Source organism: Pleurodeles waltl, chromosome 5 (genome assembly GCF_031143425.1).
Source record: "Pleurodeles waltl isolate 20211129_DDA chromosome 5, aPleWal1.hap1.20221129, whole genome shotgun sequence".
NCBI classification, from domain to species: Eukaryota; Metazoa; Chordata; class Amphibia; order Caudata; family Salamandridae; genus Pleurodeles; species Pleurodeles waltl.
In genome coordinates this window covers 718,853,776-718,960,576 of record NC_090444.1, presented here as the reverse complement: position 1 = coordinate 718,960,576, position 106,801 = coordinate 718,853,776, and the positions used below count along the sequence as shown (strand labels likewise).

At 45.7% G+C, this 106,801-nt stretch overlaps 1 protein-coding gene across 2 annotated transcripts; it reads left to right on the top strand.

The window, feature by feature from the left end:
- Positions 1–24,928: 24,928 nt before the first annotated feature.
- Positions 24,929–106,412, top strand: LOC138295982 (multiple coagulation factor deficiency protein 2 homolog). Of its 2 annotated transcripts, XM_069234672.1 has the most exons (4): positions 24,929–25,096; positions 31,701–31,787; positions 81,467–81,591; positions 103,059–106,412. In XM_069234672.1, exons 1-4 carry the CDS (start codon positions 24,930–24,932, stop codon positions 103,205–103,207), a joined length of 528 nt encoding a protein of 175 aa, XP_069090773.1. In that variant the 5' UTR covers position 24,929; the 3' UTR covers positions 103,208–106,412. The 2 variants fall into 2 exon arrangements, with proteins under 2 accessions (XP_069090773.1, XP_069090774.1); XM_069234673.1 differs by lacking the exon at positions 31,701–31,787.
- Positions 106,413–106,801: the final 389 nt, after the last annotated feature.

The following is a 106,801-nucleotide window of genomic DNA, read 5'->3' as shown; positions in this document are numbered from 1 at the left end:
AGAGGTCACCAATCGTGAAGTACGCCACAACAAACTGTTGATGCTTTTTGATCTCTCAATACAAATTGCTGCATTGGCATTACCTACATGGTGAACCACCCTTTGCACCAATGGGCGCAACTACCCAATGTCAATATTTGCCTTTCTTAAATATGCATCCTGAAGCATATCCAAAATCTTTCTGAATGGGCCCAACACATCACATAGCGTATCTTAACAATTATTTAATCCTTTGTCAAAGCCTTTCCTTTGATTTTGGACAAGAAAACCAAAACTTTTTGGATCCGATCTCAGGGTTGCCGCTACCTTAATAGTCAAAGTCGGTCTAAGGTGCTCTGATCTCAGGCATGTTCTGATTTCCTTTGGCATTTCTTTCCTTTTCTGTCCTCAGTATACTGAGGCACATGTAAAACAAGTGACTCATGTTACAAAAGAGGATGTCACATAAAAACGGATAGAAAGTATAATCCCCATGTGAAGCCAAAAGACCCTTCTCGTCCTCATCCTTTGTTCCTGACTATGATCTGCACCTCTTGGCTTTCCTGTCATCTTTCTTTGAATCTGAACCTGAGAAGCAGCTAACTTCCACATCCACACTGCCCGAGGGTTCATCCCAGGCTACAGCTGTGTGACCCTGTTTATTAATCTATCTGACAATTGCAACTGCCTCTCTCTGGGCACCTTTCCCGCTCTCAGACTTCAGACCGCCATGCCCTTTCATCTTTTTCAGTTAAATTTGACCTCTCATCCAAATGTTTTCTTGAGTTTGACCTTCTTTTCCAAAGTGTCCACATTTCTTATCTTATCCTAAGAACTGGTTGCTGACCAACATGTTTTCCTCATCAGAAGTTCTCTTCTGTCACTTTCTTTCTGAACATACTACTGGCATCAGTTTACCCACACAATTATCAATACGCTTACTTAGATGCTCAGCTAACAAATGCATTTTCCACAATCCCTTGAATCATTTGTTCACCTTTGGTGACTTCAAATTGAAGAGTATTAGTGGCTAGTACAAAGCATGTTGTTTTTATTTATTTTGTTGTAGGTTTTTCTAAACCTGGTAAATTGCACCAAATTACTGGGAGCGATCGTCATTTAACCCCCAGGGTGTCTGGGGTGAGCTGGTCTCGTCCAGGCATACAGTTCTCTTGTGCCTCGGACGAGACCAGCTCGTCCTGCACCCGGCCCACGGGGGAAGCGCTAGTGCTCCACCCGTGGGCCTCCCTCCCACATCCCCCAGTCAGGGATGGAAAGGGAATCGCTTCCCCCCCTCGGCAATCTGATGACATCAGCGCACTCACAGTGCCATTTGCTTCCAGCGTGTCGAGAGAAAGGACCCTTTAGAGGTGAGTCCTCCTCTTTTTGGGGGTTCTGGGGGCGAAAACAGACACAGGGGGAAAGGAAAGGGTGTTTCCTTTCCCCCTGTGCCTGTTTTCAATGGATTCCTGCTCCATGATCGCGGATGGGGCCCGCGATCGTGGAGCAGGAATCCCCACTAGGCACCAGGAATTTCCTTTCAATTTAGGGGAGTGACCCCTTGGGCAAGGGTCGCTCCCCTGGGGGCAATCATAAATCCTGTTTTGGCCCCCCCGGGGGCAGATCGGCTGTTTTTTTCATCCGATCTGCCCCCAGGGGGGTCGAAACCCACTAGACTACCAGGGATTTTTATTATTGAAGTATTTGGGCAGCACCGCCTTAGGCAAGGGTCGCTGCCCCGGGGGCAATAATGTTTTATATGTTTTGCCCGCCCCGGGGCTAGATCGGCCATGTTTTTGGCCGATCTCACCCCCAGGGTGGTCGAAACCCACTAGGCCCCAGAGATTGTGTGGTATGTGTGTGAGTTTTGTGTGTTTGGGGGCACCCCTTGGGCAAGGGTCGCCCCCCCAAAGGGGGAAAATTAGTATTGGCCATTTCTGCCCCCCTTGGGGGCAGATCCTTGGGGGCAGATGGGCCTATTTCTTTTAGGCCCATCTGCCCCCAAGGGGGCCAGAAACCACCAATACGCCAGGGATTTTTTCTATTTTGTTCCCCTATTTTTGTTTTGTGCTGGGGTTGCCCCCTTTGGCAAGGGTCACCCCCTAAACGGTGCACAGAGCTGTTGGCCATTTCTGCCCCCCCTTGGGGGCAGATCGGCCTATTTTTTTTAGGCTCATCCGCCCCCAAGGGTGGGAGAAACCACCAATACGCCAGGGATTTGTTTTTGTTCCCCTTTTTTTGTTATGTGCTGGGGATGCCCCCTTTGGCAAGGGTCGCCCGCTAAAGGGGGCACAGAGCTGTTGGCCATTTATGCCCCCCTTGGGGGCAGATCGGCCTATTTTGTTTAGGCCCATCTGCCCCCAAGGGGGGCAAAATCCACTCAGGCACCAGGGATCTTGTGTGTGTTTGGTGGTGGGGGGCCTTTGGCAAGGGTCACCCCCCCCAAAGGGGTGCACGTTACTGATGGCCATTTCTGCTCCCGTTGGGGGCAGATCTGCCTATTGTTTTTAGGCCCATCTGCCCCAAGGGGGGCAGAAGCCACTTAGGCACCAGGGACAATTTCTAAGTTCTTGGTGGCGGGGTGTTTGTCAACTGGCGAAGTATTTGTATTTGTGATTATAAAAGTTTATCTCTTCTTTTTGTTCTAGTTCAAAGCTTTTGCTTCCTTTGCTGTGGATCCTTGCGGTTTTGGCAGTAGTTGTCCTGCAGTTTGCATAGTTGCATGTTTTAGGTAGGTAAAAGCAATTTACTCCAAAGGAGTATTGTTGAAATGCATGAATGACATGTTTGTAGGTGGTGTACTAAATGCAGGATTGTGTGTGAAATTGTCCTTAGATTTGAGCACAATGATATTTGTGTTGTCATATGTCTAATTTTCTTTTTAGTGGGATATCATTGGTGATTGCTGTGTCTGTGCAGAGTAGTTGCTGGTGAGTAGCTTTTTCAGGCAAGTGAGTGGTATAGTTTTTTAGTACATAACTCTTTGTGATAAAGCTACACTTTGTTTATTACTTATTTAAGTGCTGGTTGTTGTTGGCAATCCATTTGTTGTTAGAAAGGATTATGGCTAGCCACAGCGTGACCGCTCAGCAGGTTGTTGGCATGCTTTTTGAGTCGTCTTCTGACCATGATTACGAGACTGACTGTGCATCTGAGGCAGAGAAGGAAGTAATAGATTCGGCAGTGAGTTTTCTGTCCGAGAGGAGTCTTCTGATGAGGAAGCCACTCTCAGTGCAGATGAAGGGCCTGTTTTAGAGGAGGACATTGATGTGCCGAGAGTGCAGCAGCCTGGGGCTGAAGGGTTTCCCATTAGAAGACCTGACACCTAGATTGCCCCAAACATGGAGCAGCCACAGTTACCTGCATTTACTGGTCTCCCAGGGTGTAGAGTCAATACAGAAAACTTTTTGCCTGTCAATTTCTTTCACTTGTTTATGGACAATTTATTTTTTGAAGCGATTGTGGAGCAGACTAATTTGTATGCGGAGCAATATTTGAGGGACAACGCTGCCAGACTTAGGCCTGAGTCTAGAGCTACTCAGTGGGTTCCCACATATCTGGAAGAGATGAAAAAGTTTTTAGGTTTGACTTTTTTGATGGGGTTTATAAGGAAGCCGTCACTGGCTTCTTATTGTTCTACTAGTCCCTTGATGGCAACGGCTATATTTCCTGCAACTATGACTCATAATCGCTATTTGCTTCTTCTTTGTTTGCTGCATTTTGTAGACAATGCTTTAGCCTTGCCACAAGATCACCCTGATTGTGACCGTCTTTTTAAGATTAGGCCTGTCATTTTGTAGATCGGTTTCAGAGGTCTATGTTCCAGGCAAAGAGATAAGTGTGGACGAGTCTTTGGTCCTTTTCAAGGGGTGTTTAGTTTTTAAGCAGTACATTCCAAGTAAGAGGGCACGGTATGGAACTAAATTGTATATGCTGTCAGAAAGTAGTACAGAATACGTGTATTATTTCTGGGTCTACACTGGTATCGATTCCAGTATTGACCCTCCTGGTTGTCCGCCCACTTTTGGAGTTAGCGAGAACATTGTGTGGGAACTTGGCAGACGGCTGTTTAACAAATGTTACGATTTGTACGAAGATAATTTCTATACTGGAGTGCAGTTGTTCAAGGAATTGTTTAGAGTGGACACTGTTGCTTGTGGCACAATCCGTTCTAATCGGAAAGGCTATCCATGGGAGCTTGTCTGTAAAAACTTGAGGGGACAGTGCAGTGCCTTGCGGAATAATTAGCTGCTAGCTCTGAAATTTTCAGACAAGAGGGATGTGTACATGCTATCTACCATCCATGATGAGAGTACTTCCCCTGTGACTGTTTGGTGTGCGGTTTCCGAAGTGCGCAAACCTGCATGCATTTTGGACTACAATAGACACATGGGTGGTGTTGATAGAGTAGATCAGAGGTTAAAACCTTACACTGTTCTTCGTAAGTCTTACGTGTGGGATAAAAAGTTGGCCCTACATTTATTTAATTTGGCAACTTGTAATGCTTTTATTGTGTTCAAGGATTGTTCACCTGAGTCAAGGATGAAATTTGTTAAATTTCAGGAGTCAGTGATAGAGAGCCTTATTGTTGTGGAACAGGCAAGAGTTCCTAGAGTAGCAGTGGTGGAGGATGTGGCTAGGTTGAAAGATCGCCTCTTTCCAGATCACATTCCTCCCACTCCCAAAAAAGACTTGCCCACTAAGAAATGTAGAGTATGTGCCCGAAGAGGTATCCGGAGGGAGAGCCGGATGTACTGCCCTGATTGCCCTTCAAAGCCTGGGCTGTGTGTGGCCAGCTGTTTCAGTAGTTACCACACCAAGAAGGATTTTTGGGAAATACCGTGAGCGTAAACTGCCTATTTTATATTGTCATATGTTCAGTTTCACAGTTGGCGTTACTGTCATGTATTTAGTTAGAGCTTTTGTGTTTGTAGTTTTGTACTTATTTTATAATTAGTGGTTTCTTTGTTGGTTATAAACAAAAAAAAGTGATGGCAGTGTGCGTGGGGTGGTGCTTGGCTGGCGGTGTGCGTGGCGCTTGGCTGGCGGTGTGTGTGGGGTGGCGCTTGGCTGGCGGTGTGAGTCGGGTGGCCCTTGGCTGGCAGTGTGCATGGGGTGGAGCTTGGCTGGCGGTGTGCTTGGGGTGGCGCTTGGCTGGCGCTGTGCAGTGGCACTTGGCTGGCGGTGTGCGTGGAGTGGCGCTTTGCTGGTGGTGTGTGTGGAGTGGTGCTTGGCTGGTGGTGCCAGTTAAACGTCACTCCACATACTCCCATCAGCGAGTGTGATTGCTGAATCAGGCATGTGGACATATGTAAGTGATGGGCCCTTGAGTGGTGCGCTGTCTGTCAATGCGAGTGTTGTAATGTGCAGGGCCCGTGGCTGGTGGCGTGAATGGTCTTGTGCACGTCATGTATGAAAGGTGTGTGAATGGACTGTAAAACGGTTGGTGCCTTGACCCGGCTTTACAGCTCACGAACTGTGAGTCATTGGTTCAGTTTTTGGGCCTTTCAGTTATTAACAGTGCATTTCACTTTTGTGAAATCTCTTGTTAATACAATTTTATCTACTGAACCATCACTCACCCTCGTGCCAAATCCAACCAGTACGTGTGGTAAAAATGACAAAACCTGCTCCGCTGTAATCAGGCGTCGCAGCACACTTGTGACACGTTAGGTGTCTCAGGTGAGACCCGGATGATGAAGCATGCCACCAACTTGGTTGGTGTGTGAGGGGTCTTTTTCAAATAACCTAAGTGCGTTTCTTTTCACAATTTTAGTGTTTGGCACATCACAGACGTACATGGATACATCAAAATGATATATTACAAAATTACCTATGTTTGGGGGGGAGGGGCCACCTATATTTTTGGTCCTGGGTGCGGCCTTCATCTACGGAAACCTACCAAACCCAGACATTTTTTAAAACTAGACACCCCAAGGAGTAGACGGAGGTGTTGCTTGCGTGGATCCCCCAACATTTCCTTACTCAGACTACTCTGCAAACCTCACAATTTGCTTAAAAAAGCATATTTTCCTGACTTTTCTTTGTAGGATCACCTCTCCGGCACAAAATTCCTACTCCCAGCATTCCCCTCAGACTCCCAAGTAAAATGACACCTCACTTGTGCGGGTCCCCAAAGCAGAGACAGCCTAAAGATGTATAAAAGACAAATATGTGCTTGTCAACTCGCTGTGCTATCCCCTCAATCTCTATAGGTTTTTGACCTTTTTCTGTTTCAGGCACCTGGCCCACCCATACAAGTGAGGTATCATTTTTATTGGGAGACTTGGGGGAATGCTGGGTTGAAGAAAATTCGTGGCTCCTCTCAGATTCCAGAACTTTCTGTCACCGAAAAAGTGTAAAAAGTGATTTTTTAGCCAAATTTTAAGGTTTGACTAGGATTCTGGGTAACAGAACCTGGTGAGAGCCCCACAAGTCACCCCATCTTGGATTCCCCTAGGTCTCTAGTTTAAAAAAATGCACAGGTTTGGTAGGTTTCCCTAGGTGCCAGCTGAGCTAGAGCCCAAAATCCACAGGTAGGCACTTTGCAAAAAACACCTCTGTTTTCTTTGGAAAAATGTGATGTGTCCACGTTGTGTTTTGGGGCATTTCCTGTCGCGGGTACTAGGCCTACCCACACAAGTGAGGTATCATTTTTATCAGGAGACTTGGGGGAATGCTGGGTGGAAGGACATTTGTGGCTCCTCTCAGATTCCAGAACTTTCTGTCACCGAAATGTGAGGAAAAAGTGTTTTTGTAGCCAAATTTTGAGGTTTGCAAAGGATTCTGGGTAACAGAACCTGATGAAAGCCCCACAAGTCACCCCATCTTGGATTCCCCTACGTCTCTAGTTTTCAAAATGCACAGGTATGGTAGGTTTTCCTAAGTGCCGGCTGAGCTAGATGACAAAATCCACAGATAGGCCCTTTGCAAAAACCACCTCTGTTTTCTTTGGGAAAATGTGATGTGTCCACGTTGTGTTTTGGGGCATTTCCTGTTGCAGGCGCTAGGCCTACCCACACAAGTGAGGTACCAGTGTTATTGCCCCTTGTCTTTCTCTACATTTTTTTCCTTCCAAATATAAGACAGTGTGTAAAAAAGACATCTATATGAGAAATGCCCTGTAATTCACATACTGGAATGGGCACCCCGGAATTCAGAGATGTGCCAATAACCACTGCGCCTCACACCTTATCTTGTGCCCATTTTGGAAATACAAAGGTTTTCTTGATACCTATTTTTCACTCTTTATATTTCAGCAAATGAATTGCTCTATACCAGGTACAGAATGAAAACCCACTGCAAGGTGCAGCTCATTTATTGGCTCTGGGTACCTAGAGTTCTTGATGAACCTACAAGCCCTATATATCCCTACAACCAGAAGAGTCCAGCAGACGTAACGGTTTATTGCTTTAAAAAATCTGACATCGCAGGAAAAAGTTACAGAGTAAAACGTAGAGAAAAATTGCTGTTTTTTTACCTCAATTTCAATATTTTTTTATTTCAGTTGTTATTTTCTGTAGGAAACACTTGTAGGATCTACACAAATTACCCATTACTGAATTGGTTTCACACCCATTTCTGTCACTGACTGGAAGGAGGCTGAAAGCACAAAATATCGTAAAAATTGGGTATGTCCCAGTAAAATGCCAAAATTCTGTCGAAAAATTGTTTTTTCTGATTCAAGTCTGCCTGTTCCTGAAAACTCTGGGTACCTCTAGAATGCCTAGGATGTTGGAAAAAAAGGACACAAATTTGGTGTGAATAACTTATGTGGGCAAAAAGTTATGAGGGTCTAAGTGCGGAATGCCCCCAAATAGCCAAAAAAAGGCCAGGCACAAGAGGGGGAAAGGGCCTGGCAGCGAAGTGGTTAATATGTTCTATGGTCCCTTAGATTAGTACAAAGGAGTAAGTGGTGTGCTATGCAAATCGACACAAAGATAAACAATATCGCTCATTCTTCGGTTTTTCTGACTATTGTTCATTGAGAATGGTCTTGCCTTGGGATTCAAAGCTGAGGTGCTTGTATGTGCTATATTTAAGGTTTTAGCCACATCTTTGTTGGATATATGTTGTAAAATACCTGTTATTTCTTTAGAAAACATTTCAGTGACAACACACCTTTCGCCAGTATTTCATTTTAGAGGTGTCAAGGCATTGGATAGTTGAACTTTCCTCTCGGAGTCTACGTTACATGTGGACTCTAACTGTCCAGCGTTTGATGCTTGCATAGCTGCCGAGTTTCAGGTTGCTTATGTGTGACATTGCATGGTTTAAGTGCGTTTATGTGTGAAATTCCTTGCTTTACATGTGACACTGTTTGAAACCTAATTGTATTAAAACCATGCAAAAGATCCCTGTAAAAACATAGCTGCCAATGTTTCAGATTTCCATGTATGACATTTTCATAATTTCAGTGTAATTATGAGTGGCATTTCAATAACTATGAGTGCCACATTCTCGAGCAAAAGCAAGCAATGAAGACAAGGGAAACATATAAACATTAGAATTACACCAAATTCAGCAACGAGAAACTCAGAAGTGCCAAAGCGTCATTTTGAAATGATTGTTTATGTGCAGGAAGAAACACCTTTCCACACATAAACAATCATATCTAGCATTTTGCTCTTTCTATGCGTGCTGCAGAATACAGCACACATAGAAAAAGCAAAAAAACGAGAAGGAATAAAACTATTTCTCCTCGTTGCGCCTTGCTAAGGCCATCCCTTGGGTGGGGTTAGATTTTGGCACTGCCTCGGGTTACAAAAACTCGTAAATCTGAGGCAGCGTCAAAAATGAAATTGGTGTTGCTGTGGCACGCCCGTAGCAACACCAATTGCATGCCCATTCCACACAAAGGGGTGCCTGTGAAAGGGTCATATTTACAAGGTGGCATTAAGCCACAAAAAGTGGCTTAACGCCACCTTGTAAGCAGGGTGCAAGGCATAGTAGCACTGGAGCGTCACAAAAAGTGACACTCCGGTGGCGCTAGGGGCTCATAAATATGCTCCAAAGTTTTTCTCATCCCAAGTTGGACCAAGCCACCGCTCAGCAGTCTGATTGCCTGAGCACATAAACAATTACTAATGGCAATTTGGCACTGTGCAGCACACAGAGAAGTGCCAAAGCGTCATTTTGAAATTATTTTTTATGTGCAGGAAGGGACACCTTACCGCACATAAACAATAATGTCTGGCATTTTGCTCTTTCCCTGAGTGCTGCACAATCCAGCACATATAGAAAAAGCAGAAAACTAGGAGGAATAAAAGTATTCCTCCTTGTTGCGACTTGCTAGCACAACCCCTCGGTGGCGTTAGATTTTGGCGCTGCCTCAGGTTTACGAAAACTCATAAATCTGAGGCACCGTCAAAATGCAATGGTTGTTGCTGTGGCCTATAGCAACGCCCATTGCATGCCCCGTCCACGCAAAGGGCTCCGTGTGAAGGGGCCATATTTACTAGGTGGCGTTAAGCCACAAAAAGTGCCTTAACGGCTCCTTGTGATTACCGCGCATGGCATTGTGCCACCGGAGCACCACGAAAAGTGACACTCTGGTAGCGCTAGGGGCTCTTAAGTATGCCCCAAAGAGTCTTCCCTCCGGGGAGGCAGAAGCTGGGCGGCAGCTGGTGCTATCTGATCAGCTGGAAGTTATTAGAGACTACTGACCATAGACCAGTGTGCTCAGTGCCATTGACTGCTATTCTCCTCCATGGAGCGTTGTCACAGTGGGGCAGATGCTTTGCCAGGTTTGGGAGAATTACAACAGGCAAGGCGCCGGATCCAGGTGATGGACCAAAGCACTGTTTCTGCCGGCAGTCTGGATTGTTTGCAAGAATAGCTGAGAAACTAAATGGTACTCTCACTAACCAGGCGGGGCGCTTTGCTTCATTAAACTTCCCCTGTATGCAGGTGATATCCCAGGCCCAAGGCTTGGTGAATTATATGTTTTTTTCTTTTAAATTAAAGATGGATGCAGTCACTATTGTGAGGACACAGAGCATGAAACTGGGCAGCACAGCATGCTCGCTGCATAAATGCATTGCGGCCTCTCATTCCTGCATGGCTCGAGGTGGTCCCTGGGATGCTATATTTGCGTGACTAATGAGTTTTATTGCGGTGATGCTGACACACTAAAATGCGTTAGTCTAACTCCTGATGCGTGATACTTGACAGGGCTGTGCTTGTTTAATATATGTCTTATCTAACAATATGCGGTCTTTAAAGCAAACATTCAAGATAGCTAAGCTAGCTACTTGATAACCAACCAATATTACATCATTTTGATAAATTAGAACATCGACCCAATAAGAACAAGATGTTATTGCTATCAAATTATCATCATTTTGCTGGACATTTACCTTATCTCTACGACATTAATGAAGTGGTTTTACTTCACTTTCCTGGTTTATTATTTCCCCCCATACCTTCTGGAGGTGCAGTTTGATAGATGGAATGCCTAATAATGACTGGTTTATTGATGGCCTGCCGAGTTATTAGACTCTTTTTTTTGCTCATTTTTTTGTGTGTTTTGTTCTGTTAAGCAGCATTTTTTTCTTTATTTTTTTGGTTATTAACACGCTGGCCATTTATACGTCTTAATTTCCTAACAGTTGCTGCCATGTGTAACTTATTTACTTATTCCTTCTTGTTAAATATTTCTCTATATTTGTTTTTCTCCCATATGTAAGATGTTATTTGTTTTATTAAGCTTCACTCCATTTTGGTTTGTCAGCAAAATGTCTGCTTGTGCTAGTCCATTATATAATTTAGAACAAGCCACCTAATGTGCCTGTGAATATGGTGCCTGTTTCAGCTTTTAGTCTCTAAAAAGGAGATCGCATGACATTGATCTAAATTTGTTCCCAAAACTTACACACACTTGATCAAATTGATTTATGTAAACCCCTAACTGATTTGCAATGTGTAATAAATTACACGTTTGGAAATAGATTTTGGAATTTCCTCCAGGCACCGTATTATCAGTGCGGGCCAGTTTCCCTGTTAGTGCCATGGCGCATCTTTCAAAAGGTAAGCCGAGTGCCAACAGGGACAGTGCACCTTATTAGAAACAACGCACTGCCCCCAGGGCAGCCGTGCACTCACGCAGCCCTTAGGGCAGTGCATTCAAGTGATATGGCGCAGACGCAAACTGCTTGCCTCATGTGCACAGAGCCATGCCCCCATGCAAATTAGGGAACGTCCTCTTATGATTGCGCTTGGGCAACATGTGCAGCACTATCTGTATTGCAGAAGGGGACATACAAGCGTCTGCGGTCTCTCCGTAATTCCATTGTGACCCAGGTCTGCCAAAGCAGACCCACACTCGCTGCACCCCGGGCACAATGTACAATATGGCCCCAGGACTGAAACTTGCATATGAATTTTGGCTGACTGCCACCCAAATGCTGTCCCTCTGGATGCTAAAGTTCCTGTGGTAGGGCAAATTACTGGAAGTATTGAATCTGGGTCATTTTCTAAGGGACATTCATTGGGTGCATGTTTTAAAATCACTAATGGTTTGATTATGAGCAGTATGTCCATTTGAAGAGGGATATTCTTATCACTCATAGGCAATATATACACTATGGATATAACGTGCTTGGCATGATTGCTAGTATTAGATTAGTTAGGAAGTCTGAAATCTGCTTCACATCAAAATGGAAGCATACCTTTGGGCATAGAAACTCTTTTCTCTTCAGTCATCTCCAGCGGTGTTTATAGATTATCAGTTTCAGTAGATTATTATTTGGTAAGTGACCAACGTATTTAGGAATTAATTGCAGGGTACTGTTTGGACAAGCAACAATCCCTTGTTAACCATAAGACATTAACTATAGCGCATCTCAAAAGATGAGCCTAAGGATGACGCTCTGCTATTATAGACGTTTGCACGCTGCCCAGTCAACTGTGTTAGTTAAACAAGAGATCCTTTTTGTTTCTTGTTTATACCGCTAACTTTAGGAAATGGGCCCTCTTGCTGAATTTTCTAGTTTCCTGACCTGGTCTCTTACAGGGAGTTTATTGCTCCTGTTCCTGGACTCCTCTCCTTCTGATATAACTAGCTGCTTCATTAAACCCCATTTGCTCCTATAATCCCTGGCTGGCCTCCAACAGTTGGCATTATACAATGCATTTGTAATGCTAAGGGTGGAATCACTTCTAGACGTGTACAGTCGTCTAACTGCCTGGGTTAACTGATAGGCCTTCTTCCTTGGCTGGGGCTATGTGAGTTAGCTAATCTAGCATCATTTTCAAAAGCCCTACTTACTGTATGTAGCATTATTACTACATCTAGATTTTCTTTAACCTGTTCATGTACTACAAAAAAATGGCAATAAAATGTTTTTAAATTTGAAAAATGAGAGCGATAGCTTCTATGAGGTGTTGTTGCAAGCGGGATAATTCTCAACTCTATAACCATAACTATTTCCAAATCAACTGCTATGAAAGTAATACCTTTCTTATGCACAAAACTAGTATAAAGCATGCTACTTTGACTCAGCTCTGTGGAACTGATATGTAGTTCGCCTAGGGCTATGACAGTGGTTGTAGTCTTGTCTGTAGCACCAACGTAATTTAACTCATAAACATTACAGGGATAGTACAAAGGTAAGTACACTTTTAAAAGCCATAACAGGCCATGCTCCTTCAGCTCACCGTTTTTAAAACAGGTGGTGACTTGTGGAGGGGCATGGCTAGTGCTCAAAGAAGATGGCTGCTTAGCTACAGAGCTCTGATGTGAGGCTAGTATGTACCAGCCCTGGCCCGTCCCTTAGGGTGGAGGGGGCCACCCCCCCCCCCCCACCTTTTGCCCCTCATGAAGAGTGGCTGTCAGGCTGAGCAAAGGTCTGCCTGACACTCTTCATGTTCAGCTCAGGCAGCCAGGAGCTAGACAAATGCACGATTTGGGAAGACTCCTGGCTGCATGAGCTGAACTTTGCTGGGCTGAAGAGGTCACAGCTCCTATGGGTGTGGCCTCCTTGGCTCAGCACAGGTGCCTCGGTGACGAGGAGAAGCGTCACCCATTGACTCCAACCTGGGTGCTTCAGGTTTAAGCCCTGAAGCCCCCAGGGCGAGTGTAGGAAGTTGGCTCTGTATGCACTATTTCAAAGTAAGGAATAGTATGCACAGAGTCCAAGGGTTCCCCTTAGAGGTAAGATAGTGGCAAAAAGAGATAATAGTAATGCTCTATTTTGTGGTAGTGTGGTCGAGCAGTAGGCTTATCAAAGGAGTAGTGTTAAGCATTTGTTGTACATACACACAGGCAATAAATGAGGAACACACACTCAGAGACAATTCCAACCAATAGGTTTTTGTATAAAAAAATATATTTTCTTAGTTTATTTTAAGAACCACAGGTTCAAATTCTACATGTAATATCTCATTTGAAAGGTATTGCAGGTAAGTACTTTAGGAACTTTGAATAATTACAGTAGCATATATACTTTATACATAAAACACATTTAGCTGTTTTAAAAGTGGACACAGTGCAATTTTCACAGTTCCTGGGGGAGGTAAAGTAATGTTAGTTTTTGCAGGTAAGTAAACCACCTACGGGGTTCAGATTGGGGTCCAAGGTAGCCCACCGTTGGGGGTTCAGAGCAACCCCAAAGTCACCACACCAGCAGCTCAGGGCCGGTCAGGTGCAGAGTTCAAAGTGGTGCCCAAAACGCATAGGCTTCAATGGAGAGAAGGGGGTGCCCCGGTTCCGGTCTGCCAGCAGGTAAGTACCCGCGTCTTCGGAGGGCAGACCAGGGGGGTTTTGTAGGGCACCAGGGGGGACACAAGTCCACACAAAAAGTACACCCTCAGCAGCGCGGGGGCGGCCGGGTGCAGTGTGCAAACTAGCGTCGGGTTTCCAATGGGAGTCAATGGGAGACCAAGGGGTCTCTTCAGCGGTGCAGGCAGGCAAGGGGGGGGCTCCTCGGGGTAGCCACCACCTGGGCAAGGGAGAGTGCCTCCTGGGGGTCACTCCTGCACTGGAGTTCCGATCTTTCAGGTCCTGGGGGCTGCGGGTGCAGTGTCTTTACCAGGCGTCAGGATCTGGGAGTCGGGCAGTCGCAGTCAGGGGGAGCCTCGGGATTCCCTCTGCAGGCGTCGCTGTGGGGGCCCAGGGGGGGGGCAACTCTGGCTACTCACGGTCTCGCAGTCGCCGGGGAGTCCTCCCTGAAGTGTTGGTTCTCCACCAGTCGAGTCGGGGTCGCCGGGTGCAGTGTTGCAAGTCTCACGCTTCTTGCGGGGATTGCAGGGGTCTTTAAATCTGCTCCTCTGAAACAAAGTTGCAGTCTTTTTGGAACAGGTCCGCTGTCCTCGGGAGTTTCTTGTTCCTCTTGAAGCAGGGCAGTCCTCTGAGGATTAAGAGGTCGCTGGTCCTGGGGAATGCGTCGCTGGAGCAGGTTTCTTTAGAAGGCAGGAGACAGGCCGTAGGACTGGGGCCAAAGCAGTTGGTGTCTTCTTTTCTTCTTCTGCAGGGGTCTTTCAGCTCAGCAGTCCTCTTCTTCTTGTAGTTGCAGGAATCTAAATTCTTAGGTTCAGGGAAGCCCTTAAATACTAAATTTGAGGGCGTGTTTAGGTCTGGGGGGTTAGTAGCCAATGGCTACTAGCCCTGAGGGTGGGTACACCCTCTTTGTGCCTCCTCCCAAGGGGGTCACAATCCTATCCCTATTGGGGGAATCCTCCATCTGCAAGATGGAGGATTTCTAAAAGTTAGAGTCACTTCAGCTCAGGACACCTTAGGGGCTGTCCTGACTGGCCAGTGACTCCTCCTTGTTATTCTCATTATTTCCTCTGGCCTTGCCGCCAAAAGTGGGGCCGTGACCAGATGGGGGCGGGCAACTCCACTAGCTGGAGTGCCCTGCGGTGCTGGAACAAAGGGGGTGAGCCTTTGAGGCTCACCGCCAGGTGTTACAGCTCCTGCCTGGGGGAGGTGTTAGCATCTCCACCCAGTGCAGGCTTTGTTACTGGCCTCAGAGTGACAAAGGCACTCTCCCCATGGGGCCAGCAACATGTCTTGAGTGTGGCAGGCTGCTAGAACCAGTCAGCCTACACAGGTAGTTGGTTAAGGTTTCAGGGGGCACCTCTAAGGTGCCCTCTGGGGTGTATTTTACAATAAAATGTACACTGGCATCAGTGTGTATTTATTGTGCTGAGAAGTTTGATACCAAACTTCCCAGTTTTCAGTGTAGCCATTATGGTGCTGTGGAGTTCGTTTTTGACAGACTCCCAGACCATATACTCTTATGGCTACCCTGCACTTACAATGTCTAAGGTTTTGCTTAGACACTGTAGGGGCACAGTGCTCATGCACTGGTGCCCTCACCTATGGTATAGTGCACCCTGCCTTAGGGCTGTAAGGCCTGCTAGAGGGGTGACTTATCTATACTGCATAGGCAGTGTGAGGTTGGCATGGCACCCTGAGGGGCGTGCCATGTCGACTTACTCGTTTTGTTCTCACCAGCACACACAAGCTGGCAAGCAGTGTGTCTGTGTTGAGTGAGGGGTCCCCAGGGTGGCATAAGCTATGCTGCAGCCCTTAGAGACCTTCCCTGGCATCAGGGCCCTTGGTACCAGGGGTACCAGTTACAAGGGACTTACCTGGATGCCAGGGTGTGCCAATTGTGTAAAACAAAAGTACAGGTTAGGGAAAGAACACTGGTGCTGGGGCCTGGTTAGCAGGCCTCAGCACACTTTCAAATCAAAACATAGCATCAGCAAAGGCAAAAAGTCAGGGGGTAACCAGGCCAAGGAGGCATTTCCTTACAGCGAGTGTCAATCAGTCACACCTTGTCACAGAGTCTCACTGACCCCCATCCCACTCTGTGACGAAGTTGGGACTGATGCCTTCCCTCATTGGCTGACCTATGGTCAGCCAATGAGGGAAGGCAACAGTCACAACACTCCTGAGACCTCTGAGCTGAAGATAAGTGTGTGTGTGTGTGTTTTAAATGAATGTTTGGTGCATGTGTGTATGTTTGAATGTTGATGAGTGTTGTGAATGGATGTGAGTGCACGTGTGGATGAATGAGTGTGAGTATGCTTCCCGCCTGCCCCCCTCCCTCTGAAAATTACTGGTAAGCACCGGAAAATGACACCTTCATATCCAATCAAGCCCTTCCTCTCAAGAGTACAAAGTGAGGAAAACTGAAAGAAGTTCATGACTGAAAGCTCGCTTTCCAGCCAAAACCTGCACTGAAGTATTTGCACTATGGTTCAGAAAATGGTTTCAGGAAAAGCAAGTCTATAGAACATCAAACAACTTATAAAATGGACCTGAACTTGGTCCCAGGGTCTCCCAAATGACATATGACTATCCCTGACAGTACTTGATTCCCAACTTTGATTGATCCCCGAGGTACTACCAAGACACAAGTTGTACTTCATGCACCATGGGCTGACCCTAACACACATGATCGGCCCCATGTGTGCTCACAACAAATGTGAGGCAACTGCTGCAAATATCTTGCGCTCTGCATGCAATAATTTCTTTCACACAACCAATATATATTTGTATGTTGCATGAGCAGGGACATGATTGAAAAGTAGAGCCACTCCATATGCACTGCTCTTTGAAGCTGCAGAACAGCAAAACGCAGAGAAAATCAACTCTCATGCAATGTAACTGTAAGGTCCTGCATTGTCATCGAAGATCCAATAGATGAGGGCTTGTGATGAAGTCCAGCATTGAGGATGGGTTGCGAGGTCGAGGATGCTGTCGAAGAGAGATTTGCAATGCGAGGGCATGCACCGGGGAAGCTTCACACAGCGGTGGTTCTGATGCATGCTGCAAGGTCAATGCAGAGTCCCTGCACTTGGAGAATCCTCACAGAAGAGATGTGTTGGTTCTGTTCAGGGTTGCACAGTGCAGCAGAGGAGATGCATTGGCTCTGGTGAATCCACAGTTGGCCTGGCAGAGCAACTTCATGGCCCACTACCAAAAGTCCTGGATTGAGGTGGCACCATTCGGCAGGGTAGGACTCATACATGACCAGGTGCTGGGTTCAAAGTTGTTGGAGCCTTTTGTCCCTGAGGCTCTAGTCAGGGGGCCAGCCAACTAACCATTGGAGTCACTCTGGGGTCCTAGGTTGGGTTCACCAGATGCAAGTCCAGTCCTTCTTACCCAGGCAAGAGGGCAGCAGGTCAGCACAGCAGGGTAGCAGTCTTTCAGAGCCGCAGTCCAGCAGGGTGGCAGTCCTTTCAGCAGTACAGCAATCCTTCTTCCTGGTAGAGTATTCACAGGTCTGGACGTATACTGACATGTTGGTGTAAGAGGTCCAATACATATACCTGGAAAAGCTTCTAGAGGCTTCCCTGGCCTGGCTCCAGACTAACTACAGCGAGTATGCAATCCTTTGTACGAAGGCAGCACACAGCCTATTCAAGTGTAAGTAGAGCTGTGTCCAGCTTTACACTTCCATCCTGCTAGTGATGCTCCAACAGGATTGTGTGCGGCCATGTAGAAGAAATACACAAAGTCCAACTGTCAACTACACCCGGTCATGTAACCCAATGACAAGTTGCAGGCACTAAATGGCTAATAGATGAAAATGCCAACTTGTAAATGTAATTTAAAATCCAACTTCACTACTTATTAAAAATATTAAGGTAACTCTAATTTTATCCCATGGGAGAGATGTGCCTTGCATTAGTGAAAAACGAATTTAAGAGTTTTTCACTATCAGGACATGTAGAACTTAAAAGTAGATGTACTTCTTTTTAAATACACTGCACTCTTCCAGTTTATTTTGCCAGGACAACATGGTAGTTTGAACTGCACACACGCAGGCTGCACTGGCAGGCCTGAGACATGTTTAAATAAGCACTGGAGGCACACCAGTAGCATTTAATTTACAGGCCCTGGTACATGTAGTACCCAGGCGCAGCTCCTCCGCTAGGGTGGAGGAGCGTTGCACCCCTCCTGCCAGCAGCAGCAGCTGCAAACCTTTTACTACAAAACGATAATAAACTATGTTTATTATCGTTTTGTATTAAAAGGGGCGGGCCATGGACTGTGATGATCACTGAGGGGGAGTGCAAAGCACTCCTCATTTCGCATGTATGTTTGGCCAGCTGGCTGTCTCAGCCTGGCCAAACACACATGCACAGGTGGCTCTCTCCAGCCCGGCACTGTGTTGATAGGCTGGAGAGCAGGCACAGGCTCCAGTCTGCCTGGGAGCGCCCTTGCTGGGCACGCCCAGACAAACCTAAAGCTGCTCTGAGCAGCTTCAGGATTGGCAGCAGGGCAGGCTGGGAGCCTGTTCCTGCAGTCGAGGATTGAGGAGCGGAGCAGTGCGGTGTGGAATTCGAGATAGTTTAAAAAATAAATATTTTATTTTATTTCTCCTCTCACACTACACACCGCACTGCCACGCCCCTTTTCCCTCCCACAAGCAGCCACTGGTGGTACCACTTCACTAGGGACTTAAAGGTAAATTGAACAGAGCCTTCAGCTTTTAGCGATTTAGCGTACAATATTTTCCCGTTTAATGATTTATGGAGCACGATGCCGTGATTTTTATCATGTTGGCCATCAAAAAGGAAGCTTCTGAATAGCTTTTTAACCTTGGTTTATCACATCTTAAGGTGCCGGACATGTCTTTGTGGAGCAGGCCAAACAGTACTGCAGGGGTGCTCCTCCATTAGGGCAGAGGAGCGTAACCCCCCCCCCCCCCCGCCAGCAGTGGCAGTTGCAAAACCTTTAAAAGAAAACGATAATAAACTTTGTTTATTATCGTTTTCTTTTAAAGCGGCGGGCCTCAGAGCGCATGTGTGTTTGGCCGGCCGTCTCAGGCTGGCCAAACACACATGCACAGCAGGCTCTCTCCAGCCCAGCAACACATTTGCCGGGCAGGAGAGAGCCTCCACAGACACCCAGTCTGCCTGGGAGCACCCTAGCTGAGTGCTTCCAGCCAATCCTGACACTGCTCCGAGCAGCATCAGGATTGGCCGCAGGGCAAGCTGGGAGCCTGTGCCTGCCTGCAGCAGAGGAGCGGCGCAGCAGCAGAGAAGGTAACTGTTTTTTTTTTATTTAATAAATGTAATGTTTATTTCTCCCCACCCCCAACCTGCGCACCGCCATGACCCTTCCCTCTCTTGGAGTACTGTAGTTTTAGCTCCTTGCTGGAGCAGGATTTCACAAGCGATGTCTAGGCTTCGGCTTTGTAGTATGGCTCGGTTCTTCCTGCAGGAATGTTTGCAAGCCTGGCAGTGAGACTTGAGCTCCCTTCCTCCTCCTCCTCCTCACTGCTAAATTTTGTCAGGAGGGCTTGGGTCATTTATTGTTATCTGTGCAGCATATCTTGATGTATCACTGGGATATGCAATACAGATAAAATAAATAGTCTATTTTTAATAACAAACAGAGAGGGGTCATTGAGCTACAAAACACAATATATTTTTTGGCCTTTCACATGCAACTAACTCAATATTATATTGCATACATATTGAATTACAAGTTACATTTTTCTGTGGTGAATTAATTCTTTTTTCTGCTGGGAAAGCTCAGATGGTGAATGCAATCATGATAGACTTCTGTGTGTATTCCAAGAGGATCAGTCTTTTGAACTGCACTTAGAAACAGTGATGACTATAATGAGCATCAAGTGCTGTCGGTATGTAGTCATGCATTTAAACAGTGTACTACACTTCATGTAAGATACGCTGTCATTGATGTATGCCTTTACCACGCAGATACATTTGGCACTCATGGCTTATGTTTCAAATAACATCTATCTATCTATTTGTATATAATATTTAATGAAAAACAAAGGTTAAAGCTTAGTTATAGTTAGAAAAACATATTTTCCCTTTACAAAGCAAGTTTAAACTACAAAAACTGATATTATTTGTTACAACACAGTGCATGGTTGAGTGGAAATTATAATTAGTGCTGTCTGGTTAGCAAGCTGAAAAGAGTGAGTACGAGGTCCACTACTTAAAATAATCAGAAGGTGGTGGATACATTGTAAATGAAAGTTCTGACTATAACTTTAGAATTTTTAAAGTATGCTTTGTATAAGGAAATGGGGTTTCCTATCTATAACCAAGCTTTAATCTTTGTTTTTTTTTCATTGAATTTCAGTGTTTTCTCAGTGTTTTTTATTTTTTTTAATTAAAAGTGAGTTTCAAATCATAGCGTCTAGTGTCGCAAGTGAAGATTTGTTCTGTGGAATGAAGTACGGTACACTGAAAGAGAGTTTTGTAAAGTATATTGTCATAGACTGCAGTATTGTAGATTGGAATTGAGTAGAGTCTAGTGGTAGAGTGTTGTAGAGTATCACACAGTGTAGGAAAGTGTTACTTAATGTAGTGGCATGGTCTCTCATATAGTGGAGTCAAGTATCCGAGATGGAGAAGCAGGTTGTACAGTGGAAAGGCCCTACAGTAGAGTAAGGTGTTTTAGACCATCATAGAGTAGAGGGACTTACATTTGAGTAGGGTGAAGTAGAGTGTCATGGGTGGAGTATCACCAAGTAGCGTGTCATAGAGTACAATGAAGGATAGCGGAGTGGTGTATCATAGAGAGAAGCTGGGTGTCATGTTGTTGAGTGTCACACATGGTAAAACAGTGGCATAGAGTGGAGTAGAGTGTTACAGAGTGGCATAGAGTGGAGTACAGTGTTGTAGAGTGAGGTTGCATACAGTGGAGTGGCATAGAGTGGAGTATAGTACAGTGGCATAGAGTGGGATAAAGTGTAGTAGAGTGGAGTAGAGTGGAGTCAGGGACACTGGACTGGAGTAGTGTAGAGTGGAGTAAAGTGTCATAGAGTGAAGTGGCATGTTGTAGACTATAGAGACATGGAGTAGCATACAGTCGAGTAAAGTGTCATAAATTGGAGTACTGTGTTGTATAGTAGAGTGTAGTGGGGTGTCATACATTATTGAAAAGTGATGTAGACTACAGTAAAGTAGAGTAGCATACACTCTAGTTGATTTTTGTAGAGTAGAGGGATCTATAGTACAGTGTAATAGTGTGTTACAGTGGATTGTTATACAGTATTATTTAGTACAATAGCACTGAGTGATGTGGAGTGGTGTACAGTGGAGTAAAGTTGAGTTCTGTGTTAGAGTAGAGTGGAGTGAAGAGCAGTGGAGTGACATACAATATAGTGTAGTGTTGTACAGTGGAGTGAAGGATATAGACAGGAGTAAAGTGTCAGAATGGCATACAGTGTAGCTGAGTGTTGTAGAGTGGAGCTTCATAGAGTGCAGTAATGTGTGGAACAGTGGAGCTGCATAGAGTAGATTGTTGTATAGTGGCGTAGTGTGGGGGTAAAGTCTTGTACAGTGGAGTGGAGTAGTGTAACATAGTGTGAAGTAAAGTACAATAGAATTCATTGGTGTGTTGTAGAGTGAAGTGGCATGGAGTGGAGTATACTGGTGTGGCGTAGGTTATTAACTGTTATAACTTTGGAGTGGTGTCTCATACAACATAGTGGAGAGCTGTGTCATATAGGAACGTTTTACAAAGTGGAATAGCGTGTTGTACATTGGAATGTTCAGGCATAGAGTAGAGTATAGGGTTGGACATCAGAGTGTACAGGGATAGAGTGAAGCAAAATGTCGTAGAGTGCCTTGAAGTGTGGTAAACTTTTATAGAGTGGAGTTATACAGAATGGAGGAGAGTGTAATACAATGAAGCAGAGTAGAGTGGAGTGGATCATCATAAAGTGGAGTAGCATACAGTGGATGTTAGAAATGGGGTTTCTGATTGGCTAGGGTATGCACCTAAGCCAGGCAGAACCCACCTACTCTAGTCAGGGCGAGGAAGTTGCACACCCAAGATAACCCCTGCTCACCCCCATGGTAGCTTAGCACTTGTAGTCAGGCTTATCCCAGAGGCAATGAGTAAAGGGACTGCACAACACCCACCACACACATGATGCAATAAATACACCACAAAGGCAACACAACACCAAGTTATATAAAAATAAACTGTATTGCATGTCACATCATTAGACCAAACACAACATGTTAGTAATACCCTGCTACACAAGCAGTTGTCAGAACATCACACCGTTACTAGTACTCTGTGAAAGTTAAGCAGCAGTCAGGAAAACATAAGGTTACTGGTTATTCTGGAACACAAGCACTAGTCAGGTCATCATTGTTACCAAAAACGCACATGTCAAAGTAAACACCTGTTATAAAAAATGCACGTCATAGTAACAACATCATCTTAACTGCCAAAACATTATCATGATTGCACATAAGATGAAACATTACCAAAAATGCTCACTGCAGAGTAATCGCAGTAGCATGGAGGCCACAACCTCATCATGAAACCCATTCCCAAAATTATATATGTCATAAACAGGGAAAATGCACATAGCCATGAAACACTGCATAGGTCACAAGGTTACCAATAATGCACCTATCTTGAGAACATTTCCTTAGGGCACATGTCACAAAAGAGAATATTACCCTCCCTCTGTGTGTACTGCCCACCCTAAATACAGGTGTGTTATCTTAGCAAAGAAAAAACATGTCCCATCATGACATAGCAAATATTACCGGGGCACACAGATAATAATGCAGAACTGAGGCAGTGACTACCACCTACTCCCCTGTGCCAGGGTGAGGAGCTCTGGCGCTCCTACTATTACAAAGGCTGCACTGCCCTTTAAAGCGATAGCGGAGAAATAAGCAAACATTTGAAACACCAAAAAGGATCTAACTTCTTTAGCTTACAGTTTTTAAAACTGGTAGCTACTAACCACGCTATAGTAACTATGCTTTGGGGACGCCTCTGCAATATCATGACCGGCGTGCGCAGAGGAACATACTAGGGGCCAGATGTAAGGGAAAGTGGCGCAGCGCGGCACTGCATCACTTTAGAAATGCAGGGATGCGCTGTATTTAAGTGAATACGGCGCACCCCTGTGTTTCCCCCTGCGCTGGCACTAAATTGAGCTGCCAGCGCCAATGCAGGCATCCTTGCACCATCATGCAAGGATGTCTGCATTGAGGGTGTGATTGTTTATGTGCGGGGAGGGGCCCCTTCCTGCACATAAACAATCATTAATGGCGCTTTGGCACTTCTGTGTGTGCTGCACAATGCAGCACACACAGAAGTGCCAAAGCGTCATTTTTAAATGATTGTTTATGTGTAGGAAGGGACACCTTCTTGCACATAAACAATCATTTCTGGCATTTTGCTCTGTCTATGCGTGCTGCAGAATGCATCACGTATAGAAAAAGCAAAAAACGAGGAGGAATACAAGTATTCCTCCTCGTTGCGCCCTGCTAACGCCACCCCTGGGGGTGGAGTTAGATTTTGGCGCTGCCTCAAGTTTACACAATTTCATAAATCTGAGGCAGCGTCAAAATGCAATGGGTGTTGCTGTGGCGCGCGCACAGCAACACCCATTGCACGCCCCTTCCACGCACAGTGCTGCGTGGGAAGATGCCGTATTTACAAGGTGGCATTAAGCCACAAAAAGTGGCTTGATGCCACCTTGTAGATACGGAGCAGTGCTTAGCGCCAAAGGAGCATCAAAAAAAGTGACGCTCCAGTGGCGCTAGGGGCCTATTAATAAGGCCCCAGGTTGCCGGTAGCGTGGTACCCTTGACGAATGTTTAACTAAAGGACTACGCCAGCCTTTGAAACAGATGGAGAACCCAATAATAGGGTGCTCCAGAAACTGAATTCAGCCAGAAGGATCAGGTGAGAGGAATAAGCCTAATGGGTGTGCACGACACTGGGGATATTAAGCAGGGAAAGGTAATAATTGCCCTGACAAAGGCCCCAAGACACGGCGGGGCTCTTTGAGACGGTCCAAACATGTTGTCGAGAGGATAGGGTTTCCTGGGTACATAGTAGACCCTAAGGAGATTAGAAACATTGTTTTTACTCATACCTTTGCACCCCACAATAAAAAGAGAAATTCCTGGGGCATTACAAGAGGTATTTTTAGTATTATTTGATCTGGATCCCTGCTATTATCCAACTAATTGTAATTCTGAACTCCCAAAAACTCTTGGTTGAGTCCACCAAGGTAGTATCATCTTACCAGGGTGTGAATAGACAGCCGATGATGAAGCATGTCACTATTAAGTGGGTGAGGTATCTATTCCAAATCTTGGAATGATCCCATTAGCTGGAAGGTACAGGAGGTTAGTTCTGATTGTTTCTTTCATAAATTCCTTTCTGGAGAAAAGGATCTTGATATTGAGGTATCACCAAAGCCTAGTTACTATAGTGTGGTTAGTGATTGAATTGTGAAAATATGACTAGGTTTTTTTTCTCTCACTCTCAAAGTGTGGCATATGGTTTCAAACTGGTAGTGTCTTTAGTTGGCAGCAACCTAATAAGCAGAAAAAGCATCGTCCGGAAGGGGAATGTTGACACAAATGTATATATACTTGATCAAACTGTTCTGCTGTAGTCTCCTGGAGCCAGTGGTGTAGAAAGGATGCCATGGGCACTAGTGCAAGCTAAGAAAATGCCTCCTTTGACTGTTATTGGTATAGTAAAATACAGCATTTATCACGGTTCAGTGGGCCCCTCATTGCTCTCTGCCCGGTGCATTGCACCTGCTGCACCAATACTAGCTATGTCCCTGCATGATGCAGTCAAACCTATGTGATGGTGCATATAGTTCATCACAAATTTCCTTTGTTTTTTGCCAATGCTGTTCAACATCAGCAATAGTCATTCTTTTCTCTTCCTGTTGTGCAGTAGAGCATCAGGGAAAACGCACTGATAAAGGGTATTGTTCTGCACTGGCGAGGCCTGAAGGTGAGATCTATTGGCTTTGCCAATGCTTGTTTTTTCCTGCAGTTCTCTGATCGCAGTAGCCCCAGGTGTGAGCCCAGAAGTCAGGGTAAACACAGTTATCTGCTAGAGCAAATCCTATTCCAAGGTGAAAGAAAGAAAAGCCTGAGAAACAGAACATGTGTCGAAAGGGGGAGAGCTGGTGCAGTGGTGAGTCCAGTCACTTCACACCGACAACATGGAGGACGCACGGAGGCTCAACCTGCTTCAGCTCTGGTGCCTGCTGGGTCTAGTCTGTCAGTTTGTGCCACAGTCCTCTTCAGATAACAACAAGGTGGATGGTGGATCTCCACACGCCATGCCTGGCGACGCCTTCCACAACAAATCTATCATCACCGATCACCAGTAGGTAAACATTTTAATGGCTTAGGCGGAAAAATGACTTAAAAGTGACTGCATAATGACCACCTTGCTAGGCTGTATTTCGTAATTTGAGGTGGTTTTTGCTTTCAAGGCAAAAGAGGGAAATACATGAACTGATTGTTTAATAGGGCTTGTTTGTGAACTAGTTTATCTATATGTGAAACTGTTAAAGTGATTTTACCGAACCTGGTAAGTTTATAACGTTTTATGATTATTGTAAAATGTGTGTATGTTTAATGGGGTTGTGTTGTATTATATTTTTACCGTAACACTAAGGCTATTATAAATAGTTGGTTCTGTCATCCAAGTGAAATCTTATAGTATTATTTCTGACAATGGTAAATGCAGTGCTTAATTTGTAAATTAATAAATACATCCTTAAATAAGTGTAGGGGTGCACAGTTTTTCTTAAAACGCCCACTTTTGGTGCTACTAAATGCCAGACATGCTGAATAGCAAGGCAGCGTAGCTTTGATTCCAATTCCTTTCTTCCACCACCCCACACAGCCTGTCACTTTATCTCACTCTTGCAGGTTCTTCTGCATCCAAGCAGTCTCCCTTTGTCACTATTTTCCCTAGTTTCTCTTCCTCCCTCTTTTTGCTTTTTTTTACTTTTTCTCTCTATAATCTGGTTCAAGGTCTCATGCTATCGAATAAGCCTCGGTCCTCAAACTGTAGTGCCTGTGCCCACCACTTACAACCACCAGCACAAGTTAAACACCGGGGCTGTGTTACACAAAGTGCCCTGGGGTACAACGGGCATTTGCACCAGTTTTGTGTGCCCTGTAGCACTTTGGTATTACAGAAGGGGCTGCAGACGCTTGTGCGGCCCCTTCTGTAATACAGATAGCGCACATATAGTGCCAGCGCTATCATCAGAAGGCGTTCTTTCATTTGCAAGGGGGCGTGGTCCCATGAAAATGAGGGAATTTATTTTCCTCTGCGTCTGTACCGTATTATAGATGCGGGCGCAAAGAAGCCATCAGCCCCCTGATGGCAGCCCTCTTCAGGGGATGATGGAAGTCCTGCGGGCACCCCAGACATCCCACTGAAACACGGAGCGGCTGTTTCAAAGCGGTTCCGTATTTCACTTGAATTCGATGCCCCTAGGGTAGCACAAGTTTGCGGCGGCCCTAGGGACAGGGCATTTAGGCCCGTATTTATACTTTTTGACGCTAAACTGCGCTAACGCAGTTTAGCGTCAAAAAATTTAGCGCCGTCTAACGCCATTCTGAAGCGCCATGCGGGCGCCGTATTTATGGAATGGCGTTAGCCGGCACAAGCAGACCGGCGCTGCCTGGTGTGCGTGGAAAAAAACCACGTAGACCAGGCAGCGCCGGCGTTGGGAAAAAATGACGTTAGGGCGTCTTAAAATGGGGCAAGTCATGTTGAGGCAAAAAAATCGCCTCAACCCGATTTGCGCCATTTTTTTACGACGCCCAGACGCCATTTCATGACTCCTGTCTTAGTAAAGACAGGAGTCATGCCCCCTTGCCCAATGGCCATGCCCAGGGGACTTGTGTCCCCTGGGCATAGTCATTGGGCATAGTGGCATGTAGGGGGGCACAAATAAGGCCCCCCTATGCCACCCAAAAAAAATTAAAAAATATAAAAAATTATACTTACCTGAACTTACCTGAATGTCCCTGGGGTGGGTCCCTCCATCCTTGGGTGTCCTCCTGGGGTGGGCAGGGGTGGCAGGGGGGGTCCCTGGGGGCAGGGGAGGGCACCTGTGGGCTCATTTTGAGCCCACAGGCCCCTTAACGCCTACCCTGACCCAGGCGTTAAATAGTGGCGCAAATGCGGGGTTTTTTGACCCGCCACCTCCCGGGCGTGATTTTTGCCCGGGAGTATAAATACGACGCATTTGCGTCGCCGTCATTTTTTTAGACGGGAACGCCTTCCTTGCATCTCATTAACGCAAGGAAGGCGTTCACGCAAAAAAATTACGCTATTTGCCCATACTTTGGCGCTAGACGCGTCTAACGCCAAAGTATAAATATGGCGTTAGTTTTGCGCCGAATTTGCGTCGAAAAAAACGACGCTAATTCGGCGCAAATGGAGTATAAATACGGGCCTTAATTTAATACGACACACTCTCCTTGTTTGCGCAAGGCGCACCTTTTGAAAAATGTGCCTGGAGAAAACAAGGAAAATGCACCGCTTTGTGTAATACAGTCCCAGGTAGATTTTAGGCACTTATGGGAAGACATGTATAGCGCAGTAATGGGTGCACTGTTTGAAGAGTACTGGAGCAGAGGTACTTTTGAATTCTTATGATGTGCTCTTAGTTTTAATGTTTGGCTTGAAATTGACAGAAAATATTGGTTTCAATCTTTTTTTGATTCGGCTGGAGGGCAGCTTGGTGTCTGGTTCCAAGTCACTGACAGCAATAGTTGAAATTGGTTCTGCTACACCGTCCCATCTAGGAGATTCCTCAAAAGTCAATGCTCACTCTTCTGCTGAGCATTTATATTTCTCTTTGTCATTCCAGGCAAGTCTGGGTGATTTTCTTTTTTTTCTACGAAACTGAACAAATATGATAAGCATTCTTTTCTTTGAAATGTCATGAATTTTCGTTTCGCATTGGTTCCCGTGTGTGAGGAGATGGTTGAAAGCCTCCAAAATTCAACAAAAACACAGAATTCTACGAAATTCTACCCCAACGCCCCATGAAGTGAAATAGATTTTTTTTTTAAAGTGGCAAATTCGTTTCTTGAACGTATTTCATCTGTTACACATTATGCTGGAATGTTTTGCACACAAAATACCCTCTACCGTTAATATGTATTGGTAAACTGTATTGCTATTGCTCTGTGCATTTGTGAAATGCAGAGTGAAATGGCATGCAATGTTCTTTTTACAATTATTGTCAATTGAGCCCCAATAAAATTCTTAGCTTTTTGTTTGATTGCCACTGGCAACATTTGATAGAGACATAACAATATAACATGGCTTGCAGATACGGTAAACTCGACAAGGGCTTGTTTTCGGCTTGATTAAAAAATATAACACTTGATGAAAAAGATAACGTGTAGTCTAAACTTATTCACTGGATATAACTTTTTCGAAAGTTTATGGTATGGTGTTCAGAATACAGTCCAAACAGCCAAAAGTGAAGTGGGCAGAAAATCTTGATTTGTAACTGAAGAAGTTTTGAATTTTTATTACAGAACTCAAAATGCATGGTCTAATTAAGTTGACAAACTGGTTTAGTTTCCATAATGCATCTGATACAAGTTTCCAGAAACATATCTGTTGTGACTGGTGATGCCTTAAGTCCATCGAAGATAGCTTTATTAAGGTGCAACTCCAAGTAGCTATAAGCGCACCAGATTGCAAGAAAAGGCTTAAAAAATTACATTATTGCTATGAGAAAGGGAGCATCTAAACAGTAAAATATAAATTTGCCTTAGACTCCAAACGTTTTTGACTTGTGGCCTATGGCCAGAGCTGCTGGCCTTAGCAGTCCAGGAATAAAGGCCCATATTTATACTTTTTGACGCTAAACTGCGCTAACGCAGTTTAGCGTCAAAAAATTTAGCGCCGTCTAACGCCATTCTGAAGCGCCATGCGGGCGCTGTATTTATGGAATGGCGTTAGCCGGCGCAAGCAGACCGGCGCTGCCTGGTGTGCGTGGAAAAAAACCACGTAGACCAGGCAGCGCCGGCGTTGGGAAAAAATGACGTTAGGGCGTCTTAAAATGGGGGCAAGTCAGGTTGAGGCAAAAAAATCGCCTCAACCCGATTTGCGCCATTTTTTTACGACGCCCAGACGCCATTTCATGACTCCTGTCTTAGTAAAGACAGGAGTCATGCCCCCTTGCCCAATGGCCATGCCCAGGGGACTTGTGTCCCCTGGGCATGGTCATTGGGCATAGTGGCATGTAGGGGGGCACAAATAAGGCCCCCCTATGCCACCCAAAAAAAATTAAAAAATATAAAAAATGATACTTACCTGAACTTACCTGAATGTCCCTGGGGTGGGTCCCTCCATCCTTGGGTGTCCTCCTGGGGTGGGCAGGGGGGGTCCCTGGGGGCAGGGGAGGGCACCTGTGGGCTCATTTTGAGCCCACAGGCCCCTTAACGCCTACCCTGACCCAGGCGTTAAATAGTGGCAAAAATGCGGGGTTTTTTGACCCGCCAACTCCCGGGCGTGATTTTTGCCCGGGAGTATAAATACGACGCATTTGCGTCGCCGTCATTTTTTTAGACGGGAACGCCTTCCTTGCATCTCATTAACGCAAGGAAGGCGTTCACGCAAAAAAATGACGCTATTTGCCAATACTTTGGCGCTAGACGCGTCTAACGCCAAAGTATAAATATGGCGTTAGTTTTGCGCCGAATTTGCGTCGAAAAAAACGACGCTAATTCGGCGCAAACGGAGTATAAATACGGGCCAAAGTTTAAGTCATGGGCTTGGCTCAACATCCTGTGACTGTGGGCAAATCATTTACCCCCCCCCATGCCAACAAAGAAAACAAGTATTTGCAATACAATGGGTCTCGCATTTGCTTGATTTAGAGCTATTAGCGTTGTAAATTCCTAACCAGACTTTTCTTGCCACATAAACTGAAAATGAAAAGTACAACAGTTTCACATAACGAGCTGGCGGCCACCATGTGAGCGAAGGAGACAGAAAAGGAAACAGAAGTTTGCTCACAGTCAGACATATCTGCAAAAGTGCACTTATCCATGTATACCAGCAAATGTGCAATTATTCATGTAACACCGTTGATGTCATGCAAAGCGCTCGACTACTGCTCAGCGAGATTGCACTGCATAGAAAATAAAAATAAAAAGTAGTCCAGAAGCCATTTGGAAAACACGGAGCCTCGTATGTTTTAAGTAGTTTACCGGTGCTCTCAAGGAGGGCTAAACACCGGAAAAGGCATGACGTATGCATGCCGTTCACTAATGAAATCAAGCTAATTTTAAAAGGAAAGCCCACGAACCAACCAAACTGATGGGCGTGACATGGACGTGGTTAAAAGCCCACAGAGAGATTACAATAGGGGCCAGAGGGTAATTTAATCTGCTGCTTATACAAAGTGTTCTAGTGTCTTTTCATCATGTTTGTGTTATATAAAACTTATAAAACATCTGTGCACCAAGAAAACACTATGAGCACTTGTAGACTTTTGCGTAGTAATTCAAAATCTACTTGTCTTATTTTTATATAGAGACTAATACTGAGTGTTTACCTTTCATTAAGCACTCGCTATTGTTCCAAATAAAGTAAAGGATTTACTCAAAATGTCACAATTTTGTTTATCTGGGATTACAACCCTTCTCGTTCCAATGCCAAATACGTATATTTCCGTATATCTCTGTACAAGAAGATAAAGGGGCATATTTATACTCCGTTTGCGCCGAATTAGCGTCGTTTTTTTCGATGCAAATTCGGCGCAAAACTAACGCCATATTTATACTTTGGCGTTAGACGCGTCTAGCGCCAAAGTATGAGGAATGAGCGTCATTTTTTTGCGTGAACGCCTTCCTTGCGTTAATGAGATGCAAGGTAGGCGTTCCCGTCTAAAAAAATGACGGCAACGCAAATGCGTCGTATTTATACTCCCGGGCAAAAATCACGCCCGGGAGTGGGCGGGGCAAAAAACCCCGCATTTGCGCCTCTTTTTAACGCCTGGGTCAGGGCAGGCGTTAAGGGACCTGTGGGCTCAAAATGAGCCCACAGATGCCCTCCCATGCCCCCAGGGACCCCCCCTGCCACCCTTGCCCACCCCAGGAGGACACCCAAGGATGGAGGGACCCATCCCAGGGACATTCAGGTAAGTTCAGGTAAGTATAATTTTTTTTTTTAAAATATTTCTTTTGGGCATAGGGGGGCCTGATTTGTGCCCCCCTACATGCCACAATGCCCAATGACCATGCCCAGGGGACATAAGTCCCCTGGGCATGGCCATTGGGCAAGGGGGCATGACTCCTGTCTTTACTAAGACAGGAGTCATGTAAATGGCGTCTGGGCGTCGTTAAATATGGCGCAAATCGGGTGGAGGCGATTTTTTTTGCCTCAACCTGACTTGCCCCATTTTAAGACGCCCTAACGCCATTTTTCCCAACGCCGGCGCTGCCTGGTGTACGTGGTTTTTTTCCACGCACACCAGGCAGCGCCGGTCTGCTAGCGCCGGCTAACGCCATTCAATAAATACGGCGCCCACATGGCGCTTCAGAATGGCGTTAGCCGGCGCTAAACTTTTTGACGCTAAACTGCGTTAGCGCAGTTTAGCGTCAAAAAGTATAAATACGGGCCAAAGTTCATGAGAAAATAAATTCCTAGCACCATGTGTAGTTCAGTATTGCTGTAAACAGTAAACTGATTAGAACTTCAATGCCGAATTTAAACTTCCCTATACTCGGGTTTATGGAACGTTATTGCCCCCAGTGGTCATTCCTCCATGAAGTGGGCTTAAATCCTAAGTAAAGTTTGTAAGATACCCTCTCTCTATACCTCCCCGTATGCCGCTCTAATGATATAGGGCGGGTGATGACCAGGCAATTATGTTTTTGTAAGTCAAATATACCCCAGAATTGATAATAATACTGATTGGTACTTGTCTTTCCTCTAGCCATCTAGAAGAAGATCTGAAGCATCAAATTGGCGAAATTGACCTAGAAAAATTATCGGAAGAAGAACTTGAATTTTACTACTTCACGTAAATATGCTTTCACAATGTTATCAAACACGTTTCACATACCATCTCTATCCGGCACAGAGGGCACGCTCATTGTCACAACTATTACTATACATTGCATTTTTCTTCATCATTACATCTCTTACGTTGAGCAGTTGGAAAGGGAAAGAAGTGCAGCAAAGAAGTTCAGTGCCTTTATTACAGCATATAATGTGTATTATTCTTTTGTGAATGGCCGTGGAGTAGGCACACTTACACTGATATGTTTTCAATTCTAATTTCTCAGACATATTTTGGAAATATATTTCAGGGAGACATTAAAGACTATACTTATAAATACAAATCAGCAACACTGAAAACTAATATTGCATAAAAGTATCAGTCAGTGGATCTAAAATTGGGAAACTGACAAAGGCCATAATAATTTACCACTGTGATTCAGACTGAACACTAACCAGAGCGACTGTAGTAGCAAAGGAAGCAAACAATCAATATGGCTGCATGGTTTACTAGGTAATCAACTTAACTTCAATTGTGTCCAATACATAGAGATCAGTATGAGGCTTGGTTCAGCAAGACGGGCAGATGTGGCTCACCAGGCGGCAAACTGGCCCAACAGCACATTGAATAATGGTTGAAATTGTCCATGTATGTAACACTTACTGTACAGGTGTAAATTGATGATCGAGCTGTTTCGAAAAAGCTCATCAAACAACCTCTTACATGGCCATACGTTTATTCATCGATCCATGGTCCTTTTGTATGTAATCTATGCTTTGAATTGCTTTCCGCAGATGTTAAAACATATCTAAAATAGTGTTACTGTGATTGCCTTAAAAGCAAATCAAATCCATGTGAATGGAATCGTAGTGTCCACACATGTCTTCTAGTTCATGCTTTTAGTTAATTCTTTTGAACTTCCTCTCCCAACAAAAATTAATATTTATTACCCAAGCGGCTAATAAAAACGCTTTGCTTTTTTAGTAGCACGTTCCTTTGTAATCAGTAAACCCCTCTTTATATTTTGAGAGTTATTACACATCCTTCTACCTGTTTATGTTCTGTATTTGTTTTAATCTAGCTCTTTTCACCGGGTGCATTATGATCAGGCTTCTCTGTGTTTTGTGTTTGTTCCCCATGTCTCCACACTAGCTCCTTTTTTTTTTTTTTTACAAATTTTCATCAAGCCTCTCTGTAGTTGTTTAACATATCCTGATTGATGAACCTTAATTGAGACTCACTGACTAGAACCACAAATACTCATATTAAAAGGGATTTTGTCATTCCATGAACATGCTACTTCATGTACATGGCAAATTTGGCATCACATCCTGAGCCACTGAATAATGAATCCATTACTTACCGGTAAACTTCATTACACCAATTTAGGTCCTCCTCATCCCAGTTATTACAGAATGAGAAAGTCCTGCCTCCAGGCAGACCTTTCTACATGCTATGCTTTCTTCTATTTTTACGAAAACAATAAAGACACTCCCTTCCATCCTCCATGCCTGCTAGTAACAAGACTAGACCAGAATACAAATCAGAAGGGGGAGGGCCCATGACTGGGATGAGGAGGGCTTTAATCGTGGTAATAAAGTTTACTAGTAAGTAATGGATTCATTACTTCCTCATAGGACCTCCTTGTTCCAGTCATCACAGAAGGACGATTTCACAAGCAACAAAGAGCTCACTTGACTCTATAGTCTGCAAATAAATTAAGTTTATTACGCCATACTTATTTTATTGCTACTTTCACAACACCAACATCAAAATTATCCGAAGAAGAATGCAACATATCAAGACAAGAGTGTTTAACAAAGGTGTGATGAGACTGCCATGTGGTCGCCCTGCTAACCTCTTAAATTGACACTCTGCTACCTCAGCCGAGGAGGCACAAAACTGATCAAATGAAGTATCCCTGGACCTGTACTTGGAGGAAGTACACAAGGTGTTTCAACGGTTGAAGAACTCATCTGCTGATGGTGGAGGTGGCCACTTTTCTACCCCTATTGACACTACCAAAGGAAATGAACAGGTAATTGACAAGGTGAAAGTCCTTCTTATGTTGCAGATAGATTGTCAGAGCCCTCTTATCATCCAGAGAGGAAGGCAAGTGAAGATCGCCTTCATCCTGAAAGACTGGAGGAATCACTTTTTGATGCAAATGGAATCTAGAAGACACCTTAGGAACAAAGGCTGGATCCAACCGCAAGATCACCCTGTCAAAATGGATCTGCAAATAGGGGTATGACATCATCAAAGCACCCAATTCACTGAATCATCGGCCAGAAATAATGTCTAACAAAAAAGCAGTTTTAGCAAACACCCACATCATGTTTGCCTCATGAAGAGATTTAAAAGGGAACATTTGCAATCCCTGAAGAAATGTAGGTAAATCTGAGGATGGAACTGGTCTTTGTACCAGAAAACTCTTAAGTAAGCATTCAACCAGAGGAGCATCATACTGAATTCCCCCTTGGGACCATGACAAGCCGTAACTGCTGCCCATTGGGTGGCCAAAGTAGCTAGAGTAAGAGTCTTCAGAAACCCATCTCTAAGAAATTCAAGAATCTGAAAGGGATCCCCCACCTGGATCTATAGGTTTAACCTCACACCATTTAAAAAAAGAGAACCAGTTCTTTTTATAGGAGGAAAGAGGCAACTGTTTACGAGATAGCTGTATCTCAACTGCTATATGGCTAGAACCACCCATTTTCTCCAGCTAAGTGTTCAAGAGCCAAGCCATCAACTTCAGCTGTTGAAGCTGCCCCAATGGTAACACTGAAAACAGGATGGGGACGGAATTATGGCAACCTGACAAACCTCCCCCAGACTACTGGAGAAACAGTGGTAACCAAAGGCAAGGAGGCCAAAATGGACCTATCATGATCACTGATACCTTCTCTACCCGAATATCGTGCAGTGCCCTGGGAAAAAGCAGAGTAGGAGGTAATGGATACAGAAGACCCAGATGCCAGGGGACTAAAAGAACATTTACTGCCCGTGTTTGATGTCAAAACTATTTCTAAACAACATATTGGAAGAAGGGCATTATGGGGAGAGGCAAAAAGGTCCATCCATAGTTCTCCGAAGAGATGGCCTTGTGAAAGAAAGAATACGAAAGATGGTAGAGAGCTGAGGAGGGCAGATTGCAACTCAAGCTTTCGGCATGAAAATTGAACTGTCCCTGAATGTAAACTGCCCTCATGGCAATTGGTCTCTACCCAAGAGCAACTCAGGTTGGCCAGGTGTTTGAGAAAAGGACTTTGTGTTCCCCATTGGCAATTCAGGTAACACCGTGCAACCTGATTGTCAGTACAGACCACCAGATTTTCTCCTTGTAAGTGTGGTTCCAAATGAAGTAATGACCTCTGTCTATCAGTGGACACTGCTCTTTGACTAGAGAGGCCCCAGAGTTGCCCCCCAACCCCACAGACTGGCATCTGTTGTCAACAAAATCGTGGCAGGGAGCTGGAAAAGTACACACTTCTCTAGACTGCTAGTGTGCAACCACAAGTTAACTCCTGAACAAGAGTTGAAGACAGGGAGACTGGGGATCATATTTGGTGAAGGGTGTATTCCAGTGGGTTAATATATGATTGATGAGGTGCTTGAGGTGTAATCAACTACAGCAGTTGCCGCCAGAAGCCTCTGAACCTTCAACCAACACCTCACTGGGGCTGACATTAGTGTTTTTAAGTTCTCTTGTAGTGTCTTTATACTGTAGGATAGTAGAAACCTGCTCCCTTCAATGTATCGAAAATCGCTCCAATGAACTGCAGCCCTTGATCTGGGGTAAGGTGAGATTTTGAAAAGTTTAATCAGAAACCTAATTGTTGAAGTAAAGCAACTGGAGCTTTTATTGCTGCTTGTGCCTTAGGAAGAGAGGAAGCACAAATTAAAGAATCATTCAGTTATAGGAATACTGAAAAAGCTTGAAGTTGCAACATCCCTACCAATGGTGCCAATACCTTGGTGAAGGTCCGGGGAGCCATTGACAGACCAAATGGCAGCACCTGGAACTGATAATGTGCCTCGCTCACTGCAAATCTCAATAATGTTTGGCTGCAAAATAGGCATCTTCTAAGTTTAAAGTTGCCAAGAAGTTGCTCGTCTGGATGAGGTGAATGATGGATTGCAGAGTGATAATCCGTAGCGGCCTAAAATCACAAACTTGTTCAGTACCTTCCGATCTAGGATTGGCTGAGAAGAACAATCTGGTTTGTGGACTAAAAAGAGATTACAATACAACCATTCTTTCCAATCAGTTGTTCATACAGGCACAACTGCCCACTTGAGGAGTAGTTTCTCCACCCCTGTCAAAATCGCAGTCCTCTTCTTAATGTCTATTGGTAATGGAGTAGCTCGAAGCACCCATTCTGGAGGGAAGTTGACAAAAGGAATTCAATATCGATGGCGTATGATAGAGAGGTCCCATTGATCTGTTATGTACAGGAGCCATTGCAGAGGTAGTACTGAAGCCTGGTCCTGACCTTGGCATAGTCACCTCTGACTAGCTCCTTGGGTGTTCTGACTTTGTGGTCAGGACTTATTGGCAAACACGGCTCCCAATCTCAAAAGGGACGCAAATTGTCCATAGGGAAAGGCTTTAAAATCTTCGTCTCTTCAACAGACCTCTGGGCTATAGAGTTCAGCTCATCCCCAAAGAGGGCAGCTTATGTATTAGAGATGTCTGTATTCTGTATAGAATCCAGTTGTCAAGGCTTTGTCTACAGGGATTAGCGCCCCACAGTTGCTGCCTCTGACGTAAATAAAAAAGCTTAAAGTGTACCAAAAGTGACTTTCGGAATGAACTGGGCCATTATCTCCATCTGAGCTAAATTAGGGGCTGGATCACCCTGGTCCTGGGGACAATCAAACAGTTTGTCAAAGTCTTTTAGTAGGACCTCTGAGGTGTACGCAGAATATGTGCTAGCACATATACCAAAATTTGAAGCTTGGTAAACTTTCTTGAGGGCTGCCTCTGCCTTCTTTTCAACAGGATCAGACAAGATTGCTTCCTCTGATGACATAAGAGGAAGAAGCTGCCATAGATGTCAAAACTGAATTCACCTTTGGGATCTGGATATATTGATCGTCCAATTGTGCAATAAGATGCCTTTTAATCAAAATCAAGGCATACTTTGCTTATCAATATCCCTCCATTCCTTCACAATTATTACCTTAATGGTGTCATGTAAGAGAAGATCATCCACAACAAAGGTGGTATATTGTGAATAAAGCTACTTCTCATCTAGGGTTTTTGGGTCAAAGCCAAGGACTTCACAAATATGTGCCAACATTTCTGAAAACACCTTTTCTTGCAAATATTTGCCCTTTGGTGAATTATCCAGATCATATTCAATATCAACCATTTGCTTTTCAGCATATGGGTCATTCATGGCAGCTTCAACTACCTTAATAATTAAATCTTGGGGATCTGTCTTAGACATCTGCAGAACCACATCTTCCCCAAAATCCTGAATATGTTTCCTCTGCTGCACAGCTTCCCCTCCCCCCGCCACCTCAGAAGCGGCATTAAGATCTTCCACACTCTCCATGGCCACACTTGCAAAAAACAGGAAGTATGTAGTGCTAAATTTGCCTCTTCCTATTTATAGTTGTTTCTAGGCAACCAAGTCTCAGCAACTTCAAGACTTAGCTGCTTAAAACAATGTGCCTCCTTCCCTCAGTTGCACGTCTTCAAAACCACCACCGCAAGGCCCAACTGCTGATTTCACTCACATCACACGATCCGCCTGCCTGTGAACCGAATGCAATGCTCGCCGCCCCAGTCAAGCACATGCACAGGGAGCGAGGTCATGAGCGGTGCGTTTACAACTCACACTGTAATTTTCATTTTGTTTTGAAATGTAGACAATATACAAAATTAGCCAGAACATCTCTACCTCTCTCGTACAGGAAATAAAGCAGGCATGAAGGAGGGAGTGAGGACTCTTTGTTGATAATAGAAGAAAAACTAGCCTGTAGAGCGGCCTGTCTGGAGGCAGGCCTACCTCATACTGTAATGATTGCGACAAGGCGGTCCTATGAGGGGGTAATAACATCTACCTCATGGTAACCGTGACTCCAACCATTCAGTAAAGGCACCCGTTCCTCTATTGTCAGGTCTGCTTTTCAGCCACAGTGAGGGTATTTGACATCCAGTGGCATGAGATGGGAAGTAGTATAAAAGATAGTTGGCTAATGATGTCCTTAACAGCCTGAATTCAGTTGCCTGCTATGAGAAATCAACAGGAAAATTCAGCCCATATTTATTCCTTTTTTAGCACTGCATTAGCGGCATATTTTGTGACGCAAAAGCAGTGCAAACTTACAAAATAAGACTGTATTTTGTAAGTTTGCGCCACTTTTGCATCAAAAAGCAGCACAAATGCGGCACTAAAAAAGTATAAATATGGGCGTTAGTTCGTACATCACAGTGAATACCTTCTTATGAGGCCTTCCATGAACTTGCAACCACATGAATAAAGGAATTTAAACAGTAGTTTCTATTTCTTTTGGCAAAAGGGAAGATTTAAATAAAATATAAAACACTTGATTGGAAAATGTTTTTGTTAATGAGCTCCTAGTTAAATATCATCCGGGAACTGGTATGGGCCTGGTGAATAAAAATGGCCACTCTAAATAAAGGAGGGGCACTCAAGAAAAAGATAGAAAGTGAAGAATTTGCAGCTCTACGTGGTTGACACTGGGCCCCAATGAATTCCGGCAGTGATCATATGGTGACTTTCTGGTAAATTTACAAACCTCTTCAGGGGAATGTTTGAGGAAGTTAGAAAAGTAGGCAGACACCACAAAATCTATGCATGATTGTTGATATTATTTTTTTTGCAGATGAGATATGGCTATACCTTACATAACCATTGCCAGAGCTCTAGAGATATTTCAACTACATGGGATCTTATGTGGCCACCTTATAACCTGAGTGAATTCAACATGGTTTCCTCTCACACACTGATCCCATGTACCTGCCCACTTCAGATCTCTTTTATGGGCTTTTGATGTTTGGTCATGTACACTACTAGGCAGGTAATAAGAGTGATACAGAAGTAACCTACAGGGTGTACTGGACCACTTTAAGATAGATAGATCACATTAGTGTCAACTCCTATTCTGCTGAATTATACAAAATGATATCCTCTAAATACCTCTATATACTCCAAATGTTATCTTCTTGGCACCACAGACTTACCTCTCACATATTGATAAGGCATTGCATATCCTGCCATGGGATGGCAAAACCCCATGCATATCTTTGGCCAAACTACATGGGATGGGTGTTATTAAATACAATTGGGCCTCCTAATAGCATACCGAATGATTGGAGACTTCCAGCCAGGATGATCCAGCCCATCAAATTGACAGACATGTCCTGGAGACAAGTGATTATCCAACAAAGATACACTGCAGAGATTCCCCCCTCCCTTCCCATGCCCCACCTAGGCAACAGCCTGGGACTCACATGAATGCTTAGACAAGCCTGGAAGTTAACAATACAGCCAATAGGATGGTACAATTTGATACCAAAAGAAACCCACTTATGGGACATCTATGCACTGAAAAATGTTGGATTCCTGCTGGGGTTTACGTGATGGGATAGCATAGGCATTTCCAGTGTAGAGACATCTGGGATTTCACAGACTGAAGCAGTATGAATGACTAAAGGAAGATTATGATCTAGACATGATATAGGTCTTCATATATGAAGAACTGAAACACACCCTCAGCAAACATAATACACAAATGATAGATATACAACCCCAGCTTTCTTGGAAAGTAGAGTTTAGGTATACCCCCTATTTACAAAAGCTACTTAGAGAATGATAAAAAATTGATTAATAACTGGTTGATCTCTTAAGGGCAGTGAAGTTCAAATGGGAGAAATGGTTGGGGTGCAATGGAGGATTCAATATAGGAAGAGGTGATATGGGGACCAGTGGAAGTTGCTTTTAAAACAGAGTTACGGCTGGTGCAGCTTAAGATATTCCACAGAGTGTACTATTCCCAGATCCAGCTTTTGGTCTGATACTTTCCGATTTATGCCTGACGTTGTGGAAAAGGGGTTTCATCCACACCTGGTGGAAAGGTCCAATAATAAAGAAGTTTTGGTGGAAGGTGAGGGACTACTTGTTGAGGTACAAGGTTCTCAAATAGAATTGGGAGCCGAGACAAAGCTGTATTACATCTCTGGAGACCAGACATCACCAAAATGTAGCAAATTATACAGCAATGCTAGCATGGCAGATGCCAGGGAGATATAGGTAGATTGTCAGACAATTGGATAACACCTCAATCCCTTGATTAGGGCAGATGATACCCTGATAAAGACATGAGGCAAATAATGTGAGTCTCACAAGTGGCCATAGCCCTCTTGTTGCTATCGTAGGGGGGTTTGTCACAATAAATATGCAGTACAGATAAGTAATTTAACTAACACTGTTAACTACAATTGCAGTATACCCATCACCACTAGACTCACCAATTTCTCCCTCTCTCAACCATCACCAATATTACACTTGAGGAATGTCATTGTCAACATTCTACACCATCAGAATGCTGGCAGAGTATACCTGTTACATAAGCATGATCAAAATGAAATTATATGACCTCTTTGTATTTTGTATAGAAAGCATAAGCACATACAGAACCTGCTAACATAAAATGTAACATATTAGTGGGTGGCTAAGTGGGTCTCTAACTTACAGTTGACAACATTACCAGTCCGGCCTTTGCCCCAGATCCTACACTTGTTCTACCCATGTACTCGGGTAAGGACACCTGTCTCTCTGCTACTAGGAGTGCCGGATCAATATTACTGCTGAAGCCTTTATCTCACATGATCGGTGACACCTTATGCACCCGAACTAGCATGGTTGGGTACACACAGAACTCCGTCTTAACCCCAGTGGCAGAACTTGCCAATAGGCTTGTAGCAGGCCTTTATACATTAGGAGACCTTTATCAGGATGGTACCTCATCCCCATGAGATCCTAACAGATACCACAAGCCTGCCAACCTGTCAATTCCTGGAATATAATTCATTAATCACAGCCTTAAGACGCAGGTGGGATGACCTGACTGACGAACATCCAACTCATCTAATGGTGCAGTATCTCCATGTAATAGGACCGGGCAGGCATCTCATTCACCCGTTTGCTGCATCATTACAAATCTAAACCACACTATTACTTACAGCTCTACGCAGCCATTAGGAAGGTGATCTGACCCATCCCTGCATGGACAAGGAATGACCTGCTGTTCCTTACAATGCTAGGTTCTGCCTTACACAACTTTTCATTGTGTATAGAGCTTACCTCACTCCGGCTAAAATCAGATGCTATTTCCATTGTGTAGACACTGGCTAACCATGATGCCAACTGGTAGATGTGGACCTGCTCAACATGTTATGGACTTGTTCATCTCTTCAACACTACTGGTAAGGTGTCACTGCCAAATTGTCTATCTGCATGGGATGCCCAGCACTGCACAAATAGGAAATATGTATATTTGGGCTTTACCACGGGGACAAAAAATGAAGGCCAAATGCCTTATCACTCGCTGATGTAAAGTGCCTGAACCTCCAAACTTTGCCCCATGGACGCAATCCCTCCTCATGTGGACACAGGCACAAAGTGTGGCACTGCACTGAGAAGATGCCATTGGATTGCGCAAGTACCCTATAGCTACTAACTATTACATGGGCAGGGCATGGGAGGGGGGCGGGTTTGCCGGATGGCAGTTGATCATGACCCACATTACTTGACTGTTCTCCGTAGAGGTCCAGCCACTTCCATTAGGTTTTTTGCTTTGCATGTTCCTTAATCCAATCACGCATGCTTTCCTTTAACATGCTGAGTGTGAGGTGTGGGAGAGGGCAAGGTTGTGGTTTCCTTTTGGTACTGTTCTATTTTCTCATAACATAATCTTTTTTCTTTGACTTTAGCAATGTACACAGCTGGACTTCAGCTGGATCTATAAGATTCTTCCTATGTCTAATTACTTGTGATATAGGGGGTCATTACAACATTGTCGGTAAAAGGCGCTTACTGCCGTGCAGAAGACCGCCAATACACCGATGCGGCCGCGGAATTCCGCCACAGCTATTATGACACACAGCTCGGAATCCGCCGAAATTCAGACACCCACACAACTCCGCCACACCAAAGGTCAGTGATAAACTGGCGATAACAAAACCTCCACCTCCACGCCAACAGAAACACGCCCATGCTATTACGACCCACGAATCCGCGCGGCGGTCTTTCAACCGCGGTATTCCATTGGCGGTACACACCGCCGCACTCAAAATACACACACTTCTACAAAACACTGCCACATTGGACATTTCGAAATACACACACCTGATACACGTACACACACCACTCCCACACACCCAATACTATATAAAACACACACCCACATCACCCACAAACCCCTACGACCAAAACATCACAAACGAAGGCCAGAGAGAGAGCACAGAATAGACAACCCCATCACACAGAGGCACACAACACCATCACCCACACAACATCCACGCAGCAAACACCACACACCACTACACATCACCACACTCATCACCACATACACCACCCCACACATCACACACACCACCCCATGTCACGCCAAAGACACCCCTGCTTCTCCGAGGAGGAGCTCAGGGTCATGGTGGAGGAAATAATCCGGGTAGAGCCACAGCTATTTGGCTCACAGGTACAGCACACATCAATAGCCAGGAAGATGGAGCTATGGTGCAGAATAGTGGACAGGGTCAACGCCGTGGGACAGCAGCCAAGAAATAGGGAGGACATCAGGAAGAGGTGGAACGACCTACGGGGGAAGGTGCGTTCAACGGTCTCCAGGCACAACATCGCGGTGCAGCGGACTGGCGGCGGACCCCCACCTCCTCCCCCACAACTGACAACATGGGAGGAGCAAGTCTTGACCATCATGCATCCAGAGGGCCTCGGAGGAGTCGGTGGACGATGGGACACTGGTAAGTCAAATTTTAACTATCATATCCCCCACCCTACCTGCATGCTCTCACACACCCCACCCTCACCCCCTCCCCTATCACTCCAACTCCTCACTAATGTACTAATAACACAAACCACCCATCCCAACACCAAGCCCTGCATGACACAACTAAGCATGGTCACCCCTCACTAAAGCATGCTCACTGCACATACCCAGAACAACCCCCTAACCATCATCACACAAACCCACACACAGGAATGCTTGCACTGGGGTACACAAACACCCACCCATTTCACACCATTACACACACACATGCAATAATCATGCTCTTATGCCCCTGCAGGAACCCGAAGAACCGTCATCACACCAGAGGGTCCAGACAACACCACTCCACCCCCAGAAGAGGCCCACAGTGACGATAGCAGCTCTGCCCTACTGGATCCTGATGACCAGCCCGGACCATCGTGGGCCTCGGGACAGTCGGTTCCCCTTGCACAGGCACAGCCCAACACTGACCTTCCACCCTCTGGTAACACCAGCACAGCACCCACCCAGCGGGCCCAAACCTCCCTACCCAGGACAGGTCAATCAGCGGTGTGTCCACCACTACAGGGAACCCAGGCTAACCCACCACCCCCAACAACAACAGGGACCTGGGGCAGTGGTAGTGGGCACACGGTCCAGGGGACAGAGGCACAGGAACACAGGGGAACTGGGAGGGCTGCTGTGCGACAGAGCGCGGACAGGCCAAGGGAACCCACTTTCCACGAGACCCTATCCTCCATCATGGGAGCATACCACCACTCCCAGGAGATGATGGCGACGGTCCTGGACAAGTTGCAGGAGACCCTTCGCCTGCAGGAGGAACAGTATTTGGGGTTCAGGGAGGAGCTCAGGACCATCAGCTCCGCCTTGGGCACCATCGTAGGGGTGCTGAAGGAAATACAGAACACCATGAGGGACACCGTGGCACTCCAAGGGGCCCCTGACACTAGCCAGGACGATGAACTGCCCACCACCTCTGCCGGCGCTAGTGGACAGGACGCCACGCCACAGGACCACCACACCCCCTGCAGACGGAGAACCACCCCACAAGCGGTCCCTGAGATCCAGGAACAGGACAGAGCAAGATGGCAAGACCCCCAACCAGGAAATGAGACCACCCTGTTTGTCCCACCTTGTTACCCTGTCCATACTTAAACTGCCCCAGCTCCACTTCCTATGCCCAGATGGGCAGTGCACCTGTGAGACTAATAGACTGCACTCTGCCATGGACATTCCTCCACCATCACCCATAACCATTTTACCACCCCCTCCAATAATTAGCACTTCAATAAACACCCTTGAAACACAAAACAATCTGGAGTCAGTCTGTGATTTAGTAAATATGTATTATCATTGACAGTGTGATAATGCGTTTCCCATTGTAAGGCTAACATACCTATGTCACACATCACAAGTCCTTGAAGGATGCAAGCAGATGACACGTTGGTAACCACACCTGGGAAACCGTAATGGAAAGGTATAACTCAGTTACCAAATAGTGTTTGAAATCGACAAACCGGATAGAGGTAGACGTGTGAAAGTTAATGTAATGTTAAGCATGAAAATGTGCTCACCTGTGTGTCACTGGAAATATTGCTGTATGACTGACTACCTGTTGTCGTTGTCTTCTTCCTCAGCTTCCTCCTCATCACTGTCCACAGGCTCCACAGTTGCTACTACACCGTCATCTGGATCATCCTCCTGCAGAAAAGGCACCTGGCGTCGCAAAGCCAAATTATGGAGCATGGAGCAGGCGATGATGATCTCGCACACCTTCTTCGGTGAGTAGAATAGGGATCCACCTGTCATATGGAGGCACCTGAACCTGGCCTTCAGGAGGCCGAAGGTGCGTTTGATCACCCTAAATGTCCACTCATGGGCCTCATTGTACCGTTCCTCTGACCTGGTCCTGGGATTCCTCACTGGGTCAATAGCCAGGAAAGGTTGGGGTAACCAGAGTCCCCCTATAGCCATACACGGTGCCTCTGGAGTTGAGCCATCATATCAGGGATGCTGCTATTCCACAGGATGTAGTCGTCATGCACTGAGCCAGGGAACATAGCATTTACCTGCGAGATGTACTGGTCTGCCAAACCTACCATCTGGACATTCATTGAATGATAACTCTTCCTGTTCCTGTACACCTGTTCACTCCTGTGGGGGGGGACCAGAGCTACATGGGTCCCATCAATGGCACCTATGACGCTGGGGATATGTCCAAGGGCATAGAAGTCACCTTTCACTGTAGGCAAATCTGCCACCTCAGGGAAAATGATGTATCTCCTTACGTGTTTCAGCAGGGCAGACAGCACTCTGGACAACACGTTGGAAAACATAGGCGGGGACATCCCTGATGCCATGGCCACTGTTGTCTGAAAAGACCCACTTGCAAGGAAATGGAGCACTGACAGCACCTGCACGTCAGGGGGGATTCCAGTCAGATGACGGATTGGTGACATCAGGTCTGGCTCCAACTGGGTACATAGTTCCTGGATTGTGGCACGGTCAAACCGGTAGGTGACGATGACATGTCGCTCTTCCATTGTCAGCAGGTCCACCAGCGGTCGGTACACCGGAGGATTCTGCCATCTTCTCAACTGTCCCAGCTGACGGTGCCTACGAAGGACAACAGCGATGAATCAGTCATTATTCCTCCAGGTATGTACCCACAGTTACACACAAGACTACACCACTCACAAAACCCTTCCTGTATGTGTGTTGAGTGTAGGCCTAGCTATGTGTGATGCAGAGGTAAATTAATCCATGTGGACCCCTGAAATGGCGGCTGCCTGACCTCTAAACTGGGACAATGGCGTAACTGCGCTGGCGTTGCACGCCGTCCCGGTAGGCGGTCGTAGACCGCGACGCAATGCTGCATTGGTTAACATGTGACCCTATGGGTCCCAGGAGCCAATGAACAGGTGCGCCGGCGGTGATGATGTGCACCGCTGCGGACGTCACCGCCATTTTCTATCTGTTCAATCACTAGATACCTGACCTTCGACAGGAGAGGACTTACACTGCAAATGCTGCTGTGACCTCGGTCTGGAAGCGACGATGGCTGCTGCGCTTGGGGGAAAGGTCCCCTGCCTTCACTGCACAGGAATTGGAGAAACTGGTAGACGGGGTCCTCCCCCAGTACACGCTACTCTACGGTCCTCCAGACCAACAGGTTAGTACACAGGGAGCACGTTGTATGGGCTAGGCCTGGGTGGAGAGGGCTGGTTGGAAGAGGGAAGGGGGCAGAGTTCATAGAACATTAATGCATGGGAATGAATGGGCCACATGGCCAGAGTAGGGAGGGGGCCACTCTCAACGACGGTGCAGTTGGTAATGACTGTTCCTCTTTTCTTGTGCATGTCATGTAGGTCACGCCCACCAGAAGAGGGACATTTGGCGTGCCATCGCCAAGGATGTCCGGACCCTGGGGGCCCACCAGAGACGGGGCACCCACTGCTGTAAGAGATGGGAGGACATTCGCCGCTGTAGCAAGAAGACAGCGGAGGCTCAGCTGGGGATGGCCTCCCAACGTGGGAGGGGTGCCCGTCGCACCATGACCCCCCTGATGTTCCGGATCCTGGTGGTGGCCTACCCGGAGTTGGATGGACGTTTGAGGGCATCACAGCAGACACAAGGGGGTGAGTACACTCTCATTCTGCGAATTTTGCGTGTAGTGGAGGTGTCTGGGTGGGGGAAGTGGGCTGTGGGTGTCCCTAGGCCAGGGCGAGTTCGGTAGGCAAGGCCCCTCCGTAATGTAGGCCATGTGGCACTCTACCCCACCTCAGCAGAGTGCCAAGTCAAGGTATAGTTGCCCCTGTGGCATCCATGTGCACAGATGTCCACCATTGCCATGTAGGCCATATCCCAGAAATTGCATGTGCAGAGGGCAGGAGCACGGCGTAATGCAGGGGGCTGCTGTGTCTGTCTTGTCCGCCAACGGTAGCGGTATGCCATGCACTAAAACTCTCTTTCTTCTGTCTCCCCCCCTTTTTCTGCTCTCCCTGTCCTTTTGTACATCAGCATCATCAGGCGGAGGTACAGTGGCACCGGAGCACGAGGGAGCTGCATCCCACATGGCCATGGAGGGCCACACCACGGACTCTGAATGCACCAGTGGGACGGAGGGCGAGGGGAGCTTCACGTCGGCCACCGGATCACCAAGCAGCGACACGGACTCGTTCGCCGATGGGGGCTCCATTTTGGTGGCGGCACATCTGTGCGCCCCACTTCTACAGGTGCAGCCGCCACCTCCCCTACCAGCACCGTGCTCCCAGCAGCCCCTCAGCGTTCGCCCCGTGCCCGCTCACGCAGGAGGGTGGGTATCACCTTCGCCCCAGGCACCTCAGGCCCTGCCCCTGTCACCCCTGCTGCCCTCAGTGAGGAGGCCATTGACCTCCTCAGGTCACTCACTGTTGGGCAGTCTACCATTGTGAATGCCATCCAGGGTGTAGAACGAGAGTTGCAACACGGTAATGCATTCCTGGAGGGCATTTATTCTGGTCAGGCTGTCGTTCAGCGAACCCTGCAATCTCTGGCCTCAGCACTGATGGCAGCCATTGTCCCTGTGTCTAGCCTCCTCCCTCCAACCTCCTCCACCCAGACCCAATCTCCTGTACCCCAGCCCATCCCAAGCACACCTACAGACCAGCATGCACACAAGTCAGCACACACAGGTAGCTCAAGCAAACATAGGCACCACACAACCCACAGGCACTCACGCAAGCCTCACTCACATACAGACACAGCAACATCCACTGCCTCCACTGTGTCCCCCTCCTCCTCTTCTCCCTCCTCCCTCCCGGTCTCGTCTACACACACACCTGCAGGCACCACATCTACAGGCACCATGAATCGCACAAGGAGACCCAGCACCACAAGCCACTCACCACCTCCACTCCCATTTACACGTCCCCTGTGTCCTCTCCCAGTGTGTCTGTGACGCCCCCTCCCAAAGTACACAAACGCCGGCAATCACTCACCCAACATCCATCCACCTCACGACAGCCTCCAGTACCTGCACCCAAAACACCTAAAGTGACACCTCCGACAACCACCTCCTCTTCCTCCACTCCCAGGCCCCCTCCAACTACCCATGCCAGTGTTCGTCAGAAACTGTCCCTCTGTAAAGTTGACCTTTTTGCCCCCACCCCCCCTCCAATTCATCAGTCCCGTCGTAGCGCCTCAGCCAAAAAGCCTCCAATACCAGTGGTGCCTGTTTCAAGGTATGTGGAGTGCACCGGCCACCAGGGCAGGCAGTGTGACTCGGAGCCAAGGCACTGGCAGCCCACCCACTGTAAAGGCTCTAAAATTGGAGAGTGGACAACGGGACCGTGTGAAGACTCCTGGTGGGCCAGAGGAAGTCTGCCCAGCCTGTTGTGAGTGTAACGGCGGAGAAGTGCGCCATCATTTCCGGCGGTCGAGAAACAACCGCCAGCGCTGTCGTCACTGGTCCAGAGACCACCACCAGAGTCACAGCCCAGGAGGGCCCAAGTATCGTCACTGGTCAGGAGGCCACCGCCGGAGTCACAGACCAGGAGGGCCCAAGTATCGTCACTGGTCCAGAGACCACCGCCAGAGTCATTGCCCAGGAGGGCCCAAGTATCGTCACTAGTCAGAAGACCACCGCCGGAGTCACAGCCCAGGAGGGCCCAAGTATCGTCACTGGTCCAGAGACCACCGCCAGAGTCATTGCCCAGGAGGGCCCAAGTATCGTCACTGGTCAGGAGACCACCGCCGGAGTCACAGCCCAGGAGGGCCCAAATATCGTCACTGGTCCAGAGACCACCGACAGAGTCATTGCCCAGGAGGGCCCAAGTATCGTCACTGGTCAGGAGACCACCGCCGGAGTCACAGCCCAGGAGGGCCCAAGTATCGTCAGTGGTCCAGAGACCACCGCCGAGTCATTGCCCAGGAGGGCCCAAGTATCGTCACTGGTCAGGAGACCACCGCCGGAGTCACACCCCAGGAGGGCCCAAGTATCGTCACTGGTCCAGAGACCACCGCCAGAGTCATTGCCCAGGAGGGCCCAAGTATCGTCACTGGTCAGGAGACCACCGCCGGAGTCACAGCCCAGGAGGGCCCAAGTATCGTCACTGGTCAGGAGACCACCGCCGGAGTCATTGCCCAGGAGGGCCCAAGTATCGTCACTGGTCAGGAGACCACCGCCGGAGTCACAGCCCAGGAGGGCCCAAGTGTCATCACTGGTCAGGAGACCACCGCCACCGCCGGAGTCACAGCCCAGGAGGGCCCAAGTATCATCACTGGTCAGGAGACCACCGCCACCGCCGGAGTCAGTGCCCAGGAGGGCCCCGGCTGCCACAGCCCAGGTGGGCTATAATGGAACGTCATGCCCCACACCAATGCCCAGTGTAGGGAACGTCATGCCACACACCAATGCCCAGTGTAGGGAATGTCATGCCACACACCAATGTCCGTACCAGAACCGCCATGTCAAAGCACCGCTGAACAGTCCAGAACCGCCATGTCAAAGCACCACTGAACAGGGCAAAGACCGCCATGGCAAAGCACCGCTGAACAGTCCTGAACCGCCATGTCAAAGCACCGCTGTACAGGGCAAAGACCACCATGGCAAAACACCGCTGAACAGTCCTGAACCGCCATGGCAAAGCACCGCTGAACAGTCCAGAACCGCCATGTCACAGCACCGCTGAACAGGGCAAAGACTGCCATGGCAAAACACAGCTGAACAGTCCTGAACCGTCATGGCAAAGCACCGCTGAACAGTCCTGAACCGCCATGTCAAAGCACCGCTGAACAGGGCAAAGACCGCCATGGCAAAACACCGCTGAACAGTCCTGAACCGCCATGGCAAAGCACCGCTGAACAGGGCAAGCACCGCCATGGTGAAGACCGCTGAACAGGGCAAGCACCGGGTAGGAATGAATAGACCGCCACATCAGGCATCCTTATCCCATGTGCAGCTGGGACAGTGACAGGACAGGAACTTTCACGGGGAGACTCATCCAGTCTGGGCACCAGTCACCCTCCAGAACCAGTGGAGAGCTGCATCCACTCTGTCTGTCCTGCACAGGATGAAGCACTCTGGGCACCAGTCCCCCCCAGTACCAGAGGAGACCTGCATCTACTTGAGAGACTGTGGCTTTGCACTCCCCAGGATGGCACGGTGGGCACCCCACCCACTGTAGAGACTTGAAAGACTGTGGCTTTGCACTCCCCAGGATGGCACTGTGGGCAACCCACCCACTGTAGAGACTTGAGAGACTGCGGCTTTCCACTCCCCAGGATACATCAATGGGCATGGAGCCCCGTCGTGGATCTGGCTTTGCAGTCATCCGGCTGAGGTGCCCCCCTTCCCTTCCCCCTGAGGTGCCTGTAGTATTTCTATCTGATGCCCCGGCAGTGTTCTCTCCGATTGTGGTCAGGTATCCTTTGTGGGCCTCGCCCATGCATTTTTGGACTGTTGGTGCACGGACATTGTTATGTACATATCTGCACTACTTCTCGTAATGTATATAATTATGGCTGATTTTCATATATATCTGTATATTTTTGTATGACATGTATATTGCCACATTACAATGTTTGACCGAATTTCGCTGTGTCTTTTCATTCTTCCGGGGGGATTGTGGGTTGTTACTGTGATTTTTGTGAATGCATTGGTGTGTATGTTGTATTATGCGAGGTTGGGGGTGGGGGTGTTTGGTGGGTGTCCCCCTAACTTTTGCCTCCCCCATGTAGTAGGTGAAGTACTCACCGTTGTCTTCGGCGCCTACGTAGATGTTGGTCGTAGAGGAGCAGAAACACAAGGGCAGGGAGTATTTGGAGTTCCGGGTCCATGGAGTCCTCGTTCCTTGTGGGATGTGTTCAGGTGAGCATTTTCCCATTGCAAAAGCTGTTTCCGCCGTGTTTTTATCCACGGTGAATCAGCCCCGGAAAAGGTGGCGGATTGGCAGGTTGTGATACTATGGGCGGTACATTGTCTTCCGCCTGTCTGTTGGCGGTGACCGCCGCGCTGCTTGTCTGTACCGCTGTGGCGGGCGGTGTGTTAAAGTGGCTGTCCTTGTTGGCGGTTTCCGCCAGGGTCATAATTCCCTGTTTGCGGTATTACCGCAGCTTTAACACCATCCGCCATAATGTCTTAGCTTGACAACTGCATGTGACCTTAACCTGCTTGTACTGATATTTGCTCCACCTTCTACTGCTGAACCTGTACTGTAACCATATGAACTGATATACTATTGATGTGTTGCAGATTGGCTGTATTTGTGAATGATGATGCTGCTTACTTGCTTGTTTATGATGTAATTTAATAAAAAACAATAAATTAGATTCAAACAAAATAAAATGTTACATATACAATAAACAAGTTTAAGTTAGCCAGTAAACCAATCAAATAGATGAATAATAATAAACGTAATCATTAACTTACAACATCATGTATCTAAAACTAATCTACAAACATAGAATGTGCAAAAAATTACCATATCAAAAAATTATTTAAGATTAGACAACTATACCAAAATTAATGAAAGCAGAACAATGTCCTCCATCTAAATATTGAATGCTCTCTGTTAAAGATAGCCCTTTCGTTTCAACTTCAAAGGTAGTTATGTACTGTGGGACAACCTGCAAGGAACCTTTTCGGTACTGAGAGAGGTACTCTGTACATGCGAGGTGCTACGCAATTCTTCTCTGGAGGACAACTTTCCTTAGGGGATTCAGACTGCATAACATCATTTGGCACTTTCAGTACCTATAATACGTATGACATCTCATATAACATACATCAACCATTTAGAATGTTTCCTGTCGTTATAATTTGCACTTTCAACAAAGAATGGCAGGGCACACCAAGAGTAGTCTGAAAATCAGTTCCAATGTGGGAAAAGGAGTCCAAAGTCCAAACACAGGGTAGAGGTTGATGAGATTTTATTCTTTTTTGACAAAGTGCATTCTGCAAACAGCCGACACATGTTTCGTCACAAGGACTTTTTCAAGGCGAGATTGTAGGTGTACATAGTACTTGTGAGGAGAGTGCAATAATATCCAATAATCCAAAAGGGTTCATGTGGTAGGTCTGGTAGAAAGACTACCATGTACTGAGATAATGGTAACACATAAATTCCGAGCAAGAAGTCTCCCCCACCTCTACTCGTATTTTTGGACCGCGTGGACCGACATCGTATAGCTCACCCTTGGCTTATCATGGCCACCTCTTCTCCACGTAACCAATATCCATGATTTCAGAGACTTCTTGCTCGGTTATAGGTCTTGTAGGAGGCTGGCCTGGTTTGTAGTGTGTACCAAAGGTACTTACACCTTATACCAGGTCCAGTTATCCCTTATTAGTTAAATGTAGTCAGTGTCCAGAAGCCAGCCTGTCTAGAGGTAGCTGTAGGTAGAGCAGCCAAGGCTGAACTACGAGACATGCAAAGCTCTTGCAATACCACTGTAGTCACACAGAACTTACACACATGAAAGACAATACTCAGTGTTACAAAAATAAAGGTAATTTATTTTAGTCACACAATGCCAAAAATACTTTGGAGACTATACTCCCTTAGGAAGTAAGTCAATTACACAATATGTACTCTGGTAACCAAAAACAGGTAAGTACACAGTAGGAAAACAGTGAAAATAGTGAAAATCACAATAGGTTGCAATGGGCCTGGGGGAACACAAACCATACACTAAAAAAGTGGAATGCAAAAATCATTTTCCCACCTAGGCAAGTGTTGTGTGTAGAGAGGTGCTGGGAGTGTAAGAAAACACCAAAGGTAAGTAATGCACCCCACCCCAGAGCCCAGGAAATCAGGGGTAAAACACAGCACGTTTCCTTAAACACACTAGAAATCGTGATAGAAGATGAAGGTGCAAATGAAGAACCACCTGTGAGAAGACAAAGTCAGTATTGCACCAAAGAAGACAGATGCAAATTCCTGGTTGGTGCACAAGATGTCCCACGCGGGATGGATGAATGCAGTCCGGTTTGCGTCGCTGGATTCCGCCAACAAGGCTTGGCACATGCAAAGGTCGCAGTTAGCGGAAAATGGCGCTGGTCTGGACCAGGAGGGACATGGTGGCCTCTACCCAGGAGGGGAGGCAGAGGAGGCTCTCAGCAACTCAGAGAGCCCTCAGAAGACCAGGCAGCGTGCACAGGAGTCCCACAGCAGTGGGACAAAGGAGGTGCAAATGGAAGCCCACGCAGCACGACACAAGGGATTCCCACGCCGCCGGAGAACCACTCAGGAAGCTGTCCATTGCAGGATGGAGTGCTGGGGACCTAAGCTGTGCTGTGCATGAAGAACTTCTTGGAGAGACGCACACAAGCCTTGGCAACTGCAAGTCATGTGGTGCACGGGGGTACTGTCTTGCGTGGGGAGTCCTTATCTCCACCAAAATTGGACAGCTGGAGGTTGGGACTGCCGGACCCACTTTAGCCTACCACCTGTGTCACTGGGTCCATGCCTGTCATCTGGAGAGGGGGCCCAAGCCACTAGCTGTTGCTGCAGAGAGGTGGCTGCTGAAGCATGAAAGTGACTCCGTCACTCCACGGAAGATTCCTTTGGTTCTTCTGGTGCAGGATGAAGACAGGCAGTCCTCAGAGGATGCGCGACCTGGAAACTGGCGCAGTTGCTGGCAGGAGTTAAAGATACAATGTTGCAGAAGTTGTCTTAGCTTCTTTGTTGCAGTTTTGTAGAGTTCCTGGAGCAGTTGATCAGTCGGCAGAAGATGAAATAAAGGATGCAGAGGATTCCTGCTGGAGTCTTGCAATCCGAATCTGAAGAAACACCCAGAGGAGAAACCCTAAATAGCCCTGCAAGGGGAATTGGTCACCTAACCAGGAAAGCACCTACCAGGAGGGGTCTCTGACGTCACCTGCTGGCACTGGCCACTCAGATGCTCCCAGAGTGCCCCACCAACTTGGAATCCAAGATGGGAAAACCCAGGGACACTCGGGAGGAGCAGGGGAGTGGTCACTCGCCTTTCCTTTGTCCAGTTTCAAGCCAGCGCAGGGACTGGGGGTCCCTGAACTGGTGTAGACTGGATTATGCAAGGAGGGCACCATCTGTGCCCTTCAAAGCATTTCCAGAGGCTCTGGGAGGATACCCCTCTAATGCCTGTAACACCTATTTCCAAAGGGAGAGGGTGTAACACCACTCTCCTAAAGGAAATACATTGTTCTGCCTTCCTGGGATTGAGTTGCTCAAGCCCCAGGAGGGCAGAAGCCTGTCTGTGAGATGGCAGCAAACCTCAGAAGGCTGGTATGGCAGTACTGGGGATCCACTGTGGACCCCCCAGAGTTCATGGGATTGTGCAATCAATACTGAAATCAGCATTGGGGTACAATTACCAGTTGTTAGACACCTTAACAGTAAAAGAGTCCAACTATCCCCAAACTAACACTACCCACAACAGACTCCCACAAACAACAAAAACACAAGATAAATGGACAAATGTAGACAAAACACAGTAGTACAGTATACACCAACAATATTTATTTCACAAATTGACAATACAGATAGCACACAGGACAAAAACAGCACAAAATCTCAGGACAACACTCTCTACACAGCCACACAGTCTAGAAGGATCATAGACTGCAAAGTGAAAGTGAAAGTACACCCACTGTACATGATCTGTAAACAGGATATCGTATTACATCACTTCCTGTATGAAAAGTCCCGCCTTTTTTGCATTATGTGTCATTTTTTGTTTACCAAAACTGTATTTGCGTCATTTTTTTTGACGCACAGAAGTGAAAATTAACCCGCATCCACATAAAAGCACATGGACTGTACAAATATCTGGATGCGGGCTAAATTTCACTCCTGTGCGTCAAAGAAAATGACGCAAATACACTTTTGGTAGTCAAAAAATGACGCATAACACTAGGGACGTCAAAATTACAGTGCATTAACTGGTTTGGGGCATTTTTATTTGTTTTTTGGTTATGTTACATTTGGGACACATCAGAGATTGGCTAATTGAAGACAGTATGGTGTTGATGGTGTATGTTCACATATGTGACAGCATACTGCAGCGGAACATGATCCACTACTCCCTTCACAGTATTTTTACAGTTGGCTGACGCAATAGATGGTCATAAGTGTGGCCTACATATATGTGTTGCACAAATTGGGCATGTTTGGCATAAGGAGAGGATAGCAATGTGACGCACATATGTACAATACCTAAATGCCTTTGGCTCAAATTGTGTGCTTTGGCAACTAATGTGTTTGTTGACCAAGTGTGTGTGTATCACATGAAGCATAATTGTACATATGCTTGTATGAATGTGACGTCCATGTGTCCAATCCTTAGATGCAAGTCATATTGGAAATGAGCGAGGGCATGTGTTAGTCATACATGTAACAACACCCGTAAAGTGTACTTCCAAGTTTTAGGGTCACGTAGACACCACATGTGACATAGCATGCACCAGATGTATGGCAGACGCTTGTTCATGTCAATGGTCCACATTTTCTATATCCTATGTCCTACAGTATTGGTAAGAGCTTCCTAGGCACTACTTGGAGAATCCCACAGTGAGTCATACACATGCATTGAGGAAGTGGGTACCATGTTGTTTGCACAGACAGACAAGGGTGAATCTCAAATGTATGATGACACCACAGTTGAGGCCATAGAAGTGAGCCCCAACTATCAAGTGGCTGTGGTGGACCAGCATACAAGACAGCACGTGTCCAGTTATTTCCAGTGATCAATTGCACATAGGTGTCTTGTTCATGTGTGTGGTCCAATGATGATCCTGTATATTTTTGGGGGTGTAATTTGTCACAGTTCGGTCCAGGACTCATCATGAGTCAGTGGCAGCTATTCCTGTAGCTACTGAGGCCCATATTTATACTTTCTTAGTGCCGCATTTGCGTCATTTTTTGATGCAAAAACGGCACAAACTTGCAAAATTCAAATCGTATTTTGTAAGTTTACGCCGGTTTTGCGTCAAAAAATGGCGCAAATGCAGCGCTAAAAAAGTATAAATATGGGCCTGAGTATCCTTGGTTGATCAATGTGAGTAAAGTGGATGTGGACATGTGAACCTACATGTGGATGGTCCCACCCTGTCACTAAAGATGTGTAATGAGACAGTCAACAGGGCAACCATGGTGTGCTGAGTGAGATAATGTCTCAGGTGTCATGTTCCGACAGGTGTCATTACAACATTTGTACACAGGTTGGCCTCTGCACTTCCCACTGCATCTGGGAACATCATAGCCTCTGTGCTGATTATTCTCACAGCTATTCACCACACACGGCCCATCACTATGTTGTGCGCACTGTGATTCTGTGCGTGAACTGTCATGGTCCTGACATTTGTGTATTATTCATGGACATTATCAGAGGTTGCTGGTTGTGCTGAAAGCCCCGTACCCAATCCCTGTCTACGGCCCTGGGACACTGTCACACTTTGTCATTCATGCATAAATGCAATCCAGACAAGGGATGGGCCATGAATTTTGCTTTTTCAAGAGGATGTAACTCAAATGGTACAGTTAGAAGGCAGATGATGCTATACAATGTATTTGTGTATGCATGGAAGAAGCCCATGCCCAATGCCCCCTGATGAATGAGAGGTTTGCTAACGCAAGTGTGGTACATATGTAGACACAGGGATACTTTAGTGTGATGCACAGACAGTTGCCAGTCAGGCTGACAGAATGCAAGGTGATTCAGGATCCAGCTACTTGACAAGTTACATAATCAGTGGTCTGACTGAGACTATTTGGAGGACAAACTAGACAGTTGACATGTAAAACTGTGTATGTCCTGTGTTTTTGAAGGTGACAAATGAACCCAGTGGCTCTGTTACACGGCTTAATTAGTATCAATGCTTAACGGCGTATTTGACATAATGGCAACTCCTATGCTGTTCCAGGCATCATCAGGGGCAGTGCTTTTTGAAATGGGTGGTGTGCATGGAGGTGATCACAGGTGTGGGCTGCATCTGTTTCTCACCAGTCCTGTAGGTGAGACTTGCATTCTAAGGGCCAACAGACATTTTTACAGGGGAAGCAATCTACATGTGCTAACAGGGCTTTGAAACTAGAAGACAGTGTATAAATTGACCTGATGTCCTTGCAGTCAGATGTTCTATGACAATGGCATACCATAGGAAAGGGTGGAGCACACTGGTTTGCTAATGTTGGTCTGTGTGTGTAGAGGAGGTAATATCAGGGTACACATCTTAGTATTCCAGAGACCTCTTCCGACAGGTGGGTTGTGACCAGGTGTATGGGTGTGTCAGGAGCTAGGAAATGGGCCGACATGTACATGGAATGTCATGTGTACAATGCTGCTCATATGTGTGGCACTTGTGCTGTCTCTGTTCTGCTTCTATCGGACTCTGGTCACAGATAGACCTTGCAAATATTGGATGCAGTTGGACTTACTGCTGCCAAGGGTCTGGTCAGGCATTCCTGTTACTGATGCCAAAGCACATTGACTGCCTAATGAATGAGGCTTGTTTTCCCCTTATTGAGTGATGGTGTCTTAGCTGTGTGCCATATGCTGCGTTGGACCTTGATTTCAACATGTATGTGTGAAACAGTTGTGGTCCTCTGCCATTGGCCTTCAAAGGAGAAATGTACATGATATATGTCATTAAGAGTGTGTGTGTATGTGACCATTGTATGTTAGGCATCACATTAGCTCTGGGATGTTCTGTGTCCTACTCAGTATCTCAGCAATGCTCCATGAGGTAACACTCCTATTCTGATAAGTAGAGATGAAGGTGTGCAAAAAGGAATAGCCAGACCATGATATGGTGATTAGAATAGGTGTTTATTTAAATTAGTTAACTAAAGTGGTGAAGGTGATCATATTCAAAAGAAATTGTTGACGATCTGTTGCCGCCTGCATATACCAGCGGCTGTGTTCTGTAGTTCCCCCTCCTGTTGCAGGCCAGCATCCTCCTCTTCCTCCTCTTCAGGCATGTGTGGCTCTGGTTCCAGGAGGGGAATGTTTCTTTTGATACAAATGTTGTGAAATATTGCACATGTGAGGATGATCCTACAGACCATCTCTGGGGAATATAGGAGGCTACCACCAGTGATTTCGAGACACAGGAACCTTGACTTGAGGATGCCGAAGGCCCTCTCGACAATGCTGCGTGTCCTCCATGGGCGTCATTGTAGGCACGCTCTGCAGCAGTACTTGGGTTGCCAAATGGTGTCATGATCCATGGCTGGATGCTATACCCCTGATCAGCTACAAGAGAAAATTATTGGGATCATGTTGATGTAGCTGGCACTATTGAAAAGACCTTTCATGGCAGTAGTTGTCTTGTGTTGTCTGTGACTCTTTTGTGTAATAATGTGGCATCCTATGCTTGTAGGATGTACCATCTGCATTGTGTTGTTTCCTTGGCAGAACGAGTGTTTGTCTGCTAACCGTTTGTCTGCAGTATGTTTTGGGATTTGCAGTACAGTGTGCCCTCTCTAGCATTGTGACTTGTGATACAGGTGTCCGTGTGTCTTCACTGGGGGTGAGATGATAGTTCCATGCACACTTAAAATTGACAGTGTTGTTAACACGTTCATATCAATGTACCCTGGACTTCCCATACCTTTAGACTTAGGCAATGGATTAATTTAAAGGTCATTGGGACACTTACATTTTGCAAGGTGACATTTGGGCAACCCACTCCACACGGTGTGATCTTTGACGTCTTAACATTAGACTGTACAGTAATTTCCGATGTGTGACAGGTTCAATGGTGACCTAAGAAACTTGGCTAGCAATGTCACGAGCTCAGTGTGTTCCTGTTCACAAGTGTGTTCCTGTTCACAAGTTGCTGTTGTGGTGTATGTGTTGTGTGTCCTATAGGGTTGCTGTGCAGTGTGTATATAAGTAGGTTTTTGTACTTACCAACAAGTAGTCCATTGCCATACCGTCCATCCTGGAAGTGTTCATTGATGGTGCAGTGACGGAAGATGTATGACTCATGTACACTCCCAGGATATTTAGCCACGATGTTGGTGATCAATCCCTGGTGATCGACTGTGGCCTGCACGTTGATGGAATGTGTGTGCTTCCTGTTGCGGTAGAGGTGTTCAGTTGCAGCAGATGGCACAAGGCGTACATGTGTGCAGTCGATTGCACCAAGGACGTTTGGGAAGCCACTGATGAGGTAGAACCCCTGTTTTGTGTCCTGCTGCTTCTGCAGTGTGTTAGGGAAGCAGATGTGGCAGGGTGTCAGTTAAATGATGGCATCCAGAACTTTGGGCAAAAAGGCAGAGAATGATGGTTGTGATATTCCGGCAACCAGGGCACCAGTTGTTTGGAAAGAGCCACTTGCCAGCATATGAAGTAAGTCAAGCAGCTTTGTTTCTGTTGGGATGGTGCGGGTGTCACCAAAGTGGGGGCCAACTGCTGCTCAATGTTGCGCAGCAGCTGCTGAATGGCCTGCCAGTTCAACCGGTACCTCTGGATGATGTTGTGTTCCCTGGGGCCTTGAAGGGTGGTTCTTGGGCAGACTATCCTCTCCTGCCTTCTGCGCTGCCTTTGGGGTCCCTGCTGGTGTTGTTGTAGCTGCTGTTGTTGCTGCTGGGCTCTGCGTGCACGCTGGATTAGTATCACCTCTATGGCTCCCTGTTGCTGCTCTGCTGTTTGTTCTGTGTGTTCTGATTAAATACAGGTGTGTTTACCCCATTTTAACGCCTGCCCTGACCCAGGCGTTCATTTTTTATGCAAATCGGGCTGTGTTTCATTTTCTGGCTCCACCTCCCGGCTGTGCGTCATTTTTGCCCGAAAGCATAAATACGACGCACGGGCGTTTAAGCCATTTTTGGACGGGAACACCTACCTTGCATATAATTAACGCAAGGCGGGTTGCCACATCCAAAAAATGATGCACACGGCGGAATTTTGTCATCCGTGGGCTCGGGCGTCAAAGTTTAATTACAGGGCAACGTTTGCGCTGATCGTGCGTCAAACTTTTTGACGCACAATCGGCGCAGACGGAGTATAAATATGCCCCTTGGAGTTTTATTTCACACTGTCTCCAAGGTTGTTTGGTGTAAATGTCCACCCACCCCTTCTGCCACTTCATCCAGCCTGGGGGCTAATCTTGAGTTGGATTTTCCACCTTTAAATAATTCAGATGGTGTTCTGTATGTGCTCTGGTAAGGTGCAAGATGGAAGTCTTCAATCCCTTCAAGTGCCTCTTCCTTCAAAATCCAGCTGTTAGCGTCAGCTAGTTGATTCCCCTCCTTTAAGGTTTTGTTGAAACATTCCTTCTGCCACATTAGTTTCTGGGTGGTACGGTGCTAATGGAGATGTTTGATACCATTGTCCCTAACATATACTTCCATTTATTTAGAATACAATTGCACACCATTGTCAGATACTATAGTAGCCAGTAAGCCCTCTCTTGCAAACTTTATTATCTGTTCTTAAGTCAGATAAAATTGTATTTCTGGCCACTGCGAATACTAATCTATTAATATTACAATGTATGAAGTGTTCAACTCTCCTGCCAAGGGATCGATAATACAAATGTCTAAGTCATCCTATGGCCTTTCGGGAAGTTTTCTAACATGCATAGGAGGTTTTCTAGTGACCTCGACCCTATAGCTGTTATTGCACAATCCCTGACACACCTTTCAATTTTGATATCCATGCCCAGCCACCAGAAATCCAGTCTTAGCCTCTCTTTGGTTTTGGAAATCCCAAACTGTACATCATGGATTTTCCTCACTTTTTCAAGGGGAATCACTTTTGTGCCCCTGAACTGACATCCATCCATTCCAGACAATTTATCTTTGAGATATCAATAGGATTTGATATCACACCCCCTTTTTTTTTTTTTTTTTTAGAAAGATCCAACCACTATTTGTGACTCGTCTTACTTTAACTAGAGTCCTATCCTCTAACTTCTCTTTCTATTCATTTTCTTTCCATTTATTCTATGAGACAATGCCTTCTGTCAACTCACAAACACTGATAGATGTGATATCAAATGTGTCTGTCCCTTCTGCTTCATCTCCGCTATTAGAATTGCCATCTACTAATCTGGAAAGGCAGTCAACTGCTTTCTTCCTCACGCCAGAGATATATTCCAACCTGAATGTGAACTCTTTTAGTGAGATAATCCACTTCCTAACGTGGCTGGAAATGGAGTCCAAACCCTTTGATTCGAAGATTTCTTTTAAAGGCTTGTGGTCTGGCCTAACCTTGAAAAGTGCTGCCAATAAGCTAATGCTTCTTTCTCTATTAGTGAGTAATGTGTCTTAGCACCCTGTAAAGATCTTGAGGCAAAAATAATAGTTTGTGCACCTTCTGTATTTACTTGTGATAAGACTTCACTGAGACCTTTTGTGCTGGCATCAGTGGGGATTATGCTATTTCTAACTGGTACAAATGAATTGAGTTTGGAAGCATACTTCAAACTATTCTTAATATCCTGAAACCCATCCTCACATACTTCATACAAAATAGGCTCCTCCTTTCATCAGTGTCCCCATTTGAAAAGTCCTACTTGAAAAGTTCTTAATGATTTTGATGTAAAACTCACTCATTAAAAGGGGTCCTTTGACTCTCCCTTATTTTGGGACTGGCCATCTTTACAAAAGAGTGTATCAACTCTTCCTTTGGTTCAATTCCCTTTCCACTGATCTTATGCCCTACGTATCTGATTTCCTCATATCCAAACAAACATTTGTCAGCACTCACAGTCAAGCCATACTCTCTCAATGTCTCCAACACTAGATTAACTTGTTTATTGTGTTCAATTTTATTGATACCACACATACGCAAGTCATCCTGGTAGTAAAATATGCCTGGTAGGGAACTCAGCATGGGTGCCATAGCCCTCTGAAATAATGATGCCATTGACACTAGACCAAATGGCATCTGTTTGAACTTGTTTGCCCCCAGTGGTGTAACAAAGGCAGTAAGGTCTTGTGATTCAAAGTATAATCGTACTTGTACTTGGGTAGAGAAGATTGCGGCTCCACACAGTGCTGTGAACATCTCCAAAATGGTGGGCAAGGGAACTTTTACTAAGAGCTCCCAAATCCACACACAATCTTACTTTATTGTTCATCTTGTGTGCAACAACTATGGATGCTAGCCATTCAGTAGCTTCAATTGCTTCTAATACTCACTCTGGGTCTTTAGTGCCTTCTTTACTGCATCAAGTAAATTCACCGGTACTCTCCATACCTTTGAAGCTACAAGAATTGCATTTTATTCTCTTTCATTTTGATTTTACTAACATAGTGGGTGTGTTCTTGACTAGCTTGAATTCAGATCCGGGGACTAGTATTAGGATTCAGGTACACTCCTATGTCCTTCAGAACAGGCCAGCCTGAAATGTCCTCTTTCTCTGAAACACCCACCTTAGATTGTGTCTCACAACCCTTATATTTAATCCTACATAGAAAGTACCCTCTCATGCAAAGTGGTTGACTACCATACCAACCCGGCTATATATCCATTTCTTTTAGAGGTATGTTCCCCCTATAAGTATCTTTAAAAATCTTTTTGGAGATGATGGTTAGCCCGAAGCATGAATCACACATTGCTTCAAAATTCTGTAGGAGGCTGGCCTGGCTTATAGTGGGTACCTTGTGGCACTTACACCTTGTGCCAGGTCCAGTTATCCCTTATTATTAGATTATTAGTGTTCTAGCAGCTTAGGCTGATAGAGGTAGCTATAGCAGAGCAGCTTAGGCTGAACTAGGAGACATGCAAAGCTCCTATTATACCACTTATATCACTTAGCACCATATCATAAGAAACACAATACTCAGAGTTACTAAAAAGGTACTTTATTTTAGTGAGAATATGCCAAAAGTATCTCAGAGGATATACTCCTTTAGGAGGTAAGTAAAATACACAAAATATACACACAAACCAAAAGCAGTTAAGTAAACAGTTAGCAAAGTAGTGCAAATACTGTAGAACACCATAGAATGCAATAGGAGACAAGGGGCAACACAACCATATACTCCAAAAGTGGAATGCGACCCACAAATGGACCCCAGGCCTAGTGTAGTGTGTAGAGGGTCGCTGGGAGTGTAAGAAAACTAAGATACCCCACCCCAAGACCCTGAAAAGTAGGGGTAAAGTTACCCTACTACCCCAGAAAGACAGTAAAGTCGAGATAGGGGATTCTGCAAAGCACTGAAGACGGATTCCTGGACCTGAAGACCTGCAAAGGAAGGGGACCAAGTCCAAGAGTCATGCAAGTGTCTGGGGGGGCAGGAGCCCACTAAATCCCGGATGAAGGTGCAAAAGGGCTGCCTCCAGGTGGAAGAAGCCAAAGATTCTGCAACAACGGAAGGTGCCAGGAACTTCTCCTTTGGTCAGAAGATGTCCCACGGCGTGAGACTGCAAACAAGCCTTGCTAGCTGCAAGTTGAAGGTTTTGGGTGCTGCCAGGGCCCAGGAAAGACCAGGAGGTCGCCCCTTGGAGGAGGAGACAGAGGGGGCGCCCAGCAATAGAGAGAGCCCACGCAGAAGCAGGCAACACCCGCAGAAGCACCTGAACAGGCGTTCAGAAGATCTGAGCATGGCGGTCGGCTCAGCACAATAAAAGAGGGTCCCACGAAGTCGGAGTCCAACTTAGCGAGTTGGGCAATACAGGATGGAGTGCTGGGGACCTGGGCTAGGCTGTGCACAAAGGAATTCTTGCAAAAGTGCACAGAAGCCCTAGCAGCTGCAGTTTACGCAGTACACAGGATTACTGTCTGGCGTGGGGAGGCAAGGACTTACCTCCACCAAATTTGGACAGAAGGGCCACTGGACTATTGGAGACACTTGGATCTAGCTCCTGTGTTCCAGGGACCACGTTCGTCAAGATGAGAGGGGACCCAGAGGACCAGTGATGCCGAAGTTTGGTGCCTGTGTTGGCACGGGGAAGATTCCGTCGACCCACAGGAGATTTCTTCTTGGCTTCCAGTGCAGGGTGAAGGCAGACAGCCCTCAGAGCATGCACCACCAGGAAATAGTCGAGAAAGCCGGCAGGATGAGGCGCAACAATGTTGCTGGTAGTCTTCTTGCTGCTTTGTTGCGGTTTTGCAGGCGTCCTGGAGCAGTCAGCGGTCGATCCTTGGCAGAAGTCAAAAAGAGAAGTGCAGAGGAACTCTGGTGAGCTCTTGCATTCGCTATCTGATGAGAAACCCACAGGAGAGACCCTACATAGCCCTCAGAGGAGAATTGGCTACAGAGAGCTACAGAGAGAGGTAAGCACATATCAGGAGGGGTCTCTGACATCACCTGCTGGAACTGGCCACTCAGAGGTCTCCACTGTGCCCTCACACCTCTGCATTCAAGGTGGCAGAGGTCTGGGACACACTGGAGGAGCTCTGGGCACCTCCCCTGGGGAGGTGCTGGTCAGGGGAGTGGTCACTCCCCTTTCCTTTGTCCAGTTTCACGCCAGAGCAGGGCTCGGGGATCCCTGGACCGGTGTGGACTGGCTTATGCAAGAAGGGCACCATCTGTGCCCTTCAAAGTGTTTCCAGAGGCCAGGAGAGGCTACTCCTCTCGGGCCCTTAACACCTATTTCCAAAGGGAGAGGGTGTAACACCCGCTCTCAGAGGAAATCCTTTGTTCTGCCTTCGTGGGACCGGGCTGCCCAGGTCCCAGGGGGGCAGAAACCTGTCTGAGGTTTGGCAGCAGCGGTAGCTGCAGAGAAAACCCCAGAGAGTTAGTTTGGCAGTACCCGGGCTCTATGCTGGAGTCCCGGGGATGCATGGCATTGTCACCCCAATACCAGAATTGGGGTGACAATTCCATGATCCTAGACATGTTACATGGCCATGTTCGGAGTTACGATTGTGACGCTACATATAGGTATTGACCTATATGTAGTGCACGCGTGTAATGGTGTTCCCGCACTCACAAAGTCCAGGGAAACTGCCCTGAACAATGTGGGGGCACCTTGGCTAGTGCCAGGGTGCCCACACACTAAGTAACTTTGCACCTAACCTTCACTAAGTGAGGGTTAGACATATAGGTGAGTTATAAGTTACTTAAGTGCAGTGTAAAATGGCTGTGAAATAACGTGGACGTTATTTCACTCAGGCTGCAGTGGCAGTCCTGTGTAAGAATTGTCTGAGCTCCCTATGGGTGGCAAAAGAAATGCTGCAGCCCATAGGGATCTCCTGGAACCCCAATACCCTGGGTACCTAGGTACCATATACTAGGGAATTATAAGGGTGTTCCAGTGTGCCAATCAGAATTGGTCAAATTAGTCACTAGCCTGCAGCAACAATTTTAAAAGCAGAGAGAGCATAAACACTGAGGTTCTGGTTAGCAGAGCCTTAGTGATACAGTTAGGAACCACACAGGGAACACATACAGGGCACACTTTATGAGCACTGGGGTCCTGGCTAGCAGGATCCCAGTGACACAGGCAAAAACAGACATACATACAAGTAAAAATGGGGGTAACATTCCACGCAAGATGGTACTTTCCTACGAATTCACGCTCTCAATTTCAATAACATCTTTGGGATTACCGACATAAGAATAACTTATCTGAAGTACAATTTCCTCACAAACCTCCACTATTTTCACTATCTCATTTTTCTTTGTTGTCTTCTGTGTTTTACAACATGCAACAAAATATTCTTTTTTACCACAGTCATTACACATGGCTTTCCATGCTGGACGTTACTTCCAGTTAGCCATATGTCCAGTGATGTAACATCTATAGCACTGGCCTTTAAATGTTTGTTCATTCATTCTGTGGTGTATAGAGTCCCTTTTCTTTTCTTTTACTGCATTGACTTCTCTGTTGTCTTCACTCAATTTACACTTAAAATCAGTTTTCAGTTCTTTTACACACATTAACGTATGCTCTACTTGTTTAGGAACAATTCGATCCTCATTCAAGGGAGGATCAACTTTGAGCCATAGTTCCTCCCTGATCCTATCAATGTTGCATGTTAGCAGCAAAAAATGGATATATGTATCTGCTCATCTAGGGATGCACCAAATTTGCATGTGGCAGCCATTTTCCTTAGGGCTGATATGAATTCTTCTACAGTTTCTACATCCTTTTGGACCCTTTTCACAAAAAAATGAAACCTTTCTAGTATCGAACTTACGCATGGTGGAAAGTGGTTATTTAGCTTTTTATGCAAACTTCATAAGAGTTGAGATACTTGGCATCATCATTATTTAATTTGGGTAAATGCTCCAGAAATTCTTGTCCCTCCGTGCCTAAACAGTGTACAAGAACTAAAACAAGAGCCACTTTTCTCTCAATACTAATGTTTGGGCCACAGACAATGAGATAATTATAGAAAACCTTTTTCCATTTGCACCAAATCGTTTGTGGTTTACTGGTGTTTGTCATAAAGAAACGTAGCGGGTGTATGTTCTGCATTGTGGCAAATTAATACTATACATTATATGTAAAGCAATAAATAAGAAATCCAAGTCATTGTGTACCCTAGGAGAATATGACCGAATGTTAGTATCAGTTAAGAGAATGAAAACACAGGTATGTGTACAATTTTGCAAATGTCTGTTAAGAAAATTTTATTCAGTGCATCTTACAAATTGTGAGGCATATTTACAACAGATTGGTGTAGGGCAGTGCCACAAGTCTTTCTGCTGCACTGCTCTACACCAGTGTGAAAATATTTATGAACTACAGTGCATTCCTGTCCTGTCCCTCAGCACTGGTGCACAATTTGGTGCCTAGCGCCAACGCAGGCACCCTTGCCCCATGGTGCAAGGGTACCTGCATTGAATGCAGGATTGTTTTTGTGCAGGTAGGGGCATCTTCCTGCACAAAAACTATCTGGAGGTGCATTTTCCTCTTTCTATGTGTGCTGCAGAATGCAGCAAGCATGCAAAGAGATACAAATGAGGAGAAATAAAAACATTTGTCCTCCTTACACCACCCCTGTGAGGCGTAAGGTTTTGGTGCTATCCCAGGTTTATGACATTTAGTAAATCTGAGGCAGTGTCAAAATCCATTGGTGTTGCATGGGAAAACCCATTGCAATGCCCATGAAACGTCCCCCTGATGCAGAGTAAGGCAACACAGCGACTTGAGCTGTCTTGCCTCACTCCATATCTATGAGGCCATGAAAAGCCAAGCAAAGTGGCTTGCGTGGCCTCATAGATATGGTTCTGCGGTCTGTGTCGCCAAAGCGTGAAAACAAATTGAGGCTCTGGTAGTGCACAGGACTTGTAAATATGCCTGAACGGTATTAGAAGGCGAGCATTAAACCACTAATAGTAATTTCAAGTTGTATTTTCAAAACGTCCAGTAGGTGACATCCTAGTACAAGTTTTACCCTTTGATTCCCATATAAGTCTTCCTTCTCATCTGACATGAACAAAATATGCTGTGGTAAAATGAAATGTTTTCCCCTTCCTAAATCGATGTGAAACGCTGCTCCCAGTCAAAAAAGAAGAGACTTACAGTGAGTATAAGAAAATTTTATAGATTGCTGAAGGAGACGGTCACCTCAAACTCTCTCTGTAGATCAATAGGCCCCTAAGAAACCCAAACAGTGCTGAAAATGTCAGAAGTTCATGGTTTCGAAATAGTTTTTTTATTCATAGTCTCTGTTTTCTTCAAGCACATCGAATGTACACAAGAGTCGTATTCCATATACTCAACATGTTTTGTCACTCAGGATTATTGACCTATGACTTCAACAGGGCTACAAACAAAAACATATAGATCAACTTAATATTAGCATCATGTACCCAATATCTCCCAGTACCACCACCAAAACCTCATCGCTGGGAATTTTAGAAAAGAAAAAGGATAAATTTCAACTTGTGTATTCTTAGTTCAAAAAGGAAACCAGAATGATACCAGACTCATACAGAACAAAGTTGTTATAAAATTAATGAATTACGAAATGATAAGTAAGGGGTGAATATATGTAGTACAATACCAAGTAGAAAAACGTGACCAGATTCAAGAGTGTGTGTGTCATGGAGGCATTCCAGAAACCATATTAAATATGTTTAAGACACTAGTGCAGTTTTACATCAAAAAGTTTAGCACCGGCTTGTGCCATTCCTGAGCGCCAGCTGGGCGTCATATTTAAGGAATGACGCAAGCCGATGCAGTGGGTGAGCTAGCGTAAAAAAAATGACGTTAGCTGGGTTGGGGTGACGGTATGGGAGAAGGGGGTTTTGCACCAAAAAATGACGTTAGGCTGGTTAGAGGCAAAAAAATGCCTCTAACCAGCTTAGCGTCCTTTTCTGACACAAAACCATCTATACCACATGATTCCTGCCTTAGAAAAGACAGGAGACATGCCCACCACCCCAGTAGCCAGCACAGGGGACCAGGATCCCCTGGGCATGGCCATTGTACCTTGTGCCATACAGGGGGCCCCAAGTTGGGCTCCCGATGGCACTTTAATTTAAAAAAAAAAAAAAGTACTTACCTATACTTACCCTACTTAACTAGGATGGGGTCCCCCATCCTCCGGGGTCCCTCTACTGTGGGTGAGGGTGTTCCTGGGGCTTGAAGAGGGCACCTGTGGACCCATTCCACAGTGTTCAACCTTGGAAATGGGTCCACAGGTCCCCTAACGCCTGGTAAGACCCAGAAGTTCAATAATGGTGCAAAGCAAGCTTTGCACCATTATTTAGCCCCTCCTCCCAACCGTGCGTCATTTTAGCATAGGGGGGGGAACAATATGGGGCTAGCACCATTTTTTAGATGGGAACACCTATCTTGCATCTCATTGATGCAAGGTAGGTTCACACATCTAAAAAATGATGCAAACTCCAATATTTTGACGTTAGATGTGTCTACCATCAAAATATAAATATAGAGTTAGTTTTGCACAGAATTTGCGTTAAATGACGCAAATTCTGGGAAAATGGAGTATAATTATGCCCCCTAGTGTAAGTCAAGAGTGCACATCTTTTATCAGTCACAAATGACCACATCAAATGTCTGGAAAAAAAAACAAGAACATAATATCATTATATGAAAAATTAAAAGAAAATTTGAGGAGATGATATGTTTAGTAACTAATGGTCATCTGTGTACTCAATGTAATTTTCATAGAGAACTAAGTACCGGCAGCATCACGTATTAGCATCAAATACATGTGCCTACGTGTCATAACCACATCTCTGCATATAGTTATCCTCAAAGAACCGCATCACTGTGTTTACTCATGTTTCAAGAAAATACTGCATCTCATGATCAATACTGAGACCCTTTTTGACTGCGTGTAATTGTATAATCCAGCATGCTTCTCTGACATAGTTTCAGTTCTCGATTTCCACCCCTAATATCACTTTTAACCACTCCAGTCCCATGAAGTCTAAACCAGGAGTGTGTATTCTGGGCCGGACATTCTTTGCCATGTAACACAATTGGATATTTAATATTCTCTTGTTTAACGCTCTGAAATGTTTTGCTATGCTTTCTCTAAGTACCAGTACTAAATGGCAGCTGTGTGAACTGGGCGTGCGTCACTGAGCGACGAAGGCACACCAAAGGCAAGCCCATCTGCGCCAGTCCGTGCCTGGACCACACCTAGCACCAGTGACCATGGTTCCCGCACCCCTCAATTCTATGACGCCAGCTTCCTCCATGCCCCCAACACTGGACGAACAACCACCTGCAACCACACCCAAGGACCATTTGACTGCTGCAACTGCGCCTTCTCCTGCCACCGCACATAAGACCCACCAACCGCACGGAACACTAGAACCGCACACAACAACCTCAGCTGCATCATACTCAACACAATCCCTCACGAAACACACTGCAGAGATATGGAAACTGCTTGACTCCTCCTCCCCCACATCGCATTCCTCACAGAAACCTGGATGAACCCCACTTTTGCACTGGACAAATTCGCTGCCATCCCCGACGGTTACATTCACAAGGACTGCACCAACCAACCATGAGGAGGCATCTCCATTGTACACAAGAACACCCTCCGCCTCACAACCAGTACCGACGACCATTCGCCCGACATGGAGCACCCTCCAATTCCAGATCCAGACCAACCCAAACACCACCCTCCATGGCACCCTTGTCTACAGACCCTGTCTGCCTTTCAGCGAATCCATAGCTGACTTTGTTGCACACCACACCCTTGCCTCAACAGACTACATCCTCCTCAGCAACCTCTACACCTCATTTCTACTGGAGAATCCCACCATCATCGGTCTCAAACAACTGGTCACCTTCCCAACACACTCAACAGGACATGTCTCAACCCCATCTTCTCCGCCAGCAGAAAAATCTCCATCAGTCACACCTCTGAACTTTAATGAACTGACCACAGCTGCGTTCAGTTCTCCTTCACCAAGCCCATCCAACACCACCGCCCTCACCGCTACCCACACAGAATCTGGAACAAGGTGTCCGAAGACCAACTCGCCACCTCAACACACCATTGCCGACCACCACTGACGCCACAATCTGCATGCAACCTCCATCTATGGATCGCCAAATGTACCAGTGCTCTGGCTCCCCTCAGGAAACCCTCTGGCAAACAGACCGCCGAGAAAGCTGGTTCTTCCCCCCTCCAAAAGTCCAGACACACCTGCAGATGACTCGAAAGAAGATTGAGGAGCTGCAAGACCCCGGCAGACCATGCAGCCTTCAAAACCACCGTCACCACACACCACCACCTTGAGCCACTAAGAAAACTGCCATACAGGAATGAATCAACGCCAATGCACACAACAGCAGAGAACTCTTCACATGATCAAAGAATTCACCAAACACAGCATGGATATGACGGATATCCCCCCCATGCCCTCGGCAACAACCGTGCCACCCTCTTCCCCTACAAGATCATAAACAGCGTCGACAGCTTCGCAACACAGGACCTACCAACCCCACCCAAATGTTCCACATCCGAGCTGACCATAACCAACTGGACCACCCTCACCACGAACGCCACCCTACAGATTATGAAGACCGTCCAACACTCCGGAGCTCCCTCGGATCCCTGCCCCCACCACATCTTCAAAAGAGCCCTCAACACCATTGCCCCTAAACTCTGCTGCATAATCAACTGCTCCATCGAGACTGCCACGTTTCCGGAAGACTGGAAGCACACAGAGATCAAACCCCATCTGAAGAAACCCTCTACAGACCCAACAGATCTCAGGAACTACAGACCAATTTCTCTGCTCCCCTTCCCAGCCAAAGTCATTGAGAAAGCCATCAATGCCCAACTCACCAAGTTCATCGAAACCAACTGCATCTTGGACCCCTCCCAATCAGGCTTCAGAATCAACCACAGCACTGAGACTGATGTTCTTGCTGCAAAAGATGATATCTGCAATCTCCTTGACCGAGGTGAAACCGCAGCCCTCATCCTGGGGGACCTCTCTATCACCTTTGACACCATCTCCCACAACACCCTCTCAACAGGACTACACAACACTGGCATCCACAGCAAAGTCCTATAGTGGATCTTCTCCTTCCTCACCAGCTGAACCCAGAGTCAAGCTCCCTCTGTTCTCATCCGAACCTACAGATATCATCTGTGGCGTCCCTCAGAGATCCTCACTGAGCCCCACCCTCTTCCAAATCTACATGGCCCGCTTGCAGACATCATCATAAACCACGGACTCAACATCGTATCCTACGCCGATGATAGCCAAAAGATTCTCTCCCACACCAATAAATTAGCAGTCGTAAAGAGCAACTCCCACAACAGAATGAAGGCAGTTGTTGCCCGGATGAAGAACAGCTGCCTCAAGCGCAACTCCTACAAAACAGAAGTCCTCATGTTGGGAACCACTCCTTCTGCCTGGGTTGACTCCCAGTGGCCCACAGTACTCTGAGCTCCCCCCCCCCCACACTGACTGACCATGCACACAACCTGTGCATCATCTTCAACTCCTCGCTCTCGATGAACCACAAAATCAATGCCAACTCATCCTCCTGCTTCTATATGCTCCGCCTGCTCTGAAAGATCCTCAAGTGGATCCCCATCGAATCCAAAAGAACGGTTACCCAAGCGCTTGTCAGCAGCAAGCTTGACTACGGCAACACGCTCTATGCCAGGGCAAATGAGAAGCTCCAAAAAAATCTGCAAAGAATCCAGGATGCCACCACCAGACTTATCCTGGACATCCCTTACTGCTGCCACATTTCTGGGCACCCGAGAGAACTTCACTTGCTCCCGATCAACAAGAGAATCACCTTCAAGCTCCTCATTCATGCCGCCACAACATTGGACCCGTATACCTCAACCACCACCTCACCGTCTACACCCCCACCAGACAACTCTGTTCTGCCCACATGGCCCTGGCCACCATCCCACGGATCCGCAAGACCACAGCCAGAGGAAAATCTCTCACATATCTCACTGCTAAGACCTGGAACTCTCTTTCTCTTCATCTCAGACAATCTCCCTCACTGCCTCAATTCATGAAGGACCTCAAGACCTGGCTCTTCGACTGAACTGGCCAGCCAGCTCATCGACTGAACTGCAGATACCACCACCCCCAGTACCTCCTTGAGACCCTAACGGGTGATTAGCCACGCTTTACAAGAACCCTGATTGATTGATCATGCTTACCGCATATACTTTACTTCATTTACACACTATTAAATAGATTAGATATTGAGTGCCACAATCTATGTGGGTTTGTATTATGTGTTCACACAAATTATGGTAAGTGAGTTTGGCTGTGCAATCAGTAGCCCATCTACACATAGTACAATGACCACATTTTAAAAAAACCCTTAGCAAGCTGTGTTAACCAAAAGTCTGTTATCCGAGATGTAGGATAACTAGGAAAAATCTAATTCCTCACTGTTTTCCCTTTGCAATATCAGGGTGACTAGATGGGAATGGCTGAAGATCTTTGGTCTGAATTAACAGATCCCAATATTTACGTAGAGCACTGTAAAACTTTTTAGACATGGGATTGAAACCTGTCGCCAATCTGATCATCTTGGACTGCTGTTTCTAATTACTTTTACTATTCAAAAGTATTTCTCTACGGTCAGTAGTACATGCTCCTTTGCTAGCTTTCTTAATCACATCCATGTCATATTCTCCTGACACAAATCTTTGTCCATTGTTATTCGAAGTCTTTTTAAATACAATATCCTCACTATAATTCCTTCTTGCCCTCAGCATCTCCCTGTAGGGGATAGAATTAACTTGATGCATGTAGTAAGGCATTGTATACAGTTTTCTTCCTATGCATTTCGCTAGGGATACGCCCCCCTACCCTTGATGTACAATTTTAAGTCTAGAATACAATACTTTTATCACTATATTCATATGTGAAAGATATATTATACTAGTTGGAGTTCAAGTATTTCATAAATGAATCCAATTCATCATTATTCCCAGTCCAAATCATAAAGCAATCATCAATATAGGGACCCAAGTAATAAATATTGTCAGTTCATTTTGCGGCTTGAGGGCCCCAGACCTCCAACTTCCTTCTGCTACCCCATAAAGAAATTTGCAAATGAAGGTGCAAATCTGGAACCTATAACTCTCCCGCCCAATCATTTACACAATGTTCTATTGAACAGAAAAACATTGTTCTCTAAAATCAATCATGACCTAGTAAGCAACATTTTCATATCTTCGTAAAATTCAATAGGCCTCTTACTAAGAAAGTGGAGCAGCGCATTAATGCCACATTCATGGAAAATGCTAGTATATAATGACATTACATCCATAGTGACCATCAACATGCCATTCTCCCATGTTACATCATTAATGAAGTTCAGGATATGCTTAGTGTCATGCATATAGGATGGTAAGTTGGAAACAAAGGGACGTAAAAAGACACCCACAAATTTAGTTATCCTCTCTGTTGGACCTCCAATACCCGATATAATGGGTTTTCCAAGGTTAAAAGGCAAGTCTTTATGTATTTTTCGGAGTGTATGTAGACAGGAGTACCACTGGTGATCCGACACCAAATAGTAATACTCATCATCATTGAGCAAGTCCAAATCATGCCAAAACTTGAACTTGATATTTACCAGTTGGGATACTTCAAAGATAGGATTGTAATTTAGTTTATGGTAGCATAAGGAGTCATTTAATTGACTATGAATCTCATTGTCATATTCTTCCTTCTTCATGATTACTATATTCCCACCTGTGTCTGCCTCCCAGATAATATTGTTGTGATCTAATAAATCATTAAGAGCTATCTTCTCAGGCTTCGTAAGATTGTGTCTTGCATTCGGTTTGGGTCTTAAGATCCCATTTATCCATCTCATTAAGGACTGCTTTGTAGAAAAGGTGCACATTATTGCCACTTGAAAGCAGTGGGATCCACCTAGATTTCTGCTTTAAGCCACTGTTTTCACTAGGGTTAGTGATTAATTCAAAATCACCCAAAATCTTATGAACAGTCAAGGGATCATGTTAATTTTCAGAAATAAAAAGTAATGTTGTAGTATCATACACATCTTTTATTAACATTTTACTCATTGAAATCTCATCCATAATAGATTTTTCTTAGATAGGTTAACAGAAAAAAAATATTCAGTTTGAGTTGCCGAACCAATTTATACAAGCCAGTCTTTAAATCCAACATACTGCCAATACTAATAGGGCAAAACTCTTACCTTCTCAAGCAAAGTAATTGTTTCTCAGCCAAAGCTCTTATTGGACAAATTAACCACTTTAACATCAGAGGTGTCACCTATTATCTGCTGACTCCGCTCCAAAATCTGGTTTTCATAACCCTTCTTTCGTCTGGAGATGCTCTTTCCTCTTGTTCCCAGTTTTGTCTGTCCGAAGTTCCTACCCTGGGCTTCGAATTTCTGTCCCTGTTCCCCATCCTGATATGAAGTACTTCCTTTAAAAAAAAAGGTTATTGCAGCATTGTTCTGAGGCACCTTCTCGTGCATCTTCGTTCTCACTAGATGAATAGCTGGAGGGGGGGGGGGAAGTGCTACTACTGCTAACGGGAGGAGTGTCAGTCTTATCAGGGAGAGAATCTTTCTTGACCAAATGATCAAACTTTTTAGCAGACATACAAATTCTCAGACTATTGTAATCAGATTTGTCCCTTCTTAGTTTCCTAGCCTTCCTCTGTTTTATGTCCTCTTGATATTTATTTAAAATTTCCTCTATCATCTCATAGTTCTTCTTGGTTGGTTCAGGCAATTTTATAACCATAATCTCCTTTTCAAGATCACTAATCTCTTGTTGGAGTTTGGCACATTTTCTGTCTGAATTTCAATCATTAACCCCATTAGATTAACCAAACTGTGGTAAGCTCTCTCTCTCAACATAATAGTAAGTCTTCTTCCAAGTCATCATATGTTGGAAATATCGGTGTGCGAAGACCTCTGGGAATCCAGTTAAGACATGAATACTGTTTAAGGGTTATCCCATCTCACCATTTAGACATCTCTGGTTTCTTCAGTCTCTAAAGCTTTATGAATTTAGCTCAGAGTCCTTCTTTAGCTTTCGGGTTACTCAGGTTAAAAGCTTCACTAATCATAAAACCATGTACTTTTCAGTCTGAATCTGGTCAGGTTTTCCTACTTGGTATTCCTTTACATATATTCACCTCTTACTTAGCATTTCACAGTTCATTCATTTTATAACCAATTTGTTCTGTATGACTCTGGGGTCATTCTGGTGTTCTTTCTGAACTAAGAACACAGGTTGAAAATGATCATGTTCCTTTTCTAAAATTCCCACCAATGAGGTTTTGGTACTGGGAGATATTGGGTACATGATGCTAATATTAAGTTGATCTATATGTTTTTGTTTGTAGCCCTGTTGAAGTGATTGGGAATATGATGGATGCTAATGTTAAATTGATATATATGCTTCTGTTTGTAGCCCTGATGAAGTTGTAGGTCAATAATCTTAAATGACGAAACATGTATTGGCTACATTGAATATTTGGAAAACAACTTTTGTGTATATCCGATATGCTTGTTGAAAATAGAGACTTGAATAAAATAACTATTTCAAAACCATGAACGTTTGAAATTTTCAACACTGTGTGAGTTGCACGGGGGCTTATTGATGTTCAAATTAGGAACATCAACTACTCTGCGGAACCTAAAGTGGCCCTTTCGTCCTCTCTAGAGCACCTTGTACTGAGTTTTCTGTCTAATATTTATGTGGCACACCTGGATTGTGCCTCTATATACCTGGCCACTTATTTGCTCTCTGTAGATATTGCTGATGGAGACATTCCCCTCAAGCTGTTTGCTGTATATACAGCACGGCTCACAGTGATGTTTCACTTTACGATGAGTGTCATTTACTACTCATGTAGAGGAGGGGAACAGAAAGGAGAGACGATGACATGAGAGGAGGCCTCTTTTTGCATGGTTAGCCCCATTTTTTGCCTGATGTTGATGTGTTTTAGAAGTTGGTAATGCCCAAGGCCCCTGCTAACCAGGTTTCCTGGGCCAGAGCTCTTTCTCTAAATCTGTTGTGATGGTTGGCACAATTGGAAACATTCTTACATATCCCTGTAAGACCCTAGAAAATGGGTACCCCAGTACCCAGGGCATGAGGTAGTAGGAGTAGGCCTCTGAGGGCAGCAGCACTGATTGTGCCACCCTCTAGAACCCTGCACTCAGATACCCTCAGCACTGACAGTGCAGGCTGAGTGTCCTGGTGCAAACCTAAAATACAAACTCGACATGGCACACTCCCTGTGTGCCCTGTCCACCATATACTGCATTTACTATGGGTAAGACACCCCTCTGGCAGGCCTTACAGCACTAAGGCAGGGTGTTCATTATATGTGAGGGTATAGCTATGTGAGCAATATGCCCCCACTGTGTCCTTGCCAAACCTGGGACTTAGTGAGTGAACAGAGCAGCCATCTTAATATATATGCTGGACACTGGTCAATACGAGTTTCCCAGCTACAAAATGGCTACTCTGAACCCTGGATTGTTTGGTATCAAACAACTCAGACTATTAAATCCAAACTGGTACCAGTGTTGGATTTAAACTTAAATGTACCCAGGGGTCACCTTAGGTTGCCCCCTGCAAAAGCTAATCCTAACTGGCATAGTTGCTGACTTGTTCCATCCAGCCTGCCCCTCCAGACGGCCAATATACAAACCTGGGTGACAGCCATGGCTCTCTGGTTTGTAAGGCAATGCCCTTCCTGGGTGAAGGAGCTAACACCCCCTCCCTCAGGAATGTGCAACACCCTGGTGGTGAGCTTCAAAGGGATACTGCCCCTGAAACTTGAGCCTCCAGGCCTACTGCTAGCAACAGACAAAGGGTAGGAGTACCTGCCGACTGAGAATGCACCACCCATAGGGGCTTGCAGGCGAAGTGGACCCTCCATCTCATTTTCCTCCATGTTGGATGGTAGGAGAATATTCAATAGGGTCTAGGACGTGCCTCTTCCCACAGGAAGTGGTCACTGTAGTGGGTGTAGTCACCCAAGGTTAAGTGTCCATTGGGCACTACCAGGTTCCCCTTAAAACACCCACTAAATTCAGTATTTAGTGGGATCCTCTAGACCAAGAAATTAGATCTGGCAGAAAAGAAGACAGCACCAAAGAACCTGACAGGATGTGAACAGAGGACCTGCTGCACCAGAACAGGCTCCAAGACCCCTGCTTGCTGCACCATTGTCTCGGCAATCGCCGCTGCCGAAGCGCTGACCACTGGACCGACTTCAAAAGACCCTGAGGACCTCCAGGCTTCATAAATAGCCAGAGAACTCTCTCCTGAGTGGAGGCACCACTCAAGAAACCACAGCAACCAGCAAGGAACCTGCAAACCGGTGAGGGACACTTCACTGACCAAATGATATCTCTGAAACTGGAAGTCTCAGCCAGACCTGACGACACACCAACGACAGCCTGGGTGGGACCAGCAAGTGTGCCAAGTTTGGTGGCACAGCACCCTCCTGTGGCCGAGTTGTGGCAATACCCCAGGTACTGACCATCACCAACAACAGCTCCTCCGGAGATGAAACTGGACCAGGAGGAAACCCCAGTTGAGGGACTTCAGTGACACCCTGGACCTCCCACCAGAGCACCCGGGACGTCCTGTGAGACCCAAAGAAGGCAGCTCACCTCCAGCTCTAAAGGGTCCCTTTGCGCACAGCATCCAAGACCTCCAAAATGTCCTGCGCCTGGCCGACCTGTGCCTTGCATCGCGGGATTTGCTGGGTGCCCTGGGTCCCCAACCCCTTGTGACCTCAGCAGCCCAAGGAGAACCCCAAGCACCCACCTTAAATTTGCAAACAGCTCCTTTTCCAAGTGGCCCCTCCAGGTGGGCCTGTGCCAAGAGGTTTTCCAAAACTGCTCCCGCCGGAACCAGGAGCCGCCCGAGGCTCTCCAGCTGGCACAGTGTGCCCACCAACCACTCCAGCCACCCTGCAAGAGAAGAGCCTGGTAACCCAACTGTACAATTTTTAATGCATTTTTAAAGGTGACAGTGCATTGATTCCAATGGTATGTAATTACGCACAGAAAGACTAACTTTAATAAAACTTCAAAAGGTCATAACTCAAAAAGTACTTAATGTATTCTAAATATTTTGGTCTTAAAATGTATATAAAAGTCTGAAGTATTGTTATAAATTCAGGTTTCGAGTTATTCATTCAGTGTGTGCGGTGCATGATTGGATTTGTGAATACAGCAAATACTTCGCACATTGCCTAACTGCTCGACCAGCTACCTTAAAAATTGGGGCATTAGGTGGTCTAATTTCTACCTCTGGAAACCAACGTGTGGTTGCCTGGACCACCTGTACAGTGTGCCTAGTTTTGCACACTACATGGAGGGCCAGCCTCCTACAGATAGACACTCCCTTGTCCTTTTCAGATTTGGGCTTAGGTCATTTACGTGTAACAGATGATAGAACACTTGCTAATAACCCCGTTTATTTAAACATGTGCAGAAAGGTTGTCTTCCTTTCAGAATATTGCCAAAGGAGCGCATTCAAAGAGTTCCCTAACAATTTTGCTGCCTGTGCACCCATTGTCACACCATCACCATTCCACAAATCACTTAAATCCTTGGTGCCTCATTTACTAATAATTGGCTTATGGCTGCACCACAAGCCTTTTAGCTGTGCTGCCTTACCCAAATCGAAAGGGTAGGAATGTACTCTATAACTTTTCTCCTCTTTCTATGTGTGCTGCATTTTGCAGAAACACTTTCCCTGACTATGTTTGTGCAGGAAGGCGTCCCTTTCTGCACAAAAACAATTGTGCCAACAATGTCAACACCTTTGCACCATGGTGCAAGGATGCTTGGGTTAGCGCTCAGCAGCAATTTCTGCCCGGCGCTGGCAGAAAGGACAGGAATGCACAGTATCATGTAAATATCTCCTCATTACACCTCCCTTGGGGAGGTACACAGTTTTGACACATTCCCAGGTTTACAGATTATTAATATGATTATTATTATTACAGATTATTGGTGATCTGAGAATGTGTCAAAACCCACAAAGCCCATGGAATGCCTCCTTGACGTAGAGTAAGGCAAGGCAGCACTTTGCACTGCCTTGCCGTACTCCATAACGAGGAGGCCATGCTTTGCATCGCCTCATAGTTATGATTGAGAGGCCTGCACCACTGGAGTGTCATAAAAAGTGACTCTCTGCCGGTTCAGGCCTCTTGCAAATTAGGCCCTTGGTATCTTGCTCTTTCGAATGAAAGAGATCTTTAGGTTTCAGACATTAGGAATAAAAGCAAAATCAGTAATTTGTTGAAAAAATATATTGATAAATTTAATGTAAATAGGATTAATAAGTGATGTAGCTCAAAATATGTAGAAACATGCACAGACTATTTCTTTCGTGAAAAAAATAAACGTTACCATAAATATCTCCTTTCTCCTAATCACTGTTCATGATCGGTGCAAAGGATGTCCAGGAGAGTAAAAAAAAAAACAGTTAACCTAAGACGTCACACTTTTCATGTCATAACTCATTACAAGTGAGAACCAATATATTATTTCAGTATTACAGGTCATTAGAGATGTCAGAGCTCAACTGTAACAAGGACATCGGGCACTTATGTATTATCCATTGTCTAGCAGAGAGAACTTATGTTTACTATCTGTAAAATTACCTTTTAAGGTGTCCTTCTCAGCGATACTAATCGAAACCATGCCACTTAGACTTAACAGGACTTAACAATTTTTTCCAGGCAGCTGGGACATCTAACCAGTCTAATTACATCTTTCTCTCCAAATGTGTCATAAGCTACCATAAATACCTTTTTGACCCTGGATAGCATACATAAAACTAGTCCTGAAGGACTTGAATAGCTTGGTTAGAGGGCACAGTACCAGTTCTGTCTCTTCCTCATCATCTACCTCCTCTTTTCCGTAAGCTATTTTTATGGATGTTTATACCATTTTGTAAGACATCTCTGAATCACCATTAGAGCAGGCGTTAAACCGACACAGGGCTTTTTTAACAAGGGAGCCTTCCTGGCATTGCTAGAGCACCATCATTTTTTGACGCTAATCCAACAATGCGTGACTTAAGCACCACAGATGCCTCAGAATTTCTGACACATCTGTTAAAACGTACGCAATGGAGCTCTGTATTGTAAATACAGCACATCCATGGCGTTGTTAGGGGGGGGCCGGGCAATGCAAGAAATTGGACACATCGGAGCCGATGAGTCAGACTCTTGTAAATAAGGCCCTACACATGTATCCTTTATACATCTATTTATAGAATGCTATGGCACTTTAGAAAGTTTCTGCAATGCACCAACCTCTGAGATTGTAGTTGCTGAAAACCAGCTCACACTCAGCAAATGATGCATGCTGAGCCATTATCAAAGTGGTGAAATTGTACAACTGCACACAATAATATTGACAAGTGTAATTTTCTCTATATGTTTTAGGCATTCATTTAGCACTTAAGGGCATTTTTACTAAAGCATGGCGCAGGGCAGCGCAGCAAGTGACCTTGCTGTGCTTTCCTGGGCCATAGGGGAAGGGCAGAAATGTACCGTATTAATGAAATACAGTGCATTTTTTGTCCCTTCCCCCTGCGTTGGCACACAATTCACTGCCTAGCACCATGGTGCAATGATGCCTGTGTTGCATGCAGGATTGCTTTTTGGGCAGGAAGGGACACCTTTCTGCACAAAAACAATCCAGGGAGGCATTTCTTCTTTCTATGTGTGCTGCAGAGTGCAGCACACATAGAGGAAAAAATAAGGAGAAATGAAAATATTTCTCCTCATTACGCCTGCCTTGGGGAGGCGTACAGTTTTCATGCATTTGCACGTCCTTGTAAATCTGGTAATGCATCCAAAATCCATGGGTGTTGCATGGAAAAACCCACTGCAATGCCTACTGAAAGCGCCCGATGCAGAGTAAGGCAACGCAGCGACTTGCACTGCCGTGCCTTACTCCATATCTACGAGTCACGTGACTTTGCATGGCTTTGTAGATATGGGTATATGAGCTGCGTCACCAGAGCGGCTAAAAAAGTGATGCACCAGCATGGGATTTGTAAATTTGCCCCTCTGTTTGCTCACGGCTTTGCCTCACCATGCTTTTAGGTGACTTGTTAATTGCCACCAAGGTATCCTTCCATCGGAGGTTGACATCTGTTTTGGTTTGTGATGACGTGTCAAGGGTATTGTGTTCTTGTACGTTTCAGTCTGATGGTTGCCTTAATCACTGAATGGTGGGATTTGGTGTCTGTAAGGTGTTATCACAAGGCTTTATGAATGTTACAAAATATCTTATGTGTTTTCTTTCATGTCTACTTGAAGCCTTCATGACTTTGACCAGAACAAAAGGCTGGATGGACTTGAAATACTGGCAGCTCTTAGGGAGTCTCTGATCCATCATGTCGGCTCAGTGTTCACCCAAGAGGAACAGATGAAAATTTACACAGGTTAGTCCACAGACTGACAAATAAACTAATGTAAAATCATAGGTTTTGGTTTGACTAATCAAAATCTCACAAAGTGTTTTATTAACTACACCACTACAGCCACTATGATCTACTTCTGAAGGGTGATGAGCATTGTACCATATTTTCTTTCGTAAAGCAGAAGCTACATTGTTGGGATGTAAAGGTTCTCTGCATGGTTAAAGATGTATACCCTGCCGTGAGTGCCCAACTGTCCAGATCCCTAATGCTGATTTTTTGTCACAGGCGAACACAAATTTTGTGTGTGCACCATGCCATAGGGCTGTCTCACGGATTGAGTCTCGGGATAGGAGGGGCGCCCACACAGTTACCCGCATAGTGATAAAAGGCTACCGTCTTCACCAAGAATTAAGCAGCACAAGCATGGTGGTGGTAGCATACCGTGCAGTGATCACTCGTAGTCAACCGGACCTTTTTACCCTGTGTCACTGGAGTGAGGCGTACAGGCTCACTCAGATTTTTAAAAGTTCAACTGCGGTGCACTCACCCTTGGCCTACATCGGGTAAATGTGAAATGCCGTGAAGCGCAGGAGTAAGATTGCGCTGGATATATGCATGCCTGGGAATGGGGCAGTAAAGGGATAGAGGGGTGCTGTGCAGTTTATGTGCGGTTAGTGCATGTACTGAGGGGCAAATTTATTAAGGGGTTTGCATTGCCCTTGTGCCATTTGAGGAGGCACACGGGGACACAAAACCTATAATGTGATTTGCCAAGCCACGCAAGGCCACCTTTCATGGCCCTGCATGGCTTGGTAATTCTGAAGTAATGCCAGACAGCGCAAGTTGCTGCCTTGCGTTAGTCTGTCCCAGAGAGACATTCCATAGGTGGAGCATGAGTTTTCCCAAATATTCACCCATGCATTCTGAAGCATTCACAGAGTTACCTATACTGGTAGACCTGGGAATATGTTAGAATGCTATGCTTTCAAGGGGGAGGCGTAAGGAGAAATATCTTTATTTCCCCTTGTTTTTTCCTCTTTCTACAAGTGCAGCAGTTTGCTTCCTGTACAAAAACCATCCTTCCTGTAATGCAGGAACCCTTGCACCATGGAGCAAATGTGATTGTGTTGGCACTAGGCAGCAGTTTGTGCGCAAACGCAGGCAGGCGCATTCCTGCTCTCTCCCTTTCAAGGTGAGGTAAGGTGTCCGGCTGCATTGCGTGAAATAATTATAAATGTGTCTCTGATTGTATACCTGCTGGGAATACATTACATGAGAGATGTAGTGCTGTGCAGTGTCTGAACAATATAAGCATGTGCTGGGTGTAGGTGTTCTTGTGTGAAGTACAATACATGAAAGGGAAAATGTTGTGTTGCACAGACATAGTGAGTGCGGGCAGTGTGTGTTTGCAAATAGCACACCCTGGTACAGTATAGAAAAACTTCAGTGCTAAACAGTGCACACTGACTGACTGTGTACCGAATGTATGTGTACTTGTAATGGTACAATGCATGGAGGTAACAGTTCTGGACAGAGTGCTGGACGGTGCTGGCAGTACACTGAATGAGTGTGCCTTCATTGGTACATTATATGGAGGGCTCTGGGTTCTATTTTGGGTCGCCCGTGCCTTCCTGATGAAGACTTGAGGAGTAGAGGAATCCACCAGACAGATTTGTCTACTGCTGCATTCCTGTGAGCTATGTGGGACACCATGGAGTATACCAGAGGAAGGCATTGTTAAACCTATTTAGGCCAGGAGCCTGAGACTTGTGTCTACCAAGGTCAGTGACTCTGTAAGCCAGGAGGGGCCGCCGTAGAGAGGGCGATCGCACTGGGAGAGTCTGTGCACGATTGTGAGTAAAACGGCAACCCAGAATGCCAGCAGTGGCTGCTGGTACCAAGGTGGCCAAGTGTTTGGGTCGCAGCCTGGACAAGAGGATTACTGCTGTGACCGGCGGGTAAAGCCCCCCAACTACACCTGACTGATTCCCCGAGGATCACAAGAACTCCACCAAAGACATTGCACTGTCACTGGAGGTTCAGTTGGTAGCCGGAGAATCCATCCACTTCCACCCTGTTATGGAAAGAGTGACGTAACTTGTATGGTTGAGTGAGAGCAGTTCCAATTGCTGGATGAACTTTCAGAGCTGCTCAGAGGAGTGAGCTTGTGTCTGCCGGGTTCTGCAGTGTGAACGGTCTGTGACCCATCTTCACCAAACAGAATCTGGACTCAGGATTGCTCACAGAATAGTCACTTGCTGTACCGCTGAACACTTTCATACTACTGGAGTATGTAAAGCTGGAAGGGGGCCTGTCGCTGCTAAAGGTGCTGTGGCTCCTAAAACACTTTGGACTAATAACTAAGGAGTCAAAGGGGAACTGTTGAGTACGGCATACTAGTCAGCATTCCCTGGATGGGACCACCAGTGAATGGGGAATAACCCTGAACACATTACCAGGTAGAGGGTGAGACAGGGATTCGCATGCCAACTCTGAAGCCCTGACCTCTAGGGGAGTGTGTTATTGCATATGAGTATTGTTATTCCTTTGCATATGTAGGGTTAGAAAACAAATATGCATCTTTCTTATAAAAGTGCGTATTGGGCTGGACACTGATTTATTGTTCTTAAACTGTACACTTTGTTATGAGTCATGTTCACTTATCTCCATCTACACTTCCCCCAAGAGGGAGCCTTTGACTGCTCATTCACAGCTACCACTGAGTGTCAAGTGCAGAAGGGGTACTTAGCCCAGTTGCGTAGGATCCATAGTAGGTCAGACCCCGGGACATCAGGAGTAAAAGACCTCAACCACTATGGTGGGGCCCAGTGCCCCGCGGCCCTCTGAAAGGGTTCTGACATACATATTTTGTAAGTGATAATGATATCTTTCCTTCGGAGGGGATGTCCAATGAACCTCCGATCCACGAAAAAGAAACACTAGCCATACAGAGCATGTAACCCTTTACATACATATCGTCATCATTATCATAAAACTTTATTTCGATCAACAAGATCATAAAAACACAACATAAATAAAGCAACACATAAAAATACATACAACTTAAAAAAAATAAAAAAAAGAGGAGAATCTCGTAAAATTTGCATATCTGCCAAGGACAACAGGGCAATTCAATAGATAAAACCCAGAAATTACTACAGGCTTATTTAATTCTCTCTAAAGATACAAATAACACCTTACATAGAATAATCCCAATATAAAATGTATTGACCTGTCACAACAACTATAAAAGTACATTAGACAAATAATGAAAATGTCACTTACCCAGTGTACATCTGTTCGTGGCATTAGTCGCTGCAGATTCACATGTTGTGCATAGCCCGCCATCTGGTGTTGGGTCGGAGTGTTACAAGTTGTTTTTCTTCGAAGAAGTCTTTCGAGTCACGAGACCGAGGGACTCCTCCTCTTTTGCTTCCATTGCGCATGGGCGTCGACTCCATCTTCGATTGTTTTCCCCGCAGAGGGTGAGGTAGGAGTTGTGTGTGTTAGTAATAGTGCCCATGCAATGGAGTGAATAAGTATGTACCAATTAAGGTTTAAGTAATATATTAACAAATGTACAAAGTTGAAGATAACTTCCAAACGGCTACAGGCTCCCGGGGAGGTGGGTGGGCACATGTGAATCTGCAGCGACTAATGCCACAAACAGATGTACACTGGGTAAGTGACATTTTCAGTTCGATGGCATGTGTAGCTGCAGATACACATGTTGTGCATAGACTAGTAAGCAGTTATCTCCCCAAAAGCGGTGGCTCAGCCTGAAGGAGTGGAAGTAGTCTGAAATAAAGTTCTTAGTACGGCTTGACCTACTGTGGCTTGTTGTGCGGATAGCACGTCTACACAGTAGTGCTTAGTAAATGTGTGAGGCGTAGACCATGTGGCTGCCTTACATATCTCGTGCATTGGAATATTCCCTAGGAAGGCCATGCTAGCGCCTTTCTTTCTGGTTGAGTGTGCCCTTGGTGTAATGGGCAGCTCCCTTTTTGCTTTAAGGTAGCAGATTTGGATGCACTTAACTATCCATCTGGCTATACCCTGTTTTGATATTGGGTTTCCTGTATGAGGTTTTTGAAATGCAATAAACAGTTGTTTTGTTTTTCTGATTTCTTTTGTTCTGTCAATGTAGTACATTAGTGCTCTTCTGATGTCTAATGTATGTAGTGCCCTTTCAGCTACCGAGTCTGGCTGTGGGAAGAACACTGGTAGTTCTACCGTTTGACTTAAGTGGAACGGTGAAATAACCTTTGGTAGAAATTTAGGATTGGTTCTTAGGACTACCTTATTTTTGTGTATTTGGATAAAAGGTTCTTGTATTGTAAACGCCTGAATTTCACTTACTCTTCTTGAAGATGTGATGGCAATGAGAAATGCAACTTTCCAGGTTAAGAATTGTATTTCGCAGGAATGCATGGGTTCAAAAGGTGGCCCCATGAGTCTTGTTAAGACGATGTTGAGGTTCCATGAAGGAACACGTGCTGTCCTTGGTGGTATAATTCTTTTCAGGCCTTCCATAAACGCTTTAATGACAGGTATCCTAAATAGTGAAGTTGAATGGGTAATCTGCAGGTATGCAGATATTGCTGCGAGGTGTATCTTAATGGAAGAGAAGGCCAGATTCGATTTTTGTAAGTGTAGTAAGTAACCCACTACATCCTTTGGAGATGCGTGTAATGGTTGAACTTGATTATTATGGCAGTAGCAAACAAACCTTTTCCATTTGCTTGCATAGCAGTGTCTAGTGGATGGTCTTCTAGCTTGCTTTATGACTTCCATACATTCTTGTGTGAGGTTTAAATGTCCGAATTCTAGGATTTCAGGAGCCAGATTGCTAGATTCAGCGATGCTGGGTTTGGATGCCTGATCTGTTGTTTGTGTTGTGTTAACAGATCTGGCCTGTTGGGTAACTTGACGTGGGGTACTACTGACAGGTCTAGTAGTGTTGTGTACCAGGGTTGTCTTGCCCATGTTGGTGCTATTAGTATGAGTTTGAGTTTGTTTTGACTCAATTTGTTTACTAGATATGGAAGGAGAGGGAGAGGGGGAAAAGCGTATGCAAATATCCCTGACCAGTTCATCCATAGGGCATTGCCTTGAGACTGCCTGTGTGGGTACCTGGATGCGAAGTTTTGGCATTTTGCGTTCTCCTTTGTTGCAAATAAGTCTATTTGAGGTGTTCCTCAAATTTTGAAGTAAGTGTTTAGAATTTGGGGGTGAATTTCCCATTCGTGGACCTGTTGGTGATCTCGAGAGAGATTGTCTGCAAGTTGATTCTGGATCCCTGGAATAAACTGTGCTATTAGGCGAATGTGGTTGTGAATTGCCCATTGCCATATTCTTTGTGCCAGGAGGCACAGCTGTGTTGAGTGTGTCCCCCCCTGTTTGTTTAGATAATACATTGTTGTCATGTTGTCTGTTTTGACAAGAATGTACTTGTGGGTTATGATGGGTTGGAATGCTTTTAACGCTAGGAAAACTGCTAGCAGTTCGAGGTGATTTATATGCAGCTTTGTTTGATGTACGTCCCATTGTCCTTGGATGCTGTGTTGATTGAGGTGTGCTCCCCACCCTGTCATGGAAGCATCTGTTGTTATTACGTATTGTGGCACTGGGTCTTGGAAAGGCCGCCCCTTGTTTAAATTTATACTGTTCCACCATAGAAGCGAGATGTATGTTTGGCGGTCTATCAACACCAGATCTAGAAGGTGACCCTGTGCTTGTGACCATTGTGATGCTAGGCACTGTTGTAAGGGCCTCATGTGCAGTCTTGTGTTCGGGACAATGGACATCATGCCTAGGAGTTGTAATACCATCTTTGCTTGTATTTTTTGTGTTGGATACATAGTTTGTATAACTTTTAGGAAATTTTGAACCCTTTGTGGACTTGGAGTGGCTATTCCCCTTGTTGTGTCTATTGTCGCTCCCAGGTATTGCTGTACTTTGCACGGTAGAATGTGTGATTTTGCATAGTTGACGGAGAAACCGAGTTTGTAGAGGGTTTGTATGACATGATCTGTGTGGTGTGAACACTTTGTCAGTGAGTTGGTCTTGATTAGCCAATCGTCTAGATACGGGAATACGTGTATTTGCTGCCTTCTGATGTGTGCAGCTACTACTGCTAGGCATTTTGTAAAGACTCTTGGTGCGGTTGTTATACCGAACGGCAATACTTTGAATTGGTAATGTATTCCTTTGAATACGAACCTTAGGTATTTCCTGTGCGAGGGATGTATCGGTATGTGGAAATACGCGTCTTTGAGATCTAAGGTTGTCATGTAGTCTTGTTGCTTTAGCAATGGTAACACTTCTTGTAGCGTGACCATGTGAAAGTGTTCTGATTTGATGTAGGTGTTTAGTGTTCTGAGATCTAGGATTGGTCTCAGTGTTTTGTCCTTTTTTGGTATTAGAAAGTACAGTGAGTAAACTCCTGTGTTTATTTGTGTACATGGTACCAGTTCTATTGCGTTCTTTTGCAGTAATGCTTGAACTTCTATTTCCAGAAGGTCTGAATGCTGTTTTGATATATTCTGTGTTTTTGGTGGTATATTTGGAGGGATTTGGAGAAATTCTATGCAATAACCATGTTGGATAATTGCTAAGACCCAAGTATCTGTTGTTATTTCCTCCCAAGATTGGCAATACTGACTTATTCTTCCCCCCACTGGTGTTGTGTGGAGGGGATGAGTGGCCTGTGAGTCACTGTTTGGTTGCAGGTGTTTTTGGGCTTTTAAATTTTCCCCTGTTTCTAGGGAATTGTCCTCCTCTGTACTGGCCCCGAAAGCCTCCCCTTTGGTACTGTCCCTGGTAGGTAGACGGTGTTGAATGTGAGGTACTGGCTTGTGTGGCCTGACCCCGAAACCCCCCTCTGAAGGTTGTTTTGCGGAAGGTGCCGAAAGTGCCTCTGCCCTGCGGGGAATAGAGTGCGCCCATGGCCTTGGCTGTGTCAGTGTCCTTTTTTAGCTTCTCAATTGCCGTGTCCACTTCAGGTCCGAACAATTGTTGCTCATTGAATGGCATATTGAGCACCGCTTGCTGTATCTCCGGTTTAAAGCCAGATGTTCGTAACCACGCGTGCCTTCTTATGGTTACTGCTGTGTTAATTGTTCTTGCAGCTGTGTCCGCTGCATCCATAGAGGAGCGTATTTGGTTATTGGAGATGTTTTGTCCCTCCTCAACCACTTGTTTCGCCCTTTTTTGTAAATCTTTGGGTAGATGCTCGATGAGGTGCTGCATCTCGTCCCAATGGGCTCTGTCATATCGCGCTAGGAGCGCTTGAGAGTTAGCGATGCGCCACTGGTTTGCAGCTTGTACTGCGACCCTTTTTCCGGCTGCGTCGAACTTGCGGCTTTCTTTATCCGGAGGTGGTGCATCGCCTGATGTGTGAGAGTTGGCTCTCTTGCGAGCTGCCCCTACTACAACTGAATCTGGTGGCAGTTGTGAGGTGATGAAAGCAGGGTCCGTGGGCGGTGCTTTATATTTTTTTTCCACCCTTGGTGTTATTGCTCTACTCTTGACAGGCTCTTTGAAGATTTGCTTTGCGTGCCTTAGCATTCCTGGGAGCATAGGCAGGCTCTGGTAGGTGCTATGGGTGGAGGAGAGGGTGTTGAAAAGGAAGTCATCCTCGACAGGTTCCGAGTGTAGCGACACGTTATGGAACTCTGCTGCCCTAGCTACCACCTGTGTATACGCTGTGCTGTCCTCTGGTGGTGAGGGCTTGGTAGGATACCCCTCCGGACTGTTGTCTGACAATGGGGCGTCGTATAGGTCCCAAGCGTCCTGGTCATCTTGGCTCATGGTGGTGTGAGCCGGTGAGTGTGACGGAGTCTGTGCCGGTGATATGTGAGTTAGAGGTGGAGGAGAGGGTGGCGGAGTTACCTTCTTCACCACTTTTGTTTGTGGTGCTTGTTCCTGTGTTTGGAACTCAAGTCTCCTTTTTCTCCTAATAGGGGGAAGGGTGCTGATCTTCCCTGTTCCACTCTGTATGAAGATCCGCTTTTGAGTGTGGTCTACTTCAGTGGTCTGTAACTCTTCCTCAAATCTATGTTTGCGCATTTGAGAGGACAGTGATTGCTCCTCTGAATATGAGCTGGTAGTTGGCTTGGTTGCCGGTCGTTTCGGCACCGAAACTATGTCCTTACTCGTTTTCGGCTCCGAGGCGACTTTTCTCTTTTTTGGAGTCGAAATTTCTCGGCGTCGATCTTCCTCGGTGCCGCTGTCTCTGCGTCGAGCAGCTTCGGCTCCGCTGTCTCGGTGTCGATCTTTTTCGGCAGCACTTTCTCGGTCCCGAGATTGCTGCGTGCCTGTGTCTCGACCCGAGTCGGACGACCTCAGCACTAGTTCGGCCTTTTTCGGTGCCGATGGGCGGTCACCGACTTTATGGGTTGAGCCATGGCCTGTTGGCAGTGGCGTCCCCTGGGCCTTGTCTGTTTTCTTGTGTGCTGGCTTCGACGTCTTACTCACTGTTTCTTGGACGTCTAATTCCTCCGAGTCCGATTCATGGATAGAGAAGGCTTCCTCTTCTTCTCCTTGTTCCTCGAACTCTCGGTGTCCTGTCGGCGTGGACGCCATCTGTAATCTTCTGGCTCGCCGGTCACGGAGCGTTTTTCGGGATCGAAACGCACAACAGGCCTCACAAGTTTCTTCCTTGTGCTCGGGCGACAGGCACAGGTTACAGACCAAATGTTGGTCTGTATATGGGTATTTGTTGTGGCATTTAGGACAGAATCGTAACGGGGTCCGTTCCATCAGCCTCGATGTTACACGCGGTCGGGACGACCAGGCCCCGACGGGGGATCGAAATTACCCCAAAGGGCTACCGGAGCTCTTCACGATTCGATTCGGTGTCGATTTTATCTAACCCGATCCCGAACGCAACAATACCGACGTAATTTTCCGAAGTTTTAACTATCTTTCCGTTCCGAAACCCGGAGCGAAAAGGAACACGTCCGAACCCGATGGCGGAAAGAAAACAATCGAAGATGGAGTCGACGCCCATGCGCAATGGAAGCAAAAGAGGAGGAGTCCCTCGGTCTCGTGACTCGAAAGACTTCTTCGAAGAAAAACAACTTGTAACACTCCGACCCAACACCAGATGGCGGGCTATGCACAACATGTGTATCTGCAGCTACACATGCCATCGAACATAAGCATTAGGCAAGTCAATTTTACAATTGACTTTGACACTACAAAAGAGAGAAAGCCCTACTATCTAAAATTATACCTAGTCCAGAAGATACATTTATTCAGGAGACTACATCAGACAATTTGTTGTGTGCTACAGTATGCTTAAAAAAAGCACACGTTTGCACCAAAACATCTCCCTTATCTCGTATAACCCAAGGAGGACATTCCCACAACTGAAATACATAATAAGATACAGCAACTAAGAAAATGCACACTGCCTAATTTTCCACGTCGCCAACAAGAAACGGGAGACAGCAAAAGCCAGGCAAGGCTTAGCATCAGTTTTTAGAATCCTTAGAGCAGTCTCATGATCTCTTACCCCTAATAAACGGCACACAGTAACAATCCACTTCTTGCTGCTCTTAACATATGCCTGACAGAAGAATAAAATATGCTCTTCCGTCTCCTTAGCCACCCCGCACAAAACACAAGAAAAGGATGGAAAATCCTTCTTGTGCATCCAGTTACCTGTAAAAGCTGCAATGGGTAACATGCTCTACCTAAACTGCAGGTCCAATTTCCCTGCAAGTGGTGGGTGGATCTCATCCAGAGATGGTTTCAGACAAAACATGTAATTAAACTGTAAAAAGGAATGGGTCAACACACAACCTGAGGAGTGTGCAAGGACCTGCCCCATAATATACTCCCAATATGTCTTCTTTAAGAGAGCTTTCCCAATAAAAGGAGGGGACTCAGGGGTCAGCAACAAGTCCCTGCAGCCTATTTTTGTGAGGATGTCTTTATTATATCTAAGCCAGGGCAACTGGTTTGACCCTGGAAGGCCTAAGACCTCTTTTAGACCTTCACAATAGCAATACAACGCAAAAGTGGACCAAAGTCTTCACCAGTAGAAAAAGGGCCTAACCCCTGCTACCTCTTTGATAGGCTGTAAGCCTAGATCAAACCTAAGAGGGAGCAATGGAGTACTAGTAGGAAGGCCCACTAACTGATGTAAAAAGCAGTTCTCAGCAACCAATAATTTACTCACATCCTGATACCCCCAAAGTTCGGCCCCATGAAGGGCGCTTCCCAAGACCTGCCATCTATAAATTTGTTAAGGGGGGGCAAACTGGGCGAAAAGAAGAAGCACAATGTGTTTCCAGAATTGGCCCTGCACAGTGCACCAATTTCAGTCTCCGTTTTTCTATATGCACATTCAAGTGTAAATTCCCAGTCAGGATCAAATCCAAATAATCAAACAAATAGACCCAATCCAGATAAATCCCTGCAAGCGTAGGGTTTGGTCTGGAAACATGACCCTGGTTAAGTATTGTTGGAAATGGCCCTTCTGCAGGGTTATCCCCAGACTTTTCGCCTTCCTCCTTCTCTTTTTCTGACCTAATTTTAGCTGGTTTTTAGACTCTGCACACTTTACCACTGCTAACCAGTGCTAAAGTGCATATGCTCTCTCCCTTTAAACATGGTAGCCTTGGATCATACCCAATTGGACTATTTAATTTACCCATAAGTCCCTAGTAATGTGCACTGTATGTGCCTAGGGCCTGTAGATCAAATGCTACTAGTGGGCCAGCAGCACTGGTTGTGCCACCCACTTCAGTAGCCCCTTAACCTTGTCTCAGGCCTGCCATTGCAAGGCCTGTGTGTGCAGTTTCACTGACACTTCGACTTGGCATTTAAAAGTACTTGCCAAGCCTAAAACACCCCTTTTCCTACATATAAGTCACCCCTAATGTGTGCCCTAGGTAACCCCTAGAGCAGGGTGCTGTGTGGGTAAAAGGCAGGACATGTACCTGTGTAATTTATATGTCCTCGTAGTGTAAAATTCTAAATTTGTTTCTGCTCTACTGTGAGGCCTGCTCCCTTCATAGGCTAACATTGGGGCTGCCCTCATACATTGTTGAAGTGGCAGCTGCTGATCTGAGAGGAGCAGGAAGGTCACATGGCCAAAATGGTAATACAAAATCCTGCTGACTGGTGAAGTCGGATTTAATATTACTATTCTAGAAATGCCACTTTTAGAAAGTGAGCATTTCTTTGCACTTAAATTTTTCTGTGCCTTACAATCCACGTCTGGCTAGGTTTAGTTGACAGCTCCTTGTGCATTCACTCAGACACACCCCAAACATAGGGTACTCAGCCTCACTTGCATACATCTGCATTTTGAATGGGTCTTCCTGGGCTGGGAGGGTGGAGGGCCTGCTCTCACACAAAGGACTGCCACACCCCCTACTGGGACCCTGACAGACAGGATTGAACTGAAAGGGGACCTGGAGCACTTCTTAGCCACTCTTTGAAGTCTCCCCCACTTCAATGGCACATTTGGGTATAAAACAGGGCCTCTGCCCTACCTCAGACACTTGCTGGAGAAGAAACCAGAACCTGCATCCTGCCAAGAAGAACTGCCTGGCTGCCTAAAGGACTCACCAGACTGCTTTCTACAAAGGACTGCTTCCTTGCTGTTGCCCTGCTGCCTTGCTGAACTCTTGTCTGGCTGCAAAAGTGCTCTCCAAGGGCTTGGATAGAGCTTGCCTCCTGTTCCCTGAAGTCTCCGGACCAAAAAGACTTCTCTTTTTCATTTGGACTCTTCGTGCGCCAGAAATTTTGACGCACAGCTTGCTCCGCGGTGAGAAAATCGCCGCACACCGACGCTGATCGACGCAACGCCTTCGGGACGACCAGAACTTCGACGCACAGCCACGCAAGGACAATGCCACCCAACTTCCAGAGGGGAAATCAACGCGACGCCTGCCGTGAGAACGAAACTTCAATGCACAGCCTCGCGGAACAACGTGCAGCCGGAAAACAAGCCGAAGAATCCACGCACAGACCCCGGGACATCTGGTAATCCCGTGACCCACAGAAAGAGACTGTCTGCGCGCCAGAAAACGACGCACGACTTCCCCGCATAAAAATAATGACACAAGTCCGTGTGTGCTGGGGAGAAATCGACGCACACACCATTTTTCCACGTATCTCTTCTTCTGCGGCCCTTTGTGGAGATTTTCCACTCTAAACCAGGTACTTTCTGCTTGAAAGAGACTTTGTTTGCTTTTTAAAGACTTGAGACACTTCATATCACTTTTTAGTGATATCTTTACAAATTCATATTGCATCTTTGATCGTTTTGACCTGCAAATACCCAGATAAATATTACATATTTTTCTAAACACTGTGGTGTATTTTTGTGGTGCTATATTATGTTATTGTATGATTTATTGCACAAGTACTTTACACATTGCCTTCTAAGTTAAGCCTGACTGCTCGTGCCAAGCTAACAGAGGGTGGGCACAGGATAATTTTGGATTGTTTGTGACTTACCCTGACTAGAGTGAGGGTTCTTGCTTGGACAGAGGGTAACATGACTGCCAACCAAAAACCCCATTTCTAACAAGTATCATAAATGTTGTCTTCTCAATACTAATTTCTAAACCTCTCTGTGCACAAAAACTCTCAAAATGATCCAAAATTCTTTGTAACCCCATCGGTGATTTCCACCAGGAAGGGATCAGTCAACACCCCCACATGGTCCATACCGCACTTGGGCATAATTATTATTGTGTAGCCTATTTATAGCAGTCTGCAGGTCAGGAGGAACTCCCATTTTGGCCTACTTCTGCCAAAGCTTAGGATGAGGGACCAAGTCAAACGCAGGCCATAAATCAACGAGGGCAATGTATAAATGACCACGTCACAAAACCACTGTTTTCCAGTAAATTAACTGCAGTCATAAAAACCTTATCAATTGTACTGACATCGTCCCTGAAACCCGCTTGGAGATCAGTCAGGATGACATTGTCCTCCATCCACGTCTGCAATTGATCAAGTAAAATAGAACTAAATCGTTTTTTGGAACAATCAATTAAACTGATTGGTCCATAGTTCTGCTGATCATTAGGAAAGCCCTTTTTATTAAAGGGGGTAATCTCTGCCCCTGCCCATGATGTAGGAATCGGTGCACCAACTAGAATATTAATAAATATAACCAAAAAGTATGGTGCCCAAACATCCTGCTCACTCAAATAGAGATCCTCGATTACTTTATCCTGCCTGGTTGCTTATTAGGTCTTAATTTAGTGATGCTGCTCTTACTTTGTCTTTAATTATAGGGTAGTTACAAGTGCCAGACCCCCTACCATCAAGTTATCATCCAAGAGGATGAGATTTGGAGAAGGGGGAAGTACCCCCCACCCTCAAATCTCTCCCCCAACTGTCTACAGTGAAGAAAAGTGGGCAACCTAATCTGCTGCCAGGACATTATTCCCCAATTGAATGAGACCTTCTCTACAGCCTGTTAAAACCAAGTCCCAAAACCCACGTGTCTCCATCTCTAGTGGCAATAAGCACGATCTCCCACTGTGCCACTTCCCATTCTTTTTTAGCACCTAAAGTAGATTTGTTTATACAATACCCTATAGACCTTGATTTCACCCCTGTCCTGTGCTTTGATTGCGGAAATTAAAGCGGACTTCACATCCCTACAGGCTCTATTGTACCATGATTAGGGAGCCCTCCTACATATGGATCTGCGACCGGACACATAAAAAACATCCTTTAATCCACTAAACAAATTATTGTGAATTGAGCAAATCCCCTCTCCACAAACCTGCTGGCAAAAGTCCCCCTCTCCCTCTTAGGTAGGCATCTAAACTAGGAGTGACCTTAGCATAAATACCCCCTAGCATTTCTGGGTAGCAAAGCAAAGTGGGCCATTTCACCCTGCGCTTATTACTAGTTAGATGCAGATTAGAAGCTAAAGCGGAACTTGCACTATCCTCTCCCTACCCAGGATCTGGAGGTCCAGTTTGAGACTCAAAGCATTGTGATCGCTATCCTGGTGTGAGATTATGACCACATCAATCAATAGCAGCCAAATCCTAAGATCCACTAAAATATAATCAATCAAACTGGTGCTGGGGAGGCTCGGTTAAAAGTATGCCTTCCTTCCTTGTCAAACCTCTTTCTCCCATTGCATGCTCGCAGGCCATGCTTCATTGTAAAAGTGTTGATTTGCAAGGCCAAGCAAGACCATCTCTTGATTGGTGCCATTGTCAACAGTGGTGTGGATCAAACATTGTCAAGTTCTGAAGTCAGTGGGACTGCACTTTCATCTAAAGGTTCATACTGACTATCAAAGTCCACACACACAATCTTCAGAACACCCCCTGGTGCATCCGACATATGAGAATTTAAGACTTCCATAGCAGAGGATTCTTTGTTAGTTCCACCAGGCATTAGATACACATTATACAGGTATATCACATGGGACACAGTTCTCAAACAAACACACAGGTTATCCTGGGAGGGTATCAATAGTGCCCTTGCCTTACAAGGAAGGCTTGTGTGAACCCAAATGGTTACCCCTCCCAATGGTGACCCCTCCCACAGGCTAAAATTTTGCAAACCCTAAACGTGCAGAGGTTGAACTGCCCAGGTTTCCTGAAATAAGCATATATCATACAGGTCAACAAACCTGGTCCATTTGGGAATAGTACATTATGCTGCTAACCCTGCAATATGGCACAACACAAACACCGATCTGGGAGCCTGTGTCCAAGAACCTTCACCCATAGTCAACACCAGTGGGTTAGGAAAACTCAATATAAGTGGTGCGGAAACCGCAGACAGCAAACTCTTCAAATGGATATCCTGCCTGCACAAGAAGATCGGGCCTAACAATCCCTACACACCCATTAGCCACCTCAGTGCTCTGGGACACCATTCCAATAGAGCCCAAAGCCCTAGCCCCCTTAAAAGGAGTGATCATGTCTTAATCCCTACTGGATTTTGCTCTACCTCTGTGTAGGAAAGTACCATCTTGCCTGGCATGGTACCCCCATTTTTTACTTGTGTGTCAGTTTATTTTTGCCTGTCTCACTGGGACCCTGCTAGCCAGGACCCAGGTGTTCATAGTTTGTGGCCTAACTGTGTCACTGAGGCTCTGCTAATCAGACCCTCAGTACTTATGCTCTCTCTGTCTTTTAAATTGTCACTGCAGGCTAGTGACCATTTTCACCAATTCTGATTGGCACACTGGAACACCCTTATAATTCCATAGTATATGGTACCTAGGTACCCAGGGTATTGGGGTTCCAGGATATCCCTATGGGCTGCAGCATTTCTTTTGCCACCCATAGGGAGCTCAGACAATTCTTACACAGGACTGCCACTGCAGCCTGAGTGAAATAACATCCGCGTTATTTCACAGCCATTTTACACTGCACATAAGTAACTTATAAGTCACCTATATGTCTAACCCTCACTTGGTGAAGGTTAGGTGCAAAGTTACTAAGTGTGAGGGCACCCTGGCACTAGCCAAGGTACCCCCACATTGTTCAGGGCAATTTCCCCAGACTTTGAGAGTGCGGGAACACCAATACACGCATGCACTACATATAGGTCAATACCTATATGTAGCTTCACAATGGTAACTCCGAATATGGCCATGTAACATGTCTAAGATCATGGAATTGTCCCCCCCATACCAAATATGGTATTGGGGTGCCAATCCCATGCATCCCCGGGGCTCCAGCATGGACCGAGGGTACTACCAAACTAGCTCTCTGGGGTTTTCACTGCAGCTACCGCTGCTGCCAACCCTCATACAGGTTTCTGCCCTCCTGGGGCCTGGGCAGTCCAGTCCCAGGAAGGTAGAACAAAGGATGTCCTCTGAGAAAGGGCATTACACCCTCTCCCTTTGGAAATAGGTGTTAAGGGCCTGAGAGGAGTAGCCTCTCCTGGCCTCGGGAATGCTTTGAAGGGCACAGACGGTGCCCTCCTTGCATAAAGCAGTCTACACTGGTTCAGGGATCCCCCAGCCTCTGCTCTGGCACGAAACTGGACAAAGGAAAGGGGTGACCACTCCCCTGTCCATCACCAGCCCAGGGGTGGTGCCGAGAGCTCCTCCAGTGTGTCCCAGACCTCTGCCATCTTGAATGCAGAGATGTGAGTGCACAGTGGAGGCTTCTGAGTGGCCAGTGCCAGCAGGTGACGTCAGAGACTTCTTCTGATAGGTTCTTACCTATTACAAGAGGTCACCAGAGTTTCTCTGCATCTCCCTCTTCGACGTCTGCCAAGGATTGACCACTGACTGCTCCAGGATGCCTGCAAAACCTCAACAAAGAAGCAAGATGACTACCAGCAACATTGTAGCGCCTAATCCTGCTGGCTTTCTCAAATGTTTCCTGGTGGTGCATGCTCTGAGGGCTGTCTGCCTTCACCCTGCACTGGAAGCCAAGAAGAAATCTCCAGAGGGTCAACTGAATCTTCCCCCTGCTAATGCAGGCACCAAACGTCTGCATCACCGGTCCTCTGGGTCCCCTCTCATCTTGACGAGCGCGGCCCCTGGAACACAGGAGCTGGATCCAAGTGACCCCGACAGTCCAGTGGACCTTCTGTCCAAATTTGGTGGAGGTAAGTCCTTGCCTCTCCACGCCAGACAGTAATCCTGTGTAGTGCGTGAACTGCAGCTGCTAGGGCTTCTGTGCACTTTTGCAAGGAATCCTTCATGCACAGCATAGCCCAGGTCCCCAGCATTCCGCCTTGCATTGCTCAACTTGCTGAGTTGACCACCAGCTTTGTGGGGCCCTCTTTTGTAGTGTTGAGACGACCGCCATGCTCAGATTTCTTGAACGCCTGTTCAAGTGCTTCTGTGGGTACTGCCTGCTTCTGCATGGGCTCTCTGTGCTGGTGAGTGCCACCTCTGTCTCCTCCTCCAAGGGGCGACCTCCTGGTCCTTCCTGGGCCCGGGCAGCACCCATTTCTTCAACCGCGACTCTTACAGCTAGCAAGGCTTGTTTGCGGTCTTTCTGCGTGGAAACAACTCTGCATCCTCCAGCACGCCATGGGACATCTTCTGTGCAAAGGAGAAGTTCCTGGCATCTTCCGTTGTTGCAGAATCTTCAGCTTCTTTCACCCGGAGGCAGCCATTTTGCACCTTCATCAGGGGTTTAGTGGGCTCCTGCCCCCCCCCCCCCCCCCGGACACTTGCGCGACTCTTGGACTTGCTCCCCCTTCCTTTACAGGTCCTCAGGTCCAGGAATACATCTTCAGTGCTTTGGAGTCAGTTGCTGCCTTTGCAGAATCCCCTATCACGTCTTTACTGTCTTTCTGGGGTAGTAGGGTAACTAGACTCCTACTTTTCAGGGTCTTGGGGTGGGGTATCTTGGACACCCTTAGTGTTTTCTTACACTCCCAGCGACCCTCTACACACTACACTAGGCCTGGGGTCCATTCGTGGTACGCATTTCACTTTTGGAGTATATGGTTTGTGTTGCCCCTAGGGCTATTGCATCCTACTGTACTCTACAGTGTTTGCACTACTTTTCTAACAGTTTACTTACCTGATTTTGGTTTGTGTGTATATTTTGTATATTTTACTTACCTCCTAAGGGAGTATATCCTCTGAGATATTTTTTGGCACATTGTCACTAAAATAAAGTACCTTTATTTTTAGTAACTTTGAGTATTGTGTTTCTTATGATATAGTGCTATATGATATAAGTGGTATAGTAGGAGCTTTGCATGTCTCCTAGTTCAGCCTAAGCTGCTCTGCTATAGCTACCTCTATCAGCCTAAACTGCTAGAACACTAATCTACTAATAAGGGATACCTGGACCAGGCACAAGGTGTAAGTACCATCAGGTACCCACTATTAGCCAGGCCAGCCTCCTACACTCTGCTACCCCCACCCACACCGCACCCTTCCTTCACCATTCCCCACTCTGGCCCCCACATGGCAGAACTCTTCCCCATGGGGGAAAGTCAATCCTCCCTGTCCAGAATGTTGAACCTGTTGGAAAGTGGAAGAAGAAAATCAACACTACTAGATGCTTGTTTGGCACAGGGCCTTGGGGATGGATTTTTAGCACAACAAACCTAGTTTGCTGGTCTTTGTCCAAAGGATCCCTTTCCCCTGCTACAGCCAGACTTATTAAAATACCCCAGGGGCAGTAGTACCAACATGGATTCCCCAAGGAACACCCTGCGGGGGAAATGGAAGGATTGAAAGTCGATGATAACACAATTGCCAATAATGTCTTTGGGACCAGAGACCACCCAACCCACCCGATGTGTTAGTAAAATATCACTGGCCATACTAAGAGGAAAATCCTTATGAAGGGCTAACCAGTTGATTCACTTATTGTACAAATCATTTGGGTCCTCCTCCTGATTATTTTGCAACTGTGGGACCCCAGCTAAAATTGTCACATAAGGGCATGAGGCTGGTGAAAGATCAATCACAAGTTGCTTCTTCCTAGGGGCCCGATTGATAACGCCACCTAAGGCCCTTCCTGGTCCATCCACCTGAACAGAAGCCCTGGACCCCTCGGACACCAATGTTTGGCCTCTAACCGCAGCATGCGCATTAGAGGACTTCCTAACCAAGGCTAACCCAGCGTTCAGGTGACCTGAAGGCAGGGCACCGTCAAATTCGCATTAGAGGACTTCCTAACCAAGGCTAACCCAGCGTTCAGGTGACCTGAAGACAGGGCACCGTCCAATTTAGCCACGTTAACAGAAAAGTAATTTGCAAGAATATGAGCACGCATTCGTGAGTGGAACGCATCAGGAGGAGGAATGGATGGCTTCTTATGATGAGACAATACAAGATCTTAGCCCTTTTTCTATGGCTTCCAGGCAGTAAATTACATATATATGTTCATTATGCAAAAGGTCTTCAAATTTTCATAAACGAATTTCCAAAACATTCTCCACTCCAAGAGGAAGTTGATCAAACCATCCCGAGGCAGCAACATCTGGACTCAAAACACCCTCTCCAATGCTACCACTAGAGCCTGAAGCCACAGCTGGGCTTTTTATGGCAAGGTGCGAATTTGAATCATTTGTAAGGGCTGGGAACTGATTTTCGGGCATGCATCTGTTGATATCGACACCTGTGTCTCACCAGCATTACTTGATTGATCATTGCCTATTGCAGAGCAGTCCAGCCTATTACTGAAAGCTGACTGGTTAGGGTTTCATTGACTGGTTCCTCTTATAGACAGTTTGTAAGGGCAACCCAGTGTTAACCTCCTCTCTGTTAACTCAATCTTGGTAGAGATAATCCCCATAGCCCTCTGCAGCATTTTCTTTATATTTTTAGTTTTTTTTTGGTGAGGGCAAGTTTGTAGAGGTACCACCCGGAGTTTTCCTCCTCACCATTTCCTTGCGAAAATAAATTCAAAGCAGGGAAACTTGGCACCAGGCAGCCAGCGTGACAGGAAACACAAGGGGGGAAAAAGGCAACTAAGTCATGGATGCCACATATGGACAAGTTGCTCACAAAAACTCACCCTTGGGGATTTGGTGACAGAGAGTGGGCCCAGTCCAGCCTCCTCTGGGCTTTAACGGGTGCAGTCGGGCCTCGTCTTGGCCTGGTCTTTGTCTTCGTCCAGGCAGGTGCCCCGGCACATCACGGGGGCCTTAAAGCATTTTATAGAACAAAGTTAGTCCTTGCCTGCCTCCTCCAGCAGCAAAGCTCCTTGAGGAATGAAGTCCCACCCCAGGGGAGCAACAAAATAGCAACAACTCGCCTGCGCTATGGGGGCCTTGAAGCGCTTTATAGCGCAAAGTTAGTCCTGGCACCACCTGCTCCAGCAGCAAAGCTTCGTGGGGGATGAAGTCCCACCCCAGGGGAGCAACAAAACAGCAACAACATGCATACAGTGAATTGTGGCTCACTACGGCCATCGAAAATGGGCTGTTTCCCATTGTTTAACTCCTTGCGTGGCTTAGTAAATCTGGAGTAACGCAAGACAGCGTTAGTCAGTGCCTTGCTTTAATCTGCCTAGGGAATGCATCCACCATTGGATTTTGGCGCATTGCCAGATTTTCTGAAAGTAGCAAACCTGGGAATGTGTTGGAATGCTATGCCTTCCCAGGTGAGGCGTAACAAAGAGAAATAGGTTTATTTCTCCTGGTTTTTTCCTCTTTCTACGTGTGCTGAATTCTGCAGCACACACAGACAGGGGAAAAAGCCTCAGAGGACTGTTTTTGTGCAGGAAGATGTCCTTTCCTGCACTACAGCAATCCTAGCTGTAACGCAGGCACCTTTGCACCACGGTTCAAGGGCGCCTGCATTGGCGCGAGGGAGAGCAGGAATGTTCTTAGCAGATATGACACATTTCTGCCCTCCACTTGACATGCAATGCAGCACAGCAAGTTGACTTGTTGCATTGCTGGACTTGTTAGTAAATCTGCCCCCAAGTGTTTTGCATTACTCCTGTTGTTCGAATGCTGCTTTTTTTACCAAGGATCTCCTCTACTTGTATAATTCTGAAAAATGCAGAGACTCCAGCCACACTAATGGAACCTTTTTTGCAGAAAGTATGATTTTAAAGAAATTTCACATCAGTTTTTAACCAAACCAAAAGAAAGCATTGGAAACATTTTACATTTGTTCAATGTATTCAGAGGACTTCGAAATAACACCGCCACTACATAGCTGGGAACATCTACGGTGTAAATTAGGAACATGTACATAACAGACTCTTAAACAAGTACATTAGCATAGCCTTCTGTTTAAATAAATTGTGTATGGCCGACCAGCTAACCTAAAACTGCAGAAGACAATGGAAGAATTGATATGACAAATGAAACACCATATAACGTGCATATAGTTTATTCACAAACAAAGTCACACTCGCGTGTTCATTTTATGCAAAAAAAAGTCTATATAAGGTTGACTAACAGCAGCTTTAGCGCCTAACCTGACCTTAAGAAAATTGTGTTTTCACTGACAAGTCAGATTAGTCCAATCTTACCTTAGACTGCATACAGAAAAGCATGCAGGTAATGTGTTTGTGCCCGTTTTGTATCAATCGTCAAAACCACAATTTTTCCCCTCTTGTCTTTGTTCTCCACTTTCATACCCCTCCTTCTCACTTTTACAGCCCCCCTCATTGTGTCTAGCTTCTGACTTTTACTCCTGTTTTGCATTTCACGTCACTTTTTTCTTCCAAATTAATATCCCTTGTCCTCAGATCCTATGTCCTGTTCTGGTGATGGTAGACATAAAAGAGATACAAATACAACTCAATTTTCTTTCAACTCACAAAACCCTTCTTCCTGTGTTTTTATTTTCATTTTCTAACCTTTTAGTAATTGTTGTAACTAATGTTTGTAACTTGTGGATTTGGGATTAGAATTTCCTCTTTGGTCAGAGTGGTATAATTTGCCAGTGCACCTTTAAAAAAATTATTATTTGATGATTCATCACCTTGGCCTTTACTCAAACTGATTTTATCTGTTAAGTGTTCTCTAAGTTAGGTTTTCTTCAAAGGTCCATTGTGCCTGACAATTAATACATATGTTTTGTTTGTGCACAGATATGACAGATGAAGTTCTGGAGAAGGACGACCTGGATAAAGATGGATTCCTGTCTTACGTAGAATACATGCATTCTCAAAAGAGAATAGCAAGTCCCACCACAATCCTGGATAAAAGTGCCAAGGACAAGAAAAGCCTAAATAATTAAGCTGCTTAATATGGCTGAAACGAAGGCCTCGATGATAATTAAATCTATCTGCTGTTTGTAGACATACCAAAGGTTTTAAATGTTTGACGTCTATATAATGATAGTGCCCCTTGTTAATTTTCCTTCTTTTTTAAACACACTTATTTAGTGTGGAATGTGCCCGTGCTTAATTTAAAAATGTTATAATGCAAACCCTAAAGCATATTGGGCTTTACAATGAAAACAGGACATACAGTATATTAAAACCATGAAGATTTATTTCAAGTTAAAATTATTACAGAAGGCAAGAAATCTAAGAAGCTCAAATTAAAATACAGGAAATGATTAAACACAAGAGGTATAGTTCAAATCTAGTTAAAAAATTAAAGTAATAAATCAGAGGTAAAGACCAGATTGGTGCTGGCTACTACAAGAATGAGCCCAAGAAAGGATTTCTTTTGTAATTTATTAAATGTATGACTTCCATTGTGTAACACAATTGTTCAAGAGTCACATTAGGGAGAGAGATATAGGGCCTCATTTACAGACCCGTGGCGCAAGGTGGCGCAGCAAGTGGCTTGCTGCACCAACCTGTGCCACCTGGAAAAGCCTTGACCTTGTAAATATAGGGCTGGCACACTGCTGCCACCTGAGCCTAAAACAATGACTCTCCTTCGGCGCAGTGTGCCGCTAGGCCTCGTAAATGAGGCGGATCGTTTCCGGCCTTACATTCTCAACATTATTCCACAGATTCACACAGTTCAGTTCCCATCCCAGGGGCATTTCAGACACCTAAATTATTAATGAAAATGTAATTACTTAAGACATAATGACAAGTTCGAGTGAAGAATCAGACCGTAGCCCCAATAGGTGAGGCCTCAGGAAAATTCACTCTCAGTGAAACATTGTGCTACAAAACTAAAAAGAAAGAAACGTCATTTTATTTATGTGAAAGTAAAATTATGGCTCAACACATCTTTTACAACGTTGCATGTGTGTGAATCGTCTGTGCACAGGATGAGACAGACAAAAAAAGATTACATACTGAAAAGATGGCTGCAGGCAGCACCAGACATTTTGAAATCGAGGCCTACATTGACAAATATTAGAAAAAGTGCAGTTTCCCCAGGAAAACGGCTTTGTTTGAACTACCTGTTAATCATTTGTGTTATTACTATGTTACCTTTAATTGTAAACCCTCTTTCATGTGTAGTTGTAAAACAAACTTCTGTCCACGGGTATTTTGGCGCCATGACAGATGTTTGTTATCCAGCTCAATATTATCGATTTAGTTGAACTCAAGGGAATGGACAGCGAAGTGGACTCTGTGACTGACTAGCAAGAGGTCAAACAGACTCTTGCAATGGATGCATTAATTATCTGAGCCATCATAGCCAGCTTTTCACTCAGGCATGCACATGATATTTGCCTTAATGGGTGAATGCTGCAGGCCTGCGGGGGTCTGGTCCCTAAATAACTTTTCGTGGAACTTCCATCTCATAATTAGCACCGGGGTCGAACATTGGGAGCAGGGCGGACAATGAAAATCTATTTTGTTGCACGAACTACTTTTGTAGGCCGAGCACCTTGACCCCTAGATATGCCTTGTACCACTGTGCTCAGAGCCCTCACCCTGCACCCGTTTGTATTTGTCATCTTTAATTATTGCCCTTCTTTGCCAACTCAACAAAGAAAGGAGTGGATTCCAGGCAAAGGGCTCTGCCAGTGCAGCATCTGAATGAAACGCTGCCCCCACTGCCTGCTAGTAGACGCTGGCTTGAAATCTTGCCCTGCTGGTGGCGGAAGCAGGCCCGATCAACCACATAAACGGAGAAAAAATAAACTCCTTTTTCCCATTGTGCTAAAGGAAGCAAGTGGCGGAACCAACATTTCGTAGAAGTGCATCGACATCAGCTTTTAGTCAGCTACGGCAGTGAGAGAAAAAGCATGAATATGTGTTCTAGATCCCCACTTTTCTTCATTGCTTCGGATAAGAAGGCAACTCTTGAATCATGAAATACTGATAATATTCTTTCCCTTACTTGCAGGGCAAGAACTGCAGTTACATTTGTTAAAGGCAGAGGGTAATTAACAGATGTTATTGCCTGCATGTTCATGCAATAGAGCCTAAACAGACATGGCCAACCACAGGTGGGAATTGTTGATTCAAACAAACTCTTAATTCGAGGATCTAAAATCAATTAAGACGCTGCATATCTTCTTTTAATTTGTCTGTCCAAGCCAACTATCATCGATTGAGAAAGCATAGCTACAGTTTGACAGTAGGCAGGTGTGAAACCAGCGTAAATAAATGGAAGAGTTAGCAGGTCGAGCAACAGCGCACCCGACTCTTGTTATTCCACCACCACGTAAGACCCTTTTCACCAATGTTAGTAAGCTATGTCCCCCAAGCACTACTTGTCCTAGCTTCAATCTCTGGCGGCCTAAATCCCTCATAATATACAAACGAGGGATGTTATAACAGCCCCAGGCTGCAGGAGTTTTGAAATTCTATTGATAATCCCGGGCCTAGCTAACCCACTGCCCACAAATTAGAGCTGGTAAAAACCGACTGGACTCAATGGTCTTCGTAGACCCAAATTGAGTGGTATGTGCCCCCCACCTCCAATACAGAAAAGCAGGTTACTGTGTGAAGACCTAGACTATGTGGTTATATATGCCCTTCGTAAAGCAATAGCTCACTTGAACAGCTCTTTCGGTTTTGAATCCCACTTGGAATACTACTCACACTTGCATAGGCTTAGCATCCCAGACCACCCAGAAGAGTAGCCTTTAACCAACACACAGAGTAGCCTGAGTCTGTATGGATTAACGTCTCCTTACATTCTCCAACTTTTCTCAAGCCGTTTCCCCTTGGCAACCAAGGAGAAAATGCCAAATCCATATGGGTCAGACTCACCCCTTGGGGCCACAAAAAAACAACCCTAGGCCTAAGGACTTGGCGCCATATCAGTACAACTTAACAGTAGGCAGTTATTTGAGCACTCTTTATCTCATATAAAGTTTTTTGGGTCTGTATCAAGTATATATATAAAACTATGTTGTTGGCAGCAAAGGTGGGGTGTCCTGACACTCCAACAGCTGTCACATTTCGAAACAATGATCAAAGTGCCCAACTCAGATACTACTATGCACTATTACCTATATACTATAGGTCTTGTCTACCTGTCAATGTTAAATAAAAGTTACCAGATACTCAATCAAATAATCCAAATCTTCCTGGAGTATGCTTATAATGTTTATTCTTTCAGGTCAAAGCTCATTGGTGATCTGGTGAATTGCCTTTACATTTATCTTAGTATTTTCAAAACACTATTGATTCCATTACATTTTCTGTACATACAGCACACCAAAGGGCATATTTATGAGCCCCTATCGCCACTGGAGTGTCACTTTTCGTGATGCTTTGGTGGCGCAATGCTCTGTGCCATATTCGCAAGGTGGTGTTAAAGCCACTTTGTGTGGCTCAACCCCATCTTGTAAATACGGCCCCTTCACATGGAACCCTTTGCAATGAAGGGGCTTGCATTGGGAGTTGCTGTGGGAGTGCCAGAGCAACACCCATTGCATTTTGATGCTGCCTCAGATTGATGA

Coding starts and splice junctions, on each gene's coding strand:
- LOC138295982 (XM_069234672.1), top strand. CDS start 24,930: ATGGAGGACGCACGGAGGCTCAACCTGCTTCAGCTCTGGTGCCTGCTG. Junction 31,788..81,466: donor CTTGAATTTTACTACTTCAC/GTAAATATGCTT, acceptor GTCTACTTGAAG/CCTTCATGACTTTGACCAGA. Junction 81,592..103,058: donor ACAGATGAAAATTTACACAG/GTTAGTCCACAG, acceptor GTTTGTGCACAG/ATATGACAGATGAAGTTCTG.